This window comes from Anomaloglossus baeobatrachus, chromosome 2, assembly GCF_048569485.1.
Source record: "Anomaloglossus baeobatrachus isolate aAnoBae1 chromosome 2, aAnoBae1.hap1, whole genome shotgun sequence".
NCBI lineage: Eukaryota > Metazoa > Chordata > Amphibia > Anura > Aromobatidae > Anomaloglossus > Anomaloglossus baeobatrachus.
Genome location: NC_134354.1, coordinates 421,006,548 through 421,146,011, shown reverse-complemented (window position 1 = coordinate 421,146,011; position 139,464 = coordinate 421,006,548). Strand labels below are relative to the sequence as shown.

Below are 139,464 nucleotides of genomic sequence, written 5' to 3'. Positions count from 1 at the left end.
TAGCCGTTGCTGGCCGGCGCAAGAGGCCCGAGGGTGTAGCCGTTGATGCCCGGCGCAAGAGGCCCGAGGGTGTAGCCGTTGATGCCCGGCGCAAGAGGCCCGAGGGTGTAGCCGTTGCTGGCCGGCGCAAGAGGCCCGAGGGTGTAGCCGTTGCTGGCCGGCGCAAGAGGCCCGAGGGTGTAGCCGTTGCTGGCCGGCGCAAGAGGCCCGAGGGTGTAGCCGTTGCTGGCCGGCGCAAGAGGCCCAAGGGTGTAGCCGTTGCTGGCCGGCGCAAGAGGCCCGAGCGTGTAGCCGTTGCTGGCCGGCGCAAGAGGCCCGAGGGTGTAGCCGTTGCTGGCCGGCGCAAGAGGCCCGAGGGTGTAGCCGTTGCTGGCCGGCGCAAGAGGCCCGAGGGTGTAGCCGTTGCTGGCCGGCGCAAGAGGCCCGAGAGTGTAGCCGTTGCTGGCCGGCGCAAGAGGCCTGAGGGTGTAGCCGTTGCTGGCCGGCGCAAGAGGCCCGAGGGTGTAGCCTTGTCTGGCCGGCGCAAGACGCCCGAGGGTGTAGCCGTGTCTGGCCGGCGCAAGAGGCCCGAGGGTGTAGCCGTTGCTGGCCGGCGCAAGAGGCCCGAGGGTGTAGCCGTTGCTGGCCGGCGCAAGAGGCCCGAGGGTGTAGCCGTTGCTGGCCGGCGCAAGAGGCCCGAGGGTATAGCCGTTGCTGGCCGGCGCAAGAGGCCCGAGGGTGTAGCCGTTGCTGGCCAGCGCAAGAGGCCCGAGGGTGTAGCCGTTGCTGGCCGGCGCAAGAGGCCCGAGGGTGTAGCCGTTGCTGGCCGGCGTAAGAGGCCCGAGGTTGTAGCCGTTGCTGGCCGGCGCAAGAGGCCCGAGGGTGTAGCCGTTGCTGGCCGGCGCAAGAGGCCCGAGGGTGTAGCCGTTGCTGGCCGGAGCAAGAGGCCCGAGGGTGTAGCCGATGCTGGCCGGCGCAAGAGGCCCGAGGGTGTACCCGTTGCTGGCCGGCGCAAGAGGCCCAAGGGTGTAGCCGTTGCTGGCCGGCGCAAGAGGCCCGAGGGTGTAGCCGTTGCTGGCCGGCGCAAGAGGCCCGAGGGTGTAGCCGTTGCTGGCCGGCGCAAGAGGCCCGAGGGTGTAGCCGTGTCTGGCCGGCGCAAGAGGCCCGAGGGTGTAGCCGTTGCTGGCCGGCGCAAGAGGCCCGAGGGTGTAGCCGTTGCTGGCCGGCGCAAGAGGCCCGAGGGTGTAGCCGTTGCTGGCCGGCGCAAAAGGCCCGAGGGTGTAGCCGTTGCTGGCCGGCGCAAGAGGCCCGAGGGTGTAGCCGTTGCTGGCCGGCGCAAGAGGCCCGAGGGTGTAGCCGTTGCTGGCCGGCGCAAGAGGCCCGAGGGTGTAGCCGTTGCTGGCCGGCGCAAGAGGCCCGAGGGTGTAGCCGTTGCTGGCCGGCGCAAGAGGCCCAAGGGTGTAGCCGTTGCTGGCCGGCGCAAGAGGCCCGAGGGTGTAGCCGTGTCTGGCCGGCGCAAGAGGCCCGAGGGTGTAGCCGTGTCTGGCCGGCGCAAGAGGCCCGAGGGTGTAGCCGTTGCTGGCCGGCGCAAGAGGCCCGAGGGTGTAGCCGTTGCTGGCCGGCGCAAGAGGCCCGAGGGTGTAGCCGTTGCTGGCCGGCGCAAGAGGCCCGAGGGTGTAGCCGTTGCTGGCCGGCGCAAGAGGCCCGAGGGTGTAGCCGTTGCTGGCCGGAGCAAGAGGCCCAAGGGTGTAGCCGTTGCTGGCCGGCGCAAGAGGCCCGAGGGTGTAGCCGATGCTGGCCGGCGCAAGAGGCCCGAGGGTGTAGCCGTTGCTGGCCGGCGCAAGAGGCCCGAGGGTGTAGCCGTTGCTGGCCGGCGCAAGAGGCCCGAGGGTGTAGCCGTTGCTGGCCGGCGCAAGAGGCCCGAGGGTGTAGCCGTTGCTGGCCGGAGCAAGAGGCCCGAGGGTGTAGCCGATGCTGGCCGGCGCAAGAGGCCCGAGGGTGTAGCCGTTGCTGGCCGGCGCAAGAGGCCCGAGGGTGTAGCCGTTGCTGGCCGGTGCAAGAGGCCCAAGGGTGTAGCCGTTGCTGGCCGGCGCAAGAGGCCCGAGGGTGTAGCCGTTGCTGGCCGGCGCAAGAGGCCCGAGGGTGTAGCCGTTGCTGGCCGGCGCAAGAGGCCCGAGGGTGTAGCCGTTGCTGGCCGGCGCAAGAGGCCCGAGGGTGTAGCCGTTGCTGGCCGGCGCAAGAGGCCCGAGGGTGTAGCCGTTGCTGGCCGGCGCAAGAGGCCCGAGAGTGTAGCCGTTGCTGGCCGGCGCAAGAGGCCCAAGGGTGTAGCCGTTGCTGGCCGGTGCAAGAGGCCCGAGGGTGTAGCCGTTGCTGGCCGGCGCAAGAGGCCCGAGGGTGTAGCCGTGTCTGGCCGGCGCAAGAGGCCCGAGGGTGTAGCCGTGTCTGGCCGGCGCAAGAGGCCCGAGGGTGTAGCCGTGTCTGGCCGGCGCAAGAGGCCCGAGGGTGTAGCCGTTGCTGGCCGGCGCAAGAGGCCCGAGGGTGTAGCCGTTGCTGGCCGGCGCAAGAGGCCCGAGGGTGTAGCCGTTGCTGGCCGGCGCAAGAGGCCCGAGGGTGTAGCCGTTGCTGGCCGGCGCAAGAGGCCCGAGGGTGTAGCCGTGTCTGGCCGGCGCAAGAGGCCCGAGGGTGTAGCCGTTGCTGGTCGGCGCAAGAGGCCCGAGGGTGTAACCGTTGCTGGCCGGCGCAAGAGGCCCGAGGGTGTAGCCGTTGCTGGCCGGCGCAAAAGGCCCGAGGGTGTAGCCGTTGCTGGCCGGCGCAAGAGGCCCGAGGGTGTAGCCGTGTCAGGCCGGCGCAAGAGGCCCGAGGGTGTAGCCGTGTCTGGCCGGCGCAAGAGGCCCGAGGGTGTAGCCGTTGCTGGCCGGCGCAAGAGGCCCGAGGGTGTAGCCGTTGCTGGTCGGCGCAAGAGGCCCGAGGATGTAGCCGTTGCTGGCTGGCGCAAGAGGCCCGAGGGTGTAGCCATTGCTGGCCGGCGCAAGAGGCCCGAGGGTGTAGCCGTTGCTGGCCGGCGCAAGAGGCCCGAGGGTGTAGCCGTTGCTGGCCGGCGCAAGAGGCCCGAGGGTGTAGCCGTTGCTGGCCGGCGCAAGAGGCCCGAGGGTGTAGCCGTTGCTGGCCGGCGCAAGAGGCCCGAGGGTGTAGCCGTTGCTGGCCGGCGCAAGAGGCCCGAGGGTGTAGCCGTTGCTGGCCGGCGCAAGAGGCCCGAGAGTGTAGCCGTTGCTGGCCGGCGCAAGAGGCCTGAGGGTGTAGCCGTTGCTGGCCGGCGCAAGAGGCCCGAGGGTGTAGCCTTGTCTGGCCGGCGCAAGACGCCCGAGGGTGTAGCCGTGTCTGGCCGGCGCAAGAGGCCCGAGGGTGTAGCCGTTGCTGGCCGGCGCAAGAGGCCCGAGGGTGTAGCCGTTGCTGGCCGGCGCAAGAGGCCCGAGGGTGTAGCCGTTGCTGGCCGGCGCAAGAGGCCCGAGGGTATAGCCGTTGCTGGCCGGCGCAAGAGGCCCGAGGGTGTAGCCGTTGCTGGCCAGCGCAAGAGGCCCGAGGGTGTAGCCGTTGCTGGCCGGCGCAAGAGGCCCGAGGGTGTAGCCGTGTCTGGCCGGCGCAAGAGGCCCGAGGGTGTAGCCGTTGCTGGCCGGCGCAAGAGGCCCGAGGGTGTAGCCGTGTCTGGCCGGCGCAAGAGGCCCGAGGGTGTAGCCGTTGCTGGCCGGCGCAAGAGGCCCGAGGGTGTAGCCATTGCTGGCCGGCGCAAGAGGCCCGAGGGTGTAGCCGTTGCTGGCCGGCGCAAGAGGCCCGAGGGTGTAGCCGTTGCTGGCCGGCGCAAGAGGCCTGAGGGTGTAGCCGTTGCTGGCCGGCGCAAGAGGCCCGAGGGTGTAGCCGTTGCTGGCCGGCGCAAGAGGCCCGAGGGTGTAGCCGTTGCTGGCCGGCGCAAGAGGCCCGAGGGTGTAGCCGTTGCTGACCGGCGCAAGAGGCCCGAGGGTGTAGCCGTTGCTGGCCGGCGCAAGAGGCCCGAGGGTGTAGCCGTTGCTGGCCGGAGCAAGAGGCCCGAGGGTGTAGCCGATGCTGGCCGGCGCAAGAGGCCCGAGGGTGTAGCCGTTGCTGGCCGGCGCAAGAGGCCCGAGGGTGTAGCCGTTGCTGGCCGGCGCAAGAGGCCCAAGGGTGTAGCCGTTGCTGGCCGGCGCAAGAGGCCCGAGGGTGTAGCCGTTGCTGGCCGGCGCAAGAGGCCCGAGGGTGTAGCCGTTGCTGGCCGGCGCAAGAGGCCCGAGGGTGTAGCCGTTGCTGGCCGGCGCAAGAGGCCCGAGGGTGTAGCCGTTGCTGGCCGGCGCAAGAGGCCCGAGGGTGTAGCCGTTGCTGGCCGGCGCAAGAGGCCCGAGAGTGTAGCCGTTGCTGGCCGGCGCAAGAGGCCCAAGGGTGTAGCCGTTGCTGGCCGGCGCAAGAGGCCCGAGGGTGTAGCCGTGTCTGGCCGGCGCAAGAGGCCCGAGGGTGTAGCCGTGTCTGGCCGGCGCAAGAGGCCCGAGGGTGTAGCCGTGTCTGGCCGGCGCAAGAGGCCCGAGGGTGTAGCCGTTGCTGGCCGGCGCAAGAGGCCCGAGGGTGTAGCCGTTGCTGGCCGGCGCAAGAGGCCCGAGGGTGTAGCCGTTGATGCCCGGCGCAAGAGGCCCGAGGGTGTAGCCGTTGCTGGCCGGCGCAAGAGGCCCGAGGGTGTAGCTGTTGCTGGCCGGCGCAAGAGGCCCGAGGGTGTAGCCGTTGCTGGCCGGCGCAAGAGGCCCGAGGGTGTAGCCGTTGCTGGCTGGCGCAAGAGGCCCGATGGTGTAGCAGTGTCTGGCCGGCGCAAGAGGCCCGGGGGTGTAGCCGTTGCTGGCTGGCGCAAGAGGCCCGAGGGTGTAGCAGTGTCTGGCCGGCGCAAGAGGCCCGGGGGTGTAGCCGTGTCTGACCAGCGCAAGAGGCCCGAGGGTGTAGCCGTTGCTGGCCGGCGCAAGAGGCCCGAGGGTGTAGCCTTTGCTGGCCGGCGCAAGAGGCCCGAGCGTGTAGCCGTTGCTGGCCGGCGCAAGAGGCCCGAGGGTGTAGCAGTTGCTGGCCGGCGCAAGAGGCCCGAGGGTGTAGCCGTTGCTGGCCGATGGAAGAGGCCCGAGGGTGTAGCCGTTGCTGGCCGGCGCAAGAGGCCCGAGGGTGTAGCCGTTGCTGGCCGGCGCAAGAGGCCCGAGGGTGTAGCCGTTGCTGGCCGGCGCAAGAGGCCCGAGGGTGTAGCCGTGGCTGGCCGGCGCAAGAGGCCCGAGGGTGTAGCCGTTGCTGGCCGGCGCAAGAGGCCCGAGGGTGTTGCCGTTGCTGGCCGGCGCAAGAGGCCCGAGGGTGTAGCCGTTGCTGGCCGGCGCAAGAGGCCCGAGGGTGTAGCCGTTGCTGGCGGCGCAAGAGGCCCGAGGGTGTAGCCGTTGCTGGCCGGCGCAAGAGGCCCGAGGGTGTAGCCGTTGCTGGCCGGCGCAAGAGGCCCGAGAGTGTAGCCGTTGCTGGCCGGCGCAAGAGGCCCAAGGGTGTAGCCGTTGCTGGCCGGCGCAAGAGGCCCGAGGGTGTAGCCGTTGCTGGCCGGCGCAAGAGGCCCGAGGGTGTAGCCGTGTCTGGCCGGCGCAAGAGGCCCGAGGGTGTAGCCGTGTCTGGCCGGCGCAAGAGGCCCGAGGGTGTAGCCGTGTCTGGCCGGCGCAAGAGGCCCGAGGGTGTAGCCGTTGCTGGCCGGCGCAAGAGGCCCGAGGGTGTAGCCGTTGCTGGCCGGCGCAAGAGGCCCGAGGGTGTAGCCGTTGCTGGCCGGCGCAAGAGGCCCGAGGGTGTAGCCGTTGCTGGCCGGCGCAAGAGGCCCGAGGGTGTAGCCGTGTCTGGCCGGCGCAAGAGGCCCGAGGGTGTAGCCGTGTCTGGCCGGCGCAAGAGGCCCGAGGGTGTAGCCGTGTCTGGCCGGCGCAAGAGGCCCGAGGGTGTAGCCGTTGCTGGCCGGCGCAAGAGGCCCGAGGGTGTAGCCGTTGCTGGCCGGCGCAAGAGGCCCGAGGGTGTAGCCGTTGATGCCCGGCGCAAGAGGCTCGAGGGTGTAGCCGTTGCTGGCCGGCGCAAGAGGCCCGAGGGTGTAGCCGTTGCTGGCCGGCGTAAGAGGCCCGAGGGTGTAGCCGTTGCTGGCCGGAGCAAGAGGCCCGAGGGTGTAGCCGTTGCTGGCTGGCGCAAGAGGCCCGATGGTGTAGCAGTGTCTGGCCGGCGCAAGAGTCCCGGGGGTGTAGCCGTTGCTGGCTGGCGCAAGAGGCCCGAGGTTGTAGCAGTGTCTGGCCGGCGCAAGAGGCCCGGGGGTGTAGCCGTGTCTGGCCAGCGCAAGAGGCCCGAGGGTGTAGCCGTTGCTGGCCGGCGCAAGAGGCCCGAGGGTGTAGCCTTTGCTGGCCGGCGCAAGAGGCCCGAGCGTGTAGCCGTTGCTGGCCGGCGCAAGAGGCCCGAGGGTTTAGCAGTTGCTGGCCGGCGCAAGAGGCCCGAGGGTGTAGCCGTTGCTGGCCGATGGAAGAGGCCCGAGGGTGTAGCCGTTGCTGGCAGGCGCAAGAGGCCCGAGGGTGTAGCCGTTGCTGGCCGGCGCAAGAGGCCCGAGGGTGTAGCCATTGCTGGCCGGCGCAAGAGGCCCGAGCGTGTAGCCGTTGCTGGCCGGCGCAAGAGGCCCGAGGGTGTAGCCGATGGTGGCCGGCGCAAGAGGCCCGAGGGTGTAGCCGTTGGTGGCCGGCGCAAGAGGCCCGAGGGTGTAGCCGTTGCTGGCCGGCGCAAGAGGCCCGAGGGTGTAGCCGTTGCTGGCCGGCGCAAGAGGCCCGAGGGTGTAGCCGTTGCTGGCCGGAGCAAGAGCCCCGAGGGTGCTCCAGCGGCACGCCAACGGGTAGCGGTGGTCAGCCCAAGAGAGCGCCGAGGGTGCAGCCCGATGGTAGGCCCATGGGTGCATTCCAATGGTTTGCCAAAGATCCAAGGGTGTAGCCCGATGATTGGCACAAGAGGCCCAAGGGTGAAGCTCAATAGTAGGCCAAAGGGTGCAGCCCAATGGTTGGCCAAGGATCCAAGGGTGCAGCCCGGTGGTCGGGCCAATATAAGCAAAAAGGCGGCATGCCATCAGGTAGCGATGTGCTCCGGCGGCATGCCAACGGGTAGCGGTGTGCTCCGGCGGCACGCCAAGGGGAAGCGGTGTGCTCCGGCGGCACCCCAATGGGTAGCGGTGGTCAGCCCAAGAGAGGCCCAAGGGTGCAGCCCGATGGTAGGCCCATGGGTGCATTCCAATGGTTGGCTAAAGATCCAACGGTGTAGCCCTGTGATTGGCACAAGAGGCCCAAGGGTGAAGCTCGATGGTAGGCCAAAGGGTGCAGCCCAATGGTTGGCCAAGGATCCAAGGGTGCAGCCCGGTGGTCGGGACAATGGAAGCGAAAAGGCGGCACGCCAACGGGTAGCGGTGTGCTCCGGCGGCATGCCAACGGGTAGCGGTGTGCTCCGGCGGCACGCCAACGGGTAGTGGTGTGCTCCGGCGGCACGCCAACGGGTAGCGGAATGCTCCGGCGGCACCCCAACGGGTGGCGGTGGTCAGCCCAAGAGAGGCCCAAGGGTGCAGCCCAATGGTAGGCCCATGGGTGCATTACAATGGTTGGCCAAAGATCCAAGGGTGTAGCCCGGTGGATGGCACAAGAGGCCCAAGGGTGAAGCTCGATGGTAGACCAAAGAATGCAGCCCAATGGTTGGCCAAAGATCCAAGGGTGCAACCGAGTGGTCGGGCCAATAGAAGCAAAAAGGCGGCACGCCAACGGGTAGCGGTGTGCTCCGGCGGCACACCAACGGGTAGCGGTGTGCTCCGGCAGCACGCCAACGGGTAGCGGTGTGCTCCGGCGGCACGCCAACGGGTAGCGGTGTGCTCCGGCGGCACGCCAACGGGTAGCGGTGGTCAGCCCAAGAGAGGCCCGAGGGTGCAGCCCGATGGTAGGCCCATGGGTGCATTCCAATGGTTGGCCAAGGATCCAAGGGTGTAGCCCGGTGGATGGCACAAGAGGCCCAAGGGTGAAGCTCGATTGTAGGCCAAAGGGTGCAGCCCAATGGTTGGCCAAAGATCCAAGGGTGCAGCCTGGTGGTCGGGCCAATAAAAGCAAAAAGGCGGCACGCCAACGGGTAGCGGTGTGCACTGGCGGCACCCCAACGGGTAGTGGTGGTCAGCCCATGAGAGGCCCTAGGGTGCAGCCCGATGGTAGGCCCATGGGTGCATTCCAATGGTTGGCCAAAGATCCAAGGGTGTAGCCCTGTGATTGGCACAAGAGGGCCAAAGGTGAAGCTCGATGGTAGGCCAAAGGGTGCAGCCCAATGGTTGGCCAAAGATCCAAGGGTGCAGCCCGGTGGTCGGGCCAATATAAGCGAAAAGGCGGCACGCCAACGGGTAGCGGTGTGCTCCGGCGGCACGCCAACAAGTAGCGGTGTGCTCCGGCGGCACGCAAACGGGTAGCGGTGTCCTCCGGCGGCACGCCAACGGGTAGCAGTGTGCTCCGGCGGCACGCCAACGGGTAGCGGTGTGCTTCGGCGGCACCCCAATAGGTAGCGGTGGTCAGCCCAAGAGAGGCCCGAGGGTGCAGCCCGATGGTAGGCCCATGGGTGCATTACAATGGTTGGCCAAAGATCCAAGGGTGTAGCCCGGTGGAGGGCACAAGAGGCCCAAGGGTGAAGCTCGATGGTAGGCCAAAGGGTGCAGCCCAATGGTTGGCCAAAGATCCAAGGGTACAGCTCGGTGGTCGGGCCAATAGAAGCAAAAAGGCGGCACGCCAACGGGTAGCGGTGTGCTCCGGTGGCACGCCAACGGGTAGCGGTGTGCTCCGGTGGCACGCCAACGGGTACCTGTGTGCTCCGGCGACACGCCAGTGGCTAGCGGGGTGAGGCCCAAGAGAGGCCCGAGGGTGCAGCCCCCGATGGTAGGCCCATGGGTGCATTCCAATGGTTGGCCAAAGATCCAAGGGTGTAGCCCGGTGGATGGCACAAGAGGCCCAAGGGTGAAGCTCGATGGTAGGCCAAAGGGTGCAGCCCAATAGTTGGCCAAAGATCCAAGGTTGCAGCCCGGTGGTCGGGCCAATAGAAGCAAAAAGGCGGCACACCAACAGGTAGCGGTGTGCTCCGGCGGCACGCCAACGGGTAGCGGTGTGCTCCGGCGGCACGCCAACGGGTAGCGGTGTGCTCCGGCGGCACGCCAATGGGTAGCGGTGTGCTCCGGCGGCACGCCAACGGGTAGCGGTGTGCTCCAGCGGCACCCCAACGGGTAGCGGTGGTCAGCCCAAGAGAGGCCCAAGGGTGCAGCCCTCGATGGTAGGCCCATGGGTGCATTCCAATGGTTGGCCAAAGATCCAAGGGTGTAGCCCGGTGGATGGCACAAGAGGCCCAAGGGTGAAGCTCGATGGTAGGCCAAAGGGTGCAGCCCAATAGTTGGCCAAAGATCCAAGGTTGCAGCCCGGTGTTCGGGCCAATAGAAGCAAAAAGGCGGCACGCCAACAGGTAGCGGTGTGCTCCGGCGGCACGCCAACGGGTAGCGGTGTGGTCCGGCGGCACGCCAACCGGTAGCGGTGTGCTCCGGCGGCACGCCAACGGGTAGCGGTGTGCTCCGGAGGCACGCCAACGGGTAGCGGTGTGCTCCGGTGGCACGCCAACGGGTAGCGGTGTGCTCCGGCGGCACGCAAACGGGTAGCGGTGTGCTCCGGCGGCACGCAAACGGGTAGCGGTGGTCAGCCCAAGAGAGGCCCGAGGGTGCAGCCCGATGGTAGGCCCATGGGTGCATTCCAATGGTTGGCTAAAGATCCAAGGGTGTAGCCCGGTGATTGGCACAAGAGGCTCAAGGGTGAAGCTCGATGATAGGCCAAAGGGTGCAGCCCAATGTGTTATGATCCGGAACCATGGAAGACCACCACGAATCATTGGCAAAAGGTGACAAGAGCATTGGCAACTCATCTGGCCGCCATCCCCTTACTAACCATCACAACTAGAAGTAGCCGAGGGGTGAACTAACATCCTGTGGACCGCGAACCCAGCCGGAGAACTAACTATCCTAAAGGTAGGAAAGATGAATAACTCTCTGCCTCAGAAAATAGACAAGAATAGCTAGCCCCCCACATTCAAAGACTGCGGTGATATAGGAAAAACACAATACACAGGTAGATGACAGGATTAGCAAAAGGTGAGGCCCCCGCTGACTAAAATAGGAAAGGACAGAAAAGGGACTGATGGTGGCCAGAGAAAAACCCTGCAAAATACCAACTTCCTGATAGTACAAAAAGGCCCTCAGATCGCACGATCTGAACTCCGTCCTATACCAGGTGCCCTTGTCATACCAATGAACAGAAAACAAGAATCATAACAAAGTCAACAAGCCACAAACACATGGACCCAAAGGAGCTATACTCCACACAGAACTGCAGGGAGTTCCCCAACAATCCAATGAGGGGGAAAATCCCTGCAAGCAAATAACCTGAAACCAACCACAGCAAATGACAAACCCAGATAAACAAAAGAACCAGACAATAAATAAAGAGCAAGCACTTATCTGGGGAAGATGTGGTGTAGAGCAGGATTAAGCAGGCTGAAGAACAACTGACATCCGGCAACAGCCTGCAATCAGACCAGGATTTAAATAAGCAGAGAGTTAGCAAAGGAAACACCCACTGCACAACACACCTGGTCCAAGTCCAAACCATTCCTGGCCACCAGAGGGAGCCTCCCAGCAGCCAAAACATAACTAACATCCACAACAGTACCCCCCCCCACCTGAGGAGGGGTCACCGAACCCTCACCCACGCCACCGGGTCGCTCGGAATGAGCATCATGGAAGGCGCGAACCAACCTGTCCGCATGAATGTCAGAAGCCACAACCCAAGAGTTATCCTCCTGCCCATAACCCTTCCATTTCACAAGGTACTGAAGCTGACGCCTACTGCGACGGGAATCCAGAATTTTTTCAACCTCATACTCCAGATCCCCTTGTACCAAAACAGGGTCAGGAGGCGCTGCTGCAGGAACTGCTGGCTCCACATGTTTCTTCAACAAGGACTTATGGAAGACATTGTGAATCTTAAATGACGCAGGCAGAGTCAAACGGAAAGATACAGGGTTAATAATCTCCGAAATCTTATAAGGTCCAATAAATCTGGGTTAAATTTAGGAGATGGAACTCTCATAGGAATATTTTTAGAGGACAACCACACCATGTCCCCTACTTTAAACCGGGGACCAACAGTCCGACGCCGGTTGGCAAACTTTTGGGCAGTTTCTTGGGACTGAAACAATTTATCCACTACCTGCCCCAAATCTGCTGCATTCTGTTGACCACCAAATCCACCCCCGGACAGTCAGGAACCTAGGGTGATACCCAAAATTGCAGAAAAAGGGGGACACCAACGTGGTAGAGCTAGCTCTATTGTTAAGGGCAAATTCAGCCAAAGGCAACAACGAAACCCAGTCATCCTGATCCGCAGAAACAAAACACCGTAAATAGGTCTCTAGGGTCTGGTTAGCCCTTTCAGTCTGACCGTTGGTCTGAGGATGAAACGCCGAGGAGAAAGACAGCTGAACACCCAATTTGGAGCAAAAAATCCTCCAAAACCTGGATACAAACTGCACCCCTCTGTCAGAAACAATGTTTTCGGGAATACCATGCAAACGAACAACATGTTGGAAAAACAAAGGCACCAACTCTGATGAAGACGGCAACTTAGATAGGGGAACCAAGTGGACCATCTTGGAGAATCTGTCACAGATCACCCAAATCACAGTCATTTTCTGAGAGACGGGAAGCTCTGAAATAAAATCCATAGAGCTGTGCGTCCAAGGTTTCTTAGGTACAGACAAAGGCAATAATAGCCCACTAGAATGTGAACAACAGGGCTTGGACCTAGAACAAACTCCACACGACTGCACAAAACGACAGACATCTCGGGACAGGGAAGGCCACCAAAAAGAGCGTCTCACAAGATCCCGAGTACCAAAAATGCCAGGATGACCCGCCAAAACAGAGCAATGAACCTCAGAGACAACTCGGTCTCTCCATTGGTCTGGGACAAACAGTTTCCCTGTAGGACATCTCTCAGGTTTATCCCCCTGAAATTCCGCCAGTGCCAACCGCAGATCAGGTGAAATAGCCGAGAAAACTACACCATCATTCAGGATAGTAGACGGTTCGACAACCTCCCAAGAGTCCGCGCAGAAACTCCTGGAAAGGGCATCGGCCTTAACATTCTTGGCGCCCGGCAAAAAAGAGACCACAAAATTAAACCGGGTAAAAAACAAATCCCACCTCGCCTGCCGAGGATTCAACCTCTTGGCTGATTCCAGATAGATGAGATTCTTGTGGTCCGTAAGCACCACAACTTGATGCCTAGCCCCCTCCAATCAATGCCTCCACTCTTCAAATGCCCACTTCATAGCCAATAATTCCCGGTTCCCCACATCATAATTCCGTTCAGAAGGAGCAAACGTCCGAGAGAAAAAGGCACAGGGCTTACGTTTACCCGAAGTAGCGTCTCGTTGAGACAGAACAGCACCTGCTCCGATCTCTGAGGCATCGATCTCAACTTGAAATGGGCGAGACACATCAGGTTGCTGCAGAAGTGAATCGCCTTTTAAGCTCCTGGAAGGCCACAATTGCCTCAGGGGTCCAATGCTCAGCATCAGCTCCCTTTGTCAAATCTGTCAGAGGTTTGACAATGGCAGAAAAATTGGCTATAAATTTACGGTAAAAATTAGCAAACCCCAAAAACCGCTGCAGGGATTTTAGAGAAGTCGGTTGCACCCAGTCGTAAATAGCCTGAACCTTAACCGGGTCCATTTCGATAGCGGAGGGAGACAGGATGAAGCCCAAAAAGGAAATCCTTTGCACCCCAAAGAGGCACTTTGACCCCTTAACGTACAGTGCATTATCCTTAAGTATCTGAAAAACATCCCGTACTTGCCCAACATGAGAGTCCCAATCATCAGAAAAAACCAAGATGTCATCCAAATACACAATCAAAAATTTACCAATAAGGTCCCGAAAAATATCATTCATTAAGGCCTGGAAGACGGAGGGTGCATTAGTGAGCCCAAAAGGCATCACTAGGTACTCAAAATGCCCCTCAGGAGCATTAAAAGCCGTCTTCCATTCATCACCCTCCTTAATACGGATGAGATTATACGCACCCTTGAGATCCAGTTTCGTAAACTATTTGGCACTCTTCACTCTAGAGAACAGATCAGACATCAGAGGCAAAGGGTACTGATATTTGACCGTAATTTTATTAAAAAGACGGTAATCAATACAAGGCCTCAACGAACCATCTTTCTTATCAACAAAGAAGAAGCCGGCACCCAAAGGAGAAGATGAGAGCCGAATGTGCCCCTTCTCCAAGGATTCCCTGATGTATGACCGCATGGCATCATGTTTGGGCACAGACAAGCTGAAAATCCGCCCCTTGGGAAATTTACAACTGGGCACCAACTCGATGGCACAGTCACAGTCCCGGTGTGGGGGCAGAGAATCAGATTCCTGGTCATTAAATACATCACGGAAATCAGACAAGAAGGCCGGAACATCAACTGCCTGAGCAGACGTGGATGACACGGAAAGGTCCTGATGCACACCTTGACAACCCCAATTAGCTACCGACAAGGATCTCCAGTCAAGAACCGGATTATGGGTCTGCAACCACGGAAATCCCAGTACCAAGGTATCCTGTAGATTATGCAATACTAAAAATGTACAAGTTTCCTGATGCGCTGGTGCAACTCTCATAGTCACCTGAGTCCAAAATTGGGGTTTATGTTCTGCCAAAGGGGTAGCATCAATGCCCCTTAAAGGAATAGGAGTTTGCAAAGGAACCATGGGGAAACCACAATCCCTAGCAAACCCAAAATCCATCAAATGCATCATCATTCCATTTGGTAAGGACCGCCCACTTTCGAAATTTCTGACAAAACGTTTCTGCAGAATCCAAACCCTGAGTTAAGGACAACCCAAGGCCTGAAAAAAGGAGTCCACATCACTTAGAATCGGATCATCAGACGCTAAAGAGAAGGCCCAGTCCTGAGGGTCACCACGCAGCAAGGAGATGACAATCTTAACCTGCTGTACGGGATTCACTTAGGGCGCAGGTCAAAAAATAATTTACAATTATTTTTGAAGCTCAAAAATCTCGACCTATCTCCCGAAAAAAATTCAGGAGCAGGAATCTTAGGCTCTGCAAGGGGAGTCTGTGCAAGATAAGACTCTATACGACGAACCTTAGCATCAAGATGAGCAACACGCTCCTCTAATTCATCCATGCTAGAAAAAAGAAATCTTCCACAGAACCCAAGGAAGAAGAGGAAAAACACCAAAAAAAAAAAAATTTTCTCAGCAGCTTTTTCTTTTTTTTTCCTTCTTAAGAGTACCCTTTAAATTTGTGGGCCGGGTGTACTGTTATGATCCGGAACCATGGAAGACCACCACAAATCATTGGCAAAAATGGTGACAAGAGCATTGGCAACTAATCTGGCCGCCATCCCCTTACTAACCATCACAACTAGAAGTAGCCGAGGGGTGAACTAACATCCTGTGCACCGCGAACCCAGCCGGAGAACTAACTATCCTAAAGGTAGGAAAGATGAATAACTCTCTGCCTCAGAAAATAGACAAGAATAGCTAGCCCCCCACATTCAAAGACTGCGGTGATATAGGAAAAACACAATACACAGGTAGATGACAGGATTAGCAAAAGGTGACATAACTAACATTCACAACACCAATGGTTGGCCAAAGATCCAAGGGTGCAAGCCCGGTGGTCGGGCCAATAGAAGCAAAAAGGCGGCACGCAACGGGTAGCGGTGTGCTCCGGCGGCACGCCAACGTGTAGCGGTGTGCTCCGGCGGCACGCCAACGGTTAGCGGGGTGAGGCCCAAGAGAGGCCCGAGGGTGCAGCCCGATGGTAGGCCCATGGGTGCATTCCAATGGTTGGCCAAAGATCCAAGGGTATAGCCCGGTGGATGGCACAAGAGGCCCAAGTGTTGTGAATGTTAGTTATGTTTTGGCTGCTGGGAGGCTTCCTCTGGTGGCCAGCAATGGTTTGGACTTGCACCAGGTGTGTTGTGCAGTGGGTGTTTCCTTTGCTAACTCTCTGCTTATTTAAATCCTGGTCTGATTGCAGGCTGTTGCCGGATGTCAGTTGTTCTTTGTACCTCCAGCCTGCTTAATCCTGCTCTACATCACATCTTCCTCAGATATGTGCTTGCTCTTTATTTATTGTCTGGTTCTTTTGTTTATCTGGGTTTGTCATTTGCTGTGGTTGGTTTCAGTTTAGTTGCTTGCAGGGATTTTCCCCCTTAGTGGATTGTTGAGGAACTCCCTGCAGTTCTGTATGGAGTATAGCTCCTTTGGGTCCATGTGTTTGTGGCTTGTTGAATTTGTTATGATTCTTGTTTTCTGTTCATTGGTATGACAAGGGCACCTGGTATAGGACGGAGTTCAGATCGTGCGATCTGAGGGCCTTTTTGTACTATCAGGAAGTTGGTATTTTGCAGGGTTTTTCTCTGGCCACCATCAGTCCCTTTCCTGTCCTTTCCTATTTTAGTCAGCGGGGGCCTCACCTTTTGCTAATCCTGTCATCTACCTGTGTATTGTGTTTTTCCTATATCACCGCAGTCTTTGAATGTGGGGGGCTTGCTCTTCTTGTCTATTTTCTGAGGCAGAGTTATTCATCTTTCCTACCTTTAGGATAGTTAGTTCTCCGGCTGGGTTCGCAGTGCACAGGATGTTAGTTCACCCCTCGGCTACTTCTAGTTGTGATGGTTAGTAAGGGGATGGCGGCCAGATTAGTTGCCAATGCTCTTGTCACCTTTTTTGCCAATGATTTGTGGTGGTCTTCCATGGTTCCGGATCATAACACCCAAGGGTGAAGCTCGATAGTAGGCCAAAGAGTGCAGCCCAATGGTTGGCCAAAGATCCAAGGGTGCAGCCCGGTGGTCGGGCCAATATAAGCAAAAAGGCGGCACGCCAACGGGTAGCGCTGTGCTCCGACGGAACGCCAACGGGTAGCGGTGTGCTCCGGCGGCACGCCAACGGATAGCAGTGTGCTCCGGCGGCACACCAACGGGTAGCGGTGGTCAGCCCAAGAGAGGCCCGAGGGTGCAGCCCAATGGTCGGCCCATGGGTGCTTTCCAATGGTTGGCCAAAGATTCAAGGGTGTAGTTCGGTGATTGGCACAAGAGGCCCAAGGGTGCAGCTCGATGGTAGGCCAAAGGGTGTAGCCCAATGGTTGGCCAAAGATCCAAGGGTGCAACCCGGTAGTCGGTCCAATAGAAGCAAAAAGGCGGCACGCCAACGGGTAGCGGTGTGATCCGGCGGCATGCCAACGGGTAGCGGTGTGCTCCGGTGGCACGCCAACGGGTAGCAGTGTGCTCCGGTGGCACGCCAACGGGTAGCGGTGTGCTCCGGCTGCACGCCAACGGGTAGCGATGTGCTCTGGCGGCACGCCAACGGGTAGACAACCCTGCTCATGAGAGCTTACAATCTACAATGAGAAGGGGGGGACAAGGTACAAGTGCTTATTTACAATGACAATTCTGCTATCTCAAGGAAATGGGGGATAAATAATGGCTTCCTGGACCAGTTGGCCAGAACCTTGAGATGCATTTGGGTGCCATGGAGTTTGATGCGGGGTTATGTTCTGAGAAGTTGTGGAGGGACTATGTGAATTTAGTTTGGCTACTGAGTGTGATAGGTCGCCCTAAAAAGATGTGTTTTTAGGGAGCATCTGAAGCTGAGTGAGTTGTGATTCATCCTAACTGCTTAGGGTAGAGCGTTCCAGAGGATTGGTGTGGCTCGGGACAAGTCTTGGATCCGGGGGGGGGAGGTTCTGATTAGTGTGGATGTTAGTCGAAAGTCATTTGCAGAGCGTAGAGAACAGGTGGGGTGATAGAGAGGAGGGTGGAGATGTAGGGGGGGTGCCACACTGCTTTGTGGCTGAAAACAAGCAGTTTGAATTGGATCCTGTGATATATGGGCAGCCAGTGCAATGACTGGCACTGAGCAGAGGCATTCGAGTAGCAGTTAGCCAGATAGGTGACCCTGGCTGCTGCATTAAGGATGGACTGTAGAGGAAAGACTCTAGTTAGGGGGAGACCAATTAATAGAGAGTTACAGTAGTCAAGGCGAGAGTGGGTCAGGGCCACGGTAAGGTTTTTTGTCGTTTCCATTGTGAGAAAGGGGTGGATTCTAGAGATGTTCTTGAGGTGCAAGCGTCAGGAGCGGGCAAGAGATTGTATGTGGGAGGTGAAGGAGAGGTCAGTGTCAAGTATAACACCCAGACAGCGAGCTTGCTTCCTAGGACTTATCGTTGTGCCACACACAGAGAGGGAAATGTCAGGTTTAGGAAGGTTGGAAGATGGGGGGGAAAGAAGTTCAGCTTTGGAAAGGTTAATTTCAGATAGAGAGCAGACATGATGTTGCAAACTGCAGTCAGGCAGTCACTTGTGTTCTGTAGTACAGCGGGGGTGAGCTCAGGCGATGAGGTGTAGCTGTGTGTCATCAGCATAAAGATGGTACTGAAAGCCAAATCTACTGATGGTGTGTCCAATTGGGGCAGTGTAGAGAGAGAAAAGAGGGCCAAGGACTGAACCTTGAGGGACCCCAACAGTGAGAGGAAGAGAAGATGTGGAGTCAGCAAATGATACACTGAATGAGCGGCCAGAAAAATAGGAACGGTATACCATTGTACAGTACAGTATATACTATATAGCATTTCTATCAATTTGCAGTTGTGGATATAGTATTGTACTTTCTTTCGGCTAACCAGTACAGCACATTTCTTGTAATGTACCTCTCGCACACCAATTCTATTGTAAGCTAATGTGCAGTATAATTTGTTTTACATGTTTTTTACTGCACAGTATTTTGTATTAGTGTACTGTAATAATTGTATGTGAATATAGTACACTAGACGGTGGCCCGATTCTACGCATCGAGTATTCTAGAATTTACGTATTGTGTAGTTAATGTATGATTTTTGTTATCTAATATATAAAGCTGAATGTGTGTGTGTGTGTGTGTATGTGTGTATGTCTGGGATTGGCATCTGCACCGTCGCAGCTACAGCCACAAAATTTTGCACACTCACACGTCTGGACCCCGAGAGCGTTATAGGCTATGTTTTGAGGGGAAATTTTAACCCTGCGCTTTACAGTTATTCGCCAAAAAACCTGCCTCCATTAAAGCAAATGGAGCTGGGAGCCACAGTGCAGCCAGAACTTCAGAAGAATGCGCAGTCATGCCCTTATATGGAATATTGGCCTGTCACAATGCAGCCAGGGAAAGAGGCAGACACAGACAGGGTAAGAAACAGACATAGACAGGGTAAGAGACAGACAGAAAGAGACAGACACAGGGAAAGAGACACACAGACAGAGAAACAGACACAGGGAAACAGACAGGGAAAGAAAGGGAAAGAGACAGACAAAGACAGGTATAGAGACAGACAAAGAGACAGACAGAGGGAAATAGAGGGAAAGAGACAGACAGGGAAAGTGACAGAGATAGACAGACAGGGAAAGAGATAGATAGACAGACAGGGAAAGAGATTGAGACAGACGGAGAAAGAGACAGAGACAGTCAGAGACAGACAGGGAAAGAGAGATATATACAGAGGGGGAGACAGACAGAGAATGGGAGAGAGACAGTTACTATCCCGGGTGTTAATACATTCTATTTATACATTCTATCCCAGGAATGTTAATACATTCTATCTTGTTAACAACAGTTATTAACCCGGGCGAAGAAGAAGGTGTGCCCAAACTTTTGGTCTGTACTTTATATATATATATATATATATATATATATATATATATATATATATATATATATATATAATGTCTGCAAATAGAACACTGTAAGACATGGCTGACATTCTAGTATATATATATAGATGTTGTTGTGTGTAGTTACCAAGTGTTTGTGTAGGGCGCTGTACATGTTCTGGGTGTGGCGGGGGGTGAGAGCGGTGTTGTTTGTGTGTTGCATTGTGTGTGTTGCGTTGTTTGTGGAGCGGTGTGTGTTTGTAGCGTTGTGTGTGTGTGTTGCGCGGTTTGTGTGGGGTGTGTGTTTTGGGGGAGGTATGTTTTGTGCAATGTGTGTGTTGTGCGGTATGTGCGTATATTTGTGTGTGCCGCGGTGTTTGTGTGTTGGGTGTTGTGTGTGTGCGGCGTTGTCTGTGTGTGTGGGTGTCTGTGTAGGGCGGTGTTTGTAGTTCCCAGTGTGTGTGTGGTGTGTTGTGCAGTGCGTGTGTGGCGGTGTGTGTGTGTGTTTTGGGGGGAGGTGTGCACCCCCCATCGTGCTCCATCCCCCATGCTGCGCACCCCCCATCGTGCTCCATCCCCCATGCTGCGCACCCCCCATCGTGCTCCATCCCCCATGCTGCGCACCCCCCATCGTGCTCCATCCCCCATGCTGCGCACCCCCCATCGTGCTCCATCCCCCATGCTGCGCACTCCCCATCGTGCTCCATCCCCCATTCTGCGCATTCCCCATCGTGCTTCATCCCCCATGCTGCACACTCCCAAATGTGCTCCATCCCCCATGCTGCGCACTCCCCATCGTGCTCCATCCCCCATGCTGCGCACCCCCCATCGTGCTCCATCCCCCATGCTGCGCACCCCCCCATCGTGCTCCATCCCCCATGCTGTGCACCCCCCATCACAGTCACACATCAGACAGTATACACGCACACATCTGATCTCATACACTCACACCTCACTTCTGCCTGTGCTCTCCGGTGGACGGTCCCAGGAGCTGTGCTGCACGCAGTGCTCCTCTGCCTTCTGCCGACACGCACACATCCGATCGCATACACGCACACATCCGATCGCATACACGCACACATCCGATCGCATACACGCACACATCCGATCGCATACACGCACACACCCGATCGCATACACACGATCGCATACACGCACACACACATTGACGATATCGCACATACGCGCTCACACTCACAACATCCGGAGATACCACATGCTTCCGGCCATGTGATCCTCCGGCAGGTCCTGGAAGGTCACTGCACGCACAGTATCGCCGCCGAGAAGCAAGCGATATCACTGGAGGTTGTGAGTGTGTGGATGCGATCTGATGTGTGTGTGAGGTGTGTGTGACAGTGAGTGTGATCTGATGTGTATGTGTGTGTGTGTCTGTTCTTATGTGTGTGCATGTGTGTGTGTTCCGCCGCTGCAGGACCTTGATGCGCTCACCTGCTCCTGGTCGGCTTCTGGTGAGTATGATCGGGGGTCTTCTTTCTTCTGTCTTCTCTCTTCTGCACATGTGTACCTGGAGCCGGTGTACGCTGGTAACCATGCTACACAATATTACCCGATGTGTACCATGGTTACCAGCGTACCCCGCCCCCCCGCACGCATGGTAGCCCACACCAGCGTACGCCGGCAACCCCAGCAATGCGAGGGTATGTGTCGGCTGGGTTGCCGGCGTGCGCTGGTGTGGGCTCCCGGGGGTACAGCACTCACCTGGGAGTCGGGGCTCCGTGTCGGTTCGGGGAATGCGTGTGGGGGCGGGGCCAGAGCGAGTGTGCAATGCGTGAGGGGCGCGGGGCGTGGCCGAGTTGCCAATGCGTGCAGGGGGCCGGGGCGAGAGGCCAATCCGTGTGGGGGGCAAAGCCTGGGCGAGCGGCCAATCCGTGCGGGAGGGCGGAGCCGAGGCGAGCGGCCAATGAGACGCTTGTCGCGGTAACGACAGAATTTTGGAGCAAGACAGACAGACAGACAGAATAAGGCAATTATATATATAGATTATGTTGTATTACTGTAAAAGTTTTTATAAATACAGGAAATAGTTTTGTGTTGTGGAACGAATTGTCTGCATTTCAATTACTTCCTTTGGGAAAATTTGCTTTGATATAAGAGTAACTTGGTTTAAGAGCAGACACCTGGAACCAATTATGATCGTAATCCAAGGTTTCACTGTATTATATAATCTGCAGACCAAAAATAGGTGATGTCACCTATGTAAACCAAGAAAACATAATACTAGTTGAGGAACCCAAAAGAAGATGAATTTTTATATAATTTATTCCGGTACCTTGTTGGATTTTGTCACCTGGTAATAGTATATTATATACCTAAAAAGGTATAGACTTTGGATCAATGCTAAAAAGGCGAGAACTTTGGGTCAATGTAGTAGACGGTGATCCCCAAATGTTCCCTAATTTACAAAACCCTCCACCAGGCTTCAATCTACCAAGGAAAACGTGGGTTACTCTAAATCGTATCAGAACAAACTTTGGCGTCTGTGCAGATTTTTTGTATAAGTGGGGAAAATATGACTCTCCGACCTGTGACTGTGGAGCAGATCGTCAAACTATCCAGCACATTGTTGAGGAGTGCCCCCTGAGATCCTACCATGGTGATAAGAAGGATTTCTATATTGTAAATGATAACGCTATTGCATATATAGAAAATCTTGATATTCAAATTTGATTTTTATCCTTTTGATATTTTTCAATCACTGTCTATTGTCTGGTGTTTATTTTTACATGATGGTAAGATATACGTTCATACGATTAAATTAAAAACCTAAAAAGGTATTGTTATATGTGAATTTCTATTAGTAACACTGGGTGACTGAAATCTCCACATTTCCAAAGTGGACGCGGGGTCACAACTGTGGTGGTCGAGCGGGACCTGGACGCACTGTCACACCTGCGGCGGTCGAGTGAGACCTTGTCACAATCACTGTGGAGTTAGTAGAGTCTGCGCCGCTGGTGCTCTGAATACCTGATTTTAGGAACTGGAACGTCTCTGGATATAAAGAGGCGGTGTCGTTGGACTTTATCTCAGCACTTCAGGTCTAGGCGGTACTTCTCACATAGCGAGATCGCTGCTGAGTCACGGTTTTTGTGACGCAGCAGTGACCTCATTAGCGATTTCGCTGTGTGTGACACTGAGCAGCAATCTTGCCCCTGCTGTGAGATCGCTGCTCGTTACACACACTGCTGGTTCATTTTTTAGTTGTTGCTCTCCCGCTGTTAAGCACACATCGCTGTGTGTGACAGCGAGAGAGCAACAATCTGAATGTGCAGGGAGAAGGAGCCGGCGTCTGGCAGCCTGCGGTAAGCTGTAACCAAGGTAAATATCGGGTAACCAAGGAAGCCCTATTTACCTTTGTTACCAGCGTCCGCCGCTCTGACGCTGCCAGTGCCGGCTCCCTGCTCCCTGCACACGTAGCCGAAGTACACATCGGGTAAAATTAACCCAATGTGTACTCTGGCTACGAGTGCAGGGAGAAACCTTAGAAAAATGTTCAGGGGGGTCTTTAGACAAAGTACACCTCAAAAAATCAAACCCCACCATAAAATTCAATACTTTATTCCATTAAACCAACAAAGTGCAAATTAAAAACAGAGTGGTTTGATGCATTAAGTTACGGTCACAGGAAGGATCCCGGGCAGATTCCCTATTCTTTCCCTTCCTGACCGCAGGGGTCGGCACCCTACAAGGGTAAACGCAGCTGGTGCCCCCGCTCGACGTGAACTGACCCTTCAAACCCTGTACTGACAATCTTATTCGTGCTGCTGATCTCTGTGAGCGTTTAACCTTGTAGGGTGCCGACCCCTGCGGTCAGGAAGGGAAAGAATAGGGAATCTTCCCGGGATCCTCCCTGTGACCGCAACTTAATACATCAAACTACTCTGTTTTTAATTTGCACTTTGTTGGTTTAATGGAATAAAGTATTGAATTTTATGGTGGGGTTTAATTTTTTGAGGTGTACGAGTGCAGGGAGCCAGCGCTAAGCGGTTTGTGCTGGTAACCAAGGTAAATATCGGGTAACAAGCGCTTGGTTACCCAATGTTTACTGTGGTTACCAGTGTCCGCAGCTTCCAGACGCCGGCTCCCTGCAAGCGCAGCATCGCTTCCACGTCGCTGCTGGCTGGGGGCTGGTCACTGGTCGCTGGTGAGATCTGCCTGATTGAGAGCTCACCAGCGACCATGTAGTGACGCAGCAGCGATCCTGACCAGGTCAGATCGCTGGTGGGATCGCTGCTGCGTCGCTAAAGTGTGACGGTACCCTAGGAGTGCGAAGGAACTTTTCTCATTTTGCTTTGTATATTGTCCTTGTCTGTTGCTGGAGACATTGTCTTAAGTACTGAAGGGAATTACCTTTGAGTGTTATTATCAACAGATATGGTATTTCTTATACTAAATTGCAAGGTACCAGATTAAAATATTTCACAAGTTGTAATATTATATTTGCTAAGTGTCTGCATGTCAGTTATAACATATTGTGTTATGATTGGAGATGAGCGAACCTGAACTGTAAAGTTCGGGGATCATACCAGACACTGGGTGTTCAGGGCTCGAACTCCAACACAGACTTTTTAAAAATAAGTCTGTGTCTGAGTTTGAATGCTGTTCGTTTGCTAATAAAGTTTGTTGAAAGGCTGCAGTGCAACAAATTAACAAACTTTATTGCATGAGGAAGATTGCTGTGAACAAAATTGATAAATTTTAAAAAAATGGAGAGGGCTCCCCCTATGTTTATAACTAGCCAAGGCAAAGCAGACAGTGGGGGTTGGTATTATCAGGCTGGAAAGGACCATGGTTATTTGGCCCTTCTCAGCCTAAAATAGCAGCCCCCAGCCACCTCAGAAGTGGCACATGCATTAGATGCAGCCATTCTGGTGCTTTGCCTTGCTTTTCCTGATTGCCCTTGTGTGGTGGCAATCGGTTTAATACTTTTGCAGTTGATGTCAGCTTCGAATTGACAGCTGGCATTAACCCCGGGGGTTAGTAATGGAGAGGTGTCTATTAGACACCTCCATTACTACCCCGGCTGAAAGAAAAAAGTTCATGGATAGCATGTGTGCTTTTTGTGAATAATAGAATATTGCAGGTTATTGTTACTAGATTTTGTTATATGGGACGTTGATCCAGGGAACTAGTCTGATTGCCGTATGTTGAATTGGGAAGGAATTTTTCGCCTAATACGGGGCAATTAGCATCTGCCTCATGGGGTTTTTGCCTTCCTCTGGATCAACACATTAGCTTTTAGGCTGAACTTGGTGGACTTAAGTCTTTCAACCTTAAGGCTATGAAGCGATCTTTGTATTGAGGCTCAAGGGTGTAGGCCGGGGTTTCTTTGGGACCAGCATTAATGGAGTGTTTTGCTCCAAGTCTATCCCAGGAAGCCTTTTTGAGCTGATGTACTTAGACAGATCCCAACATTTAGGGGGGAAAAAAGCTTTAGTTAGTTAAAGGCGTTTTCCCATGAGCAAACTTAATCTTAACATAAACTTTAATCAAATCTTGGAATAATAATAATTTCCAGAATTGGATATAATTAAGAAAAAATGTTCCTGTGCGGAGATAATCTTATATATGTGCCCCTACTACTGTAATGGCCGTATCTAACCGTACAGGGACATGGTCTGCTCATACTCCTTGGCAGGGGAGGACTTGATCGCTAATTATTCTTTCTTTGAGGTAAAACATTTTTTAAAAGCAAGTAGGGAAATGTTTTACCTCACAAAAAGAATCAGCTGGGATCCTGTTTAATTGATTAAGTTTAACTTTATTCATGGGGAAACCCCTTTAAAGGTGAATTAAAAGCAAAGCCACAGAAAGATTTAGCATTTTTTCTTGCTATATTGAACTTATGAGCTTTTAGGGAATTTTAATTCCTTTTTCTGTGGCTTTGCATTTAATTTTAGGTAGGGACTCGCAAGAAAATGAGGACCCTTGACGTGGGTTGCGAGCTTGTATATTTTGGCAAAAATATTGACCCATGCCACATAAATGTATTATATATTTTTGCACGTTATATTTCTTTATGCAGGATGCAGCCAAGCCCATCTATGTTGGCCTTGTAAATTAGGGTGTCTGTGATGGTGGGGTTCACTGATAGAGTGCTGGGCAGCCCGCCTAATCTAATACTATGGGCATCAATACTAGGCTGTAAGCCAGGCACTGGCACTTCATGTATGTGACCAGCACCCTATACAGGCCTTATCTATGTGCAATGTTAATACTGAGCAATCACCCCTCCATAATTTGGCAGGTTGAGTGGTTGTCTCATCAGCATTAGATTGGGTAACCTGGGCAGATGAATACCGTTGCCCATTTTTTGCTATATTGAACTTATGAAATTTTAGGAAATTTTAATTTTTCTGTGGCTTTGCTCATAAGTGGATACTCAAAAAATAATGAGGACCCTTGACGTTGGGTTGTGAGCTTGCGTATTTTGGCCAAAATATTAACCAATACCTCATTTATTTATCATATTTTAATGGATCTTGATTTCAGCCAATCCCATCTATGTTGGTCTTGTATACTAGGGTGTCTGTCCTGGTGGAGTGCAATGATAGAGCATACCACCCCACTTTTGAAGAAAGGAAAGAGGGACAAAGTGAAAGGCGCACTGTGGCAAATTTTGGCCACACCCCTAGCCACACCCATTTGGCAATAAGGATCATTCAGCAGATGTCCCGGACTGTTCATTCATAGTCATAGCAGCCAAAATTTTCTTATATTTATGTGTCACTATATGACATATTGCTTATTTCTGCCTATAAGGCCATGTTCACACGTTGCATAAATTCTGGGGGTTTTTTTCTGCTGCTGTCTGCACCAAACTACACAATCCATTTTTGCTGCATTTTGTTTGCCTTTTCTCCATTATTTATTATTATTAATAATAATAATAACACCTGCAGAAAAAACGCAGCATTAACGCTACATGTGAACATGGCCTCAACAATACATTATTACATTTTTTATGGGTTTTAATAAAGAAAAATAAGTGCACCATTTTTTTTATGCCATTAACCGATCCCCATAAATCTGATCTCTGTCTTGTTTGGGTCATTACAATTACAGAGATACCAAATATGTCCATGTTATTTGCTGATTTGTGATGTTTATTATTTTATAAAAAAGTGTAATAAAATGATATTCTATTTTTTTAAATTATTTTAGTAATTTTATTAGAAGAAAAGAAAAATCTCTTTTCTTCTCCCTCTATAATACAGAACATAGAGATGCTGCTCTGTATCCTGTGTGATCAGCTGTGTAATCAGAGGCTGCATTTTAAGTTCATCTATATAAAATCCTCCCTCTTTCATCGTCGTTCCTTGTGGTTCACCAGCTAAGTGCTGCTGGACATATGTTTGACAGTTACTAGTTTGAATCCAAAGTGGTGAAAATAAAGAAATTTTTTATATCTATTTGTATTTTTTTCATTTCTTTATAGTAGTTTTATGGGAACAAATGAATCTGACTCTTTCCTTGACCTACAAAGAGATGCAATATCTATCTATTATGTATATATCTATTATCTATCATGTATCTATGTATCTATCACGTATCCATCTATCTTTCCATCTATCCATGTATCCATCTATCCATCCATGTATCTATCTATATCTATCTATCCATCCATGTATCTATCTATCTATATCTATCTATCCATCCATGTATCCATCCATCCATGTAGTTGAATAATCTGCTTCTGTTTCTCTACTGCACTACAGAGGTCACGATTACCAAATCTTCCTATGTTTTTCATTTGAGGCAGTAGCTCAGTGGTAGAGGTGCTGCCCATGAACAATTGAACAATGAGTTAGAGTTTGAGTCCTGGCTGTCCTAAAAACCCAGAGCAGATGCAAATTTAATTTCTCTATCATTTCATTGGGGGACACAGGACCATGGGTTATGCTGCTGTCACTAGGAGGCTGACACTAAGTAAACAGAAAAAGTTAGCTCCTCCCCAGCAGTATAACCCCTGAGCCGGAGGTGGGCTCAATCAGTTTTTTGCTTAGTGTCGTAGGAGGCTGATGTGGGCCGACTGGGCCCCCTTCAGCCACTTGATTTTTTGCGTATTTTTTCATTTTTTCTCGCCGACGCTCGTCGCTCTCATCTGTGGTACTTCTCTGTTTCTGCAGGTATCGTACTTCCTCAGCTCTCGCAGACCGGTGGGTATCACTCCCTAGGGTCGCAGAGGTTTGAGTCTTCGGGCCCTCGCCCCCGTCCATTCCCGCGGTACCACTCCCTGGTGTGTTCGTGTGGGGCAGAATCTTCCTGGGCACCCCCTATCCGCTCTGCGGTATCACCCCAAAGGGCGCAAGGGGCTCGGCAATAGGGACTGGACCACAGCGCGTATCGATCTAGGATGGGGCCCGCAGCGCTGCTACATTTAGGGGCTTTTACCCCCCACCAGCGTCCAACTCCCCTGCCTTCTTCAGCCGGCTTCCTGGTGCCCGCAGCCATCCCTTCTGCGAGCGGAGCACACAGGAGCATGTGCAGAGTCTCAGCCTGCACTCTGGAGCGCGCCGCGGATCAGGTAGGACACCCTCTCCTACCTTCTCCCCCTCGAGCGGCTGCACAAATTTAGGGTCTGTGGAGCCTCAGACGCCTCACCTGTGAGGGCAAAGCACTGGTCCTGCGTAACGAGGTACTGCCCGTGCTGCAGTACACGGCCCAGGCCTGGCCCCCCCTTGCCACCGTGTGCAGGGCCATTACCAGGACGGTGTTTCGTTTTGTCTGGGGATCCAAGATGGACAGAGTAAAGCGGACCATCATGTACAAGGATCCTCGCAAGGGTGGGAAGGGCGTACCCGATATCCCCACCCTCCTGCGATCCTCCTTCGTATGTGACTGCGTTCGCCGATCTCTGCGAGTCAAGAGAGGTTCTGCGGGTAGGTCCATGTCTCGCTTCTTTCTGCTCCCCCTTTGGAGAAGGTTCGGCTGGAACAAGTGGGACAGCTCCTTCCCCTACAACTGGACGACGCCATGGTTCTACGGAGACGTTGTTCGGTTTGTGAGGGAACACCAACTGGAGGGACTCAAGCCTGATTTGTGGAAGCCAAAGACTATCCACAAACTCATCAGAGCCAAGGACGAAATGGAGAACATTCCAGGACTTCATCACGACACACTGGAGACTGTTTGGACCAACGTGTCATCGGCTGGATTGACCAACGGGCACAAGGACTTGTCATGGATGGCGATACAGGGCGGACTGCCCGTCCGGTCATTCATGCACGCCCGGAACCTGTGCAAAACCCGGTACTGCCCAAGGTGCCCCTTCGTGGAGGAAACATCGCTGCACGCCTTTTGGGACTGCCGTTTTGCACAGCGCCTGTTGGTTGCCCTGGAGGATGACCTGAGGAACTCCGTCCCCAGAGGGAGCCTATCGTACCATTCCGTACTTTATGGACTCTTCCCTGGGACTCACACTGTTGGAGCCATCCAGGAGGCTTGGCGCCTTATGAACTGCTTTAAGGACGCTATTTGGGTCGCCAGGAACCGGCTCATCTTGAAGAGGGAGAGGATGTCTATCCAGGACTGCCGCAGGCTAATCCACAGCCTGCTCAGAGACTATTCCATCATGGACAGTCCGGACGACAGCGCCGAGGAGGAGGTTTAAACCTCTTCCACGCCCCCTCCCTCCTTTTCCCGTTTATGTGCGTCCTTCAATAAAGCTTCGGGCCTGTGATTTCCCCACTCTATCCCCTTTTTCCCTACCCCCATCCCCCAACCGCCGGTTCGTCGTTATTTATTGTCTAACTTTTTCTTTCAGCTTGAGTGCTACGGATAGCATAGGAGCGTGATGTATAGTTTAGTGCGTCGTACTCTATTGCTATGTAAGAAAGATTGTATATTTCTGTGTGTACGGGGCTGCGGCACTGTACACGGTTTGTTACTTTTTTTTGAGAAGTGCATGATAATAAAGATGCTGTTAAATCAAAAAAAAAAATCTGTTCTTATCAGTTTAATATCTGATACGTCCCCTATCTGGGGACCATATATTAAATGGATTTTTAGAACAGGGAGATGGAAAAAGAGCTTGCTCTGTCCACTCCACGCATTGACCTGGTATTGCAGTACCTCCAGGACCGGTGCACCCCTTCTTAACCCAGTTTCCAAAAGCAGAACTCAATTCACCTGATTCATATTAGCCCGATTAATGAATCGGAAGAAAGCATACAACTTCATATGCACCTCAATTTGGCCCATTCACTTTTCACACTTCCTCCTTTTGCTTTTTATCTTTCACACTTTTTACTTGCTTTATTCATCCAAATAGCAAACTCATCACCACTCAACCTGACCAACTCGGCTATGGGGTGCTTCACACACAGCGAGCTCACTGCTGAGATCGCTGCTGAGTCACGCTTTTTGTGACGCAGCAGTGACCTCATTAGCGATCTCGCTGTGTGTGACACTGAGCAGCGATCTGGCCCCTGCTGCGAGATCGCTGCTCGTTACACACAACCCTGGTTCGTTTTCTTCAAAGGCGCTCTCCCGCTGTGACACACAGATCGCTGTGTGTGACAACGAGAGAGCGACAAATGAAGCGAGCAGGGAGCAGGAGCCGGCGTCTGACAGCTGAGGTAAGCTTGTAACCAAGATAAACATCGGGTAACCAAGGTGGTTACCCGATATTTACCTTAGTTACCAGCCTCCGCAGCTCTCACGCTGCCTGTGCTGCCGGCTCCGGCTCTCTGCACATGTAGCTGCTGTACACATCGGGTTAATTAACCCGATGTGTACAGCAGCTAGGAGAGCAAGGAGCCAGCGCTCAGTGTGCGCGGCTCCCTGCTCCTTGCACACACAGCTAAGCGGTGTGCGCTGGTAACTAATGTAAACATCGGGTAACCATACCCGATGTTTACCTTAGTTACCAGTCTCCGCAGCTTCCAGACGGCGGCTCCGTGCAAGCGCAGCGTCGCTTGCACGTCGCTGCTGGCTGGGGGCTGTTCACTGGTCGCTGGTGAGATCTGCCTGTTTGACAGCTCACCAGCGACAATGTAGCGATGAAGCAGCGATCCTGACCAGGTCAGATCGCTGGTCGGATCGCTGCTGCATCGCTAAGTGTGAAGGTACCCTAAGTCCCGTGCTGCAGTATCTTGTTCTCCGTCTTATCTAGATCATTTGCAATTGAATGGAATAGATCCCTTTTGGACAAAGTGGATTCAGCTGCTGCTGCAGTGACCACAGGTGTGAGAAGATCTAGAATTGGCATCTGGTGCGATCTCTCCGCTTCCACTCCAAATAAAGTTACCTGTTTATTCCTATCATGCATTGGTTTTGGTGTTTTCTTGGAGCAATGAGGATGGCTTTAGTGGTCTGTTGGCTCCCCCTCCTGGAGGAAGAGTTTGCTTGCTCTTGGACATTCTAAAAGAGAGGTCATGATAGACATTTAGCTTCTGAGCACAATTGGGGACAGTCATGGGTGATGAATGATTTGCAACCTGCTGCGAAGCCTCATACCTCAATATAAGGAACGTCAAATACTAAGAAAGGGCGGCCTATGAAAGAATTACTACTTTTAATAAGTATACTTAAACGGCTAATTGGGAATAGAAAAACTGTAAAAAGCCCTCTGAGAAAGCCCCTCTCTAACCTTTGTTAGTAAGCTTTTCTGTAGTCTGCCTGTTGATGTATTTTCCGTTTGAACTGTGCACAACATGAAGAGACGGAACACTGGCGGCTTGTCACAATGCCCCCGCTGACATCACAATAGCGCTGCTGCCTAGAAAACAAGCTGCGCAGCACAACTTGCTCTTTGGGTGGGATGGTGGGCTAGTGGAAGGAGGGGGCAAGCTCTTTTTTTCCCGGGTGGTAGGGGGATGACAGGAGAAGGGATGCGGGTGGTGAGAAGGGTACAGAGGGCAGGGTTTGGGGGCTGGGAAGGAAAGGGAAAAGATTAGGGTTTGGGGGTGATGAAAGGGCTTTCCACGGGTAAGGATGGCAAAGGGTGGCAGTGACGGAAAGTCAGGCAACCTGTCCTGTCCGTCTTTTTGTATCATGAATTGAAAAGACTGCAAGGGGGAGGGGAGTTGCTTGCGCCCAAAAGGAGGAGTTATTCAGATTCATTGCAGTGGGCGGCGGCTGCAAAACGCACCATTCTTCTTGTTTTTGCTCTGCAAAGCAGCCTTTTCAAGGGTTGACTTGGGTGACAAAATGTCTTCTGTAGGCGTGGGTTTGTCTCCCTCTCACTCTCTCTCCCTAAGATGTGTCTGGCATAGGCCAGGGTGCCACTCGAGGCCCAAACCAATTCTGGTTATCGCTTCTCGGCCTTTTGGCTTAGATCAAGTGTCTTACCAGAAGGTTCCCAATTGCTACTCTTGGCCTTGTAGCTTAAATGGCTACATGCTGCTATTGGGGGTAGTGAGCGGGAAACGAGAAGGCGACGCCTTTTGGCTAGGATCGTGTGTCTTAGCAGGAGGTCCTCAATTGCTACCCTTGGCCTTGTAGCTTAAATGGCTACATGCTGCTATTGGGGGTAGTGAGCGAGGCATTTAACCCTTGGTGATCCAGGAGGTGTTTTGAAGATGGGCGTCACTGTCCGTTTTGCTGGGACCGGGGATACCCGGGTCCGTTTTGGTTTCCGTATTGATGTCGCAGAGGAAAAGTTGCAGCATTTCCATCTGGAATACTTGGTGAACAAAGTTCTATATGACATCCTGGATGTGAAGAAGAATGAGATCGTTTGTCTTCAGGAGTTCAGACGCAGTGGACGGTATGTGCTTGTCCTTTCCCATATTGGCGCTTGCCAGAATCTTTATCGGTCCTTGTTAATGAATACTACTAACTCTTTGCTGAGTGGACTTGACTTTACCCTGCTTTATTCTAAGGGCGATGTTCCTTTAGTGGTGTTTATGCACAACCCTTTTGTTAATGTGGCAGAAATCACAGACTTCCTGATGAAGCATTGCAGCTATGTTCAGTACTCACACAAAATTACCAACAAGGAGGGACTCTGGACAGGCAAGCATAAATATTTTGTGCGTTTTGGGGTGGACCCTCAGGGCCCTGGGGGTCTCCGCCACCCTCCCTCTACTTTTCATATTGGGAAAGACTCTGGTTACCTGTTCTATCCAGATGCCCCTTTTTTTTGCCGGAAATGTAACGTTTTTGGTCACACTCAGGATAAGTGTCCTTATGAAGCAACCTGTAGGAAATGTAACCAGGTGGGGCACATGGCTAGGGATTGCAGCAACCCCATTGTTTGCAATGCTTGTGGAGAAGTCGGGCATGCCTATCGGGATTGCAGGAACCGCACTAAGACCAGGCTATACGCTCAGGTGGTCGCAGAGGTCCCTGTAGCTCCTGTTAAGGCTGCACCAGCTGCTAGTCACCCTGTTGCTGTTTCTGTTAATGACCCTGTTCTTCTCCCTGTTACTACTGCTCAGGATTTGGATAAAGCTCCTGCAGTCTCTCCATGTCCACCTGATCAAGGAATGGAGGTCTCCGAGCTGGAAGCTGATCTCCCTTGTCACTCTGCTGCCTGTGGCGAGGGGGAAATCGAAGAGGATTTGAGCAAGTCCCCTGCCCTGTCATGGGGTACAACAAAGTCTCTGGTGAGCAAAGATGTTGGTCCAGCTGGGCAGGGGGATTTTTCTGCTTCAGCTGCAGTCAGGTCAACGGAGGAGGGGGAGTTTATGGCTGCTAAGAAATTAAAGCTTGCAGACAAGGGGTGGAGCACTGTCAGTACTGCAAGTGCAAGCCCTTTGAGTGATCGGGTCTACCCTGACATTAGCTTTTCACCTGGAGTTGATGATTTTTTTGGGGAGGTTGCAGACACTCACTGTGTTACGGGGGGACCGGCAGATTAGGACCAGGGAGTATATATCCTAATCGCCAGTCGGGGCCCACCGTGCTCCAGATGACAAAGGAGCTGTTGGCACCTGAGGGTTAGGCGGAGACTATAGAGCTGGATGGCTCTGAGATAACCCAGGAACTCTGGGAACCGGTCACGTGTGTTGGGACACGTCAGACCGGACGACAACCCGATTAGCGTTGTGGTGCACCTAGCACTACACCAACCACGTGTGCAGGAAACACGTCAGGCCAGGTGGTAACCAGGTAGCGTTGACCGGAAGACCGCCACGAAAGCGCCCTGTCGGCCACGTGTGTAGGACACGTCAGGCCGAGCGGTCCTCCGATTAGCGTTTCTGGCCACCTCTCGACTGGCCACGTGTGTGTAGGACACGTCAGGCCAGATGGGTACACCAGTAGCGTTGACCGGGAAGCCAAGGAGGATAAGGGACACCCTGTTAACTCCACAGGGGTCCTGGGGTACGCTGTCCGTGCGCGTAGGGGGCACAACCGGACAGGTGGCACAGCAGGTGCGTTGTCCGTGTGCGTAGGGGGCACAATCGGACAGGTGGCGCAGCAGGTGCGTTGTCCGTGTGCGTAGGAGGCACAATCAGACAGGTGGCGCAGCAGGTGCGTTGTCCGTGTGCGTAGGGGGCACAATCGAACAGGAAGCACAGTAGCCGCAGCCCAGTTAACGCCACTGGGCTGCTATAGCAAGACTGGAACGGCAGGAGGGAAGCACGGCGCCTGACCCTGATGTGCCGAGCCACGAATCTTGGCGTGACAGGCACCGTTCGCCTAACCCTACCTACCGCTTCCTAACATAGGCTTATGCCGCAATGAGGCTCTAACATGGAGGTGTGCTCTGACTGAGCAAAAGTGAAGACTGCGCACCTCCATGTTGTCTCGAGCCCCTTTTATAACCTGGGTCCGCCCCAAACCCAGGGTGGAACCACCAAGGTCCAATAGCAGAGTGCCATGTCATCAGTGACGTCACATGCAACCTATCCGGAACCGCCACGTCATTGATGACCTCATGGCAGCCACGCCCCAAACACTTCACCAGTCATCGTCTGACGACCAATACTGAGGTGCCAGATCATAGGGGCGGGCCTCTGCGAGCCAGTCCGGAGTTGCCACGTCATCAGGACACATGACAACCTCTGCCCTATTAGGGCCTGCCACCTCACGGACATGCTCAGTGAGGTCCTTATCGGACCTAGCCTCTGGTGCACTAAGTGCCTGAGCATGCCCAGTAGCCTGAGCAACAGGCTCAGAAAGCAGACTATCAGTTTGAGCATGCTCAGTAGGCACATCCCAGCACTTAGACACAGCACGAAGTCCAAGTACCTGTGCAAAGAGGCTGTTAGGGTTAATTGTGGGAGCATGCTCAGTAGCCTGAACTGAGGACTTAGTCTCAGACATAACACAATCAGGCTGAGCATGCTCACTAGGCAAAACACCCGGCTTCAACTCTGGCTGGGGTAAATCGGCGCACGCATGCGCACTAGCTGCCTCTCCACACTTAGACGTGGTGGAAGGAACAGCCAACTGGACGACCCGAGGCACGGCCAAGAACGGCAGCCGGTGCCTGGGCGCAACAGGAACCGCAGAAGGCTGCTTGCGGCTATGGCGGCGCTGGTTCGTAACAGTACCCCCCCCTCTAGCGGCCCTCCCACTCGAATGGTCTATAGTCGCCACAGATACCACTGAGCGACGGGCGGAAGATGGAGACATGCAGTGGGAGCTACAAGACTCGCTCCACCGCGTAATCACCCCAGACGACCAGTCGATATGTGGGGAATGCCGCTTCAACCAAGGAATACCCAGCAGAATATCATCTGCACCCTTAGGGAGAACCAGAAATGAAATGGTCTCCGTATGCCCAGATGACATGGCAAGGGTAATGGGCACTGTCCGCTGGTGAATTACCTTGGGCAACAAGGACCCATCCACCACACGGACTCTCACTGGCCTTGGCATTTGTACCAGCGGGATGGCATGCCGCCGGGCAAAAGAGGAGGAGATGAAACTATCCCCAGCACCTGTGTCCACACCTGCCCTTGTGGACCATGTTGACCCCTTAAAGGAAATGGACGCGGGAAACGTCACCCTAATGGATGACGCAGAGTCCAGTCTACTTCCAGCTATGGTCACCAATCGTGGTCGCTTATCCTGACGCTTTGGGCAACGGTTGGCATAATGACCATACTGCCCACAAGCGAAACAGGAAATGCCCTTGCGACTCGAAGACCTAGCAACACCAACCCTAGAGATGTCCATAGGGACAGAGATGTCCTCTAAGGGAGGTGCAGTAGGAGAGACCACTACAGTGGCTGAACGACCCTCTGACCTGCGCTCCAGCTGACGTTCGGAGGTCCGCAGGTCAATGCGGGTAGCCAGAGTCATGAGGCCCTCAAGGGTAGTTGGTACCTCACGCGACGCTAATGCGTCCTTCACGTGCGAGGCTAATCCCCTCCAGAACAGTGGAATGAGAGTCCTCTCTGACCACCCCAGTTCTGCAGCAAGTGTCCGGAAACTCACAGCATATTGACTTGAGGAGGTACGCCCCTGCTCCAAAGTCAGTAGCTGTAGGGCCGAGTCGTGAGTGACCTGAGGCCCCAGGAACACTTGTCGCAAGGACTCCAAAAACTCCTTAGAGTCCTGTACTACGGGGTCATTCCTCTCCCACAATGGTGTAGCCCACTCTAGTGCTCTATCAGAGAGCAAGGAGATGATAAACCCCACCTTCGACCTCTCTGTAGGAAACCGTGCAGCCAACAGCTCTAGATGGACTGAGCACTGGTTCACGAATCCCCTACATGCCTTGCTGTTCCCCGTAAACTTGTTGGGCAGCGAGAGGTGAGGGAGGGTTGGAGTAGGCTTGGTGACTGACACCACTGCAGCCGCTTGAGCCACCACATCATCCATATCAGCAGCAAGAGCAGACTTCTCCAGAGACCTCACTCTGGCATCAAGCTGCAGCATGAACTGACGTAGCTTCTCCATCTCCGCCATGCCAGCCAGACCCTGGCGCAGTCTTACTGTTACGGGGGGACCGGCAGATTAGGACCAGGGAGTATATATCCTAATCGCCAGTCGGGGCCCACCGTGCTCCAGATGACAAAGGAGCTGCTGGCACCTGAGGGTTAGGCGGAGACTATAGAGCTGGATGGCTCTGAGATAACCCAGGAACTCTGGGAACCGGTCACGTGTGTTGGGACACGTCAGACCGGACGACAACCCGATTAGCGTTGTGGTGCACCTAGCACTACACCAACCACGTGTGCAGGAAACACGTCAGGCCAGGTGGTAACCAGGTAGCGTTGACCGGAAGACCGCCACGAAAGCGCCCTGTCGGCCACGTGTGTAGGACACGTCAGGCCGAGCGGTCCTCCGATTAGCGTTTCTGGCCACCTCTCGACTGGCTACGTGTGTGTAGGACACGTCAGGCCAGATGGGTACACCAGTAGCGTTGACCGGGAAGCCAAGGAGGATAAGGGACACCCTGTTAACTCCACAGGGGTCCTGGGGTACGCTGTCCGTGCGCGTAGGGGGCACAACCGGACAGGTGGCACAGCAGGTGCGTTGTCCGTGTGCGTAGGGGGCACAATCGGACAGGTGGCGCAGCAGGTGCGTTGTCCGTGTGCGTAGGAGGCACAATCAGACAGGTGGCGCAGCAGGTGCGTTGTCCGTGTGCGTAGGGGGCACAATCGAACAGGAAGCACAGTAGCCGCAGCCCAGTTAACGCCACTGGGCTGCTATAGCAAGACTGGAACGGCAGGAGGGAAGCACGGCGCCTGACCCTGATGTGCCGAGCCACGAATCTTGGCGTGACAGGCACCGTTCGCCTAACCCTACCTACCGCTTCCTAACATAGGCTTATGCCGCAATGAGGCTCTAACATGGAGGTGTGCTCTGACTGAGCAAAAGTGAAGACTGCGCACCTCCATGTTGTCTCGAGCCCCTTTTATAACCTGGGTCCGCCCCAAACCCAGGGTGGAACCACCAAGGTCCAATAGCAGAGTGCCATGTCATCAGTGACGTCACATGCAACCTATCCGGAACCGCCACGTCATTGATGACCTCATGGCAGCCACGCCCCAAACACTTCACCAGTCATCGTCTGACGACCAATACTGAGGTGCCAGATCATAGGGGCGGGCCTCTGCGAGTCAGTCCGGAGTTGCCACGTCATCAGGACACATGACAACCTCTGCCCTATTAGGGCCTGCCACCTCACGGACATGCTCAGTGAGGTCCTTATCGGACCTAGCCTCTGGTGCACTAAGTGCCTGAGCATGCCCAGTAGCCTGAGCAACAGGCTCAGAAAGCAGACTATCAGTTTGAGCATGCTCAGTAGGCACATCCCAGCACTTAGACACAGCACGAAGTCCAAGTACCTGTGCAAAGAGGCTGTTAGGGTTAATTGTGGGAGCATGCTCAGTAGCCTGAACTGAGGACTTAGTCTCAGACATAACACAATCAGGCTGAGCATGCTCACTAGGCAAAACACCCGGCTTCAACTCTGGCTGGGGTAAATCGGCGCACGCATGCGCACTAGCTGCCTCTCCACACTTAGACGTGGTGGAAGGAACAGCCAACTGGACGACCCGAGGCACGGCCAAGAACGGCAGCCGGTGCCTGGGCGCAACAGGAACCGCAGCAGGCTGCTTGCGGCTATGGCGGCGCAGGTTCGTAACACACTGCTTTGTGTCTCCCTGCCAGCCTCCAGAAGGAGAAGGTTGAGGCGAAGATGGCCAGCTTACGGTTACCTGGTTAAACTGGTAAGAACATGGCTCCCAAAACTACATGTAATGTCCTATCCTTAAATGTGAGACAAATTAAATCCAGAGGAAGAAGAGCTACTATCCTCAAATATGTTTCTAAAATAGGTGCAGATATCTTTTGTTTGCAGGAGTGCGGACTGTTTGATGCTCCTACGGATCAAGATTGGCCTCATGGACAACACATTTGGTCTGGTTCGTCTGTAAATAAAAATGATGGTGTGGGGATTCTGTTGGGTAACAAGGACTTTTCTTTTGATAGTTATACAGTAGTGGAGGTGGGGAGATGTATCATTGCAATTATTAACTATAGAGGGTGGCGGGTTAGGATTGTTAATGTATATTGTCCTACGAGAAAAGAAGATCGTTTAGCTCTGTTAGAGAAAGTTGGTTTATTTTTGCCAGGAAAAATGCCTACTATTTTTGTTGGGGATTTTAATTGTACGACGGAAGGTAATATGGATGTAACCGGGAAAAAGCTGTTACATATAATTTCTGATTTTTCTTTCTCAGATGCCGCTGTTGTAAAGCTGGGCAATCCACCACCACCTACGTACAAGGCGGACAGAGGAGGTATAGAATCACGGATTGACCGTATGTTTTTTTCTAAAAATATTGAGTGTGTAAGGTTTGAACAGTGTGCGGTTCCTTTTCGGACCACGAATGTTTGAAGGGTGTGTTCAGAGGGGATGGTGGACTTGTAAAGAGGGGTGCTGTGTTACACCTCGTGGCTCTCCTGTGGCAAGGAATGAGACAGTCTCCTTGCCTGCCACGAGTGCTCCTGCTCAGCAGCGCCGAAGGTCTGCCAGACTGCGCAGAGTGCAGGAGAAACCTCCTCAGAGAGGCAGCACAAGGGTGACACCTAGTGGTACTCCTGTTGCAAGAAATGAGGCGGTCTCCCATTCCTTTCCTGCCGCAGCTCCTCCTGCTCAGCAGCCTCGAAGGTCTGTGAGGTTGCGCAATGTGCAGAGGTTTGCTGCTCAGGGAAGCAGTGAGACTCCCGTTATCTCTACACATTGTGAGACCGAGGATCCCGCCTCTATTTCCCAGAGGCAGGAGGGTGAGCATGTGCTATGCTTGGTGGATCCTGATTCGCCCACTGACGTCACACGGCTTGATGACAAGGCTGGTGACGTGGTGAATCCTGACTGGCCAGGCTGGGATGTCGTGGATCCTGATTGGGTCAAGTCCGTCATCTCCACCTCGCGCCCGCCCTTAGCTGGAGCTACACCTCCTTAAAAGCTCCTCCTGCCATCATGGCGGCGCGCGACCGTCCTTCTATGTTTGGATGTCTGGCAGCGTGCTGCCACGCCACTGCTCAGGCATTATCTTCCTCTGTGGGCTTGGCCCTTGCTGCTTAGGCAGCACCTGGTTTGCAGGCCGTATCCCTGCCTTGCTGCTCCGGCAGTAGCTCCTTCTACAGGCCGTGTTCCTGTCCCAGGTGAGCTCCTCGAGTCTCCACTGGACTCACCTGGTTATTGAAAGCACACGTGCGTGGGCACCTCTGTGCTACCCTCGTGCCATATTCTCGTGACTTCCACTGGCACACATGCGTGGGCACCTCTGTGCTTCCCCGTGCAACAGGTACACCGAGCCGTGTGAGCCCTGCCATACAACCCACACGGGTTAGGGCAGACCGGTGTACATAGATCGTCTGTGACATTCCAGACGATCGCTAGCAGCAACCCGCTCACTCTTCACCCACCATAGCAGCGGTCCCTTACACCGCACAGTGGACCTTGACCGGCGGAAGCTGTCCATTCCCCATCTTGGCACGCTTCCCCGGGTCCCCCTCGTAACAGTGCTGTATGGAAGTTAAATGTGAGATTGCTAGAGGATGCAAAAGTGATGAAAGAGTTTAAAGTAGAGTACCGAAGATGGGGGTACTACAAAAACAGGTTTGCAAGTGTGTTAGAGTGGTGGGATTGGGTTAAAGGGGAGATTAAAACTTTTTTCAGGAAATGGGGCTACAAAAAAGCTACCATGTATCGTAATAAATTTAAAGATGTGAATACTCGGATTGATTGGTTACAAAAGTGTAGTAGGTCTGGGATTGATGTAAGTGATTCGTTGGTGGAGGCAAAAAATGAGTTGAAATGTCTGATTGAGAAAAAGGGTAAGGAAATTATCTATAGGACGAAAGTTGAACATTTGGATAAGAATGAGAAATGTACCAGATATTTCTTTAAAAAAATGAATGGGAAGAAAGTAGATATGGATGTGATTGTGGATGAGAATGATGTTCCTGTGACTGGTGAAAGTGTGATTGACGAGGTGAAAGCCTTTTACAGCAGACTGTATGGAGAGAAGTGGATTGATTCTGGTCTAATGACTGAAGTGTTGGCTAGCATGGAGTGTAGACTAGGCAAGGATGAGTGTGAGGATTTGTGTGATGAGGTGGTTCTGGATGAAGTGAGAAAGGTTGTGTTTAGTGCACAAAAGAATAAAACTCCTGGAAAGGATGGCTTGCCAATTGAACTATATATGAAAGCATGGGAGTGTATGGGCACGGATCTGACGGAGATATGTAAGTATATGTGGGAAACTGGTATGCTGTGTGACTCTATGAAAGAAGGGGTAGTGGTACTTATCCATAAGAAGGGGGAAAAGAGTAAATTGGGGAAATTGGAGGCCTATTACGCTTCTGAATTCTGATTATAAGGTTTTCAGTAAACTATTAGCTAATCGTATGCGTGAAGTGCTTGGGAAGGTTGTAAAGGATGATCAAGTGTGTGCTGTGCCTGGAAGGAGCATCAGTGATAACTTGTTGCTGTTGAGGGATGTTATTGGTGACTGTAAGATTAGAAAGCAGAAGTGCATGTTGTTGGCTCTTGATTTTGAGAAAGCGTTTGATAGGGTGTCGCATGTTTTTATGTTTGAGGTCTTGATTAGTATGGGTTTTCCTAAGAAGTTCCTGGATGGTGTGAGATGTCTGTATGGTGGTGTGACAAGTGAATTCTTAGTGAATGGATGTTTGAGTGGGACAGTACAGATCAAGTCAGGGGTCCGTCAGGGGTTTCCAATGTCCCCTGTTTTATTTGTCAGTGTGATTGAGCCTTTGTTATGTATGATCAGGCGTGAGAAACTGATAAGAGGGATGTTAATACCTGGTAGTGGCGGTAAGAATGTGAAGGTGCTTGGCTATATGGATGATGTAGTGATAGTGAGTGAGAGTATTGCGTCTATGACTAGAGTAAAGCTGTTGTTGGATTTCTTCTGTGGCGCGTCTGCTTTTAAAGTCAACTGGAATAAATGTTGTTTTAAGTGTTTTGGTGATAGTAGTGTTAAGATGGACAGAGTGACAAGTGTGGATGGTCCAATCAAAGTGCTGGGTGTGTTGTTTAATGATGATCTGAGAGGTACGGAGAGTTGGGAAGAATGTGGATTGCGGATTGAGAGGAAACTGAATTTCTGGAGAATGCGTGATCTGACATTGAATGGTAAAGTTTTGATTATTAAGGCCGTGGTGCTGCCGATTCTCCTTTATATCTCTGGGGTCTTCCCATCCCCATATAAAAAGATAAAGAGAGTAGAGAAACTGATTTTTACCTTTTTTGGGGGGAGCAAAATGGAAAAATTAAAAAGAGAGCATTTATACAAGGCCTGTCATTATGGGGGTTTAAACTTTCCAAATATTGAAATCTTTCTTAGTCTTCATTATATTAAGACGGTAGTAATCCTAATGGGAAAGAACAATAAAGGGGCCTACATGGTGAGGTATATGGCGGGCTGGATGCTGTATGGCTTGTGTTGGGTAAAAAGGGATGCGCGTGTGCCTGTGTCGTTCAAGTGTCCAGTCTGGTACGACATAATTGAGAGGTTTATTAGAAAAAATGATTTGCTGGCTGTACCTATGAGTGAGTTCAGAGCAGCGAAGAGAGTGATGAAAAGGATGAGAGCGAATGAGGTAGAATGTAATATTAATGATTTGAGAGGGAATGATGTGTCAGATGCATGGAAGAAACTGAGTACACCGGGTATGTCTAATAAGCAGAGGGATGTTGTGTGGTTGGCATTGCATGATATATTACCTGTGAGAGATGTGCAGAAGAGAAGGGACCTGATTAGAACGGATGTGTGTCCACGGGAGGGATGTGGTGCACGTGAGACCGTGAGACGTCATGTGGGACTGTGATTACGCCTATAGTGTGTGGAAATGTGTAGGAGGCCTGTGTAAGGGGCTGGCTGGTGTGAACCATATTAATTGGAGGGTGGCTATGTTTGGCATTGGTGCATGTGGGAGTGTTAAAGAGAGGATTTTGTGGCTTATCATGGCTTGTGTGATGGAAAGCTTATGGGATGTCAGAAATTTGGGACTTTTTAAAAGGAAGGTGGTTCCTATTAACGACTGTGTGAGATTAATTCTTTCCAGACTTTATGTCATTTACCAATGGGATAAGAGTAGAGGGGGTGGTGGATTGGACGCTGAAGGCATATGGAAGGTTTTAAAGTGGCATTATTTGGTGAAGTATCAATAAGAGGTACATTCTCTGTTTTTCAGTATTTTCTGTTTTTTTTTGTGATCCTTTCCTTGGATATGTACTGCAATACTTTTTAGAAAATTAAAAAAAAAAGAATATAACCATTGTGATGAGTTTGGATAAACAACAAAGTTGTAAACTTGATATTGTTGTTTTTAACTAACCTGAATGGTTTTAAAAAAAAATAAAAAAATCTGTTCTTATCAGTTTAATATCTGATACGTCCCCTATCTGGGGACCATATATTAAATGGATTTTTAGAACAGGGAGATGGAAAAAGAGCTTGCTCTGTCCACTCCACGCATTGACCTGGTATTGCAGTACCTCCAGGACCGGTGCACCCCTTCTTAACCCAGTTTCCAAAAGCAGAACTCGATTCACCTGATTCATATTAGCCCGATTAATGAATCGGAAGAAAGCATACAACTTCATATGCACCTCAATTTGGCCCATTCACTTTTCACACTTCATCCTTTTGTTTTTTATCTTTCACACTTTTTATTTGCTTTATTCATCCAAATAGCAAACTCATCACCACTCAACTTGACCAAATCTGCTATGTCCCGTGCTGGAGTATCTTGTTCTCCGTCTTATCTAGATCATTTGCAATTGAATGGAATAGATCCCTTTTGGACAAAGTGGATTCAGCTGCTGCTGCAGTGACCACAGGTGTGAGAAGATCTAGAATTGGCATCTGGTGCGATCTCTCCGCTTCCACTCCAAATAAAGTTACCTGTTTATTCCTATCATGCATTGGTTTTGGTGTTTTCTTGGAGCAATGAGGATGGCTTTAGTGGTCTGTTGGCTCCCCCTCCTGGAGGAAGAGTTTGCTTGCTCTTGGACATTCTAAAAGAGAGGTCATGATAGACATTTAGCTTCTGAGCACAATTGGGGACAGTCATGGGTGATGAATGATTTGCAACCTGCTGCGAAGCCTCATACCTCAATATAAGGAACGTCAAATACTAAGAAAGGGCGGCCTATGAAAGAATTACTACTTTTAATAAGTATACTTAAACGGCTAATTGGGAATAGAAAAACTGTAAAAAGCCCTCTGAGAAAGCCCCTCTCTAACCTTTGTTAGTAAGCTTTTCTGTAGTCTGCCTGTTGATGTATTTTCCGTTTGAACTGTGCACAACATGAAGAGACGGAACACTGGCGGCTTGTCACAATGCCCCCGCTGACATCACAATAGCGCTGCTGCCTAGAAAACAAGCTGCGCAGCACAACTTGCTCTTTGGGTGGGATGGTGGGCTAGTGGAAGGAGGGGGCAAGCTCTTTTTTTCCCGGGTGGTAGGGGGATGACAGGAGAAGGGATGCGGGTGGTGAGAAGGGTACAGAGGGCAGGGTTTGGGGGCTGGGAAGGAAAGGGAAAAGATTAGGGTTTGGGGGTGATGAAAGGGCTTTCCACGGGTAAGGATGGCAAAGGGTGGCAGTGACGGAAAGTCAGGCAACCTGTCCTGTCCGTCTTTTTGTATCATGAATTGAAAAGACTGCAAGGGGGAGGGGAGTTGCTTGCACCCAAAAGGAGGAGTTATTCAGATTCATTGCAGTGGGCGGCGGCTGCAAAACGCACCATTCTTCTTGTTTTTGCTCTGCAAAGCAGCCTTTTCAAGGGTTGGCTTGGGTGACAAAATGTCTTCTGTAGGCGTGGGTTTGTCTCCCTCTCACTCTCTCTCCCTAAGATGTGTCTGGCATAGGCCAGGGTGCCACTCGAGGCCCAAACCAATTCTGGTTATCGCTTCTCGGCCTTTTGGCTAAGATCAAGTGTCTTACCAGAAGGTTCCCAATTGCTACCCTTGGCCTTGTAGCTTAAATGGCTACATGCTGCTATTGGGGGTAGTGAGCGGGAAACGAGAAGGCGACGCCTTTTGGCTAGGATCGTATGTCTTAGCAGGAGGTCCTCAATTGCTACCCTTGGCCTTGTAGCTTAAATGGCTACATGCTGCTATTGGGGGTAGTGAGCGAGGCATTTAACCCTTGGTGATCCAGGAGGTGTTTTGAAGATGGGCGTCACTGTCCGTTTTGCTGGGACCGGGGATACCCGGGTCCGTTTTGGTTTCCGTATTGATGTCGCAGAGGAAAAGTTGCAGCATTTCCATCTGGAATACTTGGTGAACAAAGTTCTATATGACATCCTGGATGTGAAGAAGAATGAGATCGTTTGTCTTCAGGAGTTCAGACGCAGTGGACGGTATATGCTTGTCCTTTCCCATATTAGCGCTTGCCAGAATCTTTATCGGTCCTTGTTAATGAATACTACTAACTCTTTGCTGAGTGGACTTGACTTTACCCTGCTTTATTCTAAGGGCGATGTTCCTTTAGTGGTGTTTATGCACAACCCTTTTGTTAATGTGGCAGAAATCACAGACTTCCTGATGAAGCATTGCAGCTATGTTCAGTACTCACACAAAATTACCAACAAGGAGGGACTCTGGACAGGCAAGCATAAATATTTTGTGCGTTTTGGGGTGGACCCTCAGGGCCCTGGGGGTCTCCGCCACCCTCCCTCTACTTTTCATATTGGGAAAGACTCTGGTTACCTGTTCTATCCAGATGCCCCTTTTTTTTGCCGGAAATGTAACGTTTTTGGTCACACTCAGGATAAGTGTCCTTATGAAGCAACCTGTAGGAAATGTAACCAGGTGGGGCACATGGCTAGGGATTGCAGCAACCCCATTGTTTGCAATGCTTGTGGAGAAGTCGGGCATGCCTATCGGGATTGCAGGAACCGCACTAAGACCAGGCTATACGCTCAGGTGGTCGCAGAGGTCCCTGTAGCTCCTGTTAAGGCTGCACCAGCTGCTAGTCACCCTGTTGCTGTTTCTGTTAATGACCCTGTTCTTCTCCCTGTTACTACTGCTCAGGATTTGGATAAAGCTCCTGCAGTCTCTCCATGTCCACCTGATCAAGGAATGGAGGTCTCCGAGCTGGAAGCTGATCTCCCTTGTCACTCTGCTGCCTGTGGCGAGGGGGAAATCGAAGAGGATTTGAGCAAGTCCCCTGCCCTGTCATGGGGTACAACAAAGTCTCTGGTGAGCAAAGATGTTGGTCCAGCTGGGCAGGGGGATTTTTCTGCTTCAGCTGCAGTCAGGTCATCGGAGGAGGGGGAGTTTATGGCTGCTAAGAAATTAAAGCTTGCAGACAAGGGGTGGAGCACTGTCAGTACTGCAAGTGCAAGCCCTTTGAGTGATCGGGTCTACCCTGACATTAGCTTTTCACCTGGAGTTGATGTTTTTTTTGGGGAGGTTGCAGACACTCACTGCTTTGTGTCTCCCTGCCAGCCTCCAGAAGGAGAAGGTTGAGGCGAAGATGGCCAGCTTACGGTTACCTGGTTAAACTGGTAAGAACATGGCTCCCAAAACTACATGTAATGTCCTATCCTTGAATGTGAGACAAATTAAATCCAGAGGAAGAAGAGCTACTATCCTCAAATATGTTTCTAAAATAGGTGCAGATATCTTTTGTTTGCAGGAGTGCGGACTGTTTGATGCTCCTACGGATCAAGATTGGCCTCATGGACAACACATTTGGTCTGGTTCGTCTGTAAATAAAAATGATGGTGTGGGGATTCTGTTGGGTAACAAGGACTTTTCTTTTGATAGTTATACAGTAGTGGAGGTGGGGAGATGTAGCATTGCAATTATTAACTATAGAGGGTGGCGAGTTAGGATTGTTAATGTATATTGTCCTACGAGAAAGGAAGATCGTTTAGCTCTGTTAGAGAAAGTTGGTTTATTTTTGCCACGAAAAATGCCTACTATTTTTGTTGGGGATTTTAATTGTACGACGGAAGGTAATATGGATGTCACCGGGAAAAAGCTGTTACATATAATTTCTGATTTTTCTTTCTCAGATGCCGCTGTTGTAAAGCTGGGCAATCCATTACCACCTACGTACAAGGCGGACAGAGGAGGTATAGAATCACGGATTGACCGTATGTTTTTTTCTAAAAATATTGAGTGTGTAAGGTTTGAACAGTGTGCGGTTCCTTTTTCGGACCACGAATGTTTGAAGGGTGTGTTCAGAGGGGATGGTGGACTTGTAAAGAGGGGTGCTGTATGGAAGTTAAATGTGAGATTGCTAGAGGATGCAAAAGTGATGAAAGAGTTTAAAGTAGAGTACCGAAGATGGGGGTACTACAAAAACAGGTTTGCAAGTGTGTTAGAGTGGTGGGATTGGGTTAAAGGGGAGATTAAAACTTTTTTCAGGAAATGGGGCTACAAAAAAGCTACCATGTATCGTAATAAATTTAAAGATGTGAATACTCGGATTGATTGGTTACAAAAGTGTAGTAGGTCTGGGATTGATGTCAGTGATTCGTTGGTGGAGGCAAAAAATGAGCTGAAATGTCTGATTGAGAAAAAGGGTAAGGAAATTATCTATAGGACGAAAGTTGAACATTTGGATAAGAATGAGAAATGTACCAGATATTTCTTTAAAAAAATGAATGGGAAGAAAGTAGATATGGATGTGATTGTGGATGAGAATGATGTTCCTGTGACTGGTGAAAGTGTGATTGACGAGGTGAAAGCCTTTTACAGCAGACTGTATGGAGAGAAGTGGATTGATTCTGGTTTAATGACTGAAGTGTTGGCTAGCATGGAGTGTAGACTAGGCAAGGATGAGTGTGAGGATTTGTGTGATGAGGTGGTTCTGGATGAAGTGAGAAAGGTTGTGTTTAGTGCACAAAAGAATAAAACTCCTGGAAAGGATGGCTTGCCAATTGAACTATATGTGAAAGCATGGGAGTGTATGGGCACGGATCTGACGGAGATATGTAAGTATATGTGGGAAACTGGTATGCTGTGTGACTCTATGAAAGAAGGGGTAGTTGTACTTATCCATAAGAAGGGGGAAAAGAGTAAATTGGGGAATTGGAGGCCTATTACGCTTCTGAATTCTGATTATAAGGTTTTCAGTAAACTATTAGCTAATCGTATGCGTGAAGTGCTTGGGAAGGTTGTAAAGGATGATCAAGTGTGTGCTGTGCCTGGAAGGAGCATCAGTGATAACTTGTTGTTGTTGAGGGATGTTATTGGTGACTGTAAGACTAGAAAGCAGAAGTGCATGTTGTTGGCTCTTGATTTTGAGAAAGCGTTTGATAGGGTGTCGCATGTTTTTATGTTTGAGGTCTTGAATAGTATGGGTTTTCCTAAGAAGTTCCTGGATGGTGTGAGATGTCTGTATGGTGGTGTGACAAGTGAATTCTTAGTGAATGGATGTTTGAGTGGGAAAGTACAGATCAAGTCAGGTGTCCGTCAGGGGTGTCCAATGTCCCCTGTTTTATTTGTCAGTGTGATTGAGCCTTTGTTATGTATGATCAGGCGTGAGAAACTGATAAGAGGGATGTTAATACCTGGTAGTGGCGGTAAGAATGTGAAGGTGCTTGGCTATATGGATGATGTAGTGATAGTGAGTGAGAGTATTGCGTCTATGACTAGAGTAAAGCTGTTGTTGGATTTCTTCTGTGGCGCGTCTGCTTTTAAAGTCAACTGGAATAAATGTTGTTTTAAGTGTTTTGGTGATAGTAGTGTTAAGATGGACGGAGTGACAAGTGTGGATGGTCCAATCAAAGTGCTGGGTGTGTTGTTTAATGATGATCTGAGAGGTACGGAGAGTTGGGAAGAATGTGGATTGCGTATTGAGAGGAAACTGAATTTCTGGAGAATGCGTGATCTGACATTGAATGGTAAAGTTTTGATTATTAAGGCCGTGGTGCTGCCGATTCTCCTTTATATCTCTGGGGCCTTCCCATCCCCATATAAAAAGATAAAGAGAGTAGAGAAACTGATTTTTACCTTTTTTTGGGGGAGCAAAATGGAAAAATTAAAAAGAGAGCATTTATACAAGGCCTGTCATTATGGGGGTTTAAACTTTCCAAATATTGAAATCTTTCTTAGTCTTCATTATATTAAGACGGTAGTAATCCTAATGGGAAAGAACAATAAAGGGGCCTACATGGTGAGGTATATGGCGGGCTGGATGCTGTATGGCTTGTGTTGGGTACAAAGGGATGCGCGTGTGCCTGTGTCGTTCAAGTGTCCAGTCTGGTACGACATAATTGAGAGGTTTATTAGAAAAAATGATTTGCTGGCTGTACCTATGAGTGAGTTCAGAGCAGCGAAGAGAGTGATGAAAAGGATGAGAGCGAATGAGGTAGAATGTAATATTAATGATTTGAGAGGGAATGATGTGTCAGATGCATGGAAGAAACTGAGTACACCGGGTATGTCTAATAAGCAGAGGGATGTTGTGTGGTTGGCATTGCATGATATATTACCTGTGAGAGATGTGCAGAAGAGAAGGGACCTGATTAGAACGGATGTGTGTCCACGGGAGGGATGTGGTGCACATGAGACCGTGAGACATGTCATGTGGGACTGTGATTACGCCTATAGTGTGTGGAAATGTGTAGGAGGCCTGTGTAAGGGGCTGGCTGGTGTGAACCATATTAATTGGAGGGTGGCTATGTTTGGCATTGGTGCATGTGGGAGTGTTAAAGAGAGGATTTTGTGGCTTATCATGGCTTGTGTGATGGAAAGCTTATGGGATGTCAGAAATTTGGGACTTTTTAAAAGGAAGGTGGTTCCTATTAACGACTGTGTAAGATTAATTCTTTCCAGACTTTATGTCATTTACCAATGGGATAAGAGTAGAGGTGGTGGTGGATTGGACGCTGAAGGCATATGGAAGGTTTTAAAGTGGCATTATTTGGTGAAGTATCAATAAGAGGTAAATTCTCTGTTTTTCAGTATTTTCTGTTTTTTTTTGTGATCCTATCCTTGGATATGTACTGCAATACTTTTTAGAAAATTAAAAAAAAAAAGAATATAACCATTGTGATGAGTTTGGATAAACAGCAAAGTTGTAAACTTGATATTGTTGTTTTTAACTAACCTGAATGGTTTTAAAAAAAAAAAAAAAAAAAAAAAAAAAAAAATCTGTTCTTATCAGTTTAATATCTGATACGTCCCCTATCTGGGGACCATATATTAAATGGATTTTTAGAACAGGGAGATGGAAAAAGAGCTTGCTCTGTCCACTCCACGCATTGACCTGGTATTGCAGTACCTCCAGGACCGGTGCACCCCTTCTTAACCCAGTTTCCAAAAGCAGAACTCGATTCACCTGATTCATATTAGCCCGATTAATGAATTGGAAGAAAGCATACAACTTCATATACACCTCAATTTGGCCCATTCACTTTTCACACTTCATCCTTTTGTTTTTTATCTTTCACACTTTTTATTTGCTTTATTCATCCAAATAGCAAACTCATCACCACTCAACTTGACCAAATCTGCTATGTCCCATGCTGGAGTATCTTGTTCTCCGTCTTATCTAGATCATTTGCAATTGAATGGAATAGATCCCTTTGGACAAAGTGGATTCAGCTGCTGCTGCAGTGACCACAGGTGTGAGAAGATCTAGAATTGGCATCTGGTGCGATCTCTCCGCTTCCACTCCAAATAAAGTTACCTGTTTATTCCTATCATGCATTGGTTTTGGTGTTTTCTTGGAGCAATGATGATGTCTTTAGTGGTCTGTTGGCTCCACCTCCTGGAGGAAGAGTTTGCTTGCTCTTGGACATTCTAAAAGAGAGGTCATGATAGACATTTAGCTTCTGAGCACAATTGGGGACAGTCATGGGTGATGAATGATTTGCAACCTGCTGCGAAGCCTCATACCTCAATATAAGGAACGTCAAATACTAAGAAAGGGCGGCCTATGAAAGAATTACTACTTTTAATAAGTATACTTAAACGGCTAATTGGGAATAGAAAAACTGTAAAAAGCCCTCTGAGAAAGCCCCTCTCTAACCTTTGTTAGTAAGCTTTTCTGTAGTCTGCCTGTTGATGTATTTTCCGTTTGAACTGTGCACAACATGAAGAGACGGAACACTGGCGGCTTGTCACAATGCCCCCGCTGACATCACAATAGCGCTGCTGCCTAGAAAACAAGCTGCGCAGCACAACTTGCTCTTTGGGTGGGATGGTGGGCTAGTGTAAGGAGGGGGCAAGCTCTTTTTTTTCCGGGTGGTAGGGGGATGACAGGAGAAGGGATGCGGGTGGTGACAAGGGTACAGAGGGCAGGGTTTGGGGGCTGGGAAGGAAAGGGAAAAGATTAGGGTTTGGGGGTGATGAAAGGGCTTTCCACGGGTAAGGATGGCAAAGGGTGGCAGTGACGGAAAGTCAGGCAACCTGTCCTGTCCGTCTTTTTGTATCATGAATTGAAAAGACTGCAAGGGGGAGGGGAGTTGCTTGCGCCCAAAAGGAGGAGTTATTCAGATTCATTGCAGTGGGCGGCGGCTGCAAAACGCACCATTCTTCTTGTTTTTGCTCTGCAAAGCAGCCTTTTCAAGGGTTGGCTTGGGTGACAAAATGTCTTCTGTAGGCGTGGGTTTGTCTCCCTCTCACTCTCTCTCCCTAAGATGTGTCTGGCATAGGCCAGGGTGCCACTCGAGGCCCAAACCAATTCTGGTTATCGCTTCTCGGCCTTTTGGCTAAGATCCAGTGAGGGAAATCTTGCTGGGTCTGGCCTGTGGGCTTTTACGTGGAAGGCGACTTCCGACGCTGTGAAGACTGCGATCGTGTGCCTTGGGCATATTTCTTGTAATGGCAGCTATAAAGAACACGGTTCGTCTGACTGTCTCGGTGGAGAAGAAGAATTCCCTACAGTTAGGACATATAGTGGAGAGCGTGATCATGGAGCTGGGCGGCATTGAGCTGGATAAAGTGTTTTGTATGCAGGAGTTTCCATCTACTGGTCAGTATGAAATTTCATTTTACCATGAGGAAGACTGTCTGAATTTTTACCAAGACCTGCAGAGGCACCATAAGCATGAGTATATGAGGTACATTTCTGTTACTCCTTTATTTTCTGCAGTGGAGAGACCCCTGACTGTTCATATGTATAATCCATTTACTGAGACCACCATGGTAAAGGCCTTTTTGGCAAGATACTGCTCCTCTGTGAAAGGTGGCATTCCCCAGAGAAATGTCTTTAATGTATTCAATGGAAATATTAAATTTTGGGTACGTTTTAGACCTGACCCAGAGGGTGTTGGAGGTATCATGCACCCCCCGGCCAATTTTTCAATTGGTGGGAATAGGGGGTTTCTCCATTACCCTGGGCAACCATCCTTTTGCCGGAGTTGTTTCCGATATGGACACATTAAAGAAAATTGCCAGCAGGGACTTACCTGCAGAAACTGCAAGAAAGCGGGGCATGAGGCTGCCAACTGCCCCTCCCCCCCTGTATGTGACCTGTGTGGGGATGGGGATCATACATGTAAGTCCTGCCCGACCCTTGGGGATCAGTACGTTCTGGAGAGGAGAAATTTTGACAGGAAACAGGCTAGATTTAATGTCCGTGCAAACATTCAACCTGCAAAAATTGTTGAAAAACCTGCAGGCATTGGAATGGAGCCTGTAATGCCTGCTGCAGTGGGGGATTCCCATCCTCCGCCTGCTCCTGCTATTGCTGAGCCTGTGTCTGTTGGGGAGTGTAGTGCTCTGCAGGAGGTCACTGGTGACTTGCAGGTGCTGCAGGCCTCCGCTGATTCTGCACCTGTGCTATGTGAGGTGGCTGAGACTCCAGAGGCTGCTCAGGGGAATGCTGCAATCAGCACTGACTTCCCCCAGCTGAGCAGCCCTGACATGGACACCAGTACTGCTGACCTGTCTGCCCCTGGGGAAATCGCCATGTCATCATCCGACGAGGACGCTGCAGGTAACAGCAAGTATTCCCCTGCTGAGCTAGTGGCCTGCTTCCACAAGGTGGTCTCTAAGAGAAAAGACAAGAGACCAGTGAAGAGGCTGAAGACGGGGCCACGGGAGAAAGTTGATTTCTACTCCCAAAACCCCTTTGAGGTTCTAAGTCCAGACTCCAATGCCAGCACTACTTCTCTTTCAGGGGTCATTGAAGACCCTATATCTCCAGGCCAATGCTTCCTATCTAATGAAGATGTGGCAGGGTTAGCAGATGTTATCCACTTTGCCAGTGGGACTTGAATGGTTTCTGTTTTGATGCTTTTTTCCTTTGTTTAATTTTTCAGCATGGCTTTGCAACTGAATATTGCCTCTCAGAATGTGCGAGTGTTTCAGTCGTCATATAAGCGTGCGTGTGTGCTTGATTTCTTATCTTCAAAAAATTGTGATGTGGTGTGTGTGCAGGAATGTGGGCTGAATAGGGAACCTAAGAAGAGTGCGTGGGGTTTTGGGGAGGTGGTGTGGTCATTTTCTGCTGTAAATAAGAATGATGGGGTGGGGGTTTTGATTCAAAATAAGGACATTAGGATAAAGCAAACTGTAATTGTAGAAGAGGGTAGATGTGTGTGTGTTATTTTATGTTATAGGGGGTGGGAATTTAAGCTTATTAATATCTATGCCCCTGCTGATAAAAATCAGAGACTCGCCCTTTTTGAGAAATTGCGTTTTTTTCTGCATGGTAAAATTCCTATTTTTGTTGTTGGTGATTTAAACTGCATCCTGGACAAAAGGGGCAGAGCCGGTTCATACGAGTCCAAGGTGGACGTGACCGGAAATTTATGGAATCGTTTAATTTCAGAGTTTTCGTTAAAGGACGCTGTGGATTCCAAGCCAGGACCCTTTACCTACCATGCAGATGATGGTCAGACCGAGTCCCGTTTGGACTATTTTTTCTTTTCTTCCACTGGGGTAAAATGTGTTAATTATTCGCAAGAAAGGGTTGTTTTCTCTGATCATGAGTGTCTGGTGGGGAGTTTTGAAATTGCTAATTTGTTTTATGGACGTGGTGTGTGGAAAATGAATGTCAGTCTGTTGCAGGATGAAAGGGTGAAGAAGGATTTTGTAAGGCAGTATGCATGGTGGGCTGCAAGGAAAAAAGGGTTTCCAAATTTATTGTTATGGTGGGATTGGGTGAAAGTGAGAATCAGTGTGTTTTTCAGGAAAGCTGGGTACAGGAAAGCCAGAAAGAGGAGAAATCTGTACAAGTGGCAGAATAGGAGGATTTCCTACCTGCATAAATGCAAATCTCTGGGTCTGGATGTAAAGTATGAGCTGGAGAAAGCTAAACGTGAGATGAAAGAGTGGTTTGGGGAGGAGGGCAGGAAAATTATTCTGAGATCTAAAATTGAGGTGAGAGAGAAGAACGAGAAGTGTACCAGTTTCTTCTTTAAGAAGATGTGTGGGGGTGGGAGAGAGATGAATGCAATGTTGGATGAGAATGGTAGTGAGGTGCATGGGAAGGATGTGATCGGTGTAATGGCTGACTATTATAAGTCCCTGTATGGAGTGAAGGACTGCGATCTGGGGGCGGATGAGGAGGTTCTGAATGTGATTGACAACTTTGTACCTGAATCTGAGTTTCCTTTTTTGCTGAGTGACATTACAGAGGATGAAGTGAAGGAGGTGATTTTTCGGTCTGCTAAAAACAAGTCTCCAGGGGGTGATGGGATCCCTTGGGAGTTCTATAGTAAGTATTGGGATATTGTTGGGAAGGATGTGGTGTCTATTATGAAGTGTTTGTTTTCTGGTTGCAGGATGACGGACAGTATGAAGCAAGGAATGGTGGTATTGCTGTTTAAGAAAGGTGACAGGCGAGTGGTGGGTAATTGGCGTCCGATCACGCTACTGAATGTGGATTATAAAATATTTGCCAAGCTTTTAGCCAAACGCATGAGGGAGGTAATCTCACATGTTATTATGGAGGATCAGGGGTGTGCGGTTCCTAAGAGGAGGATTCATGAAAATGTGATGTTAGTGAGAGATATGATTGGGGATTGTATGGCGAGGAAGAAAGGGGTGATTGTATGTGTGCTTGATTTTGAGAAGGCATTTGATAGGGTGGCGCATGTGTATTTGTTTTGTGTGTTGAGGAAAATGGGCTTTCCGGAGCATTTGGTTAGTTTATTGTATGGGCTCTATGAAGGGGCTAGAAGTAAGATTCAGGTGAATGGCTTTTTTACTGATAGCTTTGAGATACTTTCTGGGGTTTGGCAGGGGTGCCCTCTGTCACCCATTTTGTTTATTTGTGCTATAGAGCCGTTGTTACAATCTATTAGGAAGGATAAAGTGGTTAAAGGTCTATTGGTTCCGGGTAGTGGAGGAAAACATGTTAAAGCTTTAGGCTATATGGATGACATTTGTATTCTCTGTGAGAATGTCTGTGACGTGTCGAGAGTCAAGCTTCTGGTTAATTTGTTTTGTGTGGCTTCTGCCTTTAAAATTAATTGGGCCAAAAGTAAGATGAAAGGTTTTGGTCTGCCACCTGTTTTACATGATGATCAGATGGAGTGTGTCAGTTCCAGTGTTAGGATCTTAGGTATGGATTTTGATGAAGAGCTGAAAGGTAAGGAAAGTTGGGAGGAGTTAGGGGGTAAATTAGCTAAAAAATTGGAGTTCTGGAGGTTGAGGGATTTGTCCTTTACAGGGAAGATCTTGATTGTGAAGAGTATCATTTTGCCTATGATACTTTATATTGCTTTGGTTTTTCCTCCATCAACTGTGGCTTTGAAAAAGATAAATCGGGTGCTTTTCTTGTTTTTGTGGGGATGTGGCATGGAAAGGGCGAAACGGGAGATATTGATGAAAAAGAAAAAGCATGGTGGTTTGGATTTTCCAAACTTGGAGGTTTTTATTGGTATAAACTATGTGGCTTTTTTCTGTGAGGTTTTTTCTAAAGATACTAAAGCCTCTTGTATGTTGAAGTATCAAGCAGGTTCTATGCTAGGAAGGCTGAAGTGGACTGTGCAGGATCTGAGGAAACCTTTTGCCTTCATTTGTCCTGAGTGGTACCTGTTTGTTGAGCTGTTTGTGAAGAAGTTCAGACTTGAGAAGTTTACTGTGAGTCAGTTCATGAAGGAGAAAAAGGAGATAAAAAGGTTGTGTGTGGACGGTTTTGCATGTGGTATCAGTGGTTTGAAATCTGCTGAGTATGAGGAAGTATGGGAAAAACTGAAAAAGTATGAAATCTCTAACAAACAGAAAGATCTGTTATGGATGTCTTGGCATGGTGTGCTGCCGGTAAGATCTGTTCAGAAGAGGAGGGGATTGGTACCCTCAGAGAGGTGCCCGAGGACTGGATGTGGGGATACTGAGGATGTGGAACATGTTTTCTGGTCTTGTGGACATGCAAAGGACGTATGGAGTAATTTGGGTAAGTTGTGTTGGGAGTTGACGGGTGTAAGAGCTTTAACAGCTAAAATGGTTATGTTTGGTCTGTGTAGCTTGAGCACGAGGAAAGAACGAGTGTTTTGGTTGTTTCTGGCATGTGTGAAGGAAGTTCTGTGGAATACCAGGAATTTGTATGTATATAGGAATGAGAATCTTGAAGTGAATGATTGTGTCAGGATGGTTTTGGACAAACTGTATTTCTGCTATAAATGGGATGGTGAAAGAGGTATGGATGCTGAGGGTGAATGGAAATTTCTGAAATGGAAACACTGGGTGTAATGGTTTATACTTTTCTGCTTTTGGTTACTGATTTACGGCTATGGGTGTGTTATACACATTTTTATCACTGTTTTGAAATAAAATTGCCATGAGGATGAGTTTACGTTGCATCCGGTTAAGTTGTGAAACCTCTCTGAGGTGACACTTCTGATTCTGGATGATTACGCAACCTGAATGGTTTTAAAAAAAAAAAAAAAAAATCTGTTCTTATCAGTTTAATATCGGATACGTCCCCTATCTGGGGACCATATATTAAATGGATTTTTAGAACAGGGAGATGGAAAAAGAGCTTGCTCTGTCCACTCCACGCATTGACCTGGTATTGCAGTACCTCCAGGACCGGTGCACCCCATCTTAACCCAGTTTCCAAAAGCAGAACTCAATTCACCTGATTCATATTAGCCCGATTAATGAATTGAAAGAAAGCATACAACTTCATATGCACCTCAATTTGGCCCATTCACTTTTCACACTTCCTCCTTTTGTTTTTTATCTTTCACACTTTTTACTTGCTTTATTCATCCAAATAGCAAACTCATCACCACTCAACTTGACCAACTCTGCTATGTCCCGTGCTGCAGTATCTTGTTCTCCGTCTTATCTAGATCATTTGCAATTGAATGGAATAGATCCCTTTTGGACAAAGTGGATTCAGCTGCTGATGCTGCTGCAGTGACCACAGGTGTGAGAAGATCTAGAATTGGCATCTGGTGCTATCTCTCCGCTTCCACTCCAAATAAAGTTACCTGTTTATTCCTATCATGCATTGGTTTTTGGTGCTTTCTTTGAGCAATGATGATGTCTTTAGTGGTCTGTTGGCTCCCCCTCCTGGAGGAAAGGTTTGCTTGCTCTTGGACATTCTAAAAGAGAGGTCATGATAGACATTTAGCTTCTGAGCACAATTGGGGACAGTCATGGGGGATGAATGTTTAGCAACCTGCTGCGAAGCCTGATACCGCAATATAAGGAACGTCAAATACTAAGAATGGGCGGCCTATGAAAGAATTACTACTTTCATTAAGTATACTTAAACGGCTAATTGGGAATAGACAAACTGTAAAAAGCCCTCTGAGAAAGCCCCTCTCTAACCTTTGTTAGTAAGCTTTCCTGTAGTCTACCTGTTGATGTATTTTCCGTTTGAACAGTGCACAACATGAAGAGACGGAACACTGGCGGCTTGTCACAATGCCCCCGCTGACATCACAATAGCGCTGCTGCCTAGAAAGCCAGCTGCACAGCACAACTTGTTCTTTGGGTGGGATGGTGGGCTAGTGGAAGGAGGGGGCAAGCCGTTTTTTTCCCGGGTGGTAGGGGGATGACAGGAGAAGGGATGTGGGTGGTGAGAAGGGTACAGAGGGCAGGGTTTGGGGGCTGGGAAGGAAAGGGAAAAGATTAGGGTTTGGGGATGATGAAAGGGCTTTCTACGGGTAAGGATGGCAAAGGGTGGCAGTGACGGAAAGTCAGGCAACCTGTCCTGTCCGTCTTTTTGTATCATGAATTGGAAAGACTGCAAGGGGGAGAGGAGTTGCTTGCGCCCTAAAGGAGGAGTTATTCAGATTCATTTCAGTGGGGGGCGGCGGCTGCAAAACACACCATTCTTCTTGTTTTTGCTCTGCAAAGCAGCCTTTTCAAGGGTTGGCTTGGGTGACAAAATGTCTTCTGTAGGCGTGGGTTTGTCTCCCTCTCACTCTCTCTCCCTAAGATGTGTCTGGCATAGGCCAGGGTGCCACTCGAGGCCCAAACCAATTCTGGTTATCGCTTCTCGGCCTTTTGGCTAGAATCAAGTGTAGTTTGGGAGGGTACTACCTTGGTTGGTGCTGAAAGGTGCCAGGGTATTGCACAACTGCTGGCCTTGGGGGAGTGTGCATCGTAGGATGTCATAGCCCTCTTGTGATGGACAGTTACCTGGGCAACGAGAGGCGGTCACTTTATTATTTTCAAACTCATCCTTCAAAAAAAAAAAAAAATCTGTTCTTATCAGTTTAATATCTGATACGTCCCCTATCTGGGGACCATATATTAAATGGATTTTTAGAACAGGGAGATGGAAAAAGAGCTTGCTCTGTCCACTCCACGCATTGACCTGGTATTGCAGTACCTCCAGGACCAGTGTGTGTCGCCCTGGGCAAGCCAGGGGACACAGATAACAACACACACGCACCCCACATTCCCTGTAGGTACACCAGCTAACCCACAAATCCTTGTTGCCTTCCTCCAGGAGTCTGATGATGCACACCAGGGGGTGGGCCAGGCTGTTGGCTCCGACCACCGAGGAGCTCACAACTCTGGAGGCAGGAAGAAACCAGGCAGATAGCTCAGGGAGGAGCAGGAATGAGGAGCTAAGAGAGAGATTAGCCCAGGCAGGGCTTGAGTGCAGATGAGTCCAGGAGGAGGAAGTGGAAGGAGTAACAACAGAGTTGAGCCAGGGAGGAGAAAGGAGTAGGAGGTGAACAGAGTGTAGCTCAGGAGGGAGCTAGAGTGAAACAGCAGTGAAAGTGACAGAAAGCCTGCAGCTGGTCTGTGGCTGTGTGCCCAGACGGAGTCAGCAAGGTCAGCAGACAGTGGTGAAGATCTGCAGTGGGACTGTCTGGAGGTTGCTGGAAGGACCACGGAGGCTGTGTGTATCCGGGGGTCTGGAGCAGTATACAAAGGGCAGTCAGCACCAGAGCAGGGGCTTCTCGGATCCCAGCAAGGCTTGGAGTCGCTGTAAATTGCTAAATCCGTTAGTGAAGGGGACGTAGATCCCCCAACAAGCAAGTCCTGATTGACGGCAAAGGTCCAACCACAACGGGGAAACACCGCCACCGCCAAGGCACCAGTTTCCCAGGGCCGGCGCCTGCGGGCAAAGTGTGGAGCTCCTCCGGCACAGATTGCAGTCGGGAAGCGGGTAACCGGTGGGAATCCACCGCTACCAAACAGACATTTTAAAGGTGCAGGGAAGAGACCGTCACCGCTAACTGCAGGGAACCGCAGCACCGTGAACCGTCCGAGGGACCCGTCCAACCAGCCGTTTGTTTACCGAGAACTGTGTCGTGTTTACTGGCTGAGTGAGTACCTCAGTGCCGCAAGGCACAGCGCTGCCCCTGCGCCCCTGCACCCCACTGGCCCCCGGGATCACCAACCCCTACCCACGGAGGGGCAACACAACAACTGGCTGCTCCACATCACCATCCCCGGGATCCCCACATTGAGCAGCGGTGGTGAAATCACCACAACCGTGGGTGGCGTCACGAACTATAACAATCCCCACACCCAACCACAACACCCCCTTTCACTCACGGGCGAGGAGTGTCGCTCGAGAAACCCCGGGATCCGGCCCACCGCTCGAGCCACCACTGAGCAGTTGCCGGACCCGAGCAGAAGGGGTGAGCGCGGTGTGCTGACACCCTCCTCCCCGCCCGCGACAACTTGGCGTCACGAACAGGATCTTACCGCTCTGCCGTCTGGTAGAGGTGCGCCTTGTTACCGCCGGAGGTATCCGGCAGAAAAATTTCAGAAGCCGCCATCTTTGGCGCGAAAAGTTCCCGCTCGAGCGTCTTCTCGAGCAGTAGAGGCGCGAAGGCCAAAATCCCGCCCCGAGAGAGGAGGGGCCGGAAAGAGCTAAGGGGGACGGAAATAAGATGTCTGCGCCCGACGGAGCCGCTGGAGGAGCGGTGGTCGCAGCCGCGGCGGCACCCGCGGATGGGAATGGGCCTGCCCAGGTCCCGGCCGTACCGGCGGGAGGCGCCGCGGCCCCCAGCGCTTGCTCAGGTCATGCCGTTTTCCTTGCCCTATGCGCCTGGAGCTGCCTGGCTACCGCGGTATGACGGGAAACCGGATGCCCTACAGGCCTTCCGGAAAAAGCTTAACCCGTTGCTAGAGCTGTACCCCCTGACTGATAAGCAACGTGCAGCGATAGTGCTAGGCCAGCTAACCGGTGCGGCGGAGCAGGAAGCGGAGACCTGGGCCGAGGGGGACCGGCTCTCTGTAGCCACCATCTTCGAGAAGCTACAGACTGCCTTCGAGATTCGAACTGAAGCCGAGCTGAGGATGCAGTTTTACCAGTGCCGGCAACGAGCTGGGGATAGCATTCGGGACTATGCTCTACGTCTGCAGACCGCCCTCCGCACGCTGAAGCGGGTGAACTCTATTAATGAGGCGGATAGTAACAAGATGTTAGTGGAGCAATTTGCGCAGGGGATGAGGTCCCCTGAGGATCATAAACAACTCCGGCTGTGGGCCCTGGAACACCCTGATGTGGGCTTTGCTGTGTTAAAGGAGCGGGCTATCAAGGCACTACAGCCCCCAGCTGCTGAAGTTCTGGAATCCGTCCCGTGGCCCGTTGAGACAGCTCCCGTTGTGGCGGCCCCAGCCAAACCAACCTCCTTAATACCTGCAGCCCCGAGCAGCACAGTGGAAGAACTGGCGGCCCAGGTCCGTCGCATGGATGGAGACCTTGCCAAGATCCTTGCTGCGCTACAACCTCTGACCAGATCTCAACCTCCAGCACAGATACAGCTTGCTGACAGTCCTGAAGATGTTCCCTGGATGCAGCGGAGAAGCGCTAACAACCCGCGGAGCAGACCCCCAATCTGCTACAAGTGCCGTAAGCCGGGCCATTATTACCGACAGTGCCCGTTAAACGAGCAACCCCTGGGGCCCCGGGCCAATCCTCAGGAGTAGAATACCGTGGCCCCCCGGACTGGCGAGACCGATATGTCGGGGCCCGCCCTATCATCCCCGTGGCTGTGGACGGCATACCAGTGATGGCTCTCTTGGACACTGGATCACAGGTAACTACCATACCGTACACGTTGTATCAGCAGTATTGGGCCACAGACGAGCTGGCGCCCCCAGACAATAGTATAAATTTGATTGCCGCTAATGGACTTCCATTGACCCAGGTGGGGTATAAACAAGTGGCTATGACAGTGGGGCAAGCTGAACTGCAGCATCAGGGTATGATTGTGATCCTGAATGAACCCAGCGATCATAACCCGAAAATAGTGCTGGGAACCAATGTGATGGAACACTGCATGGCTGATGTGTTGAACCTATTGCAACAGCTAGCCGCCACAGCGGCAGGGAGCCGGCAGAGGGCTGTGCAGCGTGAGATCCGCGCCCTGATGTACCGCCAGCATGTAAGCTCAACCGGAGGGGAGATTGGTGGAGTGAGAGTGATGGATGTTGCTCCATTGACTGTGCCCCCTAGGAGTGAGATGATGATTTGGTGTAGAGCAGCAGTAGGGCCTCAGGGGCGCGACTACCCTGCGATGATGGAGCCCATACCTTCCGAGCACTGGCCCACGGTAGTGGCCGCCCGAGGGGTGGTCGATGTGAAGAAAGGGAGAGTGCCTGTGAGAGTGTTGAACTGTGGGGAGGAAGAAGTCAGGCTCCCCCGGTATGCCACCATTGCCAAGCTGCTCACCCTGGACCCTCACACTATCCATGAAGCCAGTCCACCCACACTCTCACCTACCACCAGCACTTCCCCACCCCAGGGGGACACAAAGGAGTGGCACCAACAGCTACATGTAGGCACTGATGATACCCCTACACATCACAGGGCCGGGGTACACAGGGTGGTGCAGGAGTATGAACAGGTTTTCAGTAAGCACCCCCTAGACTTTGGGCAGATCAAGGGGGTCCAACACCACATTCCCACGGGTGAACATCCCCCTATCAAAGAGAGGTATAGACCTATTCCCCCTGCACATTACCAGTGTGCCAAGGATATGTTGAGGAATATGAAGGAGGCAGGGGTGATTCGGGACAGCTGTAGTCCCTGGGCCGCTCCGTTGGTACTGGTCAAGAAGAAGGATGGTACCATGCGGATGTGTGTGGACTACCGGAAGATCAACCAGATAACCCATAAAGATGCCTATCCCTTACCTCGTATTGAAGAGTCTTTGGCTGCACTGAGAACTGCAAACTACTTCTCGACCCTTGACCTCACCAGCGGATACTGGCAAGTGGCCGTGGCCCCAGAGGACCGGGAGAAGACCGCCTTCACCACCCCGATGGGGCTCTGCGAATTCAATAGCATGCCGTTTGGGCTGTGCAATGCCCCCGGGACCTTCCAACGGTTGATGGAGTGCTGTCTGGGACATTTAAACTTCGAGACCGTCCTGCTGTATTTGGATGATGTGATTGTTTAATCCCAGACGTATGAAGCCCATCTGGAGCACCTGGCCGAGGTGTTCGCGTCCCTTGCCAAGTACGGGATGAAGTTGAAGCCCTCAAAATGCCACCTGCTGAAACCCAGAGTGCAGTATCTAGGGCATGTGGTGAGTGCGGATGGTGTCGCCCCCGACCCTGAGAAGATTACTGCCATCCAGAGCTGGCCGAGACCAACTACAGTGAGGGAAGTAAGGCAGTTTCTGGGTCTGGTGGGGTACTATCGGTGCTTTATAAAGGGGTACACGAAGATGGCTGCCCCCATGCAAGATCTCCTCGTGGGACAGACCAAAGGTGGTAGACCCATTGGAACCCCACTGTCGTGGGAGGACAAGCATGAGGAGTCCTTTTGCCAGTTGAAGGCGGCCTTGACCGGAGAAGAGGTCCTGGCGTACCCTGACTATGGGCGCCCGTTCATCCTCCACACGGACGCCAGTAACGTGGGGCTAAGAGCGGTCCTATCCCAGGTCCAGGATGGAAAGGAGAAGGTGATTGCCTACGCTAGCCGAAAACTCCGGCCGACCGAAAGGAATCCCGAGAATTATAGCTCCTTCAAGCTCGAGCTATTGGCGTTGGTATGGGCTATCACGGAACGGTTCCGCCACTACTTGGCGGCAGCAACCTTCACCGCATTTACGGACAACAATCCGCTGACCCATCTAAAAACGGCCAAGTTGGGCGCGCTGGAGCAGCGGTGGGTAGCCCGGCTAGCCAACTATGATTTCACCATAAAGTACCGAGCTGGTCGTGTCAACATAAATGTTGATGCACTCTCCCGGATGCCCCATTTGTCAGAAGAGGGGTGCGAGGATGACGACCTCGAGGAGATCGAGTTGCCTGCGTTTCACCAGCCGCCTACTGAGAGGGTACAAGTATGCCAGCAGAGGGTAGATCTGGACCCGCGGCCCAGTCAAGAGTGGCAGGACGCCCAGGACCACGCGCCGGCTGTCCGCCTTGTCAAGACTCTGGTGGAACAAGGTGCTATGGGAATAGACCCTGCCGCTCCAGCCGAAGCCCAACGCTTGTGGAAAGAACGGAAACGGCTTTACCTACACCAAGGGAGGCTGTACCGTGAGCTGATCAACCCGAAGACCCATGAGAAAATATGCCAGTTGATCGTTCCTCAAGCTGAGGTCGCTACTGTCCTGCGGGCATACCATGATGGTGCTGGCCACTTCGGGTGGAAGAAGCTGGAGATGCTGTTGAGGGAGCGGTTCTATTGGAGTGGGATGCGTGAATCGGTGGAAGCCTGGTGTCGAGAGTGTGGTCCTTGTACACTGAGGAGAAAGGACGAGGCTAGCCAGAGGGCACCGTTACATCCCATAGTTACCCTTCAGCCGCTGGAGCTGGTTGCCCTGGACCATGTCAAGCTCACCCCTAGCCGAAGTGGGTACACCTACGCATTGACCATGGTAGACCACTACTCAAGATTTATGGTGGTAGTCCCCGTTAAGGACCTAACTGGTCGAACCGCTGCTCGAGCGTTCCAGGCTTATTTCTGCCGACCCCATGGGTACCCCGAGAAGGTGCTGACTGACCAAGGCCCGGCTTTTGAAGCAGAGGTGTTTCACGAATTCTGCCAGTTGTACGGCTGCAAGAAGATTCGGACCACTCCGTACCACGCCCAAACCAACAGCATGTGCGAGAAAATGAACCACTTGGTCCTGGGGCTCCTCAAGACGCTACCACTGGAAGAACGGAACATGTGGCCGGAAAAGCTACCTGACTTGGTCGACATGTACAATAATATCCCGTCTAGCTCGACGAAGTGCACCCCAGCGTATCTGATGAGGGCTCGGCCTGGCCGCCTGCCGGTGGATCTGGAGATGGGGTTGGAAGCCCCGGAAGCACTTCCTTCAACGGCGGAGTGGGAAAGTCGGAGGAGGGCACAGTACCGGCAAATCCAGGAGTATGTGGAGAAAAACCTCAGTCGAAGTCGAGAGCAGCAGGAGCACCGGTTCAATCAGAAGGCGCCCGCAGGTCCTTTCCAGCCAGGAGATGTGGTGCTGAAACGGAAGAGAAAAGCCCACAAGCTGGATGATCAGTGGGAGCAAGTCCCTTACGTCATACAACCCACAGAATGGGGAGATGGGAAGACCTACCAGATCAGTCGTGACCAAGGGGGCACCCTAGCCACAGTTTCTCGGGACCATCTAAAAAAATGCCCCCCAGCGTTAAAGACAGAGGCTGAAGTACCGGTTCCTCCACCAGTGGAGAAGGCAGCAGAGGTAATCCACACTGTAATGGGTGACTTCCCAGCAAACTGGCCTACACAGAACGGCGCGGTGATTCTTCCAGTGATACTGTTCCCACAACCCGTGGATGAAGAAGTTGTGGAAGCGGTTAACCGTGAGCCAGAACCAGTGCCAGTGCCCAGGGATGAACCTGTACCCAGCCCCCCTACACCTCCGCCTGCCCCACACTGTAGCAGGGAGGAGGAACCGATTGTTCCCTCTACCCCACTGTCTAGCACCACTGACACCGGGCCCCGAAGGTCCACCCGTTCCAACCTAGGTAGACCCCCACTTAGGTACAGGGAGACCGTTCTATGAGTAAAAGGGGTCTGCAAATGTGAAAGTGTTGTTGTTTGTTTGAAAGTTTGTAAAAAGATGATAAAAATGAAAATTACCGAGTTTTTCACCTGATTTGCTTTTGTGATTGCAACCGGCTGGAGCCGGCACCGTTGTCCCCGTGGGGACCGTTTAAGTTTTGCATGGAGGACTATCCATGGACAAGCCCGTGAACTTGCAGGGCACCACAAACGTTAAGTGGCTTGTAAATATGTTGGGTACCGTTACCGTTTCCGCCATGCCGCCTCCGGAGAGGCAGGTTGGAGGGAGGGCCCTGAGCAAAGCAGGCCAGGGCCCAGCCACCAAAGGAACCGGTGGCCACCCTCTGGAGGGGAAGGACAGATCCCGCTCGGGTAACTTGTGCTGGACTGTGGGTCAAGGGGTGCTGCCTGGGTTTTAGGGGCAGCATCAGGGCCAGGTTGCTTGGGTGGGAGAGAGCGGAAACCGTGACCGTACACCGTTGTAACGTTAAAAGTAAATGTGCCTCCCGTCTTGGGAAGAGTTGTTATTAAAAATGTATATAATTTACCGTTTATAATGTTATACCGTTTTACATTTTCAGAAAACAAAAAGGAAAATAAAACCGGTGTTGGACGGGCAGCCCGAGGACGGTCTGCGTTTTGCTAAGGGGGAATGTGTCGCCCTGGGCAAGCCAGGGGACACAGATAACAACACACACGCACCCCACATTCCCTGTAGGTACACCAGCTAACCCACAAATCCTTGTTGCCTTCCTCCAGGAGTCTGATGATGCACACCAGGGGGTGGGCCAGGTGGTTGGCTCCGCCCACCGAGGAGCTCACAACTCTGGAGGCAGGAAGAAACCAGGCAGATAGCTCAGGGAGGAGCAGGAGTGAGGAGCTAAGAGAGAGATTAGCCCAGGCAGGGCTTGAGTGCAGATGAGTCCAGGAGGAGGAAGTGGAAGGAGTAACAACAGAGTTGAGCCAGGGAGGAGAAAGGAGTAGGAGGTGAACAGAGTGTAGCTCAGGAGGGAGCTAGAGTGAAACAGCAGTGAAAGTGACAGAAAGCCTGGAGCTGGTCTGTGGCTGTGTGCCCAGATGGAGTCAGCAAGGTCAGCAGACAGTGGTGAAGATCTGCAGTGGGACTGTCTGGAGGTTGCTGGAAGGACCACGGAGGCTGTGTGTATCCGGGGGTCTGGAGCAGTATACAAAGGGCAGTCAGCACCAGAGCAGGGGCTTCTCGGATCCCAGCAAGACTTGGAGTCGCTGTAAATTGCTAAATCCGTTAGTGAAGGGGACGTAGATCCCCCAACAAGCAAGTCCTGATTGACGGCAAAGGTCCAACCACAACGGGGAAACACCGCCACCACCAAGGCACCAGTTTCCCAGGGCCGGCGCCTGCGGGCAAAGTGTGGAGCTCCTCCGGCACAGATTGCAGTCGGGGAGCGGGTAACCGGTGGGAATCCACCGCTACCAAACAGACATTTTAAAGGTGCAGGGAAGAGACCGTCACCGCTAACTGCAGGGAACCGCAGCACCGTGAACCGTCCGAGGGACCCGTCCAACCAGCCGTTTGTTTACCGAGAACTGTGTCGTGTTTACTGGCTGAGTGAGTACCTCAGTGCCGCAAGGCACAGCGCTGCCCCTGCGCCCCTGCACCCCACTGGCCCCCGGGATCACCAACCCCTACCCACGGAGGGGCAACACAACAACTGGCTGCTCCACATCACCATCCCCGGGATCCCCACATTGAGCAGCGGTGGTGAAATCACCACAACCGTGGGTGGCGTCACGAACTATAACAATCCCCACACCCAACCACAACACCCCCTTTCACTCACGGGCGAGGAGTGTCGCTCGAGAAACCCCGGGATCCGGCCCACCGCTCGAGCCACCACTGAGCAGTTGCCGGACCCGAGCAGAAGGGGTGAGCGCAGTGTGCTGACACCCTCCTCCTCGCCCGCGACAGGTGCACCCCTTCTTAACCCAGTTTCCAAAAGCAGAACTCAATTCACCTGATTCATATTAGCCCGATTAATGAATTGAAAGAAAGCATACAACTTCATATGCACCTCAATTTGGCCCATTCACTTTTCACACTTCCTCCTTTTGTTTTTTATCTTTCACACTTTTTACTTGCTTTATTCATCCAAATAGCAAACTCATCACCACTCAACTTGACCAACTCTGCTATGTCCCGTGCTGCAGTATCTTGTTCTCCGTCTTATCTAGATCATTTGCAATTGAATGGAATGAATCCCTTTTGGACAAAGTGGATTCAGCTGCTGATGCTGCTGCAGTGACCACAGGTGTGAGAAGATCTAGAATTGGCATCTGGTGCTATCTCTCCGCTTCCACTCCAAATAAAGTTACCTGTTTATTCCTATCATGCATTGGTTTTTGGTGTTTTCTTTGCGCAATGATGATGTCTTTAGTGGTCTGTTGGCTCCCCCTCCTGGAGGAAAAGTTTGCTTGCTCTTGGACATTCTAAAAGAGAGGTCATGATAGACATTTAGCTTCTGAGCACAATTGGGGACAGTCATGGGGGATGAATGTTTAGCAACCTGCTGCGAAGCCTGATACCGCAATATAAGGAACGTCAAATACTAAGAATGGGCGGCCTATGAAAGAATTACTACTTTCATTAAGTATACTTAAACGGCTAATTGGGAATAGACAAACTGTAAAAAGCCCTCTGAGAAAGCCCCCCTCTAACCTTTGTTAGTAAGCTTTCCTGTAGTCTACCTGTTGATGTATTTTCCGTTTGAACAGTGCACAACATGAAGAGACGGAACACTGGCGGCTTGTCACAATGCCCCCGCTGACATCACAATAGCGCTGCTGCCTAGAAAGCCAGCTGCACAGCACAACTTGTTCTTTGGGTGGGATGGTGGGCTAGTGGAAGGAGGGGGCAAGCCGTTTTTTTCCCGGGTGGTAGGGGGATGACAGGAGAAGGGATGCGGGTGGTGAGAAGGGTACAGAGGGCAGGATTTGGGGGCTGGGAAGGAAAGGGAAAAGATTAGGGTTTGGGGATGATGAAAGGGCTTTCTACGGGTAAGGATGGCAAAGGGTTGCAGTGACGGAAAGTCAGGCAACCTGTCCTGTCCGTCTTTTTGTATCATGAATTGGAAAGACTGCAAGGGGGAGAGGAGTTGCTTGCGCCCTAAAGGAGGAATTATTCAGATTCATTGCAGTGGGGGGCGGCGGCTGCAAAACGCACCATTCTTCTTGTTTTTGCTCTGCAAAGCAGCCTTTTCAAGGGTTGGCTTGGGTGACAAAATGTCTTCTGTAGGCGTGGGTTTGTCTCCCTCTCACTCTCTCTCCCTAAGATGTGTCCGGCATAGGCCAGGGTGCCACTCGAGGCCCAAACCAATTCTGGTTATCGCTTCTCGGCCTTATGGCTAAGATCAAGTGTAGTTTGGGAGGGTACTACCTTGGTTGGTGCTGAAAGGTGCCAGGGTATTGCACAACTGCTGGCCTTGGGGGAGTGTGCATCGTAGGATGTCATAGCCCTCTTGTGACGGACAGTTACCTGGGCAACGAGAGGCGGGCACTTTATTATTTTCAAACTCGTCCTTCAAAAAAAAAAAAAAAAAAAAATCTGTTCTTATCAGTTTAATATCTGATACGTCCCCTATCTGGGGACTATATATTAAATGGATTTTTAGAACAGGGAGATGGAAAAAGAGCTTGCTCTGTCCACTCCACGCATTGACCTGGTATTGCAGTACCTCCAGGACCGGTGCACCCCTTCTTAACCCAGTTTCCAAAAGCAGAACTCAATTCACCTGATTCATATTAGCCCGATTAATGAATTGAAAGAAAGCATACAACTTCATATGCACCTCAATTTGGCCCATTCACTTTTCACACTTCCTCCTTTTGTTTTTTATCTTTCACACTTTTTACTTGCTTTATTCATCCAAATAGCAAACTCATCACCACTCAACTTGACCAACTCTGCTATGTCCCGTGCTGCAGTATCTTGTTCTCCGTCTTATCTAGATCATTTGCAATTGAATGGAATAGATCCCTTTTGGACAAAGTGGATTCAGCTGCTGATGCTGCTGCAGTGACCACAGGTGTGAGAAGATCTAGAATTGGCATCTGGTGCTATCTCTCCGCTTCCACTCCAAATAAAGTTACCTGTTTATTCCTATTATGCATTGGTTTTTGGCGCTTTCTTTGCGCAATGATGATGTCTTTAGTGGTCTGTTGGCTCCCCCTCCTGGAGGAAAAGTTTGCTTGCTCTTGGACATTCTAAAAGAGAGGTCATGATAGACATTTAGCTTCTGAGCACAATTGGGGACAGTCATGGGGGATGAATGTTTAGCAACCTGCTGCGAAGCCTGATACCGCAATATAAGGAACGTCAAATACTAAGAATGGGCGGCCTATGAAAGAATTACTACTTTCATTAAGTATACTTAAACGGCTAATTGGGAATAGACAAACTGTAAAAAGCCCTCTGAGAAAGCCCCCCTCTAACCTTTGTTAGTAAGCTTTCCTGTAGTCTACCTGTTGATGTATTTTCCGTTTGAACAGTGCACAACATGAAGAGACGGAACACTGGCGGATTGTCACAATGCCCCCGCTGACATCACAATAGCGCTGCTGCCTAGAAAGCCAGCTGCACAGCACAACTTGTTCTTTGGGTGGGATGGTGGGCTAGTGGAAGGAGGGGGCAAGCCGTTTTATTCCCGGGTAGTAGGGGGATGACAGGAGAAGGGATGCGGGTGGTGAGAAGGGTACAGAGGGCAGGGTTTGGGGGCTGGGAAGGAAAGGGAAAAGATTAGGGTTTGGGGATGATGAAAGGGCTTTCTACGGGTAAGGATGGCAAAGGGTGGCAGTGACGGAAAGTCAGGCAACCTGTCCTGTCCGTCTTTTTGTATCATGAATTGGAAAGACTGCAAGGGGGAGGGGAGTTGCTTGCGCCCTAAAGGAGGAGTTATTCAGATTCATTGCAGTGGGGGGCGGCGGCTGCAAAACGCACCATTCTTCTTGTTTTTGCTCTGCAAAGCAGCCTTTTCAAGGGTTGGCTTGGGTGACAAAATGTCTTCTGTAGGCGTGGGTTTGTCTCCCTCTCACTCTCTCTCCCTAAGATGTGTCCGGCATAGGCCAGGGTGCCACTCGAGGCCCAAACCAATTCTGGTTATCGCTTCTCGGCCTTTTGGCTAAGATCAAGTGTAGTATCGTTCGAAAAGGTGGTTTAAGGCTCCGGCCACCTTAGTACAATGATGCAATGCACACTGGAAGGTTGCGCTTGTTAGTACTTTGGGAGGATAGTATATCCATCTAGAGGAAACCATGGCCCTACCAGGATCGAGGCTATTAGACTGAGTAAGTGTGGGGGTTATGGTGCAATGTGCCCCAGCAATGGACACCCTGGAGGGAGTCTGAACTTGCTAGGTTGGGACCCTGGTAAGCCTCAGACTCTGTCGCACGCCGCGCCTTGCCTATTCATACTTTTCAAGCATATTGCCCTATCCCGGCCTTCTGGCTAAGAAGGGAAATTTTTATTATCCCGGTCGGAGGTCCGGTCAGCTTTGGGCTGAGAAACCAACACCCGGTTGGAGGGCCGGGTCAGCTTTGGCTGAGAAACCAACACCCGGTTGGAGGTCCGGTTAGCCTCGGGCTGAGAAACTAACACCCGGTTGGAGGTCCGGTCAGCCTTGGGCTGAGAAACCAACACCCGGTTGGAGGTCCGGTCAGCCTTGGGCTGAGAAACCAACACCGGTTGACGGTCCGGGCAGTCTCGGCTGCGAAACCAACGACTAGTAGCTCCCTACTCCACTTGGGTAAGATGCCTCGGTGGACGCTGGGAGCAACAACAAGGCTCAACCAGGCTTCGGCTTGGGGGAGCACCGAAGATCCCTGACCCTCGCTGTGGCCTTCTGGCTCGGAGGAACGGGGTTGATTTTTGGGGATCCTCTTCTCACGGAGGGGTCCACACGAATCCTAGCCTTTGCACTGTTTTTGGTGTGACTTCGGTCATGCATTTTTGCGGTGCTTTGGAAAGCTTCATTAAATCAAAAATCTGTTCTTATCAGTTTAATATCTGATACGTCCCCTATCTGGGGACCATATATTAAATGGATTTTTAGAACAGGGAGATGGAAAAAGAGCTTGCTCTGTCCACTCCACGCATTGACCTGGTATTGCAGTACCTCCAGGACCGGTGCACCCCTTTTTAACCCAGTTTCCAAAAGCAGAACTCAATTCACCTGATTCATATTAGCCCGATTAATGAATTGAAAGAAAGCATACAACTTCATATGTATGTAAAAGTTTGCTTGCTCTTGGACATTCTAAAAGAGAGGTCATGATAGACATTTAGCTTCTGAGCACAATTGGGGACAGTCATGGGGGATGAATGTTTAGCAACCTGCTGCGAAGCCTGATACCGCAATATAAGGAACGTCAAATACTAAGAATGGGCGGCCTATGAAAGAATTACTACTTTCATTAAGTATACTTAAACGGCTAATTGGGAATAGACAAACTGTAAAAAGCCCTCTGAGAAAGCCCCCCTCTAACCTTTGTTAGTAAGCTTTCCTGTAGTCTACCTGTTGATGTATTTTCCGTTTGAACAGTGCACAACATGAAGAGACGGAACACTGGCGGCTTGTCACAATGCCCCCGCTGACATCACAATAGCGCTGCTGCCTAGAAAGCCAGCTGCACAGCACAACTTGTTCTTTGGGTGGGATGGTGGGCTAGTGGAAGGAGGGGGCAAGCCGTTTTTTTCCCGGGTGGTAGGGGGATGACAGGAGAAGGGATGCGGGTGGTGAGAAGGGTACAGAGGGCAGGGTTTGGGGGCTGGGAAGGAAAGGGAAAAGATTAGGGTTTGGGGATGATGAAAGGGCTTTCTACGGGTAAGGATGGCAAAGGGTGGCAGTGACGGAAAGTCAGGCAACCTGTCCTGTCCGTCTTTTTGTATCATGAATTGGAAAGACTGCAAGGGGGAGGGGAGTTGCTTGCGCCCTAAAGGAGGAGTTATTCAGATTCATTGCAGTGGGGGGGGGGGCGGCGGCTGCAAAACGCACCATTCTTCTTGTTTTTGCTCTGCAAAGCAGCCTTTTCAAGGGTTGGCTTGGGTGACAAAATGTCTTCTGTAGGCGTGGGTTTGTCTCCCTCTCACTCTCTCTCCCTAAGATGTGTCCGGCATAGGCCAGGGTGCCACTCGAGGCCCAAACCAATTCTGGTTATCGCTTCTCGGCCTTTTGGCTAAGATCAAGTGTAGTTTGGGAGGGTACTACCTTTGTTGGTGCTGAAGGGTGCCAGGGTATTGCACAACTGCTGGCCTTGGGGGAGTGTGCATCGTAGGATGTCATAGCCCTCTTGTGACGGACGGTTACCTGGGCAACGAGAGGCGGTCACTTTATTATTTTCAAACTCATCCTTCAAAAAAAAAAAAAAAAATCTGTTCTTATCAGTTTAATATCTGATACGTCCCCTATCTGGGGACCATATATTAAATGGATTTTTAGAACAGGGAGATGGAAAAAGAGCTTGCTCTGTCCACTCCACGCATTGACCTGGTATTGCAGTACCTCCAGGACCGGTGTACCCCTTCTTAACCCAGTTTCCAAAAGCAGAACTCAATTCACCTGATTCCTATTAGCCCGATTAATGAATTGAAAGAAAGCATACAACTTCATATGCACCTCAATTTGGCCCATTCACTTTTCACACTTCCTCCTTTTGTTTTTTATCTTTCACACTTTTTACTTGCTTTATTCATCCAAATAGCAAACTCATCACCACTGAACTTGACCAACTCTGCTATGTCCCGTGCAGTATCTTGTTCTCCGTCTTATCTAGATCATTTGCTATTGAATGGAATAGATCCCTTTTGGACAAAGTGGATTCAGCTGCTGATGCTGCTGCAGTGACCACAGGTGTGAGAAGATCTAGAATTGGCATCTGGTGCTATCTCTCCGCTTCCACTCCAAATAAAGTTACCTGTTTATTCCTATCATGCATTGGTTTTTGGTGTTTTCTTTGTGCAATGATGATGTCTTTAGTGGTCTGTTGGCTCCCCCTCCTGGAGGAAAAGTTTGCTTGCTCTTGGACATTCTAAAAGAGAGGTCATGATAGACATTTAGCTTCTGAGCACAATTGGGGACAGTCATGGGGGATGAATGTTTAGCAACCTGCTGCGAAGCCTGATACCGCAATATAAGGAACGTCAAATACTAAGAATGGGCGGCCTATGAAAGAATTACTACTTTCATTAAGTATACTTAAACGGCTAATTGGGAATAGACAAACTGTAAAAAGCCCTCTGAGAAAGCCCCCCTCTAACCTTTGTTAGTAAGCTTTCCTGTAGTCTACCTGTTGATGTATTTTCCGTTTGAACAGTGCACAACATGAAGAGACGGAACACTGGCGGCTTGTCACAATGCCCCCGCTGACATCACAATAGCGCTGCTGCCTAGAAAGCCAGCTGCACAGCACAACTTGTTCTTTGGGTGGGATGGTGGGCTAGTGGAAGGAGGGGGCAAGCCGTTTTTTTCCCGGGTGGTAGGGGGATGACAGGAGAAGGGATGCGGGTGGTGAGAAGGGTACAGAGGGAAGGGTTTGGGGGCTGGGAAGGAAAGGGAAAAGATTAGGGTTTGGGGATGATGAAAGGGCTTTCTACGGGTAAGGATGGCAAAGGGTGGCAGTGACGGAAAGTCAGGCAACCTGTCCTGTCCGTCTTTTTGTATCATGAATTGGAAAGACTGCAAGGGGGAGGGGAGTTGCTTGCGCCCTAAAGGAGGAGTTATTCAGATTCATTGCAGTGGGGGGGGGGCGGCGGCTGCAAAACGCACCATTCTTCTTGTTTTTGCTCTGCAAAGCAGCCTTTTCAAGGGTTGGCTTGGGTGACAAAATGTCTTCTGTAGGCGTGGGTTTGTCTCCCTCTCACTCTCTCTCCCTAAGATGTGTCCGGCATAGGCCAGGGTGCCACTCGAGGCCCAAACCAATTCTGGTTATCGCTTCTCGGCCTTTTGGCTAAGATCAAGTGTAGTTTGGGAGGGTACTACCTTTGTTGGTGCTGAAGGGTGCCAGGGTATTGCACAACTGCTGGCCTTGGGGGAGTGTGCATCGTAGGATGTCATAGCCCTCTTGTGACGGACGGTTACCTGGGCAACGAGAGGCGGTCACTTTATTATTTTCAAACTCATCCTTCAAAAAAAAAAAAAAAATCTGTTCTTATCAGTTTAATATCTGATACGTCCCCTATCTGGGGACCATATATTAAATGGATTTTTAGAACAGGGAGATGGAAAAAGAGCTTGCTCTGTCCACTCCACGCATTGACCTGGTATTGCAGTACCTCCAGGACCGGTGTACCCCTTCTTAACCTAGTTTCCAAAAGCAGAACTCAATTCACCTGATTCCTATTAGCCCGATTAATGAATTGAAAGAAAGCATACAACTTCATATGCACCTCAATTTGGCCCATTCACTTTTCACACTTCCTCCTTTTGTTTTTTATCTTTCACACTTTTTACTTGCTTTATTCATCCAAATAGCAAACTCATCACCACTGAACTTGACCAACTCTGCTATGTCCCGTGCAGTATCTTGTTCTCCGTCTTATCTAGATCATTTGCAATTGAATGGAATAGATCCCTTTTGGACAAAGTGGATTCAGCTGCTGATGCTGCTGCAGTGACCACAGGTGTGAGAAGATCTAGAATTGGCATCTGGTGCTATCTCTCCGCTTCCACTCCAAATAAAGTTACCTGTTTATTCCTATCATGCATTGGTTTTTGGTGTTTTCTTTGCGCAATGATGATGTCTTTAGTGGTCTGTTGGCTCCCCCTCCTGGAGGAAAAGATTGCTTGCTCTTGGACATTCTAAAAGAGAGGTCATGATAGACATTTAGCTTCTGAGCACAATTGGGGACAGTCATGGGGGATGAATGTTTAGCAACCTGCTGCGAAGCCTGATACCGCAATATAAGGAACGTCAAATACTAAGAATGGGCGGCCTATGAAAGAATTACTACTTTCATTAAGTATACTTAAACGGCTAATTGGGAATAGACAAACTGTAAAAAGCCCTCTGAGAAAGCCCCCCTCTAACCTTTGTTAGTAAGCTTTCCTGTAGTCTACCTGTTGATGTATTTTCCGTTTGAACAGTGCACAACATGAAGAGACGGAACACTGGCGGCTTGTCACAATGCCCCCGCTGACATCACAATAGCGCTGCTGCCTAGAAAGCCAGCTGCACAGCACAACTTGTTCTTTGGGTGGGATGGTGGGCTAGTGGAAGGAGGGGGCAAGCCGTTTTTTTCCCGGGTGGTAGGGGGATGACAGGAGAAGGGATGCGGGTGGTGAGAAGGGTACAGAGGGCAGGGTTTGGGGGCTGGGAAGGAAAGGGAAAAGATTAGGGTTTGGGGATGATGAAAGGGCTTTCTACGGGTAAGGATGGCAAAGGGTGGCAGTGACGGAAAGTCAGGCAACCTGTCCTGTCCGTCTTTTTGTATCATGAATTGGAAAGACTGCAAGGGGGAGGGGAGTTGCTTGCGCCCTAAAGGAGGAGTTATTCAGATTCATTGCAGTGGGGGGGGGCGGCGGCTGCAAAACGCATCATTCTTCTTGTTTTTGCTCTGCAAAGCAGCCTTTTCAAGGGTTGGCTTGGGTGACAAAATGTCTTCTGTAGGCGTGGGTTTGTCTCCCTCTCACTCTCTCTCCCTAAGATGTGTCCGGCATAGGCCAGGGTGCCACTCGAGGCCCAAACCAATTCTGGTTATCGCTTCTCGGCCTTTTGGCTAAGATCAAGTGTAGTTTGGGAGGGTACTACCTTTGTTGGTGCTGAAGGGTGCCAGGGTATTGCACAACTGCTGGCCTTGGGGGAGTGTGCATCGTAGGATGTCATAGCCCTCTTGTGACGGACGGTTACCTGGGCAACGAGAGGCGGTCACTTTATTATTTTCAAACTCATCCTTCAAAAAAAAAAAAAAAATCTGTTCTTATCAGTTTAATATCTGATACGTCCCCTATCTGGGGACCATATATTAAATGGATTTTTAGAACAGGGAGATGGAAAAAGAGCTTGCTCTGTCCACTCCACGCATTGACCTGGTATTGCAGTACCTCCAGGACCGGTGTACCCCTTCTTAACCCAGTTTCCAAAAGCAGAACTCAATTCACCTGATTCCTATTAGCCCGATTAATGAATTGAAAGAAAGCATACAACTTCATATGCACCTCAATTTGGCCCATTCACTTTTCACACTTCCTCCTTTTGTTTTTTATCTTTCACACTTTTTACTTGCTTTATTCATCCAAATAGCAAACTCATCACCACTGAACTTGACCAACTCTGCTATGTCCCGTGCAGTATCTTGTTCTCCGTCTTATCTAGATCATTTGCAATTGAATGGAATAGATCCCTTTTGGACAAAGTGGATTCAGCTGCTGATGCTGCTGCAGTGACCACAGGTGTGAGAAGATCTAGAATTGGCATCTGGTGCTATCTCTCTGCTTCCACTCCAAATAAAGTTACCTGTTTATTCCTATCATGCATTGGTTTTTGGGGTTTTCTTTGAGCAATGATGATGTCTTTAGTAGTCTGTTGGCTCCCTCTCCTGGAGGAAAAGTTTGCTTGCTCTTGGACATTCTAAAAGAGAGGTCATGATAGACATTTAGCTTCTGAGCACAATTGGGGACAGTCATGGGGGATGAATGTTTAGCAACCTGCTGCGAAGCCTGATACCGCAATATAAGGAACGTCAAATACTAAGAATGGGCGGCCTATGAAAGAATTACTACTTTCATTAAGTATACTTAAACGGCTAATTGGGAATAGACAAACTGTAAAAAGCCCTCTGAGAAAGCCCCCCTCTAACCTTTGTTAGTAAGCTTTCCTGTAGTCTACCTGTTGATGTATTTTCCGTTTGAACAGTGCACAACATGAAGAGACGGAACACTGGCGGCTTGTCACAATGCCCCCGCTGACATCACAATAGCGCTGCTGCCTAGAAAGCCAGCTGCACAGCACAACTTGTTCTTTGGGTGGGATGGTGGGCTAGTGGAAGGAGGGGGCAAGCCGTTTTTTTCCCGGGTGGTAGGGGGATGACAGGAGAAGGGATGCGGGTGGTGAGAAGGGTACAGAGGGCAGGGTTTGGGGGCTGGGAAGGAAAGGGAAAAGATTAGGGTTTGGGGATGATGAAAGGGCTTTCTACGGGTAAGGATGGCAAAGGGTGGCAGTGACGGAAAGTCAGGCAACCTGTCCTGTCCGTCTTTTTGTATCATGAATTGGAAAGACTGCAAGGGCGAGGGGAGTTGCTTGCGCCCTAAAGGAGGAGTTATTCAGATTCATTGCAGTGGGGGGGGGGGGCGCCGGCTGCAAAACGCACCATTCTTCTTGTTTTTGCTCTGCAAAGCAGCCTTTTCAAGGGTTGGCTTGGGTGACAAAATGTCTTCTGTAGGCGTGGGTTTGTCTCCCTCTCACTCTCTCTCCCTAAGATGTGTCCGGCATAGGCCAGGGTGCCACTCGAGGCCCAAACCAATTCTGGTTATCGCTTCTCGGCCTTTTGGCTAAGATCAAGTGTAGTTTGGGAGGGTACTACCTTTGTTGGTGCTGAAGGGTGCCAGGGTATTGCACAACTGCTGGCCTTGGGGGAGTGTGCATCGTAGGATGTCATAGCCCTCTTGTGACGGACGGTTACCTGGGCAACGAGAGGCGGTCACTTTATTATTTTCAAACTCATCCTTCAAAAAAAAAAAAAAAATCTGTTCTTATCAGTTTAATATCTGATACGTCCCCTATCTGGGGACCATATATTAAATGGATTTTTAGAACAGGGAGATGGAAAAAGAGCTTGCTCTGTCCACTCCACGCATTGACCTGGTATTGCAGTACCTCCAGGACCGGTGTACCCCTTCTTAACCCAGTTTCCAAAAGCAGAACTCAATTCACCTGATTCCTATTAGCCCGATTAATGAATTGAAAGAAAGCATACAACTTCATATGCACCTCAATTTGGCCCATTCACTTTTCACACTTCCTCCTTTTGTTTTTTATCTTTCACACTTTTTACTTGCTTTATTCATCCAAATAGCAAACTCATCACCACTGAACTTGACCAACTCTGCTATGTCCCGTGCAGTATCTTGTTCTCCGTCTTATCTAGATCATTTGCAATTGAATGGAATAGATCCCTTTTGGACAAAGTGGATTCAGCTGCTGATGCTGCTGCAGTGACCACAGGTGTGAGAAGATCTAGAATTGGCATCTGGTGCTATCTCTCTGCTTCCACTCCAAATAAAGTTACCTGTTTATTCCTATCATGCATTGGTTTTTGGGGTTTTCTTTGAGCAATGATGATGTCTTTAGTAGTCTGTTGGCTCCCTCTCCTGGAGGAAAAGTTTGCTTGCTCTTGGACATTCTAAAAGAGAGGTCATGATAGACATTTAGCTTCTGAGCACAATTGGGGACAGTCATGGGGGATGAATGTTTAGCAACCTGCTGCGAAGCCTGATACCGCAATATAAGGAACGTCAAATACTAAGAATGGGCGGCCTATGAAAGAATTACTACTTTCATTAAGTATACTTAAACGGCTAATTGGGAATAGACAAACTGTAAAAAGCCCTCTGAGAAAGCCCCCCTCTAACCTTTGTTAGTAAGCTTTCCTGTAGTCTACCTGTTGATGTATTTTCCGTTTGAACAGTGCACAACATGAAGAGACGGAACACTGGCGGCTTGTCACAATGCCCCCGCTGACATCACAATAGCGCTGCTGCCTAGAAAGCCAGCTGCACAGCACAACTTGTTCTTTGGGTGGGATGGTGGGCTAGTGGAAGGAGGGGGCAAGCCGTTTTTTTCCCGGGTGGTAGGGGGATGACAGGAGAAGGGATGCGGGTGGTGAGAAGGGTACAGAGGGCAGGGTTTGGGGGCTGGGAAGGAAAGGGAAAAGATTAGGGTTTGGGGATGATGAAAGGGCTTTCTACGGGTAAGGATGGCAAAGGGTGGCAGTGACGGAAAGTCAGGCAACCTGTCCTGTCCGTCTTTTTGTATCATGAATTGGAAAGACTGCAAGGGGGAGGGGAGTTGCTTGCGCCCTAAAGGAGGAGTTATTCAGATTCATTGCAGTGGGGGGGGGGGGCGGCGGCTGCAAAACGCACCATTCTTCTTGTTTTTGCTCTGCAAAGCAGCCTTTTCAAGGGTTGGCTTGGGTGACAAAATGTCTTCTGTAGGCGTGGGTTTGTCTCCCTCTCACTCTCTCTCCCTAAGATGTGTCCGGCATAGGCCAGGGTGCCACTCGAGGCCCAAACCAATTCTGGTTATCGCTTCTCGGCCTTTTGGCTAAGATCAAGTGTAGTTTGGGAGGGTACTACCTTTGTTGGTGCTGAAGGGTGCCAGGGTATTGCACAACTGCTGGCCTTGGGGGAGTGTGCATCGTAGGATGTCATAGCCCTCTTGTGACGGACGGTTACCTGGGCAACGAGAGGCGGTCACTTTATTATTTTCAAACTCATCCTTCAAAAAAAAAAAAAAAAATCTGTTCTTATCAGTTTAATATCTGATACGTCCCCTATCTGGGGACCATATATTAAATGGATTTTTAGAACAGGGAGATGGAAAAAGAGCTTGCTCTGTCCACTCCACGCATTGACCTGGTATTGCAGTACCTCCAGGACCGGTGTACCCCTTCTTAACCCAGTTTCCAAAAGCAGAACTCAATTCACCTGATTCCTATTAGCCCGATTAATGAATTGAAAGAAAGCATACAACTTCATATGCACCTCAATTTGGCCCATTCACTTTTCACACTTCCTCCTTTTGTTTTTTATCTTTCACACTTTTTACTTGCTTTATTCATCCAAATAGCAAACTCATCACCACTGAACTTGACCAACTCTGCTATGTCCCGTGCAGTATCTTGTTCTCCGTCTTATCTAGATCATTTGCAATTGAATGGAATAGATCCCTTTTGGACAAAGTGGATTCAGCTGCTGATGCTGCTGCAGTGACCACAGGTGTGAGAAGATCTAGAATTGGCATCTGGTGCTATCTCTCCGCTTCCACTCCAAATAAAGTTACCTGTTTATTCCTATCATGCATTGGTTTTTGGTGTTTTCTTTGCGCAATGATGATGTCTTTAGTGGTCTGTTGGCTCCCCCTCCTGGAGGAAAAGTTTGCTTGCTCTTGGACATTCTAAAAGAGAGGTCATGATAGACATTTAGCTTCTGAGCACAATTGGGGACAGTCATGGGGGATGAATGTTTAGCAACCTGCTGCGAAGCCTGATACCGCAATATAAGGAACGTCAAATACTAAGAATGGGCGGCCTATGAAAGAATTACTACTTTCATTAAGTATACTTAAACGGCTAATTGGGAATAGACAAACTGTAAAAAGCCCTCTGAGAAAGCCCCCCTCTAACCTTTGTTAGTAAGCTTTCCTGTAGTCTACCTGTTGATGTATTTTCCGTTTGAACAGTGCACAACATGAAGAGACGGAACACTGGCGGCTTGTCACAATGCCCCCGCTGACATCACAATAGCGCTGCTGCCTAGAAAGCCAGCTGCACAGCACAACTTGTTCTTTGGGTGGGATGGTGGGCTAGTGGAAGGAGGGGGCAAGCCGTTTTTTTCCCGGGTGGTAGGGGGATGACAGGAGAAGGGATGCGGGTGGTGAGAAGGGTACAGAGGGCAGGGTTTGGGGGCTGGGAAGGAAAGGGAAAAGATTAGGGTTTGGGGATGATGAAAGGGCTTTCTACGGGTAAGGATGGCAAAGGGTGGCAGTGACGGAAAGTCAGGCAACCTGTCCTGTCCGTCTTTTTGTATCATGAATTGGAAAGACTGCAAGGGGGAGGGGAGTTGCTTGCGCCCTAAAGGAGGAGTTATTCAGATTCATTGCAGTGGGGGGGGGGGGCGGCGGCTGCAAAACGCACCATTCTTCTTGTTTTTGCTCTGCAAAGCAGCCTTTTCAAGGGTTGGCTTGGGTGACAAAATGTCTTCTGTAGGCGTGGGTTTGTCTCCCTCTCACTCTCTCTCCCTAAGATGTGTCCGGCATAGGCCAGGGTGCCACTCGAGGCCCAAACCAATTCTGGTTATCGCTTCTCGGCCTTTTGGCTAAGATCCAGTGAGGGAAACCTTGCTGGGTCTGGCCTGTGGGCTTTTACGTGGAAGGCGACTTCCGACGCTGTGAAGACTGTGATCGTGTGCCTTGGGCATATTTCTTGTAATGGCAGCTATAAAGAACACGGTTCGTCTGACTGTCTCGGTGGAGAAGAAGAATTCCCTACAGTTAGGACATATAGTGGAGAGCGTGATCATGGAGCTGGGCGGCATTGAGCTGGATAAAGTGTTTTGTATGCAGGAGTTTCCATCTACTGGTCAGTATGACATTTCATTTTACCATGAGGAAGACTGTCTGAATTTTTACCAAGACCTGCAGAGGCACCATAAGCATGAGTATATGAGGTACATTTCTGTTACTCCTTTATTTTCTGCAGTGGAGAGACCCCTGACTGTTCATATGTATAATCCATTTACTGAGACCACCATGGTAAAGGCCTTTTTGGCAAGATACTGCTCCTCTGTGAAAGGTGGCATTCCCCAGAGAAATGTCTTTAATGTATTCCATGGAAATATTAAATTTTGGGTACGTTTTAGGCCTGACCCAGAGGGTGTTGGAGGTATCATGCACCCCCCGGCCAATTTTTCAATTGGTGGGAATAGGGGGTTTCTCCATTACCCTGGGCAACCATCCTTTTGCCGGAGTTGTTTCCGATATGGACACATTAAAGAAAATTGCCAGCAGGGACTTACCTGCAGAAACTGCAAGAAAGCAGGGCATGAGGCTGCCAACTGCCCCTCCCCCCTGTATGTGACCTGTGTGGGGATGGGGATCATACATGTAAGTCCTGCCCGACCCTTGGGGATCAGTACGTTCTGGAGAGGAGAAATTTTGACAGGAAACAGGCTAGATTTAATGTCCGTGCAAACATTCAACCTGCAAAAATTGTTGAAAAACCTGCAGGCATTGGAATGGAGCCTGTAATGCCTGCTGCAGTGGGGGATTCCCATCCTCCGCCTGCTCCTGCTATTGCTGAGCCTGTGTCTGTTGGGGAGTGTAGTGCTCTGCAGGAGGTCACTGGTGACTTGCAGGTGCTGCAGGCCTCCGCTGATTCTGCACCTGTGCTATGTGAGGTGGCTGAGACTCCAGAGGCTGCTCAGGGGAATGCTGCAATCAGCACTGACTTCCCCCAGCTGAGCAGCCCTGACATGGACACCAGTACTGCTGACCTGTCTGCCCCTGGGGAAATCGCCATGTCATCATCCGACGAGGACGCTGCAGGTAACAGCAAGTATTCCCCTGCTGAGCTAGTGGCCTGCTTCCACAAGGTGGTCTCTAAGAGAAAAGACAAGAGACCAGTGAAGAGGCTGAAGACGGGGCCACGGGAGAAAGTTGATTTCTACTCCCAAAACCCCTTTGAGGTTCTAAGTCCAGACTCCAATGCCAGCACTACTTCTCTTTCAGGGGTCATTGAAGACCCTATATCTCCAGGCCAATGCTTCCTATCTAATGAAGATGTGGCAGGGTTAGCAGATGTTATCCACTTTGCCAGTGGGACTTGAATGGTTTCTGTTTTGATGCTTTTTTCCTTTGTTTAATTTTTCAGCATGGCTTTGCAACTGAATATTGCCTCTCAGAATGTGCGAGTGTTTCAGTCGTCATATAAGCGTGCGTGTGTGCTTGATTTCTTATCTTCAAAACATTGTGATGTGGTGTGTGTGCAGGAATGTGGGCTGAATAGGGAACCTAAGAAGAGTGCGTGGGGTTTTGGGGAGGTGGTGTGGTCATTTTCTGCTGTAAATAAGAATGATGGGGTGGGGGTTTTGATTCAAAATAAGGACATTAGGATAAAGCAAACTGTAATTGTAGAAGAGGGTAGATGTGTGTGTGTTATTTTATGTTATAGGGGGTGGGAATTTAAGCTTATTAATATCTATGCCCCTGCTGATAAAAATCAGAGACTCGCCCTTTTTGAGAAATTGCGTTTTTTTCTGCATGGTAAAATTCCTATTTTTGTTGTTGGTGATTTAAACTGCATCCTGGACAAAAGGGGCAGAGCCGGTTCATACGAGTCCAAGGTGGACGTGACCGGAAATTTATGGAATCGTTTAATTTCAGAGTTTTTGTTAAAGGACGCTGTGGATTCCAAGCCAGGACCCTTTACCTACCATGCAGATGATGGTCAGACCGAGTCCCGTTTGGACTATTTTTTCTTTTCTTCCACTGGGGTAAAATGTGTTAATTATTCGCAAGAAAGGGTTGTTTTCTCTGATCATGAGTGTCTGGTGGGGAGTTTTGAAATTGCTAATTTGTTTTATGGACGTGGTGTGTGGAAAATGAATGTCAGTCTGTTGCAGGATGAAAGGGTGAAGAAGGATTTTGTAAGGCAGTATGCATGGTGGGCTGCAAGGAAAAAAGGGTTTCCAAATTTATTGTTATGGTGGGATTGGGTGAAAGTGAGAATCAGTGTGTTTTTCAGGAAAGCTGGGTACAAGAAATCCAGAAAGAGGAGAAATCTGTACAAGTGGCAGAATAGGAGGATTTCCTACCTGCATAAATGCAAATCTCTGGGTCTGGATGTAAAGTATGAGCTGGAGAAAGCTAAACGTGAGATGAAAGAGTGGTTTGGGGAGGAGGGCAGGAAAATTATTCTGAGATCTAAAATTGAGGTGAGAGAGAAGAACGAGAAGTGTACCAGTTTCTTCTTTAAGAAGATGTGTGGGGGTGGGCGAGAGATGAATGTAATGTTGGATGAGAATGGTAGTGAGGTGCATGGGAAGGATGTGATCGGTGTAATGGCTGACTATTATAAGTCCCTGTATGGAGTGAAGGACTGCGATCTGGGGGAGGATGAGGAGGTTCTGAATGTGATTGACAACTTTGTACCTGAATCTGAGTTTCCTTTTTTGCTGAGTGACATTACAGAGGATGAAGTGAAGGAGGTGATTTTTAAGTCTGCTAAAAACAAGTCTCCAGGTGGTGATGGGATCCCTTGGGAGTTCTATAGTAAGTATTGGGATATTGTTGGGAAGGATGTGGTGTCTATTATGAAGTGTTTGTTTTCTGGTTGCAGGATGACGGACAGTATGAAGCAAGGAGTGGTGGTATTGCTGTTTAAGAAAGGTGACAGGCGAGTGGTGGGTAATTGGCGTCCGATCATGCTACTGAATGTGGATTATAAAATATTTGCCAAGCTTTTAGCCAATCGCATGAGGGAGGTAATCTCACATGTTATTATGGAGGATCAGGGATGTGCGGTTCCTAAGAGGAGGATTCATGAAAATGTGATGTTAGTGAGAGATATGATTGGGGATTGTATGGCGAGGAAGAAGGGGGTGATTGTATGTGTGCTTGATTTTGAGAAGGCATTTGATAGGGTGGCGCATGTGTATTTTTTTGTGTGTTGAGGAAAATGGGCTTTCCAGAGCATTTGGTTAGTTTATTGTATGGGCTCTATGAAGGGGCTAGAAGTAAGATTCAGGTGAATGGCTTTTTTACTGATAGCTTTGAGATACTTTCTGGGGTTCGGCAGGGGTGCCCTCTGTCACCCATTTTGTTTATTTGTGCTATAGAGCCGTTGTTACAATCTATTAGGAAGGATAAAGTGGTTAAAGGTCTATTGGTTCCGGGTAGTGGGGGAAAACATGTTAAAGCTTTAGGCTATATGGATGACATTTGTATTCTCTGTGAGAATGTCTGTGACGTGTCGAGAGTCAAGCTTCTGGTTAATTTGTTTTGTGTGGCTTCTGCCTTTAAAATTAATTGGGCCAAAAGTAAGATGAAAGGTTTTGGTCTGCCACGTGTTTTACATGATGATCAGATGGAGTGTGTCAGTTCCAGTGTTAGGATCTTAGGTATGGATTTTGATGAAGAGCTGAAAGGTAAGGAAAGTTGGGAGGAGTTAGGGGGTAAAATAGCTAAAAAATTGGAGTTCTGGAGGTTGAGGGATTTGTCCTTTACAGGAAAGGTCTTGATTGTGAAGAGTATCATTTTGCCTATGATACTTTATATTGCTTTGGTTTTTCCTCCATCAACTGTGGCTTTGAAAAAGATAAATCGGGTGCTTTTCTTGTTTTTGTGGGGATGTGGCATGGAAAGGGCGAAACGAGAGATATTGATGAAAAAGAAAAAGCATGGTGGTTTGGATTTTCCAAACTTGGAGGTTTTTATTGGTATAAACTATGTGGCTTTTTTCTGTGAGGTTTTTTCTAAAGATACTAAAGCCTCTTGTATGTTGAAGTATCAAGCAGGTTCTATGCTAGGAAGGCTGAAGTGGACTGTGCAGGATCTGAGGAAACCTTTTGCCTTCATTTGTCCTGAGTGGTACCTGTTTGTTGAGCTGTTTGTGAAGAAGTTCAGACTTGAGAAGTTTACTGTGAATCAGTTCATGAAGGAGAAAAAGGAGATAAAAAGGTTGTGTGTGGACGGTTTTGCATGTGGTATCAGTGGTTTGAAATCTGCTGAGTATGAGGAAGTATGGGAAAAACTGAAAAAGTATGAAATCTCTAACAAACAGAAAGATCTGTTATGGATGTCTTGGCATGGTGTGCTGCCGGTAAGATCTGTTCAGAAGAAGAGGGGATTGGTACCCTCAGAGAGGTGCCCGAGGACTGGATGTGGTGATACTGAGGATGTGGAACATGTTTTCTGGTCTTGTGGACATGCAAAGGACGTATGGAGTAATTTGGGTAAGTTGTATTGGGAGTTGACGGGTGTAAGAGCTTTAACAGCTAAAATGGTTATGTTTGGTCTGTGTAGCTTGAGCACGAGGAAAGAACGAGTGTTTTGGTTGTTTCTGGCATGTGTGAAGGAAGTTCTGTGGAATACCAGGAATTTGTACGTATATAGGAATGAGAATCTTGAAGTGAATGATTGTGTCAGGATGGTTTTGGACAAACTGTATTTCTGCTATAAATGGGATGGTGAAAGAGGTATGGATGCTGAGGGTGAATGGAAATTTCTGAAATGGAAACACTAGGTGTAATGGTTTATACTTTTCTGCTTTTGGTTACTGATTTACGGCTATGGGTGTGTTATACACATTTTTATCACTCTTTTGAAATAAAATTGCCATGAGGATGAGTTTACGTTGCATCCGGTTAAGTTGTGAAACCTCTCTGAGGTGACACTTCTGATTCTGGATGATTACGCAACCTGAATGGTTTTAAAAAAAAAAAAAAATCTGTTCTTATCAGTTTAATATCTGATACGTCCCCTATCTGGGGACCATATATTAAATGGATTTTTAGAACAGGGAGATGGAAAAAGAGCTTGCTCTGTCCACTCCACGCATTGACCTGGTATTGCAGTACCTCCAGGACCGGTGCACCCCTTCTTAACCCAGTTTCCAAAAGCAGAACTCAATTCACCTGATTCATATTAGCCCGATTAATGAATTGAAAGAAAGCATACAATTTCATATGCACCTCAATTTGGCCCATTCACTTTTCACACTTCCTCCTTTTGTTTTTTATCTTTCACACTTTTTACTTGCTTTATTCATCCAAATAGCAAACTCATCACCACTCAACTTGACCAACTCTGCTATGTCCCGTGCTGCAGTATCTTGTTCTCCGTCTTATCTAGATCATTTGCAATTGAATGGAATAGATCCCTTTTGGACAAAGTGGATTCAGCTGCTGATGCTGCTGCAGTGACCACAGGTGTGAGAAGATCTAGAATTGGCATCTGGTGCTATCTCTTCGCTTCCACTCCAAATAAAGTTACCTGTTTATTCCTATCATGCATTGGTTTTTGGTGCTTTCTTTGAGCAATGATGATGTCTTTAGTGGTCTGTTGGCTCCCCCTCCTGGAGGAAAAGTTTGCTTGCTCTTGGACATTCTAAAAGAGAGGTCATGATAGACATTTAGCTTCTGAGCACAATTGGGGACAGTCATGGGGGATGAATGTTTAGCAACCTGCTGCGAAGCCTGATACCGCAATATAAGGAACGTCAAATACTAAGAATGGGCGGCCTATGAAAGAATTACTACTTTCATTAAGTATACTTAAACGGCTAATTGGGAATAGACAAACTGTAAAAAGCCCTCTGAGAAAGCCCCCCTCTAACCTTTGTTAGTAAGCTTTCCTGTAGTCTACCTGTTGATGTATTTTCCGTTTGAACAGTGCACAACATGAAGAGACGGAACACTGGCGGCTTGTCACAATTCCCCCGCTGACATCACAATAGCGCTGCTGCCTAGAAAGCCAGCTGCACAGCACAACTTGTTCTTTGGGTGGGATGGTGGGCTAGTGGAAGGAGGGGGCAAGCCGTTTTTTTCCCGGGTGGTAGGGGGATGACAGGAGAAGGAATGCGGGTGGTGAGAAGGGTACAGAGGGCAGGGTTTGGGGGCTGGGAAGGAAAGGGAAAAGATTAGGGTTTGGGGATGATGAAAGGGCTTTCTACGGGTAAGGATGGCAAAGGGTGGCAGTGACGGAAAGTCAGGCAACCTGTCCTGTCCGTCTTTTTGTATCATGAATTGGAAAGACTGCAAGGGGGAGGGGAGTTTCTTGCGCCCTAAAGGAGGAGTTATTCAGATTCATTGCAGTGGGGGGCGGCGGCTGCAAAACGCACCATTCTTCTTGTTTTTGCTCTGCAAAGCAGCCTTTTCAAGGGTTGGCTTGGGTGACAAAATGTCTTCTGTAGGCGTGGGTTTGTCTCCCTCTCACTCTCTCTCCCTAAGATGTGTCCGGCATAGGCCAGGGTGCCACTCGAGGCCCAAACCAATTCTGGTTATCGCTTTTCGGCTTTTTGGCTAAGATCAAGTGTAGTTTGGGAGGGTACTACCTTGGTTGGTGCTGAAAGGTGCCAGGGTATTGCACAACTGCTGGCCTTGGGGGAGTGTGCATCGTAGGATGTCATAGCCCTCTTGTGACGGACGGTTACCTGGGCAACGAGAGGCGGTCACTTTATTATTTTCAAACTCATCCTTCAAAAAAAAAAAAAAATCTGTTCTTATCAGTTTAATATCTGATACGTCCCCTATCTGGGGACCATATATTAAATGGATTTTTAGAACAGGGAGATGGAAAAAGAGCTTGCTCTGTCCACTCCACGCATTGACCTGGTATTGCAGTACCTCCAGGACCGGTGCACCCCTTCTTAACCCAGTTTCCAAAAGCAGAACTCAATTCACCTGATTCATATTAGCCCGATTAATGAATTGAAAGAAAGCATACAATTTCATATGCACCTCAATTTGGCCCATTCACTTTTCACACTTCCTCCTTTTGTTTTTTATCTTTCACACTTTTTACTTGCTTTATTCATCCAAATAGCAAACTCATCACCACTCAACTTGACCAACTCTGCTATGTCCCGTGCTGCAGTATCTTGTTCTCCGTCTTATCTAGATCATTTGCAATTGAATGGAATAGATCCCTTTTGGACAAAGTGGATTCAGCTGCTGATGCTGCTGCAGTGACCACAGGTGTGAGAAGATCTAGAATTGGCATCTGGTGCTATCTCTTCGCTTCCACTCCAAATAAAGTTACCTGTTTATTCCTATCATGCATTGGTTTTTGGTGCTTTCTTTGAGCAATGATGATGTCTTTAGTGGTCTGTTGGCTCCCCCTCCTGGAGGAAAAGTTTGCTTGCTCTTGGACATTCTAAAAGAGAGGTCATGATAGACATTTAGCTTCTGAGCACAATTGGGGACAGTCATGGGGGATGAATGTTTAGCAACCTGCTGCGAAGCCTGATACCGCAATATAAGGAACGTCAAATACTAAGAATGGGCGGCCTATGAAAGAATTACTACTTTCATTAAGTATACTTAAACGGCTAATTGGGAATAGACAAACTGTAAAAAGCCCTCTGAGAAAGCCCCCCTCTAACCTTTGTTAGTAAGCTTTCCTGTAGTCTACCTGTTGATGTATTTTCCGTTTGAACAGTGCACAACATGAAGAGACGGAACACTGGCGGCTTGTCACAATTCCCCCGCTGACATCACAATAGCGCTGCTGCCTAGAAAGCCAGCTGCACAGCACAACTTGTTCTTTGGGTGGGATGGTGGGCTAGTGGAAGGAGGGGGCAAGCCGTTTTTTTCCCGGGTGGTAGGGGGATGACAGGAGAAGGAATGCGGGTGGTGAGAAGGGTACAGAGGGCAGGGTTTGGGGGCTGGGAAGGAAAGGGAAAAGATTAGGGTTTGGGGATGATGAAAGGGCTTTCTACGGGTAAGGATGGCAAAGGGTGGCAGTGACGGAAAGTCAGGCAACCTGTCCTGTCCGTCTTTTTGTATCATGAATTGGAAAGACTGCAAGGGGGAGGGGAGTTGCTTGCGCCCTAAAGGAGGAGTTATTCAGATTCATTGCAGTGGGGGGCGGCGGCTGCAAAACGCACCATTCTTCTTGTTTTTGCTCTGCAAAGCAGCCTTTTCAAGGGTTGGCTTGGGTGACAAAATGTCTTCTGTAGGCGTGGGTTTGTCTCCCTCTCACTCTCTCTCCCTAAGATGTGTCCGGCATAGGCCAGGGTGCCACTCGAGGCCCAAACCAATTCTGGTTATCGCTTTTCGGCTTTTTGGCTAAGATCAAGTGTAGTTTGGGAGGGTACTACCTTGGTTGGTGCTGAAAGGTGCCAGGGTATTGCACAACTGCTGGCCTTGGGGGAGTGTGCATCGTAGGATGTCATAGCCCTCTTGTGACGGACGGTTACCTGGGCAACGAGAGGCGGTCACTTTATTATTTTCAAACTCATCCTTCAAAAAAAAAAAAAAATCTGTTCTTATCAGTTTAATATCTGATACGTCCCCTATCTGGGGACCATATATTAAATGGATTTTTAGAACAGGGAGATGGAAAAAGAGCTTGCTCTGTCCACTCCACGCATTGACCTGGTATTGCAGTACCTCCAGGACCGGTGCACCCCTTCTTAACCCAGTTTCCAAAAGCAGAACTCAATTCACCTAATTCATATTAGCCCGATTAATGAATTTAAAGAAAGCATACAACTTCATATGCACCTCAATTTGGCCCATTCACTTTTCACACTTCCTCCTTTTGTTTTTTATCTTTCACACTTTTTACTTGCTTTATTCATCCAAATAGCAAACTCATCACCACTCAACCTGACCAACTCGGCTATGTCCCGTGCTGCAGTATCTTGTTCTCCGTCTTATCTAGATCATTTGCAATTGAATGGAATAGATCCCTTTTGGACAAAGTGGATTCAGCTGCTGATGCTGCTGCAGTGACCACAGGTGTGAGAAGATCTAGAATTGGCATCTGGTGCGATCTCTCCGCTTCCACTCCAAATAAAGTTACCTGTTTATTCCTATCATGCATTGGTTTTTGGTGCTTTCTTTGAGCAATGATGATGTCTTTAGTGGTCTGTTGGCTCCCCCTCCTGGAGGAAAAGTTTGCTTTCTCTTGGACATTCTAAAAGAGAGGTCATGATAGACATTTAGCTTCTGAGCACAATTGGGGACAGTCATGGGGGATGAATGTTTAGCAACCTGCTGCGAAGCCTGATACCGCAATATAAGGAACGTCAAATACTAAGAATGGGCGGCCTATGAAAGAATTACTACTTTCATTAAGTATACTTAAACGGCTAATTGGGAATAGACAAACTGTAAAAAGCCCTCTGAGAAAGCCCCCCTCTAACCTTTGTTAGTAAGCTTTCCTGTAGTCTACCTGTTGATGTATTTTCCGTTTGAACAGTGCACAACATGAAGAGACGGAACACTGGCGGCTTGTCACAATGCCCCCGCTGACATCACAATAGCGCTGCTGCCTAGAAAGCCAGCTGCACAGCACAACTTGTTCTTTGGGTGGGATGGTGGGCTAGTGGAAGGAGGGGGCAAGCCGTTTTTTTCCCGGGTGGTAGGGGGATGACAGGAGAAGGAATGCGGGTGGTGAGAAGGGTACAGAGGGCAGGGTTTGGGGGCTGGGAAGGAAAAGGAAAAGATTAGGGTTTGGGGATGATGAAAGGGCTTTCTACGGGTAAGGATGGCAAAGGGTGGCAGTGACGGAAAGTCAGGCAACCTGTCCTGTCCGTCTTTTTGTATCATGAATTGGAAAGACTGCAAGGGGGAGGGGAGTTGCTTGCGCCCTAAAGGAGGAGTTATTCAGATTCATTGCAGTGGGGGGCGGCGGCTGCAAAACGCACCATTCTTCTTGTTTTTGCTCTGCAAAGCAGCCTTTTCAAGGGTTGGCTTGGGTGACAAAATGTCTTCTGTAGGCGTGGGTTTGTCTCCCTCTCACTCTCTCTCCCTAAGATGTGTCCGGCATAGGCCAGGGTGCCACTCGAGGCCCAAACCAATTCTGGTTATCGCTTCTCGGCCTTTTGGCTGAGATCAGGTGCAGAACTTCACTGTTTTGTGCCTGGTTTTGGCTGGAAGGTGCTCGAGGTACCTGGCTCCTTGGCCTGGGGGGATCGTCTCACCTCACGGTGGGACTTCACCCCCCTGCTGCTATTATGGAGCCGGATTAGTTCTCGGGCAACGAGCGGTGATCCCCCGGCGGAAGGCCGAGCCCGTGAGAAACGGTAGGCTTTTTGTCAAGCTATTGCTGTTACAATGCCGTGCATTCAGCAATTTACTTCTGGCTCCGGCCAGCTTCAAAACTCGGTGAAAATCGAGGTTCCGAAAGACCACTTTGGTTGTGGAAATGGAGAGGCGTTCTACAACCGTCTGTTGCGAGACCTCTTGGGCGTAAGGAAAGAGGATGTGTACTGTCTGCAGGAGAGGGGGCAGTGCACGTACATCCTGACGTTGAGGACCAAGACTGCCTGTAGCACTTTCCAAGGGCGAGTGAAGGGTGCGATCCATAACCAGCTATTGGAGGGGGTGGTTTTCACTTACCTGTATAGTGAAGGCGAGACCCCTGTGGTGGTGTACATGTACAACCCGTATGTCAGTGAGCACGACATTGAGTTGTACCTTAGGCGTTTCTGCACCTCTGTTCGCTTTGTGGGGAATGTGCACACCATTAACGAGATTTGGAATGGCAAACGCCAATTTTTGGTGCGATTTAACTCAGACCCAGAGAGTTCAGAGGGCCATGTACACCCCCCCTCCACGGTAGTGCTGGGAAAAAACATTGGATACCTATTCTACAATGGGCAACCTCGCAGATGTCGGAAGTGTGGCGGTCTTGGTCACTTGCAGCATGAGTGCAAGAACGAAAAAGTTAGTGAGTTCCATAACTGTGGTCAATGGGGTCATACCTCTAAAGATTGCACAAGTGATAAGATCTGCAGCGGATGCGGTCTGTGTACCCATCTATTTAACAGCTGTCCGTTACGGCCTAGGCGGTCCGGGGGTCCCCAGACACCTGCGGCAAGTTCCGCAGGAGTGCCTTCCCATGCGGGTATGGCCAAGACAGGGTCCCTAGTCGCCAGCTTTGCAGATGTGCTTATTGGACGAAGGAGACCCGACCCGGTTGTGGTAAGCGCTACTGACTCAGCTCCCCCCTGTAATGCTGAGTCATCACCCACTCCTGCAGGTTGCCAGGTTACACCTGGCGGGGAGTTGGGATCCCCCCGGAGCGGTTCTGGGGGAAGGCCGAGTCAGCCAGGCTGCTCGGTAGTTCCTGAATCCACGATGGAGGCCCAGTCCGGGACCGTGTCGGAGAGGGATGACAGCGTTATTGCAGACCAACCAGGTGCCCAGACGGATGTCCCCCCTGATGACCACTCTGTTGACCACCATGAGGACAAGCCAGATGCTCCCTGTGATGTTATCCAAGACGTCCAGCCAGATGTCCACCCTGATGTGCAGGGACCACCTCCGGATGACCAGGACACTTTGGACATAGTACCCCTTGGGCAGGGGGACCAGATGGACCTGAGCACCTGCGCAAAAAGAGGCCGAAATGAGAGGGACCAGGAAATGAAAAAGAGGCGGATGGGTCCTCATGTGTCCATTCCAGCCAACAGCCCGATACGGTCAAATGTGGACCCAGAATGTGTGGACTCTGACTCCGATGATACCGGTAGTATGAACACTGTTCCATCTATATTTGATTGTTCCCATCTCTCGGACTCTGAAAGTTCTGGTCTTAACATAAACATTTAATGGCGGACATCAAAATAGCCTCACTGAATGTGAGGAGCTTAAAAAGCCCGATCAGAAGAGTGGCCCTGTTTGCATGGCTAATGACCTTGAACTTTGACATTTTTTTCTTACAGGAATGCGCCATTGGCCATGACCTTACATACTCTGACATTAAAAAAGACTGGTCCTTAGGGCCCTCTGTCTGGTCGGGGTCTAACATGAATAAGGCTGCTGGAGTGGGGATTTTATTTAAAAACAAAGATGTTAAGATTTTATCTGTCACAGAAATTTCTCCAGGCCGTGCTTTGTTAACACATGCAGTTTTTAATGGTTTTACTTGTCGTTTTATTAATATTTATGCTCCCCCTGAAAAAAATGAACGCTCCTCCCTTTTTAATGACATGCAGTTGTTTTAACAGGTCCATCCCCTGTGGTGGTGGGAGGGGATTTTAACTGTGTGATGTTGGGAGAGGGGAGAGGAGGTGGTGACAATACCAGAAAACCAGACAAAACCTCATGTCAAGTCAAGCATATTTTATCTGATTTTAAATTGCAGGATGCCTGGAAAAAAATTCACCCGTCTGACCCAGGGTACACATGGAGTAATGGTACTGTCTCTTCCCGTATTGATTTTATTCTTCCCTCCTCAGATTCTTTTACCCCTAAATCAGCCGGACTCATGACAAATATTTTTTCAGACCACGCCCTCATATATGCAGATTTAGAATATGCAGATGAGGAGAAAGTGGGCAAACGCTCCTGGAAACTAAATACATGTTTATTACAGGATGAGGAAACCCGGGCTGCATTTATTGCTCAATATAAAATATGGAGGAGTAAGAAATGTCCAGAGCAATCCATGTCTAATTGGTGGGATGGAGTTAAGTATCGCATACGGAATTTCTTTGTCACTGTGGGTAGGAGGCGGGCCCGGGAAAAGAGAAGGTGTTTCAGGGATCTCAATGTTAGATTGGAGACTCTACATAAGTTAAAAGGGTGGGGAGTCCCTGGGGCAGAGGAGGACATTACTGAGTTAAAAATTGAGATCCAGAACTTTCTTGACCAAAAAGGAAAAGAGATAATATTTAATTCCCGAGTAAAACATTTGGAAGAAGATGAGACATGCTCTAGATATTTTTTTAAAAAAGTGGGGGAGAGGAAGAATTTTATACGGGAGTTGGGAGGTCAGACATCATCAAAGGGAATGCTAGAGGAGGCTTTTAACTTTTTTAGCAACCTTTTTAACCTCAAACACATTGATCAGTCTTGTTTTAATGATAATTTGAATTTTTTATCCCTCTTTTTATCCACCGAGGACAAGGACCTCCTGTCTGAGGAAATAAACATGGCGGAGGTGGAGGGAGCCCTAAAAGATTTTCAAAAAGGTAAAGCTCCAGGGTCAGACGGTCTCCCCATAGAGTTTTATCATGTTTTCTGGGATGTTATTAAAGATGATCTTATGGGAGTTTTTAATGAGGTTTTTAAAGACAATTTTATACCCTATTCTTGGAAGAAATGTGTGATTACCCTGATCTTTAAAAAAGGTGATAAGGCAAATTTAGAAAACTGGAGGCCTATCTCTCTTTTAAATACTGATTATAAGATATTGGCTAAAATTTTAAGCAGCCGTATTAAAAGTGTTATTAAAAGTGTGATTCATCCAGATCAGGTCTGCGGTATCCCCGGACGGTCCATCTGGGAGCATCTTAACCTTATACGGGACCTGATCTGGTACCAGAAGGATCGCAAGCAGCCTATAGCCACTTTATCCCTTGATTTTAAAAAAGCTTTTGACAGGGTATCACACTTTTATCTTTTTAGTGTTTTAAAAAAGATGGGGTTTCCTGTTGGTTTTATTGATAAAATTAAGCTTTTATACAATGACACGTATGCGCAGATTTTAATAAATGTTTTTTTAACAAAAGAGGTCGCCCTCCGATCCGGGGTAAAACAGGGTTGCCCCATGTCCCCCTTACTGTTTGTTTGTGCGATAGAACCACTCTTGTGCCGTTTACGTGAGGACAAGGTGGTTAGGGGGATCCCTGTTCCTGGAGGTGGGGGCGCCCAGGTAAAAGCGTTAGCATACATGGATGATGTGTCTGTATATTGTACCAGCTCCGCTGCCATAAACAGAGCAGTGCTGGATACGGAGATTTTTAGTGCTGGATCCGGTTTTAAATTAAATAAAGAAAAATGTGATTGTTTTATTGTAGGTCAATGGGAGCCCGAGCCACCAAAGATACCGGTCCAAAATGATGGGATAAAAATTTTGGGGATCCACTTTGATGAGCAAAATGATGGGTGTAAGAACTGGGACCTGGTTCTCACAAGATTGAGTCAAAAAATATCATTATGGCAGCTAAGAAAACTTACTATGGAGGGGAAGATTCTAATCATAAAAATGATCCTGCTCCCCATCATTTTGTACGCAGCGATGGTGTTTCCTCCAAATTCCCTATACTTTAAAAGACTAATGAAACCCATCTTTTATTTTCTGTGGAACTCCAAAATGGAAAAATTAAAGAGAATAACTGTATGTAAGAGTAAAAGGAATGGTGGCAAGGGACTCCCTGACCTAAAGTTGTTTTTATTAATAAAGTTTTTTGTGTTTTGTTACAAAAGTTTGAATAATGCTGGGGCTTTTACTTGTTTTTTAAGGTACAGCACGGGGTATGTTTTTAAAAAACTGCATGTTGATATTTTACCTAATCGTCCTGTCCTTTTATCCCCTCCGAAACAATATAAGATTTTAGAGACTATTATATCGGAATATGATTTGATAAATGTGGACAAGGGAGTCTTGTCAAATCAGCGAAAGTTGACAGCCGCCTGTAAGGGTCATGAGATTATGGAGGATGTGGCTAATTTTTCCCCGTCTAGGTGCTGATTAATTTGGAACAACGTCTCATGCCCTGCTCTTAGTAATACGCAAAAGGATCTGGCCTGGCAAATAGTCCACCAATGTCTCCCCACCAGGGCCTTCCAACATCGTAGGGGACTTGTGGCCAGTGCCAGATGCCCAAGAGACAGGTGTGCCCAGGAGGAGACGGTGTTCCACCTGTTCTGGTATTGTGCTTACGCACAAGAGGTATGGCAGGCAGTGGGCACGCTCCTGAAATGGGTGTGTGGGTTACGCACCCTAAATTGTGATGTGGTGTTATACGGTATAATTGATTGTCCTACCATGTACCAGGCAAAAATCGCATGGCTCATAATTAACAGTTTTAAAGAGGCTCTATGGAAAACCAGAAATATTTTACTGTTCAAGCATGATTGCATCCCTGTGAAAGACTGTATAGGTCTTGCATTATGTACCATGTACACGTATTATTTGAGAGACTGCAAAAAACAGGGAACATTGGAAGCAAAAAAGGCATGGTGTCTCCAGATATGGAACACTTTTATGTATTTATAATCATATTTTATTTGTGATTCTATGTCTTTTACTGTATTGCTTTTAATGTATTTTATCTCATGTTTTAAGTAAAATGCTGGTTTTATGTATGTTTATGTGATTTTATGTGATATTTATGTGATTTTATGTGATATTTTACTGTACCTGTAAATACCTGATTTGGGTTTTATGATGCGTTTCATGTGCACAAGTAACTGTGTTTTGTATCTAAAGTGTGACTTTTTGTTTGTAATGAGTGAGTTTAATAAAGCTTGTTTGAAACGTGATCTGTTCTTATCAGTTTAATATCTGATACGTCCCCTATCTGGGGACCATATATTAAATGGATTTTTAGAACAGGGAGATGGAAAAAGAGCTTGCTCTGTCCACTCCACGCATTGACCTGGTATTGCAGTACCTCCAGGACCGGTGCACCCCTTCTTAACCCAGTTTCCAAAAGCAGAACTCAATTCACCTGATTCATATTAGCCCGATTTAATGAATTGGAAGAAAGCATACGTCTTCATATGCACCTCAATTTGGCCCATTCACTTTTCACACTTCCTCCTTTTGTTTTTTATCGTTCACACTTTTTACTTTCTTTATTCATCCAAATAGCAAACTCATCACCACTCAACCTGACCAACTCGACTATGTCCCGTGCTGCAGTATCTTGTTCTCCGTCTTATCTAGATCATTTGCAATTGAATGGAATAGATCCCTTTTGGACAAAGTGGATTCACCTGCTGCTGCAGTGACCACAGGTGTGATAAGATCTAGAATTGGCATCTGGTGCGATCTCTCCGCTTCCACTCCAAAGAAAGTTACCTGTTTATTCCTATCATGCATTGGTTTTTGGGGTTTTCTTTGAGCAATGATGATGTCTTTAGTGGTCTGTTGGCTCCCTCTCCTGGAGGAAGAGTTTGCTTGCTCTTGGACAGTCTAAAAGAGAGGTCATGATAGACATTTAGCTTCTGAGCACAATTGGGGACAGTCATGGGTGATGAATGATTTGCAACCTGCTGCGAAGCCTGATACCGCAATATAAGGAACGTCAAATACTAAGAAAGGGCGGCCTATGAAAGAATTACTACTTTCAATAAGTACACTTAAACGGCTAATTGGGAATAGAAAAACTGTAAAAAGCCCTCTGAGAAAGCCCCCCTCTAACCTTTGTTAGTAAGCTTTTCTGTAGTCGCCTGTTGATGTATTTTCCGTTTGAACTGTGCACAACATGAAGAGACGGAACACTGGCGGCTTGTCACAATGCCTCCGCTGACATCACAATAGCGCTGCTGCCTAGAAAACAAGCTGCGCAGCAGAAGTTGTTCTTTGGGTGGGAGGGTGGGCTAGTGGAAGGAGGGGGCAAGTTCTTTTTTTCCCGGGTGGTAGGGGGATGACAGGAGAAGGGATGCGGGTGGTGAGAAGGGTACAGAGGGCAGGGTTTGGGGGCTGGGAAGGAAAGGGAAAAGATTAGGGTTTGGGGATGATGAAAGGGCTTTCTACGGGTAAGGATGGCAAAGGGTGGCAGTGACGGAAAGTCAGGCAACCTGTCCTGTCCGTCTTTTTGTATCGTGAATTGGAAAGACTGCAAGGGGGAGGGGAGTTGCTTGCGCCCTAAAGGAGGAGTTATTCAGATTCATTGCAGTGGGCGGCGGCTGCAAAACGCACCATTCTTCTTGTTTTTGCTCTGCAAAGCAGCCTTTTCAAGGGTTGGCTTGGGTGACAAAATGTCTTCTGTAGGCGTGGGTTTGTCTCCCTCTCGCTCTCTCTCCCTAAGATGTGTCCGGCATAGGCCAGGGTGCCACTCGAGGCCCAAACCAATTCTGGTTATTGCTTCTCGGCCTTTTGGCTAAGATCAAGTGTAGTTTGGGAGGGTACTACCTTGGTTGGTGCTGAAAGGTGCCAGGGTATTGCACAACTGCTGACCTTGGGGGAGTGTGCATCGTAGGATGTCATAGCCCTCTTGTGACGGACAGTTACCTGGGCAACGAGACGCGGTCACTTTATTATTTTCAAACTCATCCTTCAAAAAAAAAAAAAATCTGTTCTTATCAGTTTAATATCTGATATGTCCCCTATCTGGGGACCATATATTAAATGGATTTTTAGAACAGGGAGATGGAAAAAGAGCTTGCTCTGTCCACTCCACGCATTGACCTGGTATTGCAGTACCTCCAGGACCGGTGCACCCCTTCTTAACCCAGTTTCCAAAAGCAGAACTCAATTCACCTGATTCATATTAGCCCGATTTAATGAATTGGAAGAAAGCATACGTCTTCATATGCACCTCAATTTGGCCCATTCACTTTTCACACTTCCTCCTTTTGTTTTTTATCGTTCACACTTTTTACTTTCTTTATTCATCCAAATAGCAAACTCATCACCACTCAACCTGACCAACTCGACTATGTCCCGTGCTGCAGTATCTTGTTCTCCGTCTTATCTAGATCATTTGCAATTGAATGGAATAGATCCCTTTTGGACAAAGTGGATTCACCTGCTGCTGCAGTGACCACAGGTGTGATAAGATCTAGAATTGGCATCTGGTGCGATCTCTTCGCTTCCACTCCAAAGAAAGTTACCTGTTTATTCCTATCATGCATTGGTTTTTGGGGTTTTCTTTGAGCAATGATGATGTCTTTAGTGGTCTGTTGGCTCCCTCTCCTGGAGGAAGAGTTTGCTTGCTCTTGGACAGTCTAAAAGAGAGGTCATGATAGACATTTAGCTTCTGAGCACAATTGGGGACAGTCATGGGTGATGAATGATTTGCAACCTGCTGCGAAGCCTGATACCGCAATATAAGGAACGTCAAATACTAAGAAAGGGCGGCCTATGAAAGAATTACTACTTTCAATAAGTACACTTAAACGGCTAATTGGGAATAGAAAAACTGTAAAAAGCCCTCTGAGAAAGCCCCCCTCTAACCTTTGTTAGTAAGCTTTTCTGTAGTCGCCTGTTGATGTATATTCCGTTTGAACTGTGCACAACATGAAGAGACGGAACACTGGCGGCTTGTCACAATGCCCCCGCTGACATCACAATAGCGCTGCTGCCTAGAAAACAAGCTGCGCAGCAGAAGTTGTTCTTTGGGTGGGAGGGTGGGCTAGTGGAAGGAGGGGGCAAGTTCTTTTTTTCCCGGGTGGTAGGGGGATGACAGGAGAAGGGATGCGGGTGGTGAGAAGGGTACAGAGGGCTGGGTTTGGGGGCTGGGAAGGAAAGGGAAAAGATTAGGGTTTGGGGATGATGAAAGGGCTTTCTACGGGTAAGGATGGCAAAGGGTGGCAGTGACGGAAAGTCAGGCAACCTGTCCTGTCCGTCTTTTTGTATCGTGAATTGGAAAGACTGCAAGGGGGAGGGGAGTTGCTTGCGCCCTAAAGGAGGAGTTATTCAGATTCATTGCAGTGGGCGGCGGCTGCAAAACGCACCATTCTTCTTGTTTTTGCTCTGCAAAGCAGCCTTTTCAAGGGTTGGCTTGGGTGACAAAATGTCTTCTGTAGGCGTGGGTTTGTCTCCCTCTCGCTCTCTCTCCCTAAGATGTGTCCGGCATAGGCCAGGGTGCCACTCGAGGCCCAAACCAATTCTGGTTATCGCTTCTCGGCCTTTTGGCTAAGATCAAGTGTAGTATCTGTTCTTATCAGTTTAATATCTGATACGTCCCCTATCTGGGGACCATATATTAAATGGATGTTTAGAACAGGGAGATGGAAAAAGAGCTTGCTCTGTCCACTCCACGCATTGACCTGGTATTGCAGTACCTCCAGGACCGGTGCACCCCTTCTTAACCCAGTTTCCAAAAGCAGAACTCAATTCACCTGATTCATATTAGCCCGATTTAATGAATTGGAAGAAAGCATACATCTTCATATGCACCTCAATTTGGCCCATTCACTTTTCACACTTCCTCCTTTTGTTTTTTATCGTTCACACTTTTTACTTTCTTTATTCATCCAAACAGCAAACTCATCACCACTCAACCTGACCAACTCGACTATGTCCCGTGCTGCAGTATCTTGTTCTCCGTCTTATCTAGATCATTTGCAATTGAATGGAATAGATCCCTTTTGGACAAAGTGGATTCACCTGCTGCTGCAGTGACCACAGGTGTGATAAGATCTAGAATTGGCATCTGGTGCGATCTCTCCGCTTCCACTCCAAAGAAAGTTACCTGTTTATTCCTATCATGCATTGGTTTTTGGGGTTTTCTTTGAGCAATGATGATGTCTTTAGTGGTCTGTTGGCTCCCTCTCCTGGAGGAAGAGTTTGCTTGCTCTTGGACAGTCTAAAAGAGAGGTCATGATAGACATTTAGCTTCTGAGCACAATTGGGGACAGTCATGGGTGATGAATGATTTGCAACCTGCTGCGAAGCCTGATACCGCAATATAAGGAACGTCAAATACTAAGAAAGGGCGGCCTATGAAAGAATTACTACTTTCAATAAGTACACTTAAACGGCTAATTGGGAATAGAAAAACTGTAAAAAGCCCTCTGAGAAAGCCCCCCTCTAACCTTTGTTAGTAAGCTTTTCTGTAGTCGCCTGTTGATGTATTTTCCGTTTGAACTGTGCACAACATGAAGAGACGGAACACTGGCGGCTTGTCACAATGCCCCCGCTGACATCACAATAGCGCTGCTGCCTAGAAAACAAGCTGCGCAGCAGAAGTTGTTCTTTGGGTGGGAGGGTGGGCTAGTGGAAGGAGGGGGCAAGTTCTTTTTTTCCCGGGTGGTAGGGGGATGACAGGAGAAGGGATGCGGGTGGTGAGAAGGGTACAGAGGGCAGGGTTTGGGGGCTGGGAAGGAAAGGGAAAAGATTAGGGTTTGGGGATGATGAAAGGGCTTTCTACGGGTAAGGATGGCAAAGGGTGGCAGTGACGGAAAGTCAGGCAACCTGTCCTGTCCGTCTTTTTGTATCGTGAATTGGAAAGACTGCAAGGGGGAGGGGAGTTGCTTGCGCCCTAAAGGAGGAGTTATTCAGATTCATTGCAGTGGGCGGCGGCTGCAAAACGCACCATTCTTCTTGTTTTTGCTCTGCAAAGCAGCCTTTTCAAGGGTTGGCTTGGGTGACAAAATGTCTTCTGTAGGCGTGGGTTTGTCTCCCTCTCGCTCTCTCTCCCTAAGATGTGTCCGGCATTAGCCAGGGTGCCACTCGAGGCCCAAACCAATTCTGGTTATCGCTTCTCGGCCTTTTGGCTAAGATCAAGTGTAGTCCCTTCATTGGGTTTGCCTTGGTCTTGGCTGGGAGGGGCCCGGGCTTGCACAACCGCCGGCCTCGGGGATTGTTGCGCCTTTTGGTGCTTACGTCCCCTTGTGGCTGGTGGTTCCTGGGCTCGGGAGGCGATCACCCAGGCACTGCGCTTTTGTGTGGTGGCCTGCTGGCCTTCGGGGCTACCTTGATTCTGAAAATTGTGGATGAAATCTCATCTGTTCTTATCAGTTTAATATCTGATACGTCCCCTATCTGGGGACCATATATTAAATGGATTTTTAGAACAGGGAGATGGAAAAAGAGCTTGCTCTGTCCACTCCACGCATTGACCTCGTATTGCAGTACCTCCAGGACCGGTGCACCCCTTCTTAACCCAGTTTCCAAAAGCAGAACTCAATTCACCTGATTCATATTAGCCCGATTTAATGAATTGGAAGAAAGCATACGTCTTCATATGCACCTCAATTTGGCCCATTCACTTTTCACACTTCCTCCTTTTGTTTTTTATCGTTCACACTTTTTACTTTCTTTATTCATCCAAATAGCAAACTCATCACCACTCAACCTGACCAACTCGACTATGTCCCGTGCTGCAGTATCTTGTTCTCCGTCTTATCTAGATCATTTGCAATTGAATGGAATAGATCCCTTTTGGACAAAGTGGATTCACCTGCTGCTGCAGTGACCACAGGTGTGATAAGATCTAGAATTGGCATCTGGTGCGATCTCTCCGCTTCCACTCCAAAGAAAGTTACCTGTTTATTCCTATCATGCATTGGTTTTTGGGGTTTTCTTTGAGCAATGATGATGTCTTTAGTGGTCTGTTGGCTCCCTCTCCTGGAGGAAGAGTTTGCTTGCTCTTGGACAGTCTAAAAGAGAGGTCATGATAGACATTTAGCTTCTGAGCACAATTGGGGACAGTCATGGGTGATGAATGATTTGCAACCTGCTGCGAAGCCTGATACCGCAATATAAGGAACGTCAAATACTAAGAAAGGGCGGCCTATGAAAGAATTACTACTTTCAATAAGTACACTTAAACGGCTAATTGGGAATAGAAAAACTGTAAAAAGCCCTCTGAGAAAGCCCCCCTCTAACCTTTGTTAGTAAGCTTTTCTGTAGTCGCCTGTTGATGTATTTTCCGTTTGAACTGTGCACAACATGAAGAGACGGAACACTGGCGGCTTGTCACAATGCCCCCGCTGACATCACAATAGCGCTGCTGCCTAGAAAACAAGCTGCGCAGCAGAAGTTGTTCTTTGGGTGGGAGGGTGGGCTAGTGGAAGGAGGGGGCAAGTTCTTTTTTTCCCGGGTGGTAGGGGGATGACAGGAGAAGGGATGCGGGTGGTGAGAAGGGTACAGAGGGCAGGGTTTGGGGGCTGGGAAGGAAAGGGAAAAGATTAGGGTTTGGGGATGATGAAAGGGCTTTCTACGGGTAAGGATGGCAAAGGGTGGCAGTGACGGAAAGTCAGGCAACCTGTCCTGTCCGTCTTTTTGTATCGTGAATTGGAAAGACTGCAAGGGGGAGGGGAGTTGCTTGCGCCCTAAAGGAGGAGTTATTCAGATTCATTGCAGTGGGCGGCGGCTGCAAAACGCACCATTCTTCTTGTTTTTGCTCTGCAAAGCAGCCTTTTCAAGGGTTGGCTTGGGTGACAAAATGTCTTCTGTAGGCGTGGGTTTGTCTCCCTCTCGCTCTCTCTCCCTAAGATGTGTCCGGCATAGGCCAGGGTGCCACTCGAGGCCCAAACCAATTCTGGTTATCGCTTCTCGGCCTTTTAGCTAAGATCAAGTGTAGTATCTGTTCTTATCAGTTTAATATCTGATACGTCCCCTATCTGGGGACCATATATTAAATGGATTTTTAGAACAGGGAGATGGAAAAAGAGCTTGCTCTGTCCACTCCACGCATTGACCTGGTATTGCAGTACCTCCAGGACCGGTGCACCCCTTCTTAACCCAGTTTCCAAAAGCAGAACTCAATTCACCTGATTCATATTAGCCCGATTTAATGAATTGGAAGAAAGCATACGTCTTCATATGCACCTCAATTTGGCCCATTCACTTTTCACACTTCCTCCTTTTGTTTTTTATCGTTCACACTTTTTACTTTCTTTATTCATCCAAATAGCAAACTCATCACCACTCAACCTGACCAACTCGACTATGTCCCGTGCTGCAGTATCTTGTTCTCCGTCTTATCTAGATCATTTGCAATTGAATGGAATAGATCCCTTTTGGACAAAGTGGATTCACCTGCTGCTGCAGTGACCACAGGTGTGATAAGATCTAGAATTGGCATCTGGTGCGATCTCTCCGCTTCCACTCCAAAGAAAGTTACCTGTTTATTCCTATCATGCATTGGTTTTTGGGGTTTTCTTTGAGCAATGATGATGTCTTTAGTGGGCTGTTGGCTCCCTCTCCTGGAGGAAGAGTTTGCTTGCTCTTGGACAGTCTAAAAGAGAGGTCATGATAGACATTTAGCTTCTAAGCACAATTGGGGACAGTCATGGGTGATGAATGATTTGCAACCTGCTGCGAAGCCTGATACCGCAATATAAGGAACGTCAAATACTAAGAAAGGGCGGCCTATGAAAGAATTACTACTTTCAATAAGTACACTTAAACGGCTAATTGGGAATAGAAAAACTGTAAAAAGCCCTCTGAGAAAGCCCCCCTCTAACCTTTGTTAGTAAGCTTTTCTGTAGTCGCCTGTTGATGTATTTTCCGTTTGAACTGTGCACAACATGAAGAGACGGAACACTGGCGGCTTGTCACAATGCCCCCGCTGACATCACAATAGCGCTGCTGCCTAGAAAACAAGCTGCGCAGCAGAAGTTGTTCTTTGGGTGGGAGGGTGGGCTAGTGGAAGGAGGGGGCAAGTTCTTTTTTTCCCGGGTGGTAGGGGGATGACAGGAGAAGGGATGCGGGTGGTGAGAAGGGTACAGAGGGCAGGGTTTGGGGGCTGGGAAGGAAAGGGAAAAGATTAGGGTTTGGGGATGATGAAAGGGCTTTCTACGGGTAAGGATGGCAAAGGGTGGCAGTGACGGAAAGTCAGGCAACCTGTCCTGTCCGTCTTTTTGTATCGTGAATTGGAAAGACTGCAAGGGGGAGGGGAGTTGCTTGCGCCCTAAAGGAGGAGTTATTCAGATTCATTGCAGTGGGCGGCGGCTGCAAAACGCACCATTCTTCTTGTTTTTGCTCTGCAAAGCAGCCTTTTCAAGGGTTGGCTTGGGTGACAAAATGTCTTCTGTAGGCGTGGGTTTGTCTCCCTCTCGCTCTCTCTCCCTAAGATGTGTCCGGCATAGGCCAGGGTGCCACTCGAGGCCCAAACCAATTCTGGTTATCGCTTCTCGGCCTTTTGGCTAAGATCAAGAGTAGTCCCTTCATAGGGTTTGCCTTGGTCTTGGCTGGGAGGGGCCCGGGCTTGCACAACCGCCGGCCTCGGGGATTGTTGCGCCTTTTGGTGCTTACGTCCCCTTGTGGCTGGTGGTTCCTGGGCTCGGGAGGCGATCACCCAGGCACTGCGCTTTTGTGTGGTGGCCTGCTGGCCTTCGGGGCTACCTTGATTCTGAAAATTGCGGATGAAATCTCATCTGTTCTTATCAGTTTAATATCTGATACGTCCCCTATCTGGGGACCATATATTAAATGGATTTTTAGAACAGGGAGATGGAAAAAGAGCTTGCTCTGTCCACTCCACGCATTGACCTGGTATTGCAGTACCTCCAGGACCGGTGCACCCCTTCTTAACCCAGTTTCCAAAAGCAGAACTCAATTCACCTGATTCATATTAGCCCGATTTAATGAATTGGAAGAAAGCATACGTCTTCATATGCACCTCAATTTGGCCCATTCACTTTTCACACTTCCTCCTTTTGTTTTTTATCGTTCACACTTTTTACTTTCTTTATTCATCCAAATAGCAAACTCATCACCACTCAACCTGACCAACTCGACTATGTCCCGTGCTGCAGTATCTTGTTCTCCGTCTTATCTAGATCATTTGCAATTGAATGGAATAGATCCCTTTTGGACAAAGTGGATTCACCTGCTGCTGCAGTGACCACAGGTGTGATAAGATCTAGAATTGGCATCTGGTGCGATCTCTCCGCTTCCACTCCAAAGAAAGTTACCTGTTTATTCCTATCATGCATTGGTTTTTGGGGTTTTCTTTGAGCAATGATGATGTCTTTAGTGGGCTGTTGGCTCCCTCTCCTGGAGGAAGAGTTTGCTTGCTCTTGGACAGTCTAAAAGAGAGGTCATGATAGACATTTAGCTTCTGAGCACAATTGGGGACAGTCATGGGTGATGAATGATTTGCAACCTGCTGCGAAGCCTGATACCGCAATATAAGGAACGTCAAATACTAAGAAAGGGCGGCCTATGAAAGAATTACTACTTTCAATAAGTACACTTAAACGGCTAATTGGGAATAGAAAAACTGTAAAAAGCCCTCTGAGAAAGCCCCCCTCTAACCTTTTTTAGTAAGCTTTTCTGTAGTCGCCTGTTGATGTATTTTCCGTTTGAACTGTGCACAACATGAAGAGACGGAACACTGGCGGCTTGTCACAATGCCCCCGCTGACATCACAATAGCGCTGCTGCCTAGAAAACAAGCTGCGCAGCAGAAGTTGTTCTTTGGGTGGGAGGGTGGGCTAGTGGAAGGAGGGGGCAAGTTCTTTTTTTCCCGGGTGGTAGGGGGATGACAGGAGAAGGGATGCGGGTGGTGAGAAGGGTACAGAGGGCAGGGTTTGGGGCCTGGGAAGGAAAGGGAAAAGATTAGGGTTTGGGGATGATGAAAGGGCTTTCTACGGGTAAGGATGGCAAAGGGTGGCAGTGACGGAAAGTCAGGCAACCTGTCCTGTCCGTCTTTTTGTATCGTGAATTGGAAAGACTGCAAGGGGGAGGGGAGTTGCTTGCGCCCTAAAGGAGGAGTTATTCAGATTCATTGCAGTGGGCGGCGGCTGCAAAACGCACCATTCTTCTTGTTTTTGCTCTGCAAAGCAGCCTTTTCAAGGGTTGGCTTGGGTGACAAAATGTCTTCTGTAGGCGTGGGTTTGTCTCCCTCTCGCTCTCTCTCCCTAAGATGTGTCCGGCATAGGCCAGGGTGCCACTCGAGGCCCAAACCAATTCTGGTTATCGCTTCTCGGCCTTTTGGCTAAGATCAAGTGTAGTATCTGTTCTTATCAGTTTAATATCTGATACGTCCCCTATCTGGGGACCATATATTAAATGGATTTTTAGAACAGGGAGATGGAAAAAGAGCTTGCTCTGTCCACTCCACGCATTGACCTGGTATTGCAGTACCTCCAGGACCGGTGCACCCCTTCTTAACCCAGTTTCCAAAAGCAGAACTCAATTCACCTGATTCATATTAGCCCGATTTAATGAATTGGAAGAAAGCATACGTCTTCATATGCACCTCAATTTGGCCCATTCACTTTTCACACTTCCTCCTTTTGTTTTTTATCGTTCACACTTTTTACTTTCTTTATTCATCCAAATAGCAAACTCATCACCACTCAACCTGACCAACTCGACTATGTCCCGTGCTGCAGTATCTTGTTCTCCGTCTTATCTAGATCATTTGCAATTGAATGGAATAGATCCCTTTTGGACAAAGTAGATTCACCTGCTGCTGCAGTGACCACAGGTGTGATAAGATCTAGAATTGGCATCTGGTGCGATCTCTCCGCTTCCACTCCAAAGAAAGTTACCTGTTTATTCCTATCATGCATTGGTTTTTGGGGTTTTCTTTGAGCAATGATGATGTCTTTAGTGGGCTGTTGGCTCCCTCTCCTGGAGGAAGAGTTTGCTTGCTCTTGGACAGTCTAAAAGAGAGGTCATGATAGACATTTAGCTTCTGAGCACAATTGGGGACAGTCATGGGTGATGAATGATTTGCAACCTGCTGCGAAGCCTGATACCGCAATATAAGGAACGTCAAATACTAAGAAAGGGCGGCCTATGAAAGAATTACTACTTTCAATAAGTACACTTAAACGGCTAATTGGGAATAGAAAAACTGTAAAAAGCCCTCTGAGAAAGCCCCCCTCTAACCTTTGTTAGTAAGCTTTTCTGTAGTCGCCTGTTGATGTATTTTCCGTTTGAACTGTGCACAACATGAAGAGACGGAACACTGGAGGCTTGTCACAATGCCCCCGCTGACATCACAATAGCGCTGCTGCCTAGAAAACAAGCTGCGCAGCAGAAGTTGTTCTTTGGGTGGGAGGGTGGGCTAGTGGAAGGAGGGGGCAAGTTCTTTTTTTCCCGGGTGGTAGGGGGATGACAGGAGAAGGGATGCGGGTGGTGAGAAGGGTACAGAGGGCAGGGTTTGGGGGCTGGGAAGGAAAGGGAAAAGATTAGGGTTTGGGGATGATGAAAGGGCTTTCTACGGGTAAGGATGGCAAAGGGTGGCAGTGACGGAAAGTCAGGCAACCTGTCCTGTCCGTCTTTTTGTATCGTGAATTGGAAAGACTGCAAGGGGGAGGGGAGTTGCTTGCGCCCTAAAGGAGGAGTTATTCAGATTCATTGCAGTGGGCGGCGGCTGCAAAACGCACCATTCTTCTTGTTTTTGCTCTGCAAAACAGCCTTTTCAAGGGTTGGCTTGGGTGACAAAATGTCTTCTGTAGGCGTGGGTTTGTCTCCCTCTCGCTCTCTCTCCCTAAGATGTGTCCGGCATAGGCCAGGGTGCCACTCGAGGCCCAAACCAATTCTGGTTATCGCTTCTCGGCCTTTTGGCTAAGATCAAGTGTAGTATCTGTTCTTATCAGTTTAATATCTGATACGTCCCCTATCTGGGGACCATATATTAAATGGATTTTTAGAACAGGGAGATGGAAAAAGAGCTTGCTCTGTCCACTCCACGCATTGACCTGGTATTGCAGTACCTCCAGGACCGGTGCACCCCTTCTTAACCCAGTTTCCAAAAGCAGAACTCAATTCACCTGATTCATATTAGCCCGATTTAATGAATTGGAAGAAAGCATACGTCTTCATATGCACCTCAATTTGGCCCATTCACTTTTCACACTTCCTCCTTTTGTTTTTTATCGTTCACACTTTTTACTTTCTTTATTCATCCAAATAGCAAACTCATCACCACTCAACCTGACCAACTCGACTATGTCCCGTGCTGCAGTATCTTGTTCTCCGTCTTATCTAGATCATTTGCAATTGAATGGAATAGATCCCTTTTGGACAAAGTGGATTCACCTGCTGCTGCAGTGACCACAGGTGTGATAAGATCTAGAATTGGCATCTGGTGCGATCTCTCCGCTTCCACTCCAAAGAAAGTTACCTGTTTATTCCTATCATGCATTGGTTTTTGGGGTTTTCTTTGAGCAATGATGATGTCTTTAGTGGGCTGTTGGCTCCCTCTCCTGGAGGAAGAGTTTGCTTGCTCTTGGACAGTCTAAAAGAGAGGTCATGATAGACATTTAGCTTCTGAGCACAATTGGGGACAGTCATGGGTGATGAATGATTTGCAACCTGCTGCGAAGCCTGATACCGCAATATAAGGAACGTCAAATACTAAGAAAGGGCGGCCTATGAAAGAATTACTACTTTCAATAAGTACACTTAAACGGCTAATTGGGAATAGAAAAACTGTAAAAAGCCCTCTGAGAAAGCCCCCCTCTAACCTTTGTTAGTAAGCTTTTCTGTAGTCGCCTGTTGATGTATTTTCCGTTTGAACTGTGCACAACATGAAGAGACGGAACACTGGCGGCTTGTCACAATGCCCCCGCTGACATCACAATAGCGCTGCTGCCTAGAAAACAAGCTGCGCAGCAGAAGTTGTTCTTTGGGTGGGAGGGTGGGCTAGTGGAAGGAGGGAGCAAGTTCTTTTTTTCCCGGGTGGTAGGGGGATGACAGGAGAAGGGATGCGGGTGGTGAGAAGGGTACAGAGGGCAGGGTTTGGGGGCTGGGAAGGAAAGGGAAAAGATTAGGGTTTGGGGATGATGAAAGGGCTTTCTACGGGTAAGGATTGCAAAGGGTGGCAGTGACGGAAAGTCAGGCAACCTGTCCTGTCCGTCTTTTTGTATCGTGAATTGGAAAGACTGCAAGGGGGAGGGGAGTTGCTTGCGCCCTAAAGGAGGAGTTATTCAGATTCATTGCAGTGGGCGGCGGCTGCAAAACGCACCATTCTTCTTGTTTTTGCTCTGCAAAGCAGCCTTTTCAAGGGTTGGCTTGGGTGACAAAATGTCTTCTGTAGGTGTGGGTTTGTCTCCCTCTCGCTCTCTCTCCCTAAGATGTGTCCGGCATAGGCCAGGGTGCCACTCGAGGCCCAAACCAATTCTGGTTATCGCTTCTCGGCCTTTTGGCTAGGATCAAGTGCTTTTCAGGCAGGAGATCCTAGTTGACGGGCACTCGGGTACCCCTCTCCTTGGCCTGGCAGGATCGTCCACTTCGGTGGGCTTCACCTGCCTGCTGCTTTTGGGGAGAGGGATTAGTCCCAGGGTAACGGGTTGCGATCCCCCCCAGCGCTCAGGTGTTCTCTGTAAAGAACTCTGGGTGCGCAGGTTGCAAGTGGCGGCAATTTGCATTTGTTGCGTTTTTCCATGGAGGTTGACCCCAACCTCGTGCCTCCCTTTGCGAGGCTGAAAAATACCGTCCGGGTCCACTTTACGGATGGTGGTTCCGATTCTAGGAATTTGGGGTATGTAGTCCAGGACGTGCTCGAGAATCTTCTCCATGTGAGGAAGGAAGAAATTTTGTCCATCCAGGACTACCCCAGACGTGGAGACTATGATGTTACGTTCACAGGAGAAGGGATTTTCAGAGATGTATTGAACAGGGTAAGACAGGTTGAAGATGATCCAGTGTTAAATGGGATCCAGGTTATCGAACACGTCCTGGATGAGGTAAAAATGGTTGTTGTAAAAATATTCTCACCTTTTGTTACTGCTCCTGAAATCATGTCCTTTTTAGCTATTTATTTCAAGAGTGTTAAGTGTATTGGTAAGATTTTAAATGAATTTAATATATGGACATCTAAATGGAAATTTTTAGTTAAATGTGTAAGGAATCCTTACGTACCGGGTGGGGTGCAGCTCCCACCCGCCCGGTTCAAGATAGGACAAACAAATGGGGATTTTTATTTTTCTGGTATGCCCGCTTATTGTAGGATCTGTGGAAAATATGGCCATGCTAAAGAGCATTGTAAGTCAACATGTAGGAATTGTGCTGCTCAGGATCATGAAACAAAAGATTGTAAAAAGGAAAAGAAATGCAGTTTTTGTCAGACCCCTGGTCATTTTTATTTTTCATGTCCTCACAGGTTCCGGGAGGAGGAGCAGAGGGGAAAGCCCAACACATCCGGACAGGAGCCATCAGATCGGACCACCCATCAGGAGGAGGAATGACAACCCGGAGCCTCAGGAGGTGGCGAGAGTGTGCCACCTGACGGTGGCTCCTCCGAGGCTGTGACGGGTAAAAAATCTGACCACAAGAGCTGGCTACATGACCACAGGGAAGGCAAAAGGAGGGCTGAGAAAGATCAAAAAGGTACCGTCGGTAAGACCAAGAGGGAGCGACAAAAGGTCGACACCGAGTCCCACACGCAGTCTGGGTCTCCTAATACCGAGGGTGGTGACTGGTCAGTGGTTTCCCGAAAAAAGAAGAAAGATAGTTCTGTGGGGGCAGTTTGTGGGGAACAGATGGACACGTCTCCGGAAGGGGTTGTGGACGCTGGGCCCCCTCCTGGGGTCCTGGACCCTGTCCCTTCGGGTGGGGTTCGGGACCTTGCTGCCTCCGGGGACTCAGAGGCTCTGCCATGTGCACAACCCCCCACTGTAAGACGACCTTCCTTAGGTCAGGGGGGTGTGGCGGAGCCTCAAGGGGACCCACCTGATACAGACCTAAACGATCGGCCAATGGAGACCCAGCGCGTGGTGCCTGTCAGCCCTCCGAGCTACTCCGATGTAGTGTCGGGTTCTTTTCCAAGTGGTAGTCTTTCCTCCTCCACGGAGTCGCTCATTACGGTCGGATCGATTGAGAGCGAGAGCGCAAATTCGGTGGTCTGATCGGGCTCCTCGGATAGGTAAACTTCTTGCTCTTACTAACCCACTAACCTTTTTTTATGATGGCAGAGCTGAAAGGTATTTCTCTTAATGTAAGAGGCATAAAAACTAAAATAAGAAGAACCGCCCTTTTAAATTTTTTAACATGCCTTACTGCATCAGTGTTCTTTTTACAGGAGTGTAACATCCCAAATAAGATGTCTTATCAAAAATATAAGGAAGAGTGGAAACATGGGCCATCCGTCTGGTCAGGGTCTAATGCCATAGGATCAGCAGGGGTCGCTATACTTTTTAAAGGGGATGTTTTAATTGATTTTATCCAGGAAATTTTACCAGGTCGCATTTTATTGGTTAAAGCTTTTATACATGGTAAAAGATGGCAGTTTTTAAATTTTTATGGGTCACCTGATAAAAATGAGAGAACTGAAATGTTAGAGCTTTTACCTTTATTTATTAATAATTCTGAACCTTTTATTTTGGCAGGCGATTTTAATTGTGTTTTAAAAGGTGAAAACCGGCGTTCCAGTTCTGTAAGTAGAAATTATGACAAAACCTCGGGAATACTAAGTAACATCATAAAAGACGCCAGATTAATGGATGTATATAAAGAGTGTAATAGAGGTAGCCCGGAGGACGCCGGTTTCACCTGGAGCAATGCTATTTGTAGCTCCAGGATAGATTTTATCTTTGGTTCAGACAAAATAATACCTACGAAATGTGAAGTTTTAACCAATATTTTTTCAGATCACAAACTTTTATCTTTTAGTGTCAAAACAAATGAAAACAAGAAGTGTGGTAAGAAAACTTGGAAAATGAATGTGTCCCTTTTAAATGACCCACAGATTTTATCAGATTTTATTACATTTTATCAAAAATGTAGGAGGGATAAAAGCCCTAATCTTTCTATAAGTGCATGGTGGGAGAGCATGAAGGTAAAAATAAGAGATTTTTTTATTAAAAAAAAGTATACATAAAGCCAAAGAAAGATATGAGGTGTATAAAGCCCTAAATATCCGGTTACAGACATTGATTAAATTTAAAGATAATGGTTTGGAGGTGGATAATGATATTTTAAAATTAAAAGAGGAAATAGCAAAATGGATAGAGCAAAAAGGTAAAGAAATTATTTTCCGCTCCAGAGTCAAAAATATAGAAAAAGATGAAAAATGCTCCCGTTATTTCTTCATGAAAAATAAAAAGGAAAAGGTAATATTTGATAATATTGATGGGGAAAAGAATATAACAACTATGTTGGGAAAAGTGGAGGAATATTTTACTAATCTTTTTAATGAGAAAACAGTTGATCAAAATTTACTGAATGATTCATTAGAAGAACTAAACTGTGTTTTAGACCCGACCTCCCAAGAGTTTTTATCCCAAGTTTTAACCCATCAAGAAATTTTACCTTTTTCTGTGAGTTTTTATGACATTTTAAAAGATGATTTGTTTTCTCTTTTTACTGAGGTTTTTAACAATAAGATTTTACTTAATTCATGGAAGAAAGGAGAAGTCTCATTGTTATTCAAAAAAGGTGACAAATCAAAGCTGGAGAATTGGAGGCCCATTACCCTTCTAAACTGTGATTATAAAATAATGGCCAAAATCTGTGCAAATCGACTTAAAACGGTAATTAGCAAAATTGTGCATTCAAACCAAGTATGCGGAGTGCCAGGAAGGAGTATATGGGATAACCTGAATCTAGTAAAAGATTGTATGGAGGATGTCAAGAGCAGAAAAGGGAAAATGGCGATTTTATCAATTGATTTTGAAAAAGCATTTGATCGTGTTTCACATTTTTACCTTTTTAAAGTTTTAGAAAAGATGGGCATACCAGACGGGTTTTTATTATCTCTTAAGGCGTTTTATACTGATTGCACAAGTAAGATTTTAGTAAATGGTTTTAAGTCACAGGATGTGCTTTTAAAATCAGGGGTGAAGCAGGGGTGCCCCTTGTCCCCACTACTTTTTATCTGTGCACTTGAACCCTTACTGTGTGCTATACGGCGAGATGAGAGGATCCGTGGTGTACCTCTACCTGGGGGCAAAGGAGTGGAGGCCAAGGTAGTAGGTTACATGGATGACGTGGCATTCCTCTGTCGTGACGCCCCTTCGCTGACAAGAGCTATTGATCGTATTCAACCCTTTTGTTTGTCCTCAGGTTTTAAGATAAATTTTAATAAATGTAATATTTTAAATGTGGGGGGAATGCTTTTAACTGATGTTTCCATTGCTGTAACTGAGTCCCTTACTATTTTAGGTGTAACATTCAGTGAGCAAAATGATGGTGGTAGTAGTTGGGACTCAGTTGCTCAGAAAGTTAATATGAAAATATGCATGTGGAACATGAGAAAACTGACAATGGAGGGTAAAGTATTGATTTTAAAAATGGTGATTTTACCCCTTTTATTGTATCTCAGTCTTGTTTTCCCCCCACCTGTGAATGTTTTAAAGAAAATTACTAAAAATTGTTTTACCTTTTTCTGGGGCTCTAAAATGGAGAAGCTGAAAAGAGAGATTGTCATAAAACAAAAGACAAATGGTGGTAAAGATTTTCCTGATTTTAATAGGTTTCTTTTAATCCATTTTTTCTGTTACTGTTTTAATGCCATTTTTAAAGATCACTATTGGTCCTATTTTATGCGTTTTAACACAGGTTTTTTTATGAGAAAGTTTGGATGGTTTGAAATTGTTTTATCTCTCCCCCATGCTTTTAACCTGCCAGCGCATTATGAGATTTTAAGGAAAATAGTGTCTGATTTTAGCCTAAGTAAGAAAAAAGTAGAGGAATTAACTAATAGTAAGAAACTAATAAAGGAACTACGTAATGATGAGGCAATATGCAGTATTAACAGATTTGATGATGATAAAAGTAAATGTATTTGGAAATTAATTAGTGTCTTTTATCTTTTTAATGAACAGAGAGATCTGGCTTGGAGCTGTGCGCACCAGTGTCTTCCTTGCCGGGCATTCCAGTATAGAAGAGGATTTGTGAGGTCTGCCATCTGCCCAAGATCCGGATGCCAAGAACAAGAGACTGTAAAGCATATATTATGGACTTGTTGGTTTGCAAAACGGTTCTGGAGAAGACTTTGCCCCCTGTTGGAAAAGATGGCAGGCCTCAAGGACTTGGACTATCATGCCATATTGTACGGACTTGTGGAATGCCCAACACCGGACCAAAAAATAATGGCTTGGAAGACACTGAACTGTGCCAAGTCAGCTCTCTGGAAAGCACGGAACATTGCTATTTTTAAACAAGATATTTTATCAGTGAATGATGTTTTAAAATAATGTATTAGCGAAATGTATATTTATTTTTTAATTGACAAGAAAAAGGACGTAACTGTGTCCAAAAAATGGCTTGCCAGCCAATGGAATTCTTTCATTTAAATGTTTGTACATGTTTTATTGCTTTTACATATATGTTATTATAATTTCATTCGCTGTAAATCTTGTTAAATTTTAAAATAAACTGGTTTTACCCCTAAGAGGGGGTAGCCAAATTAAAAAAAATCTGTTCTTATCAGTTTAATATCTGATACGTCCCCTATCTGGGGACCATATATTAAATGGATTTTTAGAACAGGGAGATGGAAAAAGAGCTTGCTCTGTCCACTCCACGCATTGACCTGGTATTGCAGTACCTCCAGGACCGGTGCACCCCTTCTTAACCCAGTTTCCAAAAGCAGAACTCAATTCACCTGATTCATATTAGCCCGATTTAATGAATTGGAAGAAAGCATACGTCTTCATATGCACCTCAATTTGGCCCATTCACTTTTCACACTTCCTCCTTTTGTTTTTTATCGTTCACACTTTTTACTTTCTTTATTCATCCAAATAGCAAACTCATCACCACTCAACCTGACCAACTCGACTATGTCCCGTGCTGCAGTATCTTGTTCTCCGTCTTATCTAGATGAATTGCAATTGAATGGAATAGATCCCTTTTGGACAAAGTGGATTCACCTGCTGCTGCAGTGACCACAGGTGTGATAAGATCTAGAATTGGCATCTGGTGCGATCTCTCCGCTTCCACTCCAAAGAAAGTTACCTGTTTATTCCTATCATGCATTGGTTTTTGGGGTTTTCTTTGAGCAATGATGATGTCTTTAGTGGGCTGTTGGCTCCCTCTCCTGGAGGAAGAGTTTGCTTGCTCTTGGACAGTCTAAAAGAGAGGTCATGATAGACATTTAGCTTCTGAGCACAATTGGGGACAGTCATGGGTGATGAATGATTTGCAACCTGCTGCGAAGCCTGATACCGCAATATAAGGAACGTCAAATACTAAGAAAAGGCGGCCTATGAAAGAATTACTACTTTCAATAAGTACACTTAAACGGCTAATTGGGAATAGAAAAACTGTAAAAAGCCCTCTGAGAAAGCCCCCCTCTAACCTTTGTTAGTAAGCTTTTCTGTAGTCGCCTGTTGATGTATTTTCCGTTTGAACTGTGCACAACATGAAGAGACGGAACACTGGCGGCTTGTCACAATGCCCCCGCTGACATCACAATAGCGCTGCTGCCTAGAAAACAAGCTGCGCAGCAGAAGTTGTTCTTTGGGTGGGAGGGTGGGCTAGTGGAAGGAGGGGGCAAGTTCTTTTTTTCCTGGGTGGTAGGGGGATGACAGGAGAAGGGATGCGGGTGGTGAGAAGGGTACAGAGGGCAGGGTTTGGGGGCTGGGAAGGAAAGGGAAAAGATTAGGGTTTGGGGATGATGAAAGGGCTTTCTACGGGTAAGGATGGCAAAGGGTGGCAGTGACGGAAAGTCAGGCAACCTGTCCTGTCCGTCTTTTTGTATCGTGAATTGGAAAGACTGCAAGGGGGAGGGGAGTTGCTTGCGCCCTAAAGGAGGAGTTATTCAGATTCATTGCAGTGGGCGGCGGCTGCAAAACGCACCATTCTTCTTGTTTTTGCTCTGCAAAGCAGCCTTTTCAAGGGTTGGCTTGGGTGACAAAATGTCTTCTGTAGGCGTGGGTTTGTCTCCCTCTCGCTCTCTCTCCCTAAGATGTGTCCGGCATAGGCCAGGGTGCCACTCGAGGCCCAAACCAATTCTGGTTATCGCTTCTCGGCCTTTTGGCTAAGATCAAGTGTAGTCCCTTCATTGGGTTTGCCTTGGTCTTGGCTGGGAGGGGCCCGGGCTTGCACGACCGCCGGCCTCGGGGATTGTTGCGCCTTTTGGTGCTTACGTCCCCTTGTGGCTAGTGGTTCCTGGGCTCGGGAGGCGATCACCCAGGCACTGCGCTTTTGTGTGGTGGCCTGCTGGCCTTCGGGGCTACCTTGATTCTGAAAATTGTGGATGAAATCTCATCTGTTCTTATCAGTTTAATATCTAATACGTCCCCTATCTGGGGACCATATATTAAATGGATTTTTAGAACAGGGAGATGGAAAAAGAGCTTGCTCTGTCCACTCCACGCATTGACCTGGTATTGCAGTACCTCCAGGACCGGTGCACCCCTTCTTAACCCAGTTTCCAAAAGCAGAACTCAATTCACCTGATTCATAATAGCCCGATTTAATGAATTGGAAGAAAGCATACGTCTTCATATGCACCTCAATTTGGCCCATTCACTTTTCACACTTCCTCCTTTTGTTTTTTATCGTTCACACTTTTTACTTTCTTTATTCATCCAAATAGCAAACTCATCACCACTCAACCTGACCAACTCGACTATGTCCCGTGCTGCAGTATCTTGTTCTCCGTCTTATCTAGATCATTTGCAATTGAATGGAATAGATCCCTTTTGGACAAAGTGGATTCACCTGCTGCTGCAGTGACCACAGGTGTGATAAGATCTAGAATTGGCATCTGGTGCGATCTCTCCGCTTCCACTCCAAAGAAAGTTACCTGTTTATTCCTATCATGCATTGGTTTTTGGGGTTTTCTTTGAGCAATGATGATGTCTTTAGTGGGCTGTTGGCTCCCTCTCCTGGAGGAAGAGTTTGCTTGCTCTTGGACAGTCTAAAAGAGAGGTCATGATAGACATTTAGCTTCTGAGCACAATTGGGGACAGTCATGGGTGATGAATGATTTGCAACCTGCTGTGAAGCCTGATACCGCAATATAAGGAACGTCAAATACTAAGAAAGGGCGGCCTATGAAAGAATTACTACTTTCAATAAGTACACTTAAACGGCTAATTGGGAATAGAAAAACTGTAAAAAGCCCTCTGAGAAAGCCCCCCTCTAACCTTTGTTAGTAAGCTTTTCTGTAGTCGCCTGTTGATGTATTTTCCGTTTGAACTGTGCACAACATGAAGAGACGGAACACTGGCGGCTTGTCACAATGCCCCCGCTGACATCACAATAGCGCTGCTGCCTAGAAAACAAGCTGCGCAGCAGAAGTTGTTCTTTGGGTGGGAGGGTGGGCTAGTGGAAGGAGGGGGCAAGTTCTTTTTTTCCCGGGTGGTAGGGGGATGACAGGAGAAGGGATGCGGGTGGTGAGAAGGGTACAGAGGGCAGGGTTTGGAGGCTGGGAAGGAAAGGGAAAAGATTAGGGTTTGGGGATGATGAAAGGGCTTTCTACGGGTAAGGATGGCAAAGGGTGGCAGTGACGGAAAGTCAGGCAACCTGTCCTGTCCGTCTTTTTGTATCGTGAATTGGAAAGACTGCAAGGGGGAGGGGAGTTGCTTGCGCCCTAAAGGAGGAGTTATTCAGATTCATTGCAGTGGGCGGCGGCTGCAAAACGCACCATTCTTCTTGTTTTTGCTCTGCAAAGCAGCCTTTTCAAGGGTTGGCTTGGGTGACAAAATGTCTTCTGTAGGCGTGGGTTTGTCTCCCTCTCGCTCTCTCTCCCTAAGATGTGTCCGGCATAGGCCAGGGTGCCACTCGAGGCCCAAACCAATTCTGGTTATCGCTTCTCGGCCTTTTGGCTAAGATCAAGTGTAGTCCCTTCATTGGGTTTGCCTTGGTCTTGGCTGGGGGGGGCCCGGGCTTGCACAACCGCCGGTCTCGGGGATTGTTGCGCCTTTTGGTGCTTACGTCCCCTTATGGCTGGTGGTTCCTGGGCTCGGGAGGCGATCACCTGCGGCACTGCGCTTTTGTGTGGTGGCCGATGACCGTTTTCTGAAATTTGCGGATGAAATCTCAAAAAAAAAAAAAAATCTGTTCTTATCAGTTTAATATCTGATACGTCCCCTATCTGGGGACCATATATTAAATGGATTTTTAGAACAGGGAGATGGAAAAAGAGCTTGCTCTGTCCACTCCACGCATTGACCTGGTATTGCAGTACCTCCAGGACCGGTGCACCCCTTCTTAACCCAGTTTCCAAAAGCAGAACTCAATTCACCTGATTCATATTAGCCCGATTTAATGAATTGGAAGAAAGCATACGTCTTCATATGCACCTCAATTTGGCCCATTCACTTTTCACACTTCCTCCTTTTGTTTTTTATCGTTCACACTTTTTACTTTCTTTATTCATCCAAATAGCAAACTCATCACCACTCAACCTGACCAACTCGACTATGTCCCGTGCTGCAGTATCTTGTTCTCCGTCTTATCTAGATCATTTGCAATTGAATGGAATAGATCCCTTTTGGACAAAGTGGATTCACCTGCTGCTGCAGTGACCACAGGTGTGATAAGATCTAGAATTGGCATCTGGTGCGATCTCTCCGCTTCCACTCCAAAGAAAGTTACCTGTTTATTCCTATCATGCATTGGTTTTTGGGGTTTTCTTTGAGCAATGATGATGTCTTTAGTGGGCTGTTGGCTCCCTCTCCTGGAGGAAGAGTTTGCTTGCTCTTGGACAGTCTAAAAGAGAGGTCATGACAGACATTTAGCTTCTGAGCACAATTGGGGACAGTCATGGGTGATGAATGATTTGCAACCTGCTGCGAAGCCTGATACCGCAATATAAGGAACGTCAAATACTAAGAAAGGGCGGCCTATGAAAGAATTACTACTTTCAATAAGTACACTTAAACGGCTAATTGGGAATAGAAAAACTGTAAAAAGCCCTCTGAGAAAGCCCCCCTCTAACCTTTGTTAGTAAGCTTTTCTGTAGTCGCCTGTTGATGTATTTTCCGTTTGAACTGTGCACAACATGAAGAGACGGAACACTGGCGGCTTGTCACAATGCCCCCGCTGACATCACAATAGCGCTGCTGCCTAGAAAACAAGCTGCGCAGCAGAAGTTGTTCTTTGGGTGGGAGGGTGGGCTAGTGGAAGGAGGGGGCAAGTTCTTTTTTTCCCGGGTGGTAGGGGGATGACAGGAGAAGGGATGCGGGTGGTGAGAAGGGTACAGAGGGCAGGGTTTGGGGGCTGGGAAGGAAAGGGAAAAGATTAGGGTTTGGGGATGATGAAAGGGCTTTCTACGGGTAAGGATGGCAAAGGGTGGCAGTGACGGAAAGTCAGGCAACCTGTCCTGTCCGTCTTTTTGTATCGTGAATTGGAAAGACTGCAAGGGGGAGGGGAGTTGCTTGCGCCCTAAAGGAGGAGTTATTCAGATTCACTGCAGTGGGCGGCGGCTGCAAAACGCACCATTCTTCTTGTTTTTGCTCTGCAAAGCAGCCTTTCCAAGGGTTGGCTTGGGTGACAAAATGTCTTCTGTAGGCGTGGGTTTGTCTCCCTCTCGCTCTCTCTCCCTAAGATGTGTCCGGCATAGGCCAGGGTGCCACTCGAGGCCCAAACCAATTCTGGTTATCGCTTCTCGGCCTTTTGGCTAAGATCAAGTGTAGTCCCTTCATTGGGTTTGCCTTGGTCTTGGCTGGGAGGGGCCCGGGCTTGCACAACCGCCGGCCTCGGGGATTGTTGCGCCTTTTGGTGCTTACGTCCCCTTGTGGCTGGTGGTTCCTGGGCTCGGGAGGCGATCACCCAGGCACTGCGCTTTTGTGTGGTGGCCTGCTGGCCTTCGGGTCTACCTTGATTCTGAAAATTGCGGATGAAATCTCATCTGTTCTTATCAGTTTAATATCTGATACGTCCCCTATCTGGGGACAATATATTAAATGGATTTTTAGAACAGGGAGATGGAGAAAGAGCTTGCTCTGTCCACTCCACGCATTGACCTGGTTTTGCAGTACCTCCAGGACCGGTGCACCCCTTCTTAACCCAGTTTCCAAAAGCAGAACTCAATTCACCTGATTCATATTAGCCCGATTTAATGAATTGGAAGAAAGCATACGTCTTCATATGCACCTCAATTTGGCCCATTCACTTTTCACACTTCCTCCTTTTGTTTTTTATCGTTCACACTTTTTACTTTCTTTATTCATCCAAATAGCAAACTCATCACCACTCAACCTGACCAACTCGACTATGTCCCGTGCTGCAGTATCTTGTTCTCCGTCTTATCTAGATCATTTGCAATTGAATGGAATAGATCCCTTTTGGACAAAGTGGATTCACCTGCTGCTGCAGTGACCACAGGTGTGATAAGATCTAGAATTGGCATCTGGTGCGATCTCTCCGCTTCCACTCCAAAGAAAGTTACCTGTTTATTCCTATCATGCATTGGTTTTTGGGGTTTTCTTTGAGCAATGATGATGTCTTTAGTGGGCTGTTGGCTCCCTCTCCTGGAGGAAGAGTTTGCTTGCTCTTGGACAGTCTAAAAGAGAGGTCATGATAGACATTTAGCTTCTGAGCACAATTGGGGACAGTCATGGGTGATGAATGATTTGCAACCTGCTGCGAAGCCTGATACCGCAATATAAGGAACGTCAAATACTAAGAAAGGGCGGCCTATGAAAGAATTACTACTTTCAATAAGTACACTTAAACGGCTAATTGGGAATAGAAAAACTGTAAAAAGCCCTCTGAGAAAGCCCCCCTCTAACCTTTGTTAGTAAGCTTTTCTGTAGTCGCCTGTTGATGTATTTTCCGTTTGAACTGTGCACAACATGAAGAGACGGAACACTGGCGGCTTGTCACAATGCCCCCGCTGACATCACAATAGCGCTGCTGCCTAGAAAACAAGCTGCGCAGCAGAAGTTGTTCTTTGGGTGGGAGGGTGGGCTAGTGGAAGGAGGGGGCAAGTTCTTTTTTTCCCGGGTGGTAGGGGGATGACAGGAGAAGGGATGCGGGTGGTGAGAAGGGTACAGAGGGCAGGGTTTGGGGGCTGGGAAGGAAAGGGAAAAGATTAGGGTTTGGGGATGATGAAAGGGCTTTCTACGGGTAAGGATGGCAAAGGGTGGCAGTGACGGAAAGTCAGGCAACCTGTCCTGTCCGTCTTTTTGTATCGTGAATTGGAAAGACTGCAAGGGGGAGGGGAGTTGCTTGCGCCCTAAAGGAGGAGTTATTCAGATTCATTGCAGTGGGCGGCGGCTGCAAAACGCACCATTCTTCTTGTTTTTGCTCTGCAAAGCAGCCTTTTCAAGGGTTGGCTTGGGTGACAAAATGTCTTCTGTAGGCGTGGGTTTGTCTCCCTCTCGCTCTCTCTCCCTAAGATGTGTCCGGCATAGGCCAGGGTGCCACTCGAGGCCCAAACCAATTCTGGTTATCGCTTCTCGGCCTTTTGGCTAAGATCAAGTGTAGTCCCTTCATTGGGTTTGCCTTGGTCTTGGCTGGGAGGGGCCCGGGCTTGCACAACCGCCGGCCTCGGGGATTGTTGCGCCTTTTGGTGCTTACGTCCCCTTATGGCTGGTGGTTCCTGGGCTCGGGAGGCGATCACCTGCGGCACTGCGCTTTTGTGTGGTGGCCGATGACCGTTTTCTGAAATTTGCGGATGAAATCTCATCTGTTCTTATCAGTTTAATATCTGATACGTCCCCTATCTGGGGACCATATATTAAATGGATTTTTAGAACAGGGAGATGGAAAAAGAGCTTGCTCTGTCCACTCCACGCATTGACCTGGTATTGCAGTACCTCCAGGACCGGTGCACCCCTTCCTAACCCAGTTTCCAAAAGCAGAACTCAATTCACCTGATTCATATTAGCCCGATTTAATGAATCGGAAGAAAGCATACGTCTTCATATGCACCTCAATTTGGCCCATTCACTTTTCACACTTCCTCCTTTTGTTTTTTATCGTTCACACTTTTTACTTTCTTTATTCATCCAAATAGCAAACTCATCACCACTCAACCTGACCAACTCGACTATGTCCCGTGCTGCAGTATCTTGTTCTCCGTCTTATCTAGATCATTTGCAATTGAATGGAATAGATCCCTTTTGGACAAAGTGGATTCACCTGCTGCTGCAGTGACCACAGGTGTGATAAGATCTAGAATTGGCATCTGGTGCGATCTCTCCGCTTCCACTCCAAAGAAAGTTACCTGTTTATTCCTATCATGCATTGGTTTTTGGGGTTTTCTTTGAGCAATGATGATGTCTTTAGTGGGCTGTTGGCTCCCTCTCCTGGAGGAAGAGTTTGCTTGCTCTCGGACAGTCTAAAAGAGAGGTCATGATAGACATTTAGCTTCTGAGCACAATTGGGGACAGTCATGGGTGATGAATGATTTGCAACCTGCTGCGAAGCCTGATACCGCAATATAAGGAACGTCAAATACTAAGAAAGGGCGGCCTATGAAAGAATTACTACTTTCAATAAGTACACTTAAACGGCTAATTGGGAATAGAAAAACTGTAAAAAGCCCTCTGAGAAAGCCCCCCTCTAACCTTTGTTAGTAAGCTTTTCTGTAGTCGCCTGTTGATGTATTTTCCGTTTGAACTGTGCACAACATGAAGAGACGGAACACTGGCGGCTTGTCACAATGCCCCCGCTGACATCACAATAGCGTTGCTGCCTAGAAAACAAGCTGCGCAGCAGAAGTTGTTCTTTGGGTGGGAGGGTGGGCTAGTGGAAGGAGGGGGCAAGTTCTTTTTTTCCCGGGTGGTAGGGGGATGACAGGAGAAGGGATGCGGGTGGTGAGAAGGGTACAGAGGGCAGGGTTTGGGGGCTGGGAAGGAACGGGAAAAGATTAGGGTTTGGGGATGATGAAAGGGCTTTCTACGGGTAAGGATGGCAAAGGGTGGCAGTGACGGAAAGTCAGGCAACCTGTCCTGTCCGTCTTTTTGTATCGTGAATTGGAAAGACTGCAAGGGGGAGGGGAGTTGCTTGCGCCCTAAAGGAGGAGTTATTCAGATTCATTGCAGTGGGCGGCGGCTGCAAAACGCACCATTCTTCTTGTTTTTGCTCTGCAAAGCAGCCTTTTCAAGGGTTGGCTTGGGTGACAAAATGTCTTCTGTAGGCGTGGGTTTGTCTCCCTCTCGCTCTCTCTCCCTAAGATGTGTCCGGCATAGGCCAGGGTGCCACTCGAGGCCCAAACCAATTCTGGTTATCGCTTCTCGGCCTTTTGGCTAAGATCAAGTGTAGTTTGGGAGGGTACTACCTTGGTTGGTGCTGAAAGGTGCCAGGGTATTGCACAACTGCTGGCCTTGGGGGAGTGTGCATCGTAGGATGTCATAGCCCTCTTGTGACGGACAGTTACCTGGGCAACGAGAGGCGGTCACTTTATTATTTTCAAACTCATCCTTCAAAAAAAAAAATCTGTTCTTATCAGTTTAATATCTGATACGTCCCCTATCTGGGGACCATATATTAAATGGATTTTTAGAACAGGGAGATGGAAAAAGAGCTTGCTCTGTCCACTCCACGCATTGACCTGGTATTGCAGTACCTCCAGGACCGGTGCACCCCTTCTTAACCCAGTTTCCAAAAGCAGAACTCAATTCACCTGATTCATATTAGCCCGATTAGTGAATTGAAAGAAAGCATACAACTTCATATGCACCTCAATTTGGCCCATTCACTTTTCACACTTCCTCCTTTTGTTTTTTATCTTTCACACTTTTTACTTGCTTTATTCATCCAAATAGCAAACTCATCACCACTCAACCTGACCAACTCGGCTATGTCCCGTGCTGCAGTATCTTGTTCTCTGTCTTATCTAGATCATTTGCAATTGAATGGAATAGATCCCTTTTGGACAAAGTGGATTCACCTGCTGCTGCAGTGACCACAGGTGTGATAAGATCTAGAATTGGCATCTGGTGCGATCTCTCCGCTTCCACTCCAAATAAAGTTACCTGTTTATTCCTATCATGCATTGGTTTTTGGTGTTTTCTTTGAGCAATGATGATGGCTTCAGTGGTCTGTTGGCTCCCCCTCCTGGAGGAAGAGTTTGCTTGCTCTTGGACATTCTAAAAGAGAGGTCATGATAGACATTTAGCTTCTGAGCACAATTGGGGACAGTCATGGGTGATGAATGATTTGCAACCTGCTGCGAAGCCTGATACCGCAATATAAGGAACGTCAAATACTAAGAAAGGGCGGCCTATGAAAGAATTACTACTTTCAATAAGTACACTTAAACGGCTAATTGGGAATAGAAAAACTGTAAAAAGCCCTCTGAGAAAGCCCCCCTCTAACCTTTGATAGTAAGCTTTTCTGTAGTCTGCCTGTTGATGTATTTTCCGTTTGAACTGTGCACAACATGAAGAGACGGAACACTGGCGGCTTGTCACAATGCCCCCGCTGACATCACAATAGCGCTGCTGCCTAGAAAACAAGCTGCGCAGCAGAAGTTGTTCTTTGGGTGGGAGGGTGGGCTAGTGGAAGGAGGGGGCAAGCTCTTTTTTTCCCGGGTGGTAGGGGGATGACAGGAGAAGGGATGCGGGTGGTGAGAAGGGTACAGAGGGCAGGGTTTGGGGGCTGGGAAGGAAAGGGAAAAGATTAGGGTTTGGGGATGATGAAAGGGCTTTCTACGGGTAAGGATGGCAAAGGGTGGCAGTGACGGAAAGTCAGGCAACCTGTCCTGTCCGTCTTTTTGTATCGTGAATTGGAAAGACTGCAAGGGGGAGGGGAGTTGCTTGCGCCCTAAAGGAGGAGTTATTCAGATTCATTGCAGTGGGCGGCGGCTGCAAAACGCACCATTCTTCTTGTTTTTGCTCTGCAAAGCAGCCTTTTCAAGGGTTGGCTTGGGTGACAAAATGTCTTCTGTAGGCGTGGGTTTGTCTCCCTCTCGCTCTCTCTCCCTAAGATGTGTCCGGCATAGGCCAGGGTGCCACTCGAGGCCCAAACCAATTCTGGTTATCGCTTCTCGGCCTTTTGGCTAAGATCAAGTGTAGTCCCTTCATTGGGTTTGCCTTGGTCTTGGCTGGGAGGGGCCCGGGCTTGCACAACCGCCGGCCTCGGGGATTGTTGCGCCTTTTGGTGCTTACGTCCCCTTATGGCTGGTGGTTCCTGGGCTCGGGAGGCGATCACCTGCGGCACTGCGCTTTTGTGTGGTGGCCGATGACCGTTTTCTGAAATTTGCGGATGACATCTCATCTGTTCTTATCAGTTTAATATCTGATACTTCCCCTATCTGGGGACCATATATTAAATGGATTTTTAGAACAGGGAGATGGAAAAAGAGCTTGCTCTGTCCACTCCACGCATTGACCTGGTATTGCAGTACCTCCAGGACCGGTGTGTGGCGCCCCTGACCTGGTCAGGCACCACAGAGTATTGCACCCATGCGGGGACAATGCCTCCAGGTAATCTCCAAAGGCCAGGATGAGGTGCACACACAAACACATAGTGACCAGGTCTCCCACATCACTAGAGGGGACCCTTGGGTAGCCAGTAGGGGTTAACTTTCAATTCCCAGCAAGGGGTGTGCTCAGAGGCTGGTTGCTAGGAAGCAAGGCAGAGAGGAAGTGAGGGTGGTCTGGAGCTGGAGGTTGAGGTGTGTGGAAGGGAGCAGAGGGGCTCTCGTGTCAGACAGGTCCTGAGGAGTGCAGTAGCTGAAAGCGGGGGAGAAAGGGCACCGTGGGTCGGCCTGAAAGACATCCAGAGAGAGGGGTGGCTGAGTACGGAGACCCTGGTATCCGAGCACGCAAGGGGAAACAGATCCCCAGTACGGGCAGCAAATCATCCAGAGCTGCTTAACCTACAGGTGGGGGGGTACTTCATGCCCTCATCACGACTACACAGAGCTCGAGCCAAGCAGCAATCACCAGGCCCATAAGGGGACAGGGCCAGAAGCCATCCCACCAAGGCCACGCTGCCGGCAGACGGGCCAGAGAGAGGGGAGCAGGGTAGTAACAGCTTCCCTGGAGGAGTCCTACCACGCTTCAAGCAAGGGATCCTCCCAAACAGAAAGAGTGCAAGGAGGGCGAGTGGACAGCTACCCTCAGAACGGCCTCCTGGAATTCCTGGTTCCACCTGGTTATCACAGTGTCGCCCGGGCATCTCACCGTGACCTCTAAACAGTGAGTAAACACGTTAAAAGACTTCTTGGACTGTGTTTGAGTCATTCTGCGACCTGTGGTCCCACACACATACCTGGGGCCTGGGGCTTGCCTCACTCTCAGGAGGCTATTATACTGACTGCACCCACCATCAGCCCCAGGCATCCCTTAACCTGCAGTGGTGGTCCTCACTGACCGCAATTCTGAGAGTGGCGTCACGGCAAATCCCAAAACGAAGGTTCCCTACCTGTGACCAGACCGTCCCATCCCGTGGAGTCCCTAAGGGTAATACCCTGCTGCACCGCACCTGTAGGGCTCTACATTTCTGGCGTCACGAACAGGATAAGGACTAGACCTGTTCAGACAGGTGACCATGTGCCTGGGCGGTCCGCTTGGAAAATTGGAAGCGCCGCCATATTGCCATCTTCAAAAGCGCGCGCTGCAGCCCGCGCGAGGGAGAAGAGCACCGCCCACGAAGAGGTGTGGCCGCCCCAGAATCCCCACAATTCGGAGAGCGTACTGACCCAGGAAGTGGAAAGGGAGCGCGCAGATTTTTGAAGAAAAATGGACGCTGCAGGAGGTAATGCCCCTGGTCAGGGCGACGCAGCCCAAGCGATGCCAGCCCCCGTCGTGCTGGACGCAGCAGCGCCTGGTGCCGGTGCCGCGGTCGCAGCTGCGCCGGCCGAAATCTCCCCCATAATGCCAGTTTCCTTACTGTATGTCCCAGGAGCGCAATGGCTGCCCCAATACGCCGGTAAAATAGACACGCTGACCGGGTTTAAGAAGAAGATCAACACCCTGCTAGACATGCACGCGATGACTGGTAAGCAGAGGGCCGCTGTGGTGCTGGGACAATTGACTGAAGCAGCAGAATTGGAGGCTGAGTCCTGGACCAATGATGACCGGGGCTCTGTTGAGACCATCTTTGCCAAACTAGCAGCTGCTTTTGAACACCGCACAGAGGGAGAGCTGAGGACGGACTTCTATAACTGCCGTCAGAAGCCCCAAGATAGTATAAGAGACTATGCCCTCAGGCTGCAGGCTGCACTACGGGCTCTCAAGCTGGTGGACCCTGTCAGTGATCAGGAAGGAAACCGGATGATGAAGGAACAATTCTTGCGGGGCCTGCGCTCTCCTGAGGATGGGAAGCAGATGAAGCTGTGGTCCCTGGAACACCCTGACGTGGACTTTGCCATTCTGAAAGACAGGGCAGTGAAAGCACTCCAACCTCCTGTGGACACAGACCCCGTCGCCCCAGCAGGGCCTGCCAGTTCCACGGCTGCAGGAGCGGAATCCTCCTCGCAGGCCCTGATAACTGCAAAAGGACTCAACGCGCCAACAGAGACCATAAATACACTATCCTCCCAGGTGCAACAGCTCGCTAAGGACGTCGCACAAATCCTGAAAGCAATGCAGTTGCCCTCAGAAACCAAAGTCCCTCATCGGATCCTGCTAGCTGACAGCCCAGAGGACGTCCCGTGGATGCGGAGGAGAAGAGGTCCTACAACCCGAGGCAGGAGCAGTGATCGCTATGACTCATCTGGACAACCCATCTGTCGTCGTTGCCAGGAGGCAGGTCACTATGCAAGGGCTTGCCCTTTAAACGAGCCAAACCTGGGGCCGAGGGCCAGTCCTCAGGATTAAGAAGATCAGGCCCAGGTCGCTGCCGTGATCAGTACGTGGGTGGACGTCCTGTCCTGTCCATCGTCCTGGATGGGATCCCTACCCCGGCATTATTGGACACCGGCTCTCAGGTAACCACGATCCCGTATGTCCTTTATCGTAGGTTTTGGTCGGACGACGAACTCCGACCCCCGGACCCCTCCCTCACCATCTATGCTGCCAACGGACAACCTATAGGCCAGATTGGGGTCAAAGAGGTAACCATAAAGGTGGGAAGGCAGGAAATGAAGGGACAAGGACTGATTGTTGTGGACACTGATATTAGAGAAAGGAACCCGCAAATGATTTTAGGCACTAATGTCATAGAAAATTGCCTAGGGGAAGTGTTGTTGTTGCTTCACCAGATTGTTGAAGGTGCAGAGGGCGGGTCGCAAAGAGCCTTGCAAAAGGAGATCCGAATCATTCTGAGGAAGCAACAGGTAAAACAGACTGGCGGTGAGATTGGTAGTGTACGGGTGATGGATGCTAACCCCATTGTGATACCCCCACGGAGTGAAATGATGATGTGGTGTAGAGCAGCGGTAGGTCTCAGAGGACAGGATTACCAGGCTGTACTAGAGCCCACTCATTCAGACCACTGGCCCACGATTCTGACAGCCAGGGGGGTAGTTGATGTACACAAGGGACGAGTGCCTGTACGAGTGTTGAACTGTGGGGAGGAGGAAGCCAGACTACCAAGGTACGCTACCATAGCCAAACTGTTTACATGCTCAAATGACGCCATAACACCTGTAGGTCCCCTGACACAAGCTGACTCAAAAGAGGACGAGACCTCCCAAAAGCAGTTAGAGGACTGGTGCCAGAAACTCCACGTGGGGACTGACTCTACACCCGTCTACCAGAAACATGGGGTTTACAGGGTCGTGCAGGAATACGAGCAGGTCTTTAGTAAGAACCCACTAGACTTTGGTAGGATCAAAGGGGTGCAACATCACATACCCACAGGCAGTCGTCCTCCCATTAAGGAAAGACATAGGCCTATTCCACCAGCCCATTACCAGCGCACAAAGGACATGCTGAAGGACATGAAGGAGGCAGGAGTCATAAGGGACAGTTGCAGCCCCTGGGCGGCTCCCCTGGTCCTGGTGAGAAAGAAGGATGGCACGATGAGGATGTGTGTGGATTACAGACGGATAAATCAGATAACACACAAGGATGCCTACCCTTTGCCAAGGATAGAGGAATCCCTCGCTGCCTTAAAAACCTCCAACTACTTTTCTACCCTAGATCTTACTAGTGGCTACTGGCAAGTATCTGTAGCAGAGGAAGATCGGGAGAAGACGGCCTTCACCACCCCAATGGGCCTCTGTGAGTTCAACAGCATGCCATTTGGACTCTGCAATGCCCCCGGGACCTTCCAGAGGCTTATGGAATGCTGCCTAGGGCACCTCAACTTTGAAACCGTCCTGCTCTACCTGGATGATGTCATCGTGTACTCCAAGACCTACGAGGACCACCTGAAACACCTGGCTGAAGTCTTTGAAGCGCTATCCCGATATGGAATGAAGCTGAAACCATCCAAGTGCCATTTACTGAAGCCAAATGTCCAGTACCTAGGTCACGTGGTCAGTGCAGAAGGAGTAGCACCGGACCCAGAGAAGGTCACAGTCATCCAGGAATGGCCCACACCTACTACCGTCCGGGAAGTACGTCAGTTCCTTGGCTTGGTAGGCTACTACAGAAGGTTCATCAAGGGCTACACGAAAATGGCAGCGCCTTTGCAAGAGCTCCTGGTAGGCCACCCAAAGAAGAAAGGAAAGATCTCCGGCCCGCCATTTCACTGGGGAGAAGCAGAAGAACACTCCTTCAGACAAATGAAAGGGGCCTTGACGGGTGAAGAGATCCTAGCCTACCCTGACTACAGTCTGCCATTCGTACTGTATACAGATGCCAGTAATGTGGGACTGGGAGCAGTGCTTTCACAGGTGCAGGGAGGCAAAGAGCGTGTGATTGCTTACGCCAGCAGGAAGCTCAGGCCTACTGAAAGAAACCCAGAGAATTATAGCTCATTTAAGCTAGAGTTCCTGGCCATGGTATGGGCTATCACAGAGCGGTTCAAGCACTACCTGGCAGCCACCAAATTCACTGTCTTCACGGACAACAACCCCCTGACCCACTTGGATACTGCTAAATTGGGTGCCATGGAGCAGCGTTGGGTAGCCCGACTGGCGAATTATGACTTTACTGTCAAGTATCGAGCTGGCCGCAAGAACGGCAACGCAGATGCTCTTTCCAGGATGCCTCACCTAGCAGACGAGGGTGAAGATGTAGATGATCTTGAAGAGATTGAGCTGCCAGCGTTCCATCGCCATGGAGCAAAACAGTGTCGGCAGTTGCGTGCCAACCGCCAAGAGGTGACCCTGAACCCACTACCTCACTACAACTGGAAGGAGACCCAGGAAAATGATCCAGCGGTAGGCTTGGTGAAGAAACTGATCAACCAGCCTGGCGCCAGCCTTGACAAAGGAGCCCCACCTGAGGCACAGTACCTATGGAAGGAGAGGGGTCGATTATTCATCTATCAAGACAAACTTTACAGGAGCATCATTGACCCGAGGACGCATGAGAAGGTGTGGCAAGTGATTGTACCACAGAAGGATACGAGGATGGTGCTAGAAGCCTATCACAATGGTGCAGGCCACTTTGGTTGGAAGAAACTGGAGGCCCTACTTAAAGTAAGATTCTACTGGGTGGGCATGAGATCTGCCCTAGAGAAGTGGTGTCGAAACTGCGGGCCCTGCAATCTTAGAAGAAAAGACCAGCACAGCCAGAGAGCACCACTCCAGCCAATCCAAACTAAACGGCCCCTGGAGATCGTGGCCCTGGACCATGTAAAGTTGGCACCCAGCAGACAAGGCTACAACTACGCTCTCACTATGGTTGACCACTACTCCAGATTCCTGGTGGTAGTACCAGTCAAGGACTTGACCGGTCAGACTGCCGCCAAAGCTTTCCAGACACATTTCTGTCGACCACATGGCTATCCAGACCAAGTGCTCACTGACCAAGGACCAGCCTTTGAAGCTGAAGTGTTTAAGGAGTTTTGTAACCTTTACGGCTGCAAGAAGATCCGTACCACGCCTTACCATCCTCAGACCAATGGCATGTGTGAGAAGATGAACCACATCATTCTCGACCTTCTGAAGACTCTCCCACTAGAAGAACGAAGTCGGTGGCCGGAAAAACTGCCCGATCTAGTGGACATGTATAACAACATCCCTGTGAGTTCCACGAACTGCACACCGGCATACCTGATGAGGGCCAGACCAGGGAGATTGCCAGTAGATCTGGAAATGGGAGTTGAGACCCCTGAAGACCATCTACAAGGTGCTGATTGGGATTCCAACCGCCAAGCCCAATACAAGAAAGTACAAGAGTGTGTGGAGCGAAGCCTGACTCAGCAGCGTGAGAAACAAGAAAAGGCCTACAATCGAAAAGCACCTGCTGTTCCTTTGATGCCAGGAGATATAGTTCTCAAGAGAAAGAGAAGACATCATAAACTTGACAATCACTGGGAAGAAGAACCCTATACTGTGTTACCATCGACGCTTAGCAATGAAAAGACATGCCGTATCAGCAAGGATGGAGGAAAAACAACAGCTGTCGTTTCTAGAGATCGCCTAAAGAAATGTCCTGAACAACTAAGAACCCCTGAAGAAATTCCCAACCCTTTGCCAGTTCAAGAACCAAAAGAAAAGATGATCCATACTGTACTTGGAGATTTTCCAGCAAGTTGGCCTCAATACAATGGAGCAGTAGTTATTCCGGTTATTACATTCCCTCAATCTGGAGAAGTAAGAGACCCAGAAGAACCTGTTCAGAACCTGGAAGAGCCAAATGTAGCTGAAGCAGAAGACCATGCACTGGTATCAATACCTAGTACACCTATTATTCACATTGAGACACATACATCGGGTGGGAGGATACAACCTCAGACAGATGACAGTATAGTATTGCGTAGGTCAACCCGCAGCAACTTTGGTCAGCTCCCATTACGCTATAGAGAAAGTACAGTTTAGTTCAAAGTGACGGTATGAAATGTAATGTTTAACCTGTTTACAGTTAAGTAACGTTTAAGTGAAATGTGCCCACAAGGACTATTGTGAGACCTCTTTAAAATGTTTTCTTTGCACTAGTTCACGTGCACTTTAAAAAAAAAAAAAAAAATGGACCACCGGTTATGAACTGGCTTTAACCACAAACTTTTGCATTGTAAAAAAAAAGTTACCTCCTTGGTATCAACCACAGAGTCTGCCTGTTGAGGGGCATGGCTCTGCACCAACAAGGGGGCAAGCCTGTTTATGGGGCCTGCCCTCCAACACTCGGAAGCGGGTACGCCTGTTTATGGGGCCTACCTTACACCACTCTCCTCAGGAGAGGAAGATTGGAGGAAAGGTCTGGGGAATGTGATGGCCCAGCCCTGGTCACCAAAAGGACCGGCGACCTACCTCCTGGAGGTTTTTGGGTGGGGTTCGGACATGTGGGTGGTTGGTGGTGGAATGGTACCTGGTATGTTTAAATGTAAATAATTGCCCCTGTGTGGGAAAAGTTTGTATTTACCTTTTTCTTTTCTTTTGTCTTTGCAGCCCGAGGACGTGCTGATGATAACTAAGGGGGAATGTGGCGCCCCTGACCTGGTCAGGCACCACAGAGTATTGCACCCATGCGGGGACAATGCCTCCAGGTAATCTCCAAAGGCCAGGATGAGGTGCACACACAAACACATAGTGACCAGGTCTCCCACATCACTAGAGGGGACCCTTGGGTAGCCAGTAGGGGTTAACTTTCAATTCCCAGCAAGGGGTGTGCTCAGAGGCTGGTTGCTAGGAAGCAGGGCAGAGAGGAAGTGAGGGTGGTCTGGAGCTGGAGGTTGAGGTGTGTGGAAGGGAGCAGAGGGGCTCTCGTGTCAGACAGGTCCTGAGGAGTGCAGTAGCTGAAAGCGGGGGAGAAAGGGCACCGTGGGTCGGCCTGAAAGACATCCAGAGAGAGGGGTGGCTGAGTACGGAGACCCTGGTATCCGAGCACGCAAGGGGAAACAGATCCCCAGTACGGGCAGCAAATCATCCAGAGCTGCTTAACCTACAGGTGGGGGGGTACTTCATGCCCTCATCACTACTACACAGAGCTCGAGCCAAGCAGCAATCACCAGGCCCATAAGGGGACAGGGCCAGAAGCCATCCCACCAAGGCCACGCTGCCGGCAGACGGGCCAGAGAGAGGGGAGCAGGGTAGTAACAGCTTCCCTGGAGGAGTCCTACCACGCTTCAAGCAAGGGATCCTCCCAAACAGAAAGAGTGCAAGGAGGGCGAGTGGACAGCTACCCTCAGAACGGCCTCCTGGAATTCCTGGTTCCACCTGGTTATCACAGTGTCGCCCGGGCATCTCACCGTGACCTCTAAACAGTGAGTAAACACGTTAAAAGACTTCTTGGACTGTGTTTGAGTCATTCTGCAACCTGTGGTCCAACACACATACCTGGGGCCTGGGGCTTGCCTCACTCTCAGGAGGCTATTATACTGACTGCACCCACCATCAGCCCCAGGCATCCCTTAACCTGCAGTGGTGGTCCTCACTGACCGCAATTCTGAGAGTGGCGTCACGGCAAATCCCAAAACGAAGGTTCCCTACCTGTGACCAGACCGTCCCATCCCGTGGAGTCCCTAAGGGTAATACCCTGCTGCACCGCACCTGTAGGGCTCTACAGGTGCACCCCTTCTTAACCCAGTTTCCAAAAGCAGAACTCAATTCACCTGATTCATATTAGCCCGATTAGTGAATTGAAAGAAAGCATACAACTTCATATGCACCTCAATTTGGCCCATTCACTTTTCACACTTCCTCCTTTTGTTTTTTATCTTTCACAATTTTTACTTGCTTTATTCATCCAAATAGCAAACTCATCACCACTCAACCTGACCAACTCGGCTATGTCCCGTGCTGCAGTATCTTGTTCTCTGTCTTATCTAGATCATTTGCAATTGAATGGAATAGATCCCTTTTGGACAAAGTGGATTCACCTGCTGCTGCAGTGACCACAGGTGTGATAAGATCTAGACTTGGCATCTGGTGCGATCTCTCCGCTTCCACTCCAAATAAAGTTACCTGTTTATTCCTATCATGCATTGGTTTTTGGTGTTTTCTTTGAGCAATGATGATGGCTTCAGTGGTCTGTTGGCTCCCCCTCCTGGAGGAAGAGTTTGCTTGCTCTTGGACATTCTAAAAGAGAGGTCATGATAGACATTTAGCTTCTGAGCACAATTGGGGACAGTCATGGGTGATGAATGATTTGCAACCTGCTGCGAAGCCTGATACCGCAATATAAGGAACGTCAAATACTAAGAAAGGGCGGCCTATGAAAGAATTACTACTTTCAATAAGTACACTTAAACGGCTAATTGGGAATAGAAAAACTGTAAAATGCCCTCTGAGGAAGCCCCCCTCTAACCTTTGATAGTAAGCTTTTCTGTAGTCTGCCTGTTGATGTATTTTCCGTTTGAACTGTGCACAACATGAAGAGACGGAACACTGGCGGCTTGTCACAATGCCCCCGCTGACATCACAATAGCGCTGCTGCCTAGAAAACAAGCTGCGCAGCAGAAGTTGTTCTTTGGGTGGGAGGGTGGGCTAGTGGAAGGAGGGGGCAAGCTCTTTTTTTCCCGGGTGGTAGGGGGATGACAGGAGAAGGGATGCGGGTGGTGAGAAGGGTACAGAGGGCAGGGTTTGGGGGCTGGGAAGGAAAGGGAAAAGATTAGGGTTTGGGGATGATGAAAGGGCTTTCTACGGGTAAGGATGGCAAAGGGTGGCAGTGACGGAAAGTCAGGCAACCTGTCCTGTCCGTCTTTTTGTATCGTGAATTGGAAAGACTGCAAGGGGGAGGGGAGTTGCTTGCGCCCTAAAGGAGGAGTTATTCAGATTCATTGCAGTGGGCGGCGGCTGCAAAACGCACCATTCTTCTTGTTTTTGCTCTGCAAAGCAGCCTTTTCAAGGGTTGGCTTGGGTGACAAAATGTCTTCTGTAGGCGTGGGTTTGTCTCCCTCTCGCTCTCTCTCCCTAAGATGTGTCCGGCATAGGCCAGGGTGCCACTCGAGGCCCAAACCAATTCTGGTTATCGCTTCTCGGCCTTTTGGCTGAGATCAGGTGCAGAGCTTCACTGTTTTGTGCTTGGTTTTGGCTGGAAGGTGCTCGAGGTACCCGGCTCCTTGGCCTGGGGGGATCGTCTCACCTCACGGTGGGACTTCACCCCCCTGCTGCTATTAGGGAGCCGGATTAGTCCTCGGGCAACGAGCGGTGATCCCCCGGCGAAAGGCCGAGCCCGTGAGAAACGGTAGGCTTTTTGTCAAGTTATTGCTGGTACAATGCCGTGCATTCAGCAATTTACTTCTGGCTCCGGCCAGCTTCAAAACTCGGTGAAAATCGAGGTTCCGAAAGACCACTTTGGTTGTGGAAATGGAGAGGCGTTCTACAACCGTTTGTTGCGAGACCTCTTGGGCGTAAGGAAAGAGGATGTGTACTGTCTGCAGGAGAGGGGGCAGTGCACGTACATCCTGACGTTGAGGACCAAGACTGCCTGTAGCACTTTCCAAGGGCGAGTGAAGGGTGCGATCCATAACCAGCTATTGGAGGGGGTGGTTTTCACTTACCTGTATAGTGAAGGCGAGACCCCTGTGGTGGTGTACATGTACAACCCGTATGTCAGTGAACACGACATTGAGTTGTACCTTAGGCGTTTCTGCACCTCTGTTCGCTTTGTGGGGAATGTGCACACCATTAACGAGATTTGGAATGGCAAACGCCGGTTTTTGGTGCGATTTAACCCAGACCCAGAGAGTTCAGAGGGCCATGTACACCCCCCCTCCACGGTAGTGCTGGGAAAAAACATTGGATACCTATTCTACAATGGGCAACCTCGCAGATGTCGGAAGTGTGGCGGTCTTGGTCACTTGCAGCATGAGTGCAAGAACGAAAAAGTCAGTGAGTGCCATAACTGTGGTCAATGGGGTCATACCTCTAAAGATTGCACAAGTGATAAGATCTGCAGCGGATGCGGTTTGTGTACCCATCTATTTAACAGCTGTCCGTTACGGCCTAGGCGGTCCGGGGGTCCCCAGACACCTGCGGCAAGTTCCGCAGGAGTGCCTTCCCATGCGGGTATGGCCAAGACGGGGTCCCTAGTCGCCAGCTTTGCAGATGTGCTTATTGGACGAAGGAGACCCGACCCGGTTGTGGTAAGCGCTACTGACTCAGCTCCCCCCTGTAATGCTGAGTCATCACCCACTCCTGCAGGTTGCCAGGTTACACCTGGCGGGGAGTTGGGATCCCCCCGGAGCGGTTCTGGGGGAAGGCCGAGTCAGCCAGGCTGCTCGGTAGTTCCTGAATCCACGATGGAGGCCCAGTCCGGGACCGTGTCGGAGAGGGATGACAGCGTTATTGCAGACCAACCAGGTGCCCAGACGGATGTCCCCCCTGATGACCACTCTGTTGACCACCATGAGGACAAGCCAGATGCTCCCTGTGATGTTATCCAAGATGTCCAGCCAGATGTCCACCCTGATGTGCAGGGACCACCTCCGGATGACCAGGACACTTTGGACATAGTACCCCTTGGGCAGGGGGACCAGATGGACCTGAGCACCTGCGCAAAAAGAGGCCGAAATGAGAGGGACCAGGAAATGAAAAAGAGGCGGATGGGTCCTCATGTGTCCATTCCAGACAACAGCCCAATAGGGTCAAATGTGGACCCAGAATGTGTGGACTCTGACTCCGATGATACCGGTAGTATGAACACTGTTCCATCTATATTTGATTGTTCCCATCTCTCGGACTCTGAAAGTTCTGGTCTTAACATAAACATTTAATGGCGGACATCAAAATAGCCTCACTGAATGTGAGGAGCTTAAAAAGCCCGATCAGAAGAGTGGCCCTGTTTGCATGGCTAATGACCTTGAACTTTGACATTTTTTTCTTACAGGAATGCGCCATTGGCCATGACCTTACATACTCTGACATTAAAAAAGACTGGACCTTAGGGCCCTCTGTCTGGTCGGGGTCTAACATGAATAAGGCTGCTGGAGTGGGGATTTTATTTAAAAACAAAGATGTTAAGATTTTATCTGTCACAGAAATTTCTCCAGGCCGTGCTTTGTTAACACATGCAGTTTTTAATGGTTTTACTTGTCGTTTTATTAATATTTATGCTTCACCTGAAAAAAATGAACGCTCCTCCCTTTTTAATGACATGCAGTTGTTTTTAACAGGTCCATCCCCTGTGGTGGTGGGAGGGGATTTTAACTGTGTGATGTTGGGAGAGGGGAGAGGAGGTGGTGACAATACCAGAAAACCAGACAAAACCTCATGTCAAGTCAAGCATATTTTATCTGATTTTAAATTGCAGGATGCCTGGAAAAAAATTCACCCGTCTGACCCAGGGTACACATGGAGTAATGGTACTGTCTCTTCCCGTATTGATTTTATTCTTCCCTCCTCAGATTCTTTTACCCCTAAATCAGCCGGACTCATGACAAATATTTTTTCAGACCACGCCCTCATATATGCAGATTTAGAATATGCAGATGAGGAGAAAGTGGGCAAACGCTCCTGGAAACTAAATACATTGTTATTACAGGATGAGGAAACCCGGGCTGCATTTATTGCTAAATATAAAATATGGAGGAGTAAGAAATGTCCAGAGCAATCCATGTCTAATTGGTGGGATGGAGTTAAGTGTCGCATACGGAATTTCTTTGTCACTGTGGGTAGGAGGCGGGCCCGGGAAAAGAGAAGGTGTTTCAGGGATCTCAATGTTAGATTAGAGACTCTCCATAAGTTAAAAGGGTGGGGAGTCCCTGGGGCGGAGGAGGACATTACCGAGTTAAAAATTGAGATCCAGAACTTTCTTGACCAAAAAGGAAAAGAGATAATATTTAATTCTCGGGTAAAACATTTGGAAGAAGATGAGACATGCTCTAGATATTTTTTTAAAAAAGTGGGGGAGAGGAAGAATTTTATACGGGAGTTGGGAGGTCAGACATCATCAAAGGGAATGCTAGAGGAGGCTTTTAACTTTTTTAGCAACCTTTTTAACCTCAAACACATTGATCAGTCTTGTTTTGTATATATTCTTTATTTAGGAAATTTCTTAATGATACAGAAATAAGATAACATGAAGTTAACAATCATAAACATGTGTTTTGTAAACATAAACTTTATTTCAGTTTTCATTATCATAACATTAAACCCAATACATTACAAATAATAATATAGCTTTCCAATATACATACACGTAAATGATTTTTGTCTTAAGTCTACCCTGTTCTCCTTAGTTCTCAGGACTTCCCCCTTGGCAACTTAATACATCTAACTTCGCACCCATACACACTCTTTGAATCACGAGAGATTTACTTGACTTCTCCACATTCTTTCCCTAGGTGATTAGCATATACTTCTAAGACAATTGTCCTGTCCCGCCACCGCACCTCAATCTCAACTTCCCCAATGTCCCTTGTATATCCTCCAGTAGATACCATTCCGTGTATTTAAAGGGGTTTACTATGTTTTGTATTTCTATCTCCCCACATTGTTTTACTATAAACTTGCTCCACTTTTTAAAAAATTTGCCTGCCCGTTCATCTTTGTTCCTTTCTGCTTCCAGCTGCTCTATTCTGAGCAATGATTTGATCCGGTTTATCACCTCATCTTCCGACGGGGCGTTCCCCTCCAACCATTTACCCAGTATAGCCTTCTTGACCACCATTGCCATACTGTGAAACAGTTTTGGTACTATGGCCCCCTGCTCCCTCCCCTCTTTCCCACTCCCCTCTCCCACATAATGAAAAATCCATAACATTGGGTCCATTTCCAACTCCACTCCCCAGATGTCGTTTATGAGTTTCTGTATCCTTTTCCAAAGTTTCTGGCTCTCTGGGCACTGCCAGATCCCATGAAACAGGTCTGTTTTTGGCAATTTACATTTGGGGCAATGGTCTAATTTATTTATCCCTTGCTTGCTTGGGATGTTAAAGCCATATATCGATCTATGCATCAGCCTAAATTGTGTATCCCTCCAGCCTTCATTGATCACCTCCCTCCTCATTTTCACCCATCCCTGCAGTATCTTTTCTCCTGCCCCTGTGTCCTTCAGTTGCCTTGCCCATGTTCCCAAGACTTGGTCAGAACTTAGTGGAACCAATGTTTCCCTCAAATCCTTGTATAATGAGGATATATTAATTTCATGACTATCTTTCATGATCAGTCGGTCCATGTCATTCATCATCTGTTCCTTTCTAACATCTCTCAGCAGTCCCATTATTCCCCTTTCTATCTGTTTATATTGTATGATCTGAAATGGGGATAGCCCATATTTTACTACCATTTCCTGGTATGTCATCCATCTATGTTCTGATTCGTGCAGCAGATCTTTCACCCCCCTTATCCCTTTATTCCTCCATTCTGAAAATAGTTTGTTATCCCTGCCCATAGGGAACTCCGGGGAGTTCCAGATATCTAAATATTTGGAAATTCGCCAGGACAGATTAAATTTTTTTCTCACTGCTTTCCATGCCATCACCGTTAGTGATGAGCGAGTACTAAAAAGCTCGGGTGCTCGAAGCTCGGGCCGAGCCTCCCAAGATACTCGTGTACTCGGCCCGAGCAACGAGCCCAATGTTATCCTATGGGAGACCCGAGTATTTTTGTGAAATGACCCCCGGCAGCATGTAGAAACCCTAAAAATGTCACAAAAGTCTCAGAAGAGTGCTCAAATGACATGGCAACAGCATGGGGAAGACCCCTTGAAGCATTTATCACTCAAAAGTCACAGCTCTGAACAATTTTGTCCGAGTTTTACGCCATTTTTACGGACTCACCTGAAAACCTTCCAAAATGACACCAAAATGAATTTTCATGGCGGAAATGTTAAGGGCACATACCCAAGACACGCCCCCCACACTGAGTGACAGGTGTCACACTGCACCCAATCACAGCAGCCGGTGGGCGTGTCT

General features: G+C 49.1%; 24 non-coding genes and 7 pseudogenes across 24 annotated transcripts; all 31 read left to right on the top strand.

Moving 5' to 3' along the window:
* The first annotated feature begins 28,720 nt into the window (after positions 1-28,720).
* Positions 28,721-28,930, top strand: LOC142293238 (U2 spliceosomal RNA; annotated as a pseudogene).
* A 13,108-nt stretch (positions 28,931-42,038) lies between these two features.
* On the top strand, positions 42,039-42,239 carry LOC142293306 (U2 spliceosomal RNA; annotated as a pseudogene).
* Positions 42,240-48,774: 6,535 nt separating this feature from the next.
* LOC142292564 (U2 spliceosomal RNA) lies at positions 48,775-48,989 on the top strand (annotated as a pseudogene).
* A 6,517-nt stretch (positions 48,990-55,506) lies between these two features.
* On the top strand, positions 55,507-55,685 carry LOC142292658 (U2 spliceosomal RNA; annotated as a pseudogene).
* A 1,577-nt stretch (positions 55,686-57,262) lies between these two features.
* LOC142292659 (U2 spliceosomal RNA) lies at positions 57,263-57,452 on the top strand. The gene has a single exon (XR_012750774.1). It is a non-coding gene; the product is annotated as a U2 spliceosomal RNA (small nuclear RNA).
* Positions 57,453-67,575: 10,123 nt separating this feature from the next.
* Positions 67,576-67,771, top strand: LOC142292529 (U2 spliceosomal RNA). Its single transcript, XR_012750677.1, has one exon. It is a non-coding gene; the product is annotated as a U2 spliceosomal RNA (small nuclear RNA).
* Positions 67,772-69,172: 1,401 nt separating this feature from the next.
* LOC142292752 (U2 spliceosomal RNA) lies at positions 69,173-69,314 on the top strand (annotated as a pseudogene).
* A 697-nt stretch (positions 69,315-70,011) lies between these two features.
* On the top strand, positions 70,012-70,207 carry LOC142293226 (U2 spliceosomal RNA). Its single transcript, XR_012751210.1, has one exon. It is a non-coding gene; the product is annotated as a U2 spliceosomal RNA (small nuclear RNA).
* A 1,194-nt stretch (positions 70,208-71,401) lies between these two features.
* Positions 71,402-71,593, top strand: LOC142292627 (U2 spliceosomal RNA). The gene has a single exon (XR_012750756.1). It is a non-coding gene; the product is annotated as a U2 spliceosomal RNA (small nuclear RNA).
* Positions 71,594-73,171: 1,578 nt separating this feature from the next.
* On the top strand, positions 73,172-73,362 carry LOC142292624 (U2 spliceosomal RNA). The gene has a single exon (XR_012750753.1). It is a non-coding gene; the product is annotated as a U2 spliceosomal RNA (small nuclear RNA).
* A 1,577-nt stretch (positions 73,363-74,939) lies between these two features.
* On the top strand, positions 74,940-75,130 carry LOC142292623 (U2 spliceosomal RNA). The gene has a single exon (XR_012750752.1). It is a non-coding gene; the product is annotated as a U2 spliceosomal RNA (small nuclear RNA).
* Positions 75,131-76,710: 1,580 nt separating this feature from the next.
* On the top strand, positions 76,711-76,901 carry LOC142292622 (U2 spliceosomal RNA). Its single transcript, XR_012750751.1, has one exon. It is a non-coding gene; the product is annotated as a U2 spliceosomal RNA (small nuclear RNA).
* Positions 76,902-78,481: 1,580 nt separating this feature from the next.
* LOC142292626 (U2 spliceosomal RNA) lies at positions 78,482-78,673 on the top strand. The gene has a single exon (XR_012750755.1). It is a non-coding gene; the product is annotated as a U2 spliceosomal RNA (small nuclear RNA).
* Positions 78,674-85,202: 6,529 nt separating this feature from the next.
* LOC142292536 (U2 spliceosomal RNA) lies at positions 85,203-85,378 on the top strand (annotated as a pseudogene).
* Positions 85,379-86,955: 1,577 nt separating this feature from the next.
* Positions 86,956-87,145, top strand: LOC142292541 (U2 spliceosomal RNA). Its single transcript, XR_012750688.1, has one exon. It is a non-coding gene; the product is annotated as a U2 spliceosomal RNA (small nuclear RNA).
* A 1,577-nt stretch (positions 87,146-88,722) lies between these two features.
* LOC142292540 (U2 spliceosomal RNA) lies at positions 88,723-88,912 on the top strand. Its single transcript, XR_012750687.1, has one exon. It is a non-coding gene; the product is annotated as a U2 spliceosomal RNA (small nuclear RNA).
* A 6,789-nt stretch (positions 88,913-95,701) lies between these two features.
* LOC142292598 (U2 spliceosomal RNA) lies at positions 95,702-95,874 on the top strand (annotated as a pseudogene).
* A 1,568-nt stretch (positions 95,875-97,442) lies between these two features.
* On the top strand, positions 97,443-97,631 carry LOC142292530 (U2 spliceosomal RNA). The gene has a single exon (XR_012750679.1). It is a non-coding gene; the product is annotated as a U2 spliceosomal RNA (small nuclear RNA).
* A 1,392-nt stretch (positions 97,632-99,023) lies between these two features.
* On the top strand, positions 99,024-99,214 carry LOC142293096 (U2 spliceosomal RNA). Its single transcript, XR_012751105.1, has one exon. It is a non-coding gene; the product is annotated as a U2 spliceosomal RNA (small nuclear RNA).
* Positions 99,215-100,825: 1,611 nt separating this feature from the next.
* On the top strand, positions 100,826-101,009 carry LOC142292637 (U2 spliceosomal RNA). Its single transcript, XR_012750762.1, has one exon. It is a non-coding gene; the product is annotated as a U2 spliceosomal RNA (small nuclear RNA).
* Positions 101,010-102,401: 1,392 nt separating this feature from the next.
* On the top strand, positions 102,402-102,592 carry LOC142293101 (U2 spliceosomal RNA). Its single transcript, XR_012751110.1, has one exon. It is a non-coding gene; the product is annotated as a U2 spliceosomal RNA (small nuclear RNA).
* A 1,611-nt stretch (positions 102,593-104,203) lies between these two features.
* On the top strand, positions 104,204-104,387 carry LOC142292493 (U2 spliceosomal RNA). The gene has a single exon (XR_012750650.1). It is a non-coding gene; the product is annotated as a U2 spliceosomal RNA (small nuclear RNA).
* Positions 104,388-105,779: 1,392 nt separating this feature from the next.
* LOC142293072 (U2 spliceosomal RNA) lies at positions 105,780-105,970 on the top strand. The gene has a single exon (XR_012751082.1). It is a non-coding gene; the product is annotated as a U2 spliceosomal RNA (small nuclear RNA).
* A 1,392-nt stretch (positions 105,971-107,362) lies between these two features.
* On the top strand, positions 107,363-107,553 carry LOC142293070 (U2 spliceosomal RNA). The gene has a single exon (XR_012751081.1). It is a non-coding gene; the product is annotated as a U2 spliceosomal RNA (small nuclear RNA).
* Positions 107,554-114,134: 6,581 nt separating this feature from the next.
* LOC142292567 (U2 spliceosomal RNA) lies at positions 114,135-114,329 on the top strand. Its single transcript, XR_012750706.1, has one exon. It is a non-coding gene; the product is annotated as a U2 spliceosomal RNA (small nuclear RNA).
* A 1,611-nt stretch (positions 114,330-115,940) lies between these two features.
* LOC142292634 (U2 spliceosomal RNA) lies at positions 115,941-116,124 on the top strand. The gene has a single exon (XR_012750759.1). It is a non-coding gene; the product is annotated as a U2 spliceosomal RNA (small nuclear RNA).
* Positions 116,125-117,732: 1,608 nt separating this feature from the next.
* On the top strand, positions 117,733-117,920 carry LOC142292595 (U2 spliceosomal RNA). Its single transcript, XR_012750733.1, has one exon. It is a non-coding gene; the product is annotated as a U2 spliceosomal RNA (small nuclear RNA).
* A 1,611-nt stretch (positions 117,921-119,531) lies between these two features.
* LOC142292514 (U2 spliceosomal RNA) lies at positions 119,532-119,715 on the top strand. The gene has a single exon (XR_012750668.1). It is a non-coding gene; the product is annotated as a U2 spliceosomal RNA (small nuclear RNA).
* A 1,597-nt stretch (positions 119,716-121,312) lies between these two features.
* Positions 121,313-121,497, top strand: LOC142293287 (U2 spliceosomal RNA). The gene has a single exon (XR_012751259.1). It is a non-coding gene; the product is annotated as a U2 spliceosomal RNA (small nuclear RNA).
* Positions 121,498-123,065: 1,568 nt separating this feature from the next.
* On the top strand, positions 123,066-123,251 carry LOC142292533 (U2 spliceosomal RNA). Its single transcript, XR_012750682.1, has one exon. It is a non-coding gene; the product is annotated as a U2 spliceosomal RNA (small nuclear RNA).
* Positions 123,252-124,848: 1,597 nt separating this feature from the next.
* Positions 124,849-125,033, top strand: LOC142292668 (U2 spliceosomal RNA). Its single transcript, XR_012750780.1, has one exon. It is a non-coding gene; the product is annotated as a U2 spliceosomal RNA (small nuclear RNA).
* The last annotated feature ends 14,431 nt before the right edge of the window (positions 125,034-139,464 follow it).